This window comes from Plectropomus leopardus, chromosome 14, assembly GCF_008729295.1.
Source record: "Plectropomus leopardus isolate mb chromosome 14, YSFRI_Pleo_2.0, whole genome shotgun sequence".
NCBI lineage: Eukaryota > Metazoa > Chordata > Actinopteri > Perciformes > Serranidae > Plectropomus > Plectropomus leopardus.
In genome coordinates this window covers 12,395,631-12,539,809 of record NC_056476.1, presented here as the reverse complement: position 1 = coordinate 12,539,809, position 144,179 = coordinate 12,395,631, and the positions used below count along the sequence as shown (strand labels likewise).

General features: G+C 39.5%; 5 protein-coding genes across 7 annotated transcripts; 3 read left to right on the top strand and 2 right to left on the bottom strand.

Moving 5' to 3' along the window:
* Positions 1-1,070: 1,070 nt before the first annotated feature.
* Positions 1,071-21,116, bottom strand: kcnk10b (potassium channel, subfamily K, member 10b). Its single transcript, XM_042501370.1, has 7 exons — positions 21,062-21,116; positions 16,225-16,640; positions 5,074-5,191; positions 2,599-2,759; positions 2,218-2,410; positions 1,987-2,129; positions 1,071-1,709 (listed from the first exon to the last, which is right to left on the bottom strand). The coding sequence occupies exons 1-7, from the start codon at positions 21,114-21,116 to the stop codon at positions 1,071-1,073; spliced, it is 1,725 nt and encodes a 574-aa protein (XP_042357304.1).
* Positions 21,117-25,910: 4,794 nt separating this feature from the next.
* spata7 (spermatogenesis associated 7) lies at positions 25,911-31,830 on the top strand. 2 transcript variants are annotated; one of them, XM_042501088.1, is made up of 12 exons: positions 25,911-26,102; positions 26,970-27,032; positions 27,134-27,223; positions 27,377-27,424; positions 27,822-27,925; positions 28,016-28,482; positions 28,564-28,609; positions 29,363-29,484; positions 29,584-29,634; positions 29,796-29,873; positions 30,032-30,089; positions 30,684-31,830. In XM_042501088.1, exons 1-12 carry the CDS (start codon positions 26,060-26,062, stop codon positions 31,317-31,319), a joined length of 1,806 nt encoding a protein of 601 aa, XP_042357022.1. In that variant the 5' UTR covers positions 25,911-26,059; the 3' UTR covers positions 31,320-31,830. The 2 variants fall into 2 exon arrangements, with proteins under 2 accessions (XP_042357022.1, XP_042357024.1); XM_042501090.1 differs by lacking the exons at positions 25,911-26,102; positions 26,970-27,032; positions 27,134-27,223; positions 27,377-27,424 and having other exon boundaries at positions 27,835-27,925; positions 28,021-28,482.
* Positions 31,831-33,007: 1,177 nt separating this feature from the next.
* Positions 33,008-50,382, top strand: ptpn21 (protein tyrosine phosphatase non-receptor type 21). Of its 2 annotated transcripts, XM_042500207.1 has the most exons (20): positions 33,008-33,192; positions 33,938-34,236; positions 35,997-36,166; positions 36,592-36,689; positions 37,983-38,050; positions 38,144-38,214; positions 38,650-38,737; positions 38,905-38,993; positions 39,823-39,910; positions 40,257-40,336; positions 40,461-40,568; positions 41,241-41,301; positions 41,416-41,497; positions 42,397-43,925; positions 44,790-44,930; positions 46,024-46,242; positions 47,680-47,808; positions 47,902-48,136; positions 48,877-49,037; positions 49,186-50,382. In XM_042500207.1, the coding sequence occupies exons 2-20, from the start codon at positions 34,057-34,059 to the stop codon at positions 49,312-49,314; spliced, it is 3,726 nt and encodes a 1,241-aa protein (XP_042356141.1). In that variant the 5' UTR covers positions 33,008-33,192; positions 33,938-34,056; the 3' UTR covers positions 49,315-50,382. The 2 variants fall into 2 exon arrangements, with proteins under 2 accessions (XP_042356141.1, XP_042356142.1); XM_042500208.1 differs by lacking the exon at positions 40,461-40,568.
* A 3,156-nt stretch (positions 50,383-53,538) lies between these two features.
* On the bottom strand, positions 53,539-57,379 carry fam98b (family with sequence similarity 98 member B). Its single transcript, XM_042500206.1, has 8 exons — positions 57,177-57,379; positions 56,878-57,026; positions 55,912-56,040; positions 55,646-55,821; positions 55,422-55,502; positions 55,197-55,313; positions 54,851-55,018; positions 53,539-54,509 (listed from the first exon to the last, which is right to left on the bottom strand). The coding sequence occupies exons 1-8, from the start codon at positions 57,212-57,214 to the stop codon at positions 54,189-54,191; spliced, it is 1,179 nt and encodes a 392-aa protein (XP_042356140.1). The 5' UTR covers positions 57,215-57,379; the 3' UTR covers positions 53,539-54,188.
* A 15,195-nt stretch (positions 57,380-72,574) lies between these two features.
* Positions 72,575-117,518, top strand: spred1 (sprouty related EVH1 domain containing 1). Its single transcript, XM_042500667.1, has 6 exons — positions 72,575-73,448; positions 90,622-90,892; positions 97,585-97,753; positions 104,725-104,771; positions 113,474-113,629; positions 114,568-117,518. The coding sequence occupies exons 1-6, from the start codon at positions 73,417-73,419 to the stop codon at positions 115,264-115,266; spliced, it is 1,374 nt and encodes a 457-aa protein (XP_042356601.1). The 5' UTR covers positions 72,575-73,416; the 3' UTR covers positions 115,267-117,518.
* The last annotated feature ends 26,661 nt before the right edge of the window (positions 117,519-144,179 follow it).

Here is a 144,179-nt window from a genome sequence, read left to right as displayed (position 1 = left end):
GCACTGCGTTTTAACCCAAAGTTGAATATTTTTCAACTCTCAGAACTGACAGTGCTCAGTCCAGAATTTACGCCCAGTGTCTCACTGCGCTGCTGTAAATATGCAGCGTTTCCATTGTAAATCTTTTTTCTTTTTTTTTCTTTTTAAATTCTGGCCTCAGAAAAAAAGCTTTAGTGGACACGGCCCCTTAATGTGTGTCTGTCAGGTTAGTTTCTGCTCGGTGTTGATCCACAGTAGTGGTAATCATTGCTGAAATACATGATTTTTGTTTTTTCATAGAGCATGAAAAAAAGCCGTACATTTCATTTAATTAAAACAAAAAGAAACATTATTACAGCTGTCATTTCAGGCTTTCAAGGTAGTCAATTAACTGCTATGGTTGTGTTTTAATAACCATGCACAATCAAGGTGAATAGTTTGTTTTAATGAGTTCTTAGTATGTAGTAGTTTAAACCCCAAAGGCTGCAATTTCAAAGTCACAAACCATGTAGGAGTAATTGTACATGTCAGTTAGGTAAATGCTCGTATTGTCTATTGATCCAGCAGAAATACAACCGCCTTTCCTCTGTTCATTTAGCGCTGTAGTCCTTCAGTGGCTGGGCTAAAAATAGCCACCACAGCATGAGATGACAAAGCAGAGATCGATAATGTCTCTGAAGATGGATGACATGTGGATGGCTCTCTGGATGTCCTGCCCACGTTGTTGAAAAATAAGATTCAACATTAACAGACAGCCATTGCCCAAGTGTCTCGTACAAGAGTCGTCAAGGCTGAAAGACAACGAAGCTGGAGAGACAGCTCCTGTAGAGATGACAGTTTTTTAGTAGCCCGTTCTACAGTAACATCCGATATGAGGTATTTTAACTACAGCCTCGTCTGTCTCTTCGATTTTTTGGCAACACATTGTCTTCCCATGGCTATGGCACGATGACTGAATTTCCTGGGAGCAGTTCCAATCAAAGCATAGGAAACAGAAAGGCACATTTCTTGACATCTCAAGGGACCATGCACTCTGTGTATCTGTCTCTTTCACTCTGTTTCTGTCTCTGAAGCACTCGTCCATTCAATGTCTAGTCGTTCTCACTGTCTTTGGCCTGCACTGTGAACCCATTCAGCTTGCTGCGCTCCATTGCGTACTGTGACAGGTTTGTCAGACTGGTGTTTCCCTCCTTTCTTTCTCCAAGTTCTTCATCTGGCTCCCCGTCTTCTTCCTCTTCCGTCCTCTCCTCACCCAGCATGGCATTGTTTATGCCTAGACTCGCCCGCCGTACCTCTTCATTAATGTTCCTCCGTAGCTCACGGTTTTTGTTGCGCCTGGCCAGTTTGGTGAGAGATCCAAAGCGCATGTTGAAGAGATTCTCCTCCGAGGAGGACGCTGTCTGTGGGGCTTGCTCACTCCCCTGATGGTCGTACGGCTCACAGGCCCCCTTCAGCCTCAGGTTGTTGAGTTTGGTGTCAATGCTCTCCTGGGAGGAAGTCTTGAAGCGGCCGGCATCTAGGCTGGCAAACAAGGCCCGCTTCTCTGGAGACAGCATGTCCAGGGAGTGAGCTCGCTGCTCAAGGCCAAGCTGACGGCGCTCCATGCTGCGGATGGTGGCGGCCCGCTGGAGCTTGTCATGGATTTCAACGCTCAGGCGCCGCCGCGTTTCACGGAACTCTGCTCGAACATTTGCCTTCCATTCAGCTGCATGAGCTTTAAACTCCCCAACCTGCAACGAGAGTGCAATAAAAAAAGGATCAGGAAATGAGCAGCAGCAAGACATAATTTTCCATTCTAGCCCTTGTCTCCTCTGTCTGGACTTTAAAGGTAAAAAGAAGTGTTACATCTTAAACACCTTAAACAATAGCTACCTGTTCGGAACATTTTGACAAGGTCTAGGCAGAAATTAATAGAGATGGGACAAAAGGGACCAAGGAGGCAGCAGTGACCTTTTATTTTCTACCTCTGTAATGTAATACTGAGCGGTGTAATTGAATGAACCTCACCTCTTCTTTGGTCTTTTTAGACAATACCCGAAGCCAGTCTCCAATCATGCTGAGGACAGCTGCAAAGTACGCCAAACCCACCAAGATCCAGAACCACACCAGGGGCTTGTACCACTTCATATAGTCGATCCTACGGTCACCACCTGGAGGAGATGGAGAATACCCACAATAAGTCAAGTTAGTTTAACAAAACATTAGTCTACATCATGACAGAAACAACTGTAGATCTACCTGCCACATAATCTCCTATTCCCACTGTGGTGAGTGTGATCACGACAAAGTAGATGGCCTCCAGTGTTGTCCAGCCCTCGATGTGTTTAAAGATAACAGCAGGGATGGTGACAAAAACGATGCAGCCGGCCAGGATGAATAGGATGGTGGACGTCACTCTGATCTTAGTCTGGCTGATCTGTTTATGTTTTTGCTGAAAAACCAAACAGGAGAACAAATACGAGCATTTAAAAAAAAGATCATCAGTGAGTGGTAGTTTGATCAAAAAGAACCCAAAGGAACCGAAACATGACTCACATCGAAACAAATCTGAAATGGTTATTAATCCATTGAAAAAAAGTGGCAAACATGAATGAAAAAGAACTAAAACTTGCGACTCACCCTGAATATCTTCTCAACTCTCAAGATGCTTTTCACAAAGATGGTCCCCAGCTGGTCTCCAATCCCCGCCAACAAGAAGCCAAAGAGAGGGATGCCAAATATGGCATAAAGGATGCAAAAGATTTTCCCACCCTGTGTACTTGGAGCTATGTTTCCATAACCTGTCACAAATGAGGAGGAAGAAGAAGAAAGAAGGGATAAGAGAGTGAAGAAACATGACATTAAGGACAGAAAAACAAGAAAGGAAGGGCGAGGAGCGGTGGCAAGGAGGAGGCGGAGGAGTGTAGTGTTAGATGACAAGCAGAAGAAAACAATCAAGACTGTCTTATGCAACATAATGAATTGAGGCTCATATGTAACATGTTGTTGCTGTTACAGGGGTCTGTGGTAAATAAGCTCCTAAAAAGACAATAATTAGGTTCCCCTTTGAGAAAATTGGTTTAATTATGGCCCTACAGTTACAAAGATACAATGAAGAAGCCAAGGAGACACATCAAGGGCAGTTAATTGTGATTGTTTTTAAATTCAATGTTATTTAAAATAATTTGAGCAGAACACATATGTTTTATATTTGTAATGGCTTTGTTATGATCAGAGAAGTAAATGAAGCCACTGAAAGTCACCGTTCAGCAGCATATTAGTGAATGCCATAATTAATTAAATCTCTGGACTACAACATAACAAGCGGTCAGGGTCATTGTATTTTTTCTCCAGTCACTTAACTGAGGGGACATGCAGCAGTGAGCAGAAACTTTAATGCATCTGCTTTGATGCTGAAAATATGGCTCCTAAATGGAACTATATCTACTGAAGATGCTCAAAGCTCACTGGCAAGTTATGAGACAATGAGCTCTGGGCCCAAACATGCAAAAGGCCTTACCACCACACTGAATTTATTGTTGCTGTTAGTGACTGTTAGTCATTGTGTTTGTTTTTGTAGTTGTTTTGTGTCTCTTTGTAGTTATTTTTGTCTGTGGTTGTTATGCTCGTTTGTAATTATTCTTTGTGTCTCTGTCTTTTAGTTTGCGTCTCTGAGGTCATTTTGATGTCTTGCTTTCTGTGCCTTTGTAGTCAGTTTTCATCTCTTTGCAATTGTTTTGTGTCTTTTAGTGGACATTTTGTGTGCCTTCGTATATGTTTTCTGTCTCTTTCTAGTCATTTTTTGTGTCTTTGTATCTGTTTTATGCCCCTTTGTAGTCAGTTTACATCTCTTTGTAGTTCCTTGTCTTTTAGTCTCTTAATGGTCATTTTGAGTCTCTTTTAAGTTGTTGCATCCCCTTTGTGGTGACGTTGAGTCTCTCTGTGGTTTCTTCGCCCTTTTATTAATCATATGAATGGGTAGGATTAAATTTATAACTCTTCCTAATTCTTTATGCACACATAAATTGAGAAAATTTGTGGATGGAATTTTGTATTTCCTTTTTGTTATTGATTCATTTGAACTAATTTTTTTTGTTGTATTTCACATGTTTGGAACAAACGCATCAAATCAATCAATTAATCAATCAAAAACTCTTTGTGTCACTTTGAAAATGTTTTATTTTTCTTTGTGGATATTTCTTAATCACTTCTTGGTTGATATGTGTGTCTTTGAGTGATACGTTGCAGGTGAAGGCCAGAGGGGCCCTGATTCTTTTTGACCCCTGGGCCTGTGCCCGATTGGCCCGTTAATGTCAAAGCTTCAAGGCCTTAAAGGCCTTTTACTTTCATTTCACAAAGTAAAAGAATTTTGACCAGCCATAAATTGTTAACAACAGGTTTGTCTTGTAAAAACAAGAAAGCCTTTAAGGGAGACAACAAGCTCATATGAGACACTGACATAAAAAACATAGCATTGCCTGTGTCAGCAGTAATCGTTTTATCAGCAGCCTTGATAATGCTGATCTTCACAGGTTGTTAATCCCACAGTGCTCTGGCTTTGCATCATTTAGCAACACCTCATGAGGGCAAAGGGATTTGTAAAACTCACCTGAGGGCAACAATACAAGGGAGGATTTAAACAGCTTTGCAGAGATTTGTAACGAGAAAACACCTCTGACAAACTGAAAGAACAAATCCTATCTAAAGCACTTCCACGCCTTTTAAACAAATAATTATTGACTATTAGTCTTGCATTTGTAAGCTCACGTTGTTTTGGGGCAATTTTTGTACCATTTGAGTGATTTTTACCAAACATCATTACACAACAGTCTAATGACTCGTCATACCTCTTTGATAATACCTTCAAAATGCTGTTTCATCTGTTCATATAAGAGACGACTTTTTATGATTAATGTAATGTCATGCAAAACATGCATTTGACATAATTGTTTATTACATGGTTGGCATTGGCTTTAACCTACACTGATTAAAACCAGCACTGAAGGCATGTCTTAGGGCCAGACACTTAATTTTTGTTCAAATTGTCAACATTTATTCAACAGTAGCAGAATTAGCTTGTCAAAGTATTAAACAGTTGATGGTTTAAAACGTTACCTATGGTTGTGATGACAGTCCCAGCGAAGAAGAAGGCACTGCCCAGGTCCCAGTAACTGGAGTTGTAGGATGTGTCTCCAATAGGACTCACTCCTGCACTCACTGCATCAATGGCATGCTGGAAAGAAACATGAATTATAATGTTAATGGGGGAGGGGAATATAAATTAGATGGAGAGAACTGAATTAATCCCAGAACCATGTCACAATGCTAGTGATAATACATGTAGCCAAGTGGATGCAGTTATAATTGATTTATCACTTAAATATTACTGTATCTTACATTGAAATCATTTAATGATAATATAATCATTCATATACAAACAATATTTGTGAGGTTTAAAAAATACAAAAAATCCGATTGTTTGCAGATGATACACATTTTTTTGTTGTGGTAAGAATTTGAAATAATCATTTAAGATAGAGTTGAAAAATAATTCTTATAATGCTAAAGAGTTGGTTTGATTTTAATAAACTAACACTGAATGTAAATAAAACAACATTTTTAACCTTAGGTTTATCATTTAACCAACATGAACCTCATGATAACTGAGGGTAGAAATTGAAAGAGTTTTTGAAATTAAATGTCTTGAAGTAATAATAGAAAACTTAACTAAACTTAACTATAGGTAACTTTAAAAAGATGCAGTAAGCATTGTAAACAAAACTACATATAAACAACCAATAAAACCAACTCTTTATCAAATTAAAACCGTAAACGTCATACACAACATAAACTTCATAATGTATGGGGCAAAAACCCAAATATTACTTAATAATGTCCAAAAGTTGTTTCAAATGAGAGAAAATCAACACGTTTTGAGAGGAAAATAAGCATTGGATTGAACACAACTTTGATAATTTCATCACTTTGACATTTTGCATACATATAAATTATGCTGTACACATTGTTTCAGCCATATAATATTGTTCTAACCTTTCGGGCTTGGAACACCTGAAAATGAAGCAATGTCTTAAATGCATATGTCAGTTGTAAACAGTTAAACCACAAAGATTTATATTGCTTTTATTTGAATGCAAAGGTTGTAAAATTATCCATCAATTCACAAGAAAAAAAAGCAAAAATTTGAATAAAATAGGAAAAATTTAGCATAACTTTTTTTCATAAATGTGTTTTCTTGTAACCCCTCAGATTTACTTGCAACCTCTTGTGCAGGTCCCAACCCCTGTCTTCGAGCATGGACTTTTATATTTATCTAAGAGGATATTCCCTATGAATGTATTTGAGTAATTTTAGTATTCTGCAATACACTGACAGAATTTTTAATGCGCATAAAAAAATTAACAATGTCAACATGTGCAATCACTGCTCTTGTGGACATTCAGCAGGTACATGCACAGCACCAGCACGAGATCTTCACAGTGAGCTGTTTCTCCACTCAGCGCTCTTACCCACATTGCATGTTTTCACACTTCACGCTGACTAAATCTACACAGACTTTCACTCGCAGCAGAGGGACCTTTATCTCTCTTTTTCTTTGTGTCAGCCTTTTCCTTTAGTCCTTCAGCTTCTCTTTATCCACAGCTTGTCTAAGAAAAAACATTAAGAAGCCACAATGCTTTGCGTTTACTGCATCATTATTCTCACTGATCTCCCTCTGAGCTCCTTTATGTAGCCATGAAAAGTTAATCTACTATGTTTCATTCCTTCTGAATCCCCTGTTTATTGGTATTTTATGAGTAAAGCATTTATTTTATTTTCTGCGAGGAAATTAATAGTTTTAAATTGAATAGTCTGCTGACATGAAAGTCATTTTGAGGGTTGACTTTGGTTAGAAATAGCTCCATTTACCAATATAGAAATACAGCCTCTTCATTCGGGGCAACCCCCCGATCTATCCATGCAAGCTGTTAGTGCGATGCACGTCCATGTAATAAAATATGTATCAACTCTCGTGACATACATTTCAAAGCAGACAGAGTGGAGGACCATTTCCACACACATCACTGCACATGCCGACTCATAATCTTGCATGTGATTTCCTCGGCTCCATCAGTGCAGCCCCCTAATGAGACAGATTTTGGTATCTAAAATTAGCCAATTACAGTAATGCTATTTCATATATCAGACACAGCTGCTTTATAGGGGAAATATCAAAGCGGTAATTATATAATAAACCCCAAATAGCCCAATTCTGGAGTCAAGGGAGAGCCAAAAATAGCCTCACAATGTTTCTGAATATTTTATGAGATGGTCTATTTTTGTCTCTCGCCTTTTTCACAGCCAAGTTCACGCTGCATTAGAGATGTGGAAAATCCTCCTTCTCCACGTGCACTTTTGAGGCACGAGGATGCTGACTTTGATTATGTGTTGCAGAGTGTTAATTGGGACGACAAATGGTGTTTTCGTTTTCACTCCATTTTGATTGCACAGGAGAACGAGCAAACATTCTTGCACAATCAACACCAAATGCCACGCTAATGTGTTTTTTTTTTCATATTCTCTACTGCAGTATCATTAGAGAGCAAGCTAACTCACTGCAGATCTTTATCCTCTCTGTGTGTCTTTGTAGCCCACAGCAGGTGACGGCGGTGATCCAGCCAGCATGGTGCCTCACTCTCTGTGAGCCGCTGCCAAGCACTCTCCTCTGCAGCACTCTCAACATCACTTATATCTATAGCTTTGCCCTGACCACCTTGAAGCATTAGAGCCACACAAATGACTGCCAAACAGGAAGACTCTGGTCCATCACAGATAAGACTGACTTTGATTTATCAGAACTGTGTGTGAAGTGAGCCGAAAAAAAACACCAAAGTCAGACTTTGATATACAGAGTGGCACACGCTGGATTCTTTCGCACAAAATCGGCCTGTTTTTGGCACTGATAATGTCCCCAGATCCTTTACTTAATGTTTGTAATGGTGTAACAGTGGTCATCTAGTGTAAACATGAAAAGTTTCATTTTAAGGGTCAAAGGAAAGCTAATTTTGGATACTTAATACAGTATATTTTTAAGTAGTTCAAATTTTTGTATTTAAAATCTATAATCAGATAAAAGTGCTGTATTTCCCTGTGAAATATCAACACATTTCATCCCAGCTCTTCAAATACCTTTTGTGTATATTTTTCAGTAGACCTTTATGTCTATATAATATGTGGTAGGTAACCTTGGCTTAACATTCACATGGGAAGCAAACAGTGGACTTCTGGGTGAAAGTCCTGGGTTTGTTAGATCAGAGTTCGGGTTCGGACGCTAATAATACTGCTGTAAAAGTTGCCTTTTTGTGTTGGTGTCTGACGCCAACGTTATTTACAAAGCATTGGTTTTTGATGAGTTAGGAGTTAGAATGGGCTGGAAATGTACTGTAAATTAGCATAAAGTGGAAATCAAGTACTTTCAAGTTGTACTCAGCTACAGTAAATGAGTGATTGCACTCAGTACATCCCACCACTGTACACACAGCATCTTGTGTTGTGACTTTTGAAGACAAACAGATCTATAATATCTGTATATTTTTGTCATGTAGTATTTTCATTATTTGGTACACATTGTGTAGCCACCCATGGAGCTGATTCCTCATTAGAAGATACATAAAGTCTTATTATCTCATTGAACAAATACTGGTACATGCTTGCCCTAATGAAGGCCTTGATGGCTGAAACAAGTAGGCATGTCTTTAACTACTGAAAGCCATGTTATTAAAGGCTTTTGAGATCTTTTGAGTGCCTCAGATTTCTTCAAACTCCCCAAACTGAGGAGTACCAGAGGGTCATATTTGTCACACTCAAGCAGCATTCCACGCATACTGTTTTTTCATGAAAAATCATGTAATTCATTCTAAAATAAAAATATGACGGTGTTGGTTGCGTATCCTGACGTAGATTTACAGCAGGTAGCTAAGTGTTTATAAAAGTTCATTTGGAGATAAGTGACTCATCAATAAACGAGGCTTGACTGGTGTCAATAACAGCGCGGCTTCACATTGTGCCAAAGTGTGAGTCATCCTGATGGCGCTGGAAAAGCCAATTAGATGTGCTGCCTATGTGGGCACACAGTGGGTGAACAGCAGCACACATACTGAGGCAGACATGAGGTCAACAGACGTTCATGGACACACACACACACACACACACACACACTATTGAGCACAGCTTTACAAGTGCCTCCTCTAGCTGTACATCGCTCTCTTCCAGCTCAGATGCTGTACATATACACATGCTTCGAAAGGTTGCCATTTTTCTGTCAGATCCTCCACTGAACAGTTTGACAATAGTGAGTCACTACTGTTGTGTCGCCACAGAGGATCTTTGTCTGAGTGACAGGCATGACACCACATGAACGGACAGATAACAGAACCTGTTAGAAGACCAGACAGACTCTTTGATGGAGAACTTGTGAGGGAGCATGTCCTGGGGGGGATTCTTGAGATGGCATTGAAAAAAATGTTGTATTTGTCATTTTTAGTTTCACACATGGTCTGATATCCATTATTCTTGCAGAGCTAAGAGTTAAAGTAGAATCATAGCTCAGTAGAGTGAGAAATCGATATTTTCTCTTGTGATTCAAAGAAATAAAAAATGCACTTTTTTGCAGAGAAAGTATTGGCAGAGACGACTGCTACAACTCTTATGGTACAGTAAATATGAAGCTACAGTCAGCAGCCAGTGAGTTATTTTTCAATGTTTTTTTTTTTTTTTCAAAAACATATTTTAAAGCCCTGTTAAGGCGTAATAGGAAGTTGGTGCCTCTACTTCCTGCACAGTGAAAACAGACGAAACTGATCCATTGACAAAACTAAGCAGGACTGATCAAACATAAATCAAGATTCTTGTCATGTAGCACCAATGAAACAAGATATATGTTAATTTTGATATTTCAGTTTGGTGTATTTTCTTGTGTTCTGACACAGCCAGGCTAGCTGTTTCCCCATGTTTCCAGTCTTTATGCTAAGCTAAGCTAAATGGCTGCTGATGGTGTGCCACGCCATTGTTTCAACAGCCCAAAATTCCAAAGCCTGGGTAGTCAGGAAAATGTACCATTGGACCGATAGCCCATTTCTCCGACAGCCCATTATCCTAAAATCAAACGACTATTGCTCTGAAATCCCATTTGTCTGAAAATACATACTCCCAGCAGTTACCTTCAGTTTCCCAGCGGTGTTTGAGCCACCGATTCCAAGTGTTTTTACCGACCCATCTCAGCGTTTCAAGCAGCATTTGAGCCATTGATCCTGGGTGTTTTTAGCAACCCTTTGTGGCTTTCTAAGCAGCATTTGCAGCAACTGTAACTAGATGTGTTCTGTGCCCAAACCTAACCAAATATTCACCGCAGCGTTGTTGACAAATGTAACATATCAGTGATTTACAGAAACGTACAATGCAAACATTTTTTTCAAATGACTGGGTTTTCTTACCGCACGGAGAAATGTAACTTTGGAGAAATGGGCATTTGTTTATATAAGCAGGTTGTTGAAGAAATGGGCTTTTGGTCCAGTGGAACATATTTTGGACTAATGGGCTTTGAAAGTTTTTTGCCATCGGAACAATGGACAGTCTTCACTGCATAATTTTACATTCCATAGAGACATGAAAAGTTGTACTCGTCTTCTCATCTCACTCTCTGTAGAAAAGCAAATATCTCAACACCACAAATTATTCTTTTAATCAGTTTGTCAGAAGTAATATTGTAAATGAGTTCTGGGAAATTTCATGGAGGCCAATAACTGGTGAGACACGTCGTGATATGTTATGTCATGTGTCTGAATCTGATCGTTTGTCCAGGAGACAGTCTTGTCTGTGAATCAGCTGCTGCTGTAGCACTGCTGCTTCGAGCAGCAGGAGGTCTGTGACTGCTGGCCTGTGCAATAAATAATTGATTCCCTCCGGACCACAGGCACACCATGCTAAAGGTTTGTATTTCCACATTTCTCCTTAGGAAATAGTGTCATTGATTTCTTTTACAAACTCATTATAGCACTTTTGTGGCTCAAAGGTTGGGTGCCGCAAGGGATGAAGAAAGGAGGCTTCTCTGAGAAGGAATAACAGAACAGACGTGGGTGTGGAAAGTGAGACAGAGATAGATAGGCAGGCCAGTATTCACTGGAGCAGTGTTAAAGAATCTACTGTCGAATGGAGCCATTCTAGTGAAAAGCGGAGCACACCAAATGCCATGTGGTTGGCTCTCTCTTTAGGGTTATTTCAACCTTTTAGAGAATCAGCGGCGTCCACTGTGGCAATGATGTGAATCGTGTATTTACTCTTCTCAGAGTACATGAGAAAAACATGGAAAACACATTATTCAAAAAGGGCTTCTCTCTTCTACCAGATTTCCTGTATTTCCATATGTTTTCTACAGAATACTGCTAATTACATACTCCTGTTCGGAAAATGGATTTGCCATGTAGTCCTTGAGTTAAAAACCCTCAATATCAAAAGAAAACAACCCCATATAGAGTGCCCCAGGGATTACGTTTCTTTGTAGGTCAACCTAGAAGCTAACGTCGTCCTGGTTCACTTGTCAAAAAGCCTATGGGATTTTTCCATTGAATTTTGGATTTTGCAGAAAATACATATGGTAAATACATGTTTATGATACTTACACATTTAATTCAGCAAAATAATTGCCACAAATGAACACCAGGATAAGCTTAAATGTAATCACCAGTGGTAAAAGGCTACTGCTAGGCTAAAACAAACTACACTATAGTCATGTCGCCACCACTATGAGGCTGTAAAGCTTTGTTTAGAGCGGTTGATGATGTTTTGTAGTCTCATTTAGCTACTTAGCTACTACATTGAAGCTTAAAAGTTTACAAGTGGGTATTTACTGACATATTTATGTTGTACATCAAAATTTGAAGGTCTCTTAAGCTACTGTTAACCACAGGCTTCTAACAAAAACCCATTCAAAAAACCCATTGACTTTGAGACGAGGGAACTGGAAGTGTTGAAATGCTTACAGATTTCCTGGTTTTAGGGATCAATACTGGGGTTCTCTTTATGTGCAGGATATCCCTCTCTTTTCCTTGAGGAGGAGTGTTTGACTGAGCTCAGTCCTCCTTTCCTCTATCATCGCACACCATCACAAATCAGACTTTCCACTCAGCAAACTGCACGCCGACACATCTCAAATTATTTTCCAATCCCGCTGCACATGTCAGGTTGATGTATTGACCTTATACCTCGACCTGTAATTCTTAGCTGTGATATGAGAGATCGGCGTGAAGAATCATCGCCATATCTTGAGTTATAAAGCGGCTGACTCCGTAAAAAGACATGCACAGTTAAGTTATGATGTGATGGGATTTTTCTTTTGACTATCTGCTTGTTATCTGGTCCAGTTCACACAGGTATTGGCTGAGAATAAAAGCTTGACACGCTTATAACATGCAGAACGCTGCAAACACCATGATTCAGCGCCTTTAATCAACCTCGGTGTCACAGGTTAAGGGTTGTCAGTCATGTTTGTAACAACAGGCCGTTTTATCCAGAGTCACATGTGAGATATCTGCCCCACAAAATGAATCATTCTTATAGATGCTCTATTTCATTTTATGATCAGATACAGCCAAGGGCGTTACTTTGGTTACGCTTTGGTTAAGCTCTTATCCCAACTATTCAAATACTGCTGCTTTGTCAGTGGAACTTTGTCTAAATACGGTACATTAGGTCCTGCATCTGGACGTTCCAGGACAGCGTGTCAATTAATGCTTCTTATACACATTGTGTCTTTTAACAACACAACACACTTCCATTTTCATTCTGGAGATCAGGAAATGAATAGTTTTTGCTCATGACATGCATAAAGTTTTAAAACAGTAGGTAAAACACTTTGTTTTTATGCTTATTTCGTTTGGTTTGGAAACAAAAGCACATGGTTAGATTTAGAAAAACACCATGGTTTAGCTTTACAGAGAACAGCACGCTCATGGGTAAAAGGATTTGTTGGACCCATCAAACTATCGTCCCACCCTCCCAGTAGGGTTTTTTCCTACTCCCCTACCCCTATCATGGTAGCTGCCGATAGCATTACAACCTGCCACCGCCTGGTGCGTATCATACCTTTGCTTAAGAACTCTCGGTGCATTTGCATCTGCCACTGACATCATTACGGCCACAGCCAACCCCTTCTCCTCGTCATAACCCTCTCTTGTGTAGCTTTGTGTGTGTTCATTAGGATGCGTTGTCCCCTGCCCTGGCTTGGGAGAGTCTAATTGGAGTGATGTGTTCAATCTTGGCTTTGTCTGTCAGCTGGGTGCAGTGGAGGCTCACCAACACTATAAATGCCTGACCGGCAAGATCATCTCCTGACAAGTGTTAAGACCACCTGTTTTAAACCAGCTGTTTTAAATTTACTAGGTTTTAGAGGTGCTGTTTTTCATTAGATAAGTTTAATAGCTCTGTTTTTTAAGGGCCCTCTATTTGTTATAGTTATTTCTTTGATTTTTCACAGCACCCACAAGACCTTTCTGTTATAGTTTTGCCTTACTGTTTGTTGTTTACAGTAATGCTTATTTTCTTGGTTAAAAAATAATTTTGATTTGACCAAAAACACCTGGTTTTTATGTTGCTTCCCTCTCCTTTCACGAGTTGGGTTATAACAGACATCCACTGACATCACAATTTGGGGTGTTGCCTGTTGCCTCTAACACTGACGCGCCCTGTGCATATCATACCACTGCGAAAGGTGTCTCTTTGCGCTGGTGTCTGTGATGCCAGTATTCCTGACAAAGCAGCAGTTTGACAGTTCTGAAGGAAAACGGGTAGTATATAACAGAACAGGGGGTGTTGGGGTCCACCATCAGGAAAAAAATATGTGTAAATCTAATTTCCAGCATTTCTACATATGGACAAAATTATGAACAAAAAAATCAAGGCAACAATTAAGTTGGTCATTATGTTCAGTTTTGCCAGAATAGTTCTATGTGTGCTAAATATGTTGCTCCTTTGTTGAATTTTTGGAGGATATGAGAGCAAAATCAGTAGCTGAACAAACATTCTCAGCCAGAATCTGATGGCTGGCCAAAGACAGGTGTGTTTAGCACAATATTTGTGGTAAAAAAAAATTTAAAAAACGACATTTTTCAAATTGGGAGGCACAAACAGGATTTTGCAGAGGATATTACCCCTTGGGACAGACATTGATTTAGTATTGTGTTGAATTATAAATAACACAGGGTCCGCTCCTGAAATTGTTCTTGATCTTTCAAACCTGCAAGTTTTGCTGCAGTTGTTGTAGAACAGAGGACATATCACACTCCGTTTTGGTGGAAGACAGAGAAACTTGGCTTCAGACGTTTCTTACAGTAAAGCCAACAGTGCTCTTGTGGCCGTGCGCTAGTTTCCTTATTTAAAATGTGTGGGTGTTGTTAAAGCCTCACTCTGGTATTTCACACTGTACTAATACATGTATTATTGAAGGTATAAGGCAGATACCCCTTAGCTATTACATTTATTTCTCAAAATAACCCACTTTGCTAAAATGCAAGTTAAGTATTGACTGTTTTGTTTGCAACAGAATCAATACAGACTTGCAGTTAAATTTCACAATTGTCCACTCTGAGCCGCTGTGAGATAGCATAAAGGTCATGCTGACTGACCTTATTTTGTAGGATCAAGATGTTTATTATTTGCCCTTTTCTCCAAGATCGTTATGTAACATAAACCTGCATGTGCTGTGTGTTTGCCAACAGATGTGAAGTGTCACCGAGAATCATGGGTATCTCTGTGGTGACCCTGAAGGTATTAATGTGCTTCCTGATGAGGAATTGACCTGCCTCTAAGTCTGCTCCTGACATTTACTCATCAACTGGCATCAACCAGGGGGGCCGAGAGCAAGGGGTTTATCTTCTGACAATGCTACAGTCGATATATAATCGATTTATGGGCTCATCAACGCAGCAGGAAGAAATTTAATGAAAACACATTTCAAATGTCTATAAATCAGCATTCACTCTTTTCGTGAAATAGTTCTGATTAAGTACAATGTAACCCTTAAAGAAATACTGAATGCAAGATTTTCCAAAAACAATATATCCACTAATACAAAAGTAAGCCTTCTTAATCATCACTTACAATCCACAGATCCACTAAAAATGTTTGCCGTGTATTTATGTGCAAAGACTCTGTCTATATTTTCTTATTTTCTTCTTATTTTGGTGGCTGTGGTCTAGACATTCCTGGGCATATAGTCCTGAGCCAAAAACAGCAGGTGCAGGTGAGGTGGGACTTTTAGAAAATTTAGTAATCAGGTAGCAACACATATCCAAGATGAAGCTACAAAGATCATGGACAAAGTGTTGAAAAAACATAAATATGGTGATGGTCCCATCTGTGGTCCCAACTCAAACGCCCACTTGCTTTATCTGAGCGTTGAACTGCATTTTATGATCTTCATTAACTGATGTAACCGGCAGAGGTGTCACCATCACTCGTAAGTACAGATTGCTGATTAAGACGATGAGCTGATTTAAAGAAAAAGAAAAAAAATGTGACCACAAGTTCTGGACACAACATTGACATCAAGCAACTTTATCATTCATTTCAACAAATGCTTCCACATTGACATTTCATACATTTTCATCATAAAAAATATTGATTAAAAGTGCTTAAATTTGAGGCTAATTTGTCACAAATACAAATAATCTTTGCAATCATAACTGTTCTAAATGAATCCACAAAAAAGTCAACTTGTTTTACTCAATATTAAAATACCTTGTTTTGTATTTAAACAAAAATGAAATGTTGTTGCATAACAAGTTTTCTGTTGACATGAGTTATAGTTCCTCTGCAGACGATGGACATTAAAACTAAAGGCTTAATTTGCTAAAGGACACCCCCTCCATGAAAGGCAGAACATCCAAGCTTTTCAAGATCATGTGACAAGTTAATGAAACCACAATTAATTAACCCGAGGACCTCTAATTACCCCTGATAGCAATCATCATCTAGAAAACTGCTGCTATAAAGGTCAGTCCGCTGACTTTCCTCCTCTTATCTACCAATCAAATTGAGTGACACTCAGAATAGGTTTACAGTTCATTTTCATTAATTTTTCTTATCTTCTTGTCCTCTCATAAACTAATCTGTTCAGTCCTGAAAAGATTTGACAAGCTGGAGGGAGTCTGTTCAATGTGAATACCATCCCTCACTTTATCTAAAGCTCCAAAAGCTCATCTCCACTTCACTCACCTTGATGAGCGCCTCCAGTTCGTCAGGAGTAACGCAGGGGTGTCTCTCCAAGAACGAAGCCTTCTCCAGAGTGATACTCGTCTTCTGGTTGCTCTCAAACGGCTGCTCCAGCGCCCTGAAAGCCAGACCTCCACAAACCAGGTAGAGAACGACCACGATGAACACCGCCAGCACTGTCTTCCACTTCATCACCGAGTGGAGCGCCGCGGCCGTGCCATCACAGCTGGCGTCCATGCTGGCCACCACGCTGGCAGAGCGGGAAGAGATGGACAGGCGTGGCAGTGGACAGTGACCGTTGGCCTTTGGGTCGCAGCCCATGGGGTTCTGCATGGTGGCCACACTGGCTTGGACTAGGCTGGATTTAGCCATGCCAGGCTGGACCTTTTTGGGAGGGACCAAGTTGGTCTGGACCGCCACTAGGAAAGAGTGAGAAAGAAAAGTATTATTTTTGGTTTAGTTTAATTCTGAAGACAGTTCTGAAAGTGTTTATGATGATTTCAGACTAATGAACATTGACAGACTGTTCTTGGCGGAGGGCCCTGAATCTGTTACAGGCTGGATATGAAAAAAAATGTGAAGACAGATTGAGCGTTGAGAAAAATACTTCTGAGATGTTGTTTTGTAGGCTGTCTTTGAGGCTTTTTAAGTGAGTTTGAAATGATTACACACTGATGATGTGTTCACAGATCCCACTGTTTGTCCTTTGTCCTGTCATAACCAGTGTGTTACACAACAACAAAATCCAAATGAACAGATTTAATTGGAGTTTAATTAAAGTTTTCTCTCCCTCCTTTAAGCATCCGTTTGACTTACATGTATAATACATTAAAGAGATATGAGCTCAAGTCATATGACTTTGATTTGAGTCAGACTTGAGGCACAAATTTGATGACTTTAGTCTTGGCTTCACAAAATCCAAAAAAAGACTTGCAGCTTAACTTGGTGACGTGACTTCTCTTGAGAGTTTTGACTTGAAAATACTGGATATCTTCACCCAAGCCCAAAGATTAAAAAGTATGTGATTTACAGTAAAAAGTGTGCAACAAGTCAAATCATCTCACTTTATTTCCTTTATCAACTAACATTAACGCTATTCATTCCCAGCAAGTCAACACTCAGTTTGACAGATGCTCCACTTTGCATCCAATCAAGTTGAACCATGAAGAACTAAAGTTACATTACTGAGCACTAATTGGAAAAATGATACTGAAGATCCGACTCTGTTCATGTGCAAAAATATGGTGGTCAACAAAATATGAATTGCAGTATGAGAAAACGTAAGGGTCGACATCAGTGTAGGTTTTGTTTCAACATTGTGGAGGACTCAAATGAAAAGGGGGTTTTCGGGATCCTCAGCCAGACAAATTTGAGCATCAAACACTTAATTTTTATGCCCCACCTGCTGTGAATGTTTTAAATTTTGACACAACAACGTCCTACTCTGTACACTATTTGAAGTTGCACAATGAATAGTATGTCAGAGAAAATATTAACATAGTGAGCAAATGTCTAGCTCATGTTAGCTTAACAACTTCTAACCTTTTCAACTTGTTATGAAATCTGTTTCAAAAAATAAAAATAAATTTTAAAAAGCATCCATGATTTTGTAAATTCAATACATTTGTGCCCTCTTGTTAAAATGGAATTACATTTGGTCAAGAGTGCATTATGATGTTTTTAGGATATGAAACTTAACAGTTTAGGACTTGAGACTTGTCAGTCTTGACATGGGTCTTGAGTGCAGAGACTTGAGATTTATTTGTCACTTAAACAATCCCAACTCCGATGCCATGACAGCAAAGAGGGCCAGTTGATTTTTGATTTCTGTTTCTCAATTATTTGAAATAAAAAGTACAACGATAAAACACATTCACTCTTCATCGGGTGCAAGGGGATCAAAATTGATTGCTTAACTCTGTACCTGATGAGGGCTTAAAATATCATACTTTTTTTGTAAATTAAATAATTGTAAAGGGAGTCCTTTGGAAGCAGAAATAACTGCACAGGTTTGCGCACTGACTTCACTTGGACACAAGCTCATGATAATAATAATAATAACTTACATGCATGAGGTATTAAAGAGTGATTTCCCTCTATTACTCTGAGCTAATAAAGAGCTCTTCACAGAGCCCACACTCAAAGCTATTTGCAAAAAGGCTGGTTATCTGGTGTACGACGGCGTCAAAGCCGTCATCTCATCTTAATGCGGTGAGAATTTGTTTTGCGTTCTGCACATAAAAGCCATTATTCCTGTTCAATGGAGCCTACGCTGTCCACAGCTACCCCCTCAGCCACTAACGCAGAAAACCTTGTAATTAAATTATTGTGAATTATTGTTATGAAAGGAAAAAACGGAACCTGACAATAATCAAAGGATTCTGCGAATATTACATACACAATAAGGCTATACGTGTACTTAAAAATATATGAAAGACACCATTTGCAATAAGATCCTTACAGTATTTCTAGGTTGAGGTGAAAATTGAGTTATCCTCTGTGCTGAGGAGCTGGATTCAATTTTTCTAATAGACTGTAAGAGAGGGAGGCATAAGTGCCACTCTAAGTCATTGGCTTCTGGATGGGTTTTATAATAAATGCAGGGGTGCTGGAGCAGGTCAACCAAGTGGTGAGCAGCACCGCCTGGATGCATCCAAATTTAGATTCCTTTAATGTGAATAAACCATTGTATAAGCTATTCTGAGCTTCAGCCTTCACCCTTAACACCCCCGCCTCTCAGATCGGCGCGTAACCCTCGGAGCCATGGGTGGAGCCTGCTGTCTACGCTGATGTAACTCTTGTAGGTAGGAATACGAAAACAGATTTGTCTGAGCGAGGCACTCTTTTGTTTACTAATGGGATAGCATCACTGATGGGATATGCCCAGTAACGCACGCATCCCGCCCTGCTGAGTCAAGGGCGTCCAGGAAGTGTTTCATTCTCTGATCCAAGAGCAATGAATCTTGTTAGTTAATGCCCGTATCATGAGTGAATCAATATCAGTAAAGTGATGTCAGAAGGTGCAAAACTGCCACCTTCAATTTATAGTACATGCCTTTGAGGGTGGCGGCGGGCTATTTTTGGAACATGAGATGAATTAGAAAATTAAGAGTGAGAGGTGAAGCAGCAGAAAGAATATGACCCTGCAACAGTGTTGTCTGCTGCATTAGTCATGATGATGGATGCAGTTGAGCATCTACTGGTAAATTAATTGCAAATGGGCCGAGTCCATAACTAGTCTTACTGGAAACATTAATTGCTTTTCATCTCATCTTGTGGGTGAACAAAACTGAATAAATCAGCTCCATGCAGCAGGAAACGGAAGGCCTGCTCAGAAAGCTGAATCTCATTGACTTTAGTACAGAAAAATAATTTTAAAAAACTACAATTAAAATCACAAGTGAAAAAATATAAGTCTATATCTTAGTTTTAGAAGCAAAAGCAAAACTGTGATGAACATAATTTGGTTTGCGTTTCATTTTTCCAAGGCTGTGTGGCATTCATCTAAAATCCTTTTCAACCCACTGAATTTGCTTCTTATTGATTTTGGCAAATTAAATAAGGCCTGAATGGAAAGCAGTGCTTTTTTATCTCTTAGTATCTGATACTCTCTCTCTCTCTCTCTCTCTTTCTCTCTCTCTCAGCACTCACTCTACTGTCTGTTTCCAGCATGTCTGGGCAAAGCACAGGAAGTGTTCACAGGAGACTCAGGTCCATATTAGAGATGGAAAAATAAGTGGATGTTGATAAGGATTTTCATGCACTAAAGATGTTGCATCAAACATTTAGCACACTGTTCAGTGGGGCACAGTTGTGGTGGGACACTGTAAACATTCACTTTGTCAACATTTGAGCTGCATATTGCGTGTACAAATGCATTATCCGCACACTGATGAACACAATGCAAAACTACTAGTAATAGTAAACACGAGGGCAGATTTTGGGCTGTGCTCAGGTCGGCTGCTGGCCCAGCTACTCCCTGTGGTACGAGACAGGTTGTGGGCGTTCAACTCACCAGCTGAGCCCCAAAATCATGCGTCAAGCCAGCCCGTATCACGTATGAAGGCCAAGAACTTCCGGTGACAACTAATTTCAAAATAAAATGTTTAAAAAATGGTTACTGTATATGAAACTTTATATAACGTAGCCAACAAACAACATGGCTTTAAGATCTTGCATCAAATCAATGGGATCATGTGCATATAAAACGGACAGAAAAAACAGATAAATCAAAACAGATGATAGATTGATGTATAATTATGTATCAAGAAATATTCAAGAAATGAAAAAAAGGGCTTTGGCTGCATTTTTATATATATTCATATATATTTAGAGTTCTGTAGAGAAAAATGTCACTACATGGGAAACATGCTTATATTAAGGGGAATAGATGAGGAGTCATAGCCTACTTCCTGTGAGATTCAAACGATAAATCCTTTAAGCGAAATTATTTTGAGCAACAACTTTACATGCTTTTACTTTGGTACTGTTTCCGGTTTCACGCTGGTTTTTGCTGTCAAGTGAAGCAGTTGAAGCTCCGCTCCCAGCAGCGTTTTCTTATACAACTGAGCACACGGAGGATGGAGAATTAAGACATACACCCAACCGCTTTGTCTCGTGTTAACGCTCCTTTTGCAAACAAGAATAATAAAATAAAAATAAAAACAAAGTTAAATGAAGAAAATAATGAATAAGAAATTGAGCAAAATTGTTTAAGCCCGTGAATATGGCAGCCTAGTAAAAAATATTGTGTTTCAGGTAGAGATGTTGCTAAGATTTAGAGAAATATTATATGACATATAGCCTATCCAAAGTTATGAGACAATAAGAAAGCACCAACCTTGTTCGGGGTCCCAGTTAACTTGTTTCCTCGGGTTCTCTATTGGAAATTTCATCTCTATTTTTGTTCTCAGTCAAAACGTCGAAAAAGGAATTTTGTTCAATCCGATTACAGAAAATAAATTAAAATAACCAAATCACGATGAATTCTCCCACATCTTCTGGACATCACGTTTTCGTGGATGCGGGTGTAAATAATACGGAGAAATAAACGCATCGCAAGACCGCATTGTCTGCCTCTGCTGTCCCCCCTCCTTTTTTTCCTCCACCTCGCCTGGACGCGCGCTGCTCGTTTGACAAGAGAGAGACTTGTGAGACCTTTTCACTGAGCACCGCTCCAAGGACTAAACCACATCACGTCTCACACTCACACACACGCACACCAGTGGTCCGGTCCACAAACACAGCCCAAAAAAAAGCAACTTTACCCACGCGTTACCCGGCAGCGGGAACAACGGGGAAGGATGCTCTCCTCCCTTTCATTCCCAAAGCGCACCACTCCACCTGCTTTTCACTGTAACTAGCTGGAGGAAATTAGCCCATAGCTTTGCATTGGAATACATTTTCATTCAACTGTGTAATCAGTTTTTAAATTGGTTACTCACTCGTTTCTTTATCTCCCAAAACAGGATTATCCTCTCATCGTTTGGCAACCGGCGGCGGAGCACATGGCGCAGGGGAGCAAGTCAAATCAGCATCAGACTTAAACCATTACATCATTCACGTGAATGGGAAACCGTGCATTATTTATGAACGACGATAGCTAAAGACAAGACACCTCCTCAATCTCGTCAGACCCCCGAAACTGTGCAGTCAGGTGGGGGAGGCTCATCACTATAGAAACCAATTTAAAAACAGTTAAACATGTTTATTTTATTTTACTTCAGGAAATAGCACAGACCCTTGGTTTAAAATACGTGTGTAGATTAGGAGGTGCCTGTGTCTAACTACAGAAATGTCCCCTCTCTGTTTTATGATTAGTCCTATGTAGCTAAAACTTCCTACAGGTGTTGCAAATTTTCAAGATTTTGTTCATGTAATTTTAAAGGACCGTATTGTGTTTTTGCATGTTTTTGTCTATGCATTCAAGCGTTATTTACATTAGTTTAATATGCTTTTTCAAGGTTCATTTGTTGTCATTCATACATGTTGACACATGAAGGAAAGAAATTAGTAACTGGGGTCCAGCAGCATATAACAATGTGACCGAATACTAACTTATTAAATGAGAACATAAAACAAGAAATTACATAATACCTCCTTTTTTTACCCTACCTTGTAGACAGCTATTATTTCCATTAATTTCAATAGATTTGTTTTATGGTCTTCACTTGCCAGTGCATCATACCAACCATATCTTAATCCTTATTTACATTTTTTGGGAAGCCACTTTGAAAGCTTTCACGTAATGACTTCACACAGAAAGAAGTTAAATCACAGCAGAGCAACTCTAAGGAGAAATCTAATTTCCTTAACTAAAGATTCATAGAAAAAGTAGTTCAAAAATGATCAAACTGACAATGTACATGTGATACAAGTTACAGCAAAATATAATTGTCACAAAGTCACATGCCAGCATCAAATCCCACTTAACTGAGTTAACAAAAAATGTGCCCACTTGTTCACAGGTCATACATAAACCAAAAAATAAAATACCCCACTAGTTATGTGCAAGTGCAGGAAATATAAGCTTTGGTTTTGTACATAATGTCCATCAGTCAGACTTTAGAAAATTGAGTCCAGGCACAAGGTTTGCACCAAGCAGGAAGTTAGTCTGCTAGCTTTTAAAATTGCATGCAACATCCTCTCTCAATATTTGTTAATAAATAGCATCAATCTACATTTCTGAGTCACTGACACCTAATATATTCAGGTTTCTGCCCGAGGAGTGCATTGCCTGGGCAGCCTGGGACACTGTCTGTTCATGACTTCACTGCAGTCAGTTTGGGACTGGTTCGGTTACAGGGTAGCATTGGTAAAATAAAGATAAAAAAGACATTCCCTTACTTGGTAACACTTTATTTGGAGATAGTTAAGAGAATAATACCATACTAGTATATAGATTTACAAATAATCTATACAGTGCATGTAATGATTCATGACACCTCAGAATAATTTGGTTGAACTTGAACTATTCACCCAATCTATACAGCATAGGACAGATGAATAGTTTAAGTTCAACTACATTATTCTGAGAATATGTTATGAATTGCTGCATATTCTTGACAGATAAGCATATGCAGACAAACTTGAATTATTGAATCTTTGATGAAAAAATTGATGAAATGGATCAAATCTATGGTAAGAACAAACAAAGAAAAAGAAAATATAAAACAAAGTAAGGGAGTATTGAGAAGGGATTTAATGGATGGTAAAGATTGGTCAAGCCTTTAGAAAAAAAAATGAAAAGAAAGAAACCAATACACTCTTTTTCACTGCAGACATTTTGACAAGTCATGGTAGGGAAAGCACTGCTGTGCTTTTCTTGCTGGCTCACTGGAAATGCCTTCTCAGACGCTTAATGGAACTGAGTCATCGTTACACATTTCACCTGTGCTTTTTTTCAACTGTGACAAGCCAAAATTTGTGCTCTGAAAAAGATCCATGGCTGCCTAAAAAGTAAAAAAAATCTTTAGAAATCAGAAATAATTTTTAAAAAGGGGTTTGCATGTAATGTGTAGATGATTTAGAGAAGACACTCAGTATACAGAGCTTTTGCATTGAAAAATGTGAAGTAAAACTAAACAAGAATTGGTCTTTTTCACAACAGATACTGTACAGTATAGGAACCTTTTGTCCCTTCTTGTGGTGGCTGATTAGGAGTAGCTTAATCTGTGGATTAATATTGACTGGGTTTGAGCACCCAAAAAAAGGAAATGAGACCTAAAAAATTAAGTCAAAGTGGAACTCATGGCTTTATTACTAGACATTAAAAAGCTGTGAGCCTCAAATCAGCAACACCTGCTCTCAGTTGGCCGGGCCGTCATCCCCCATCAGCATTCTGCAAAACCTGTAAAGGGTGGAAAAAAAACACACACCAGCAAGAAAATGAGAATTGGCATTCAGACTCCTTCCAACACAGGTGTAACTAATAACACATCTACTGCATTGCAATAATTGCTGCAGTGGAGCCATCGTTAATGTCATTAGTTCCACATGTTCTGCTGCTATGACCAGCTATGAAAAAAACTCCTTGCATCTGATTCACAATAAAGAAACAAGACATTTCTTTAGACAGCAATATTACATGAAAATGTTTCAGAGCAGAAAACATTTAGGAGGCTGAAAGGGTTAAAACTGCAATTTTGTGTCCATTAGTAATGGTTGTCATTCAGTTGTAGAATGCAGTATGTGGTTTAAATAAACCATTTTACATTTATTACTTTTTAAACTGGCAATAAAAACTAACTGTTAAAGACTGGGTAAAAAAAAAGTAGCATGAATTGATTTGTGGTTAAGGCTTACTCTGCTGTTATGCTGCTGTTTCACACTGCTATAAGTGATTCACAATCCTTTGTTGGTAAATGACGTGAGGGGTTAAAAGTTCTATCAAACAATACAAGGAACATGGCAGAGTTCACAATATGTTGACAAAATCTTCCCATGACCAACATGCACTCTGTTGAATCAGAGTTTATATTTGTAGCACTCTGTGTTTTCCCACATTGGTCATATTTTCACACTCCCACATTACTGTAAACAAGCAAATTTTGTTAGGTTTGGTTTTGAGTTGGCCAGATGTTTGCAAACTGTCTTGAAAACAGCACAGCGGCAATATACAAGACAAGAAGGCATACAAATTTAGGACCCTGCTGCGAGCCTTGATGGCACAGAAGAACTTAACAGATACATTTTACTGTTGCAGGACCCTTGAGGTGTGTTTTAAGATGATTTTGAATTTTTAGCTCCTGTCCTGTCTCCTCCCCAGGTATAAATTTAAATAACTGCACTCACAGGAAGACAAGTATATAAAATTTAGTGTACACCAATGTCTGTGTCACCCCACTCTTAATGTGCAGACACAGTGGCTCCAGATCAGCAGCACACATCACTGTTTTTTATGATTAGAGAGGACAATATAGACTGGCCTTTCCTGCACTTTATTGGCTTCACACTGGCTCCATTTGCTTCACCCTGTTTGTCTGATTCTCAGATGGTGCCAACAGAAATATCACAAGCACAACCAGAAATATTACAATGCTGAAACACAAATTGAACTGAGGATATTAATAATTTTTGTTTCTGTTTTCTTAAAATTATGTGCTGTAACTAAATTTGGACTAAAAAGTTTACCCAAACATTACTTACATTATAAATAATATAGATAATTATGTATGTGTTGGATATTGTTGAATTCCGAGTTAAATGCTTTCGCCATGAGAGAAATATTAAATGACATACAGCCTATCCATTTCAGTCAAGTTTTCACAAATAAATAACAGGTGGGGTGGTTCAGCTTTATTTAACAAATATATATATATATATTATCAAACTAAACACATATATACATTAGAGCACTAAAAGAAAAAAAGGGAAAAAATTGACATACTACACATAAGATAATAAATAATAAAGATTGTTTCAATACACGAGCCAATAAAGATATTTAAAATGTTATCAAAATTTAAATAAATAAATAAATAAAGTTAAGTTTTTATAATAATCTAAAAAATGTCTTTTTTGTTGTCAACAATACTGAGAGAGGAATAAATGCGTTTATAGATAGATTTATAATAGATCCATGGTTTATGTGTGTGGGTCAGGTGTGGGTGGTTTGAGGCGTGACGTTTCCTTACGCATGAGCGTGATGACGAAAGCAATCATAGCAACCAGCATGGCGACGGGGAAGCTTTGCTCCGCTGCTCATCTGCTTAAAAGCTAGTATTAGGCTGTTACCTTGACGTAACTTGATTATCTTTCAGCGTTAAAATGTTTGAAGTTAAGTACAATGTAGTTTCTGGAGCTCTACCGCTGTTGCACCGGAATATATTTGAGGAAAATGGGATACGCTGAGTGTAACATTAACATGGAATCGAGAACAGGTATGATAACAGCGTTAGCATTAGCTAGCTGTCTGGCTAGTTAATCAGCAAATTCAAATTGTGCTTAGGCAGCTGTCTGAAGATAAATTCATGCTTGCTGAGTGTGCTCACGAATGTGGCTTCAGGTTTATCTCGACAGTGGTGAGACTTTTACTCATATTGCTTATTCTCAACACTTAAAATCCATAACCAAAACAGCACTGTTAGCATTTAACACGGTGCTTAATCTAAGGCTGGTTTACTTTATGTAGGTACATTAAGATAATAACGACATTAGAGAGACTTTTACTGTAGATTTAAGCTGGATAACAACCGATTTCTTTCAAAAGAAAAAAAAATAATATCAAGGTTAGGTTTTTGCTGATTCAAAACTTAAGCTTTTTAAAAAATATATATTTATGTTTTGTGTGCATCACATACTTCTTATTAAAATATCTGCTCTGAATAACTACATAGGCTACTACTACTACTGCCATTACTACTACTACTACTACTACTACTACTAATGATGATAATAATAATATAACAATCATGGAGAAAAAGAATAGAATCAGTAGGCAAAGAGTTGTTACTCTTACTATAGGACTGAGAGGTTGTGTTTCATAATTAATCATCATCATTAATCAAGATGATGCAAAGTCTAAAGTAAGTCTTAAAATTGCATACACTCTTGACCAACATTCTGAACCCCAGAAGGTATTCACTTCATAAAGATATACAAAGTGAAAATAGTAAATCACTTTTGAGAGGCTATATATATCAAATGCTTGCTTAATAAGTAAACTGTGATTGATAATTTGTCCATCTATCAACCTATTTATTGACCAAGGGAGTCAACATGTCCATATCCATCCATGTTCATTTCAGGAAGTGTATCATCTGGACTGGGGAGCAGCTCTGGTGTGAGAGGACAGACTTTGAAAAGTAGCCGTAAGTATTGATAATGAGAAATATGTCAGCTGAGTTTTGTCCATTTCTAAGATAAAAGTTAATTTTACAGTCTACTGAATGTTCTCTTCTTTGTGTTTTAGCTTTCTGCCCTCGCTCCTCTAGTAAGCTGACACAGTCCATCATTAAAGACCACATGGTGTCACATTACAAAAAGGTTTACTCAGCTAAAGGTGAGCTAACATGGAAGAGATATATGATCCTTGCTATGATATTAGATAGACCAAACTAATTAAGCTCCTTAATATTTGATATATGTCAACTGGTTAAAACATGTATCTCTGGTCTAACTAGATGCTCTCACTTTTTTTGCCCTTTTTTCACAGCTGCCATTGATGCCTCAGTACCCAAAAGCTTGATACTTAGTGTAAAGTGTAAGTATCCAAGTGTCAAAACTTGCATGATTCCCACAGTAACTTGAGACTTGCTTGAGACTTGAAAGTTAAGATTTGAGGCTTGCTCGTGAATTGCACATGTGTGACCAATTCCCACCTCTGCTCAGTTTTCCCTTTGAGCTCACCACTTTGCACCAGCAGTCAGTAGTTGAGGAAGTGCACTAAAAGTAGCCCCAAAAAGCTATCATGCAATGCAACCACTCATCACATTAGTTTTCAGGATGCAGCTCTTCCTCATTTTTTTATGGTGAAAGTAATTCTCTCTTCTTGTGACTGTCCTATCACAGTTCTCTCTTGGCCCCTTCCATATCGTGCAAATAAGTGCAGTAAGTCTATTATGGTGTCGCTACATTTTTTTAAAATTGCCTGTTTACAGATAATGATCAGATCAGACAGGAGCGGTTGAGGAAAAGGGGACATCCTCAGTCAGCCCACTCTCTCTCACAGAGAAACAGCAGAGCCTCTAGCTCCTCAGCCCAGGTAAGAAATCAAGCAAACATTGGCATGGCTTTAACGCAAAGCCTACATTATGCACAATATCTGATTCAATACAATATGTTTGCTTTTCAGAGTAGATTATCCATGCAGTACGATGATAGCCCCTACCCGTGCTCACGGAGTTCTACAGCCTCCAGCCCAGGGTTCAATTCCTCCTTTCATGCAAAGGAGATTGTTTATCCATCATATAAAGTCAGCTCTCAGAACCATTCTCATCACGTTCGCCCAGTATCAGAAATTAAGTACCGGAGCCCTGAGGCAACTTCACACAGAAAGCAGTCAGCGTGGTCACTGGGAGCTTCGGGAGACCATAGTTGCTACAAGACTTTCCAGGACCCGGTTCAGAAGACGTACAGTGGGGACTTGCTCCAGAAACACTCACAGCGCTTTACCCAAGACAAACCTTTCACCCCAAAGACCCTGAAATCAGAGAAGAGTTCATATCTGTCACAATATCGCTACTACAGAGCACCTCGGAGGAAACCTACTCAGGAGAGCACCAACTCGATACTGACACGACAAGAGACGTATCATGGAAGGTACTTATCAGACATCTTCGTTAATCTCTAAGGATGTTCTAATGTTTAAAAATAACTTGAATTGTATCTGTTTTTATGCAGCACAAAGAACAAGGAAGACACGAGGGAATTTTATGAGCCATCTCAGGTAAATTTGATGATTTCATTTGATTATTCAGATATTTTTTTCTAATATGTCCAACAATAACAATTAAGTCTCAACACTTTTCTTTTTAATCAGTTAATCCATTTATTTATTGACTCATTGACTGTGGTAATTTTGTATCTCTTTAATTTATACTTGTGTGTTTTTGTAACTCTTTGAGGTATATTTGTCTCTCCTTGGTCATTTTGTTATTTTTTGTAGTCATTTTGTGTCTTTTTGTAGTTCCTTTGCATCTTATTGTAGTCATTTTGTAGTTTCTTTGCATATCTTTGTAGTCATTTTACGGTTCCTTGAGGTCATTTTGTGTCTCTTTAAGGCAATTCTGCTATTCTATGGTAGGCTATACTTGGTTTGTTTTTGGCTATTTTTTTTCTTTTAGTAGACATTTGATGTCTTTTGTTGTTCCTCCTATGATTTCTTTCCAATTCTAAAAACTGATCCATGACTCAGTTGATACCGAATACGTAATTCAGTGATAAAGAATTAAGCAAATTTAGTATCCGCTCACTGACTAAACTGAATGACATCATGTGGTGCAGTGTATAAATAAAGACCATAAAAAATAAGTGGAGTATAATTATTTGTTGCTCAATGTCAATAATCCTTGTGTGGTTTATTGACCTTTTAAACCACAAAGAACTGAAGTGTTTACAGCCACACTGAACATTAAATAATGTAACAGCCTTGACTTTATTGAATAGGCCTTCTCATTTTACTGTCCTATTTGTTTTACAGGGATTTAACACAGAGCATGAGTGGTCTGAAGATGAACTCAATGGCACATATTTCTCAGCATCTAGACAACAGAGTCGAGCAAACAGGAGCAAAAACCATGATTTCTTTGAATCCTCATCCAGGTAAAATCATGAAGGAGAAATACTGTGTTGTATTTCAAGCATCATGTAATATCTTGTGTATTTTCTGTATATAGTTCTTAAATAAGTCCTATGTTTTAGGGACTCACCAGAAGGTGGGAAATCTCCCATTATGAAGAGTGTATCTGCAGAGTAAGTTCTCTGATAATGTCAAGCAGCTTTTAATTGACTGAGTCGAAAATTATTGCCATATTTCTAAGGAGTTAATGGTGTGATGCTTCACTAAATTTAAAGAACCATCTGAAATGAATTTGCCTCTGTCAAGGTAATAATTATCATCTGTCATTCAACAGGGAAGAAGAATTAATGTACCTCGAATTCATTTCTGCTGTAACAGAGGATATCTTGTCCAGGGGGCACATCTCTGACAGGTTCATTATTTCTTCTATAACATACAAGACACCTGTGCAGCCTGGATGACACTCTCTTAAGCTATAGCTTGTGTCTCATTATTGATTGCATTGTTATACAGTGGAAAGAGTCTGTTACTACCTTCTGTGTCATTTTCTGTGTTTGTTTCCTCTGCAAGGTTCCTCGATCGGGTGATGAAGCGCCATATTGACATGAATCGACATCGGCTTGATGTTGTGAGTATGTTGTGAGTTGTGTGATGTGTTACTGCATGTAACTTAACCCTTTGACACCAGAAGTGCCATCACTTTTCTTGTATTTGTATTTAAATCTTTGAATCTTGAGTGAATTGGTGCATTTTTTTTCACAAACATGATAAAAAGACAATGAACAACTTGGTAAGAAATGTTCCACAAATTGCAAGAAATTAGTAGATTTAGAGAACATTTTAAAACATCTAAGGAAAAATGTCTATGGAAAAAAGAAAAAAGCTAGGGATGATATAAATCATCTCTAGTAATCATCACAATTACCTCTCTTATCTTTAGGTAATTTTTTGTAGTTTTTGCTAATTCCTTGCTAATTTTATGTAATTTTTTCTTTATTTGGACATTGCTTTCCTTGTGTTTTTATGAAAGAAATCATGTCAATTTCCTGAGGTTTCAAAGAGAGGGGTGCCTTTTTTTCTTTGCTTGAGCACCAACCCCTATGAATATCTGTCAACTGCACTGAACTTGAGAGAAGAATTAATATCTGAAAATATTACAAAGGTTGTCACAAAGGACTCAAAAAATTCTTCTCATGCATCTGATTGTATTGTTTGTTTTTAGGGTAAAATGCGCCACCTTCTGGATGTGCTACGTAAAGATTTTGAAGAGCCACCCAACACACCCACCTCCAGTAAAGAGCCTGAAAAAAGGGAGAATGATCTGCTTGATCCATTCCTACCCCATCTAGATTCAGATGGGCATCAAGTGAAGACCAAAGAAGAAAATGACGTGTTCTCTTATGCCTCACTAATTAAATACTGCGATTCCCCAAATTATGCTGATCCTCTGGCTGTGTCCACACCCTTACACTCTCCTGAAACGACTGCTGCCTCACCAACTCACGCAAATGAAAAGGAAGGAGAGGACATGAATCAGGAAAAGGGCATTAGCTCTCCTCGACTCAGTGAGCATGTTTCAGATAATACAGGAATCAGTGAAGAGGATCATCAAAATCAAATTGGCACAACTGAGACAAACGAGGTCAGCACTGAAAGTCATGAATACACCACTATAACCAGTGACAAAGGAGACCAAGATGAAGTCATTAATGATGGATTGTCTAAAGAGCTTGAGGATCTGGGGAAAAGTTTGTCAGAGACACTTCATGTGTCCAGCAGCACACAGCACAACAATGTGGAAACTGCTGCTGAGCAACATACAAAAATAGTTGCTTCTGTCAGTGATGATGACTTCTGAATTTTGCAGGGATTGACTGTGCTTCAATGTATTTTGTTACCATGTTAGTGTTTTTATCAGAGAGAAATGTTATATTTGAAATCCTGAAGAGTATAGTTTTGTAAATGTGATTTTACACTGGTTTGTACTGCGTGTTTTTTTTACAGACATTATCAATGTTTTGTTGTAGTTCGATTCTGCTTTCTTTTAGTCTTTTTACAAAAGCATATGACATTTTATTATAAGCAAACAGGGTTTTGCGAGTAGACTAGAGATTCCTTTGATTAGGAAATTTGCAAAGGACAGTCCATAGCACTTCACCGAAGTCAGGAGTGTGGAATTAGTTAGAGTGGATTGCAAAGAGTGTCCCCTGTCAGTCTTAACTACGGTGTTGTTCCAATTTACATTTTCAGATTTCAAGAAAACACTTTTGCAAATATTTATTCAAAACTTCTACATTTTTTGAGTGTGTTTGACTTTATATGCCTCTGAGATGTAGCAACTAGGAGTTGACTGTCACCAGCAAGTGTCTTGCAATAAATTTTCTATTTTGATTCCTGTGTGCTGGCATCTTTATAATAGCTTGAGTAGAGTGAGGTAATGCAGGACATCAGGTAAAATGGGATAAATAATGTTTCACACCTTGGGCTCTTAAAATATTAGCAGCCAGGCACTGAACACTCAACCAACACCAGGGAAGGCGGTCTGCAATACATGCAAACAAAGTGCCAGCATGGGAGGAACTATAACTTTTTAAAACCTCAGGGAGCTATCGTTTGTTTAAATTTTCACTGAACTTTATTTTATTTCATATAAGTTGCAGGGAATTTTCTATATATGATTTTGAAAGTTTTAGTATTGATTAAACATTCGCTAAAGGCACTTAAACAAAAAAGGTTGGAATTTGTTATGTTCCAAATTCTAAATTTTGACAGATATATTTTCATTATTTGTAAATGCATATCGGTTCCAAATATCAGTAAACAGTCTCTATTAAGTGCTATCACCCTTGAAAAAACAATATCTTCTAAATTCAGAGTGGGAGACTTCACCTGTTGTTAAAGGCGAAATATAGCAGAGAACCAGAACAGGTTCTAAAAGTAACACTCGTGGTAGTGTTCAGACTTTTAGGTGGTGACCAAGACATGATCACCTCTAAAATTGTCCGAAATTACCTGACTTCACCCTATTTTATGGACTCATTTCTTTCAGCCCGCCTGCAATCTGCAGGAAAAACAAGCGCGGCTATTCATACCACATTTAAGGATTATGAGTTGAGCCATTTTGCAAACTATAACAGAGGGGAACTTTTTAGTCATTGCACAATATTCAGTGCTTGCGATTACAGCTGTCAGTCGATGTAAAAGGTAAACAGACAGGTCAGCGGCCAACAGCTCCGGCCAGCTGTCCCATTTCTGGCATTTTCACCGCTCTGCATTCCAGCTGTCTGATGTCATAGCTCCGAAAACCTCCATGTATTCCTCCGCCACAGAGGCACTACAGTACATTTTAAAAGCGATTAATCTAAAAAGTAAGGCAAACTTTGTATTTTGTATACATTTATTGAAATCCCAGATCACACTTAAATATACTGTTGTAGTTTATTAATAGTTGGAGCACAGTTATATGAGCTATAGAGCCGCGGATGTAGACGGCATGCGCTTGTTGCTCTACCAATCCCAGGAAGCGAAACACGCTTGGAACTTGAGTGAACTGTTGGACCAAGAGGCATGGGGTGCTGCTATAGTTTGGATCCACAAACAAACTACAGACAAACTGTCTGTTTCTAATCACGAAAAACACCTACAAAGTAGCCTAATCCATTGACATCGATGGCGAAACCCCCACGGACCGATTCCTAGCTGGACTACCATATTGCAACTGATGGCTAACGGTAACGTTAACATTTTTTTGGCCCAAAATATTTACCGGCGACGTCAGCTTCCCAAGGGTGCCGTCTATTTGCTGGAACATAAGTTAGCACGCTAAGCTAATATTACGCTAGTTGTAGTTAAGGGGTAAAGTTGTTTAAATGAAGTAACTACAGATGAAAAGTAGAAAGTAACTCCTTAACATTTCGAATAATGAGAACAAACTTCTTTGGTTGTTTTGTTTATGTTAGCAACCTTGCTATATATCTGTTATAAACTGCATGTCTGTTTGAGAAGAAAGGCAACAGGGATTTTGCATAGTTGTTTTCGACAGCTTGCTGCGTATTGAATCAGTTTGGATCAGACTATTCACTGAAAAGGGATTCATTAAACCACAATTTAGGAAAAGGACTGCAAACATGGTATGGACTATGTTAGTTACATGTCAGGTAGCCTATGATAACCCCCCCCCCCATAGTAAATCCGAGATAGCCAAGTTAGGTAACGTAATTTTAAACAAAATGCCGCATTTAAGAGGATTACTTTACGATAAGTCTTGTGTTTGTCTGGTCTGGCGGCTGTTTTAGGGTGACAGACCGTGGCAAGATTATACAAAAGTGTCCTTTAGTCATGAGTGTGACCACTAAGGCTGTGATTTATCCTGTTTTGCATCCCCCCTTTTTCAAGTTTGCAATGTTGCACATCCTTTCTTGTGAACTGTGGTGTTTTCGTTATGTATTAAGATGTTTCTTCTCTCATTTTTTCCAGATCTGTCTGCTGATGATGAACCTCATGACTTGTAACATTAACCCAGTTTTCGAGATGACAGTAAGGAGAATAATTTCTCTGGACTAAGTGAAGGTCTTCCAATTGAAGAAGTGTGAAACATGCCCTTGCCATTTGGCTTAAAACTCAAAAGGACTCGAAGGTATACTGTTTCAAGTAAGAGCTGTCTTGTCACTCGGATTCAGCTGCTCAATGGAGAGTTTGTTGAGTTTACACTTTCAGTGGAGAGCACCGGACAGGAATGTTTGGAGGCAGTTGCTCAGAGACTTGAGTTAAGAGAGGTATGTATGTGTTTTATGCAATGTAAGTGCTGATTGTTTGCTCTTGAAGAGTTTTTTTGAGAAACACCACAAGTCCAAGGTTGTCCTCTGGTCACATTTTTACTGAGAACTGGTAAGCAGGTCAACAGAAACTGAGATAACCAGTTTGTCATTGATTACTCATATGACATAATCTCTGTCCTTATGACACATTCAAGGAATATGTATTTACAAACATGCAACAAGCTCATCACTCAGATTCACAAACTTATACTGCATGTTTTCCAAGTTCTCATTCATACAGAAGTGCTTGCTCTCACGAAGCATTGACAAAACGCCAGAAAAAAACAGCTGTGAGTCAGAACTGAATAATGTCTGGAGCTTCATGTCTGCATTTGGTCACTATGGTCACACAATGAAAACCACCTGTTAGTCATGAGCTGAAAGAGATGCTGTCATTTCCAGTTGCACCCCAAATGAACAGTTGAGACTGCTCAATATACTGACCAGGCTGAGGAGATTGCACTATATGACGGTGTCTGTTATTTTGCCGCATTGGTCATTGGTCTGGACAGCAGTGTTGGTGACAGGACTCCACCCTCATTTAGAGCTTTTCTTGTGTGCAGGGTGCAGTAGCTGTGCTGTTTGTTTTTCATGTCACATGGCTTTTTTCTGCAATCGTATGGTTATTAGTCAGTCTGTGGTAGAAAGGTTATACAGCTGTTGTAACTGTAAATGATTTAGAAGAGAGATTTTTATTATTAAGACTAGTACTAATATTTTTTTCAGTGATCAGACAGCCAAAGTTCATAATCACACTGCATACTATTTGAAAGTCTATGTTATGCTTCAGCCTGATGTTGGTAAAATTTAATGAGGACCATAATTTGTTTATATTAACCAAGGCTGGTGCAATATCTGATTTTTAACACACAGTTATCGTGGCCAAAATAAATCACAATAACAGTATTATTGCAATATCTATGGAATATAGTGGGGTAGAAATGGCAATGCTTTCAGTGAGATTCATCTTCAACTTTGTTTACTCCAAAGTAAGCCAAAGTAAGAACGAAAAGAAAGAGATGATTTAAGAGGCGCCTAATTATTTACGCAATATTACTATTATTCACATTATACTATATGTGTGTGTGTGTGTGTGTGTGTGTGTGTGTGTCAACACCCCTACTTTGGTCGTGGACAATTTACAGCTAAAGAAATTAGATGCATGTCCTTGTTATTTTCTGTGCTTCAGGTGATTATTACTTCACAATATTATAAAAAAACATTTGAGTAATGTTAACACAATGGTTACTCATAGTTGCTAACAAGTACTAACTGGTGAAAAACAGTTATGTAGGCAAGATATTCTCAAAGTAGTGGTTTGAGAGTGGCTGCACATCACAGTAGGTCTCTTTTAGCTAAATTTTCTTTGGTAAACAGCAAGCCTACAGGGGTTACATTTCTTACCGGTGTTCATTATGAGATGTTCAATCAGTCACAAGACTGAACAGGGAGTGCCAGCAAAGTTTTTTAGATGGTTAGGAGAAGACCTGCAGATATGTGCTTTTGAGAAGTGACTAAAAGGGAGACGTGATATTGATCTTAAGCAGTCACATAATTATTCTGAAGTTTAATACATAATATAAGTATTGATACGTGTGCACTCCTGCTAGTTTATTACAAGATAGTTCTACCAAAATTGTTGTGGAAGACAGTCAAGTTGTCCTTGATCGCGATGTCGTTCAGGTGTAATAATTGTGTTTGCTTTCTTTGCTTGTTAGATAACATACTTCAGCCTGTGGTACTTCAACAAGCAGAACCAGCAAAGATGGATTGACTTGGAGAAGCCGCTGAAAAAGCAGCTGGACAAGTATGGGCTGGAGCCCACCGTTTACTTTGGAGTCGTGTTTTACATACCCAGTGTCACCCAGCTGCAACAGGAGATCACAAGGTGATGTTCCATCAGTGATACGAGGTGTCTTCTCTAAGCACAGTGAAAATTTATCTTTATAAACAGAAGTCAAAAAGTTATACAATTTAGTTATAAAATGAGTGAAATTAGTATAATTTAGTGCAGCCAAGTGTTTTTTGTTTCGTCTGTGTAAGTAAGCCTGGCCAGGTTAATGTGACCTACAGGGCAAGAAGTTGGTGAAGCAGCTTATGTGCATAGGTGTCTTCTTCCCTCTCCCTGTCCTTCTCTTTTAATACTTAATTCCTAATAGGTGGGTATCAGGTATTAATCATTTACATAAGTTATTTTAATACTGCTATATTTAAGAAGTTTTCCTTTGTTATAACTTTTCAGCTGTTTCCGTAGACCTGAACAAAGTTGTCATAGTTGGCTGCATTTCTAAGTAACCCTTTCTTCCCCCACAGATACCAGTATTACCTACAGCTGAAGAAGGATGTTCTGGAGGGCAGGATCTCATGCACCTTGGAACAAGCTATTCGTTTAGCTAGCCTGGCAGTGCAAGGTAATATGGATGCACAAAACTGTGTGTGAAACTTCAGGTTGACAAGCCCGGTGTTTCCTGGCATGAATCTTTCTGCGGGGATTGCAGCAGCTTTATGTGTTTGGCAAATTAATCAGTGGCGCAATTACACAGCAATTGTCCATAAATCTTGACTATGGAACTATTTTTAATGGGCTTGTCATAGTTCATTTAGGTTTTTGTCAAACTGTGCAAGCTTGCTAGGGTTAGGGTGTTAGTAAATTACAATAAGCCTCTTGATTCTCAAACTGTTACCTGTTAATCCTCATCGGAGAAGGAGGAAATTTGTTTTTGCATCCAAAACTTAGTTTCTTCTCAAAGCACAGTTATAAACGGGATTTTAGGCTTGATGGGATTGAGATTGTTTTTTATAAATTGTTGTTGTGAACAACATATATGTCCAAAATGCCTGCTGGCATAGTTTGTCTGAAACCTCTGTTCAGTCACTTATCCAAGGATTTATATGAATGTTTTCAAGATTCTTGCAATACACAGCACTTAACAAGCACCATTAAACCTAAACAAGTCTGTTAAAATGGTCGTGTGTGTGTGTGTGTGTGTGTGTGAGAGAGAGAGAGAGAGAGAGAGAGAGAGAGAGAACTCCCCTTGCGTGAGCTTTAGCTCTGACACGTCCTCCAACAGTTGCCCAGCCAGAAGAATCTCAGACGCTGCTGGCAAAGTTAAATCAGGCGCTGCAACTTACCGACCTGGGTGTTAGCATAGCAGAGCTGCTGAGATCACTTACTCCTGCAGCCATGGTCAAATGACTGAGCAGTGTGTGCATATGAAGAAAAGCCTTAAGAAACTGTATTGCAGGTTCTCTTAAGTTTGGGCTTAAATTGTCATGCACACATTACTTTTATGCTGTTAATGTGCTGCTGGGTAGTTCCTGTTTCCTGTCCCTGCCTGGGGTATTTTGGAGTGAAGGGCAGTTGTAGCTGAGGAGCAGTGCTGATGCCTGGGATACCCAACATAGCTGTGAATGTTGCCAGCAGGCAGCCTGAAACTGGCAGTAGTTTTGGATCTCTACGTTGTCAGACGTTGAAGCAGTTCCCTTTCTTAACAAACGGGCCCCTCCTCTCCTAAAATTAGTTCATCTTGTCATCACGCACTGCAGCTTTCCCAAAGGCATTGCACCATTCTGCAATTCTTGAATGTTTATTTTGCCTTGTACTAAATGCAGAAATGGGCATGCAATAGAGTTTATTCAGAGAGCAGCAAGATGCAAAGTATGCCTCGGTGCATTTACTCATTTAGTGTGTCTTTTTTTTGCAGCTGATTTTGGAGACTTCAACCGATATGATTCCCAGGAGTTCCTCCAGAAGTTTGCGCTGTTCCCCATTGTAAGCAATGTGTTTTTATATTTTTTTTTCAGTCATATGCTCACTTGTGTTTTGATACCAACATTTTATCAATCCTGACTGTTGTCTTTGCAGGACTGGATCCAGGATGAGCGAGTGCTGGAAGAGGCCACTCAGAAAGTGGCTCTTCATTATCAGTCCTTCAGGTGAGCAGATGTTCTCAGCATCGGCCTGTCTGTTCTGTTTTTGGATCAACAGACAAACAGCTTTACATACTGCACAGACACAGTCCTTTTGCATCTATTTAGGCAATTTGCCTTTATTATGCCTATTATTATATTGCCTTCTACTATATTTCATCATCTGGTTTTACTTAGAATCTCACGAGGCCACGTATAAGCCATCTCCTGTGATTTAAACCTACACAGAGTGAATAGTTGTAATAAATCTGGCCTGGTACCAGGCAATTTTTTTATCACTGCGTTCTAAATGTTAACTCCAAATGTCCTTTTTAAAAATACCATATGTTTATGCATTGCTTGGCTTGTTAGTGTTCCTGTATAGGTGTTTCACATAAGTTTAATGAGTTTTGAAGATTGCTTTTTCTTCATTTTTTTGTCGCCATGTTTGTCTTTTTTTAGGGGTTTATCAGCTCCAGAGGCAGAGATGTTGTACATGCAGGAGGTGGAGAAAATGGAAGGCTATGGCCAGGAAAGCTATCAAGCCAAGGTAGGTTTTTACGAGGTCCAGCCTGCGATCCTCAACAGCCCACATGTTGAAGAGGCATGACGTTGGTTTACTGGAATCTGAACTCTTAAGCTGCGAATTGTCTGTCTGGATTCTTTCACCTAACAGACTGTTCTGAATAACTTTATCATGTCCTTTCATGTAAACAGGACAGTACAGGCACAGATGTTTCCATGGGATCCTGCCTTGATGGCATCTTTGTCAAGCACAAAAATGGCAGGCCGCTTCTTTTATTCAGGTAAGTCCAGTAGAGCCGCAAACTGTACATGAACCTATGCATGAATCACCAGGTATCGTGTATTTAACTGGCGCAGCATTTTTCCTACTGGTCTAGCGACCAGGAAAGTCACAGAGCAATGGCATGTGTTAAATCACATTACTTAATGCTACTCAGCCAATCAAATCTGAGAATTCTGATAACCATTGTGACTGGAGGGATTGAGATACACATATGGTAGACAAGACAAGTCCCAAAATAATGGGTAGATGAGTTGATAATAAAAATAATTGTTGGTTTCAGCCCGAAAGTCTCAAAGAAATTGGAGGATGTTTGTTTGACCATTAAAGCAATGCTTAACCATCCTAAAATATGATCTACTTCTAACTATGAAGAATGAAAGTGTAGTGTGGTAAATTTTGAGCAGTAATTACATTGAATTAGATGATTTTGTTAGTATGGAATGAGTTTTGGGGCACAGCTCACAGCTATTCTTAGACAAGGTTGTCTCCTGTAATGTTCATTAATGCTCTCTAGACCTGAATGTGGCCCAAGAGGAAATGAGTCAGGTAGACTGTGTGAGCTGATAAGGATTTTGTGAGTATTATCTGTCAGTTTAGTGATTAAGTGTACTTTCTTGAACTTGGCTGAGCTGTCTACAGTACATACCATAATGGGTAGTACATTCCTTTTTGATGGACTGCCACATGTGTATGGTTTTCATTATGCATTGTTAAAGCAGTGCCACAGTCTCTTTTAAAAATGCTGCAAGGTTTTGTGGCTGCCATGACATCATGTGTTTTTCCCCCCTCTCTTTCTCTCTGCCACCGTGCTTTAATTGGCTGTGTAGGTGGAATGAAATTAACAACATGAGTCACAACAGGTCCTTCTTTGTCCTGGAGCTAGCCAACAGAGAGGAGAGTGTTCAGTTCCAGACCGTAAGTCTCCACCGCCATCACACCTTCTCTCCTCTCCCCGTCCCCTGGGACATTCCAGTCTCTTATTTGATTTAGCAGAATTGGAAATTGCTGATGTCGTAGAGCTTAGCATCAGCTAAACCAAACAATACACCTGTGTTTGTGCGTGGGTGTGGCTGAAAGTGGGTTTGTTTGGGTATGTTACGCATGTGTGGGTCATAAAGTCGCATACCAACTGCTGAAACTCAATGTAGAAGTATGTGAGGGCAGACACAGGAATGGCTTTGCTTTCAGATAACTAAGCAAACACCACTTCTGTACTAATTGCCACACAGTCTCATGATTCTTCTTCTCCTTCTTTGTTTAGGAAGACATGGAAACCTCCAAATATGTCTGCCGGATGTGTCTGGCCAGACTGAAGTTTTATAAGATTAACAAGAGTAGCCTGTAAGTGTTTTTTTTGTTAACATGTCTATCCCAGTTCCTGTCTCTTTGTTCCTTGTCGTCTCCTGCATGTGTCTCCTCTTTGGTGTAGCCTTACTTCTATCCTCCTCTCCTCCTCTCTCTTCAGAGAGGAGTGTGACCCCCTGCCTTCTGAGGGCTCCCAGAAGTCCCTTCTCACTCTATCCTTTCCTCGCTTTCCAATGCTCTCTCGTCCCTCTCTGCCTTCTAATAAGGGGTGAGCAACAGTATGGCAAGCAGGTGCCGACACCCATCCTGATTGCTTAGCCAACAATGCCAAAGCAAACAGGTTCTCCACTACATATCTCAAATGGGCCTTGGGTTGTAAAGCATGTGGTGTTTTTTCATCCAAGTAAAGCAAATGCACATATTTGGTTTATTATTAACACCAAAGTCGCCATGGGGCAAAATGCCTTCTCAGTCTAAGGATTTTGAAACATCCTTGACAGTAAGACTAAATGAAAAGAAATATAGTAATGTATGAACCGAACAGTGACTTTAGTGTACTGTTACACTGCTGATATATATACAGTCTGTATTTTATTTAGTTTTTATTTGTCTTCATGTGTTCAGTTAAGTTTTAACAAAACAACAAGTACAAGTAGATCATACTTAAAACACATTGCACACCTGTTCTCCATTACACTATGCTTGCTGGTGTATTTTAGCAAAAATGTTGCATTGTTTACTGGAGAAGAGCTGAGCGATATGTTTTTTGAGTTTGATGGACTTGACCTGGTTTGCACTGTGTGTGTGTGTGTGTGTGTGTGTTTGCACTCTCAAAGTTAAATGGCAAAAGGGCAAAGTAAAGTTTTGGAAGACGTATTATTAGTGCTAGTATTATTTTTGTTAGGTCATCTTTTTTGACCCACATTTTTTCCCTCAACAGCCAAACCCAGCCTACAGTTGTGAACCCGGTCAGACGGAGATCCTCTACCAGAATTTCTCTGGTAATGTCCATCCTCACACTCTTCACATTTTCAAATGCATGTTTACTTCTATGCTCTAGGACAGTATTGAGATCATATGAGCCGTAACTGAATCCCTCTGATGTTGGTTTGCAGCCAAAGCCTCAGGCGTACATGATGCCCCCTCCACAGATGCACTACAATGGTCATTTCACAGAGCCTTACACATCATCACAAGGTAACTACTGTATAGAAAGTGTCTTGCAGCTAGAAACCTGAAAATGAGTGCATGGAACAACATTTGAAGTTAATACATGATGCTAATGTAGAAATATTTTATTTTCCTTGTCTTCAGCTATAATTTAATTTGTATTTAAAGCTGGGTGAGAAAAAAATATCCTGATATTTTTTTGCCAAATACCTCAGTATCGATATTGCAACAATATTGTAGGTTTGCTGTGCTTTCACATAATATTTTAACAAGATTTTACATTTTGGTATTTAATCATTAGTAAGGTGGATAAAATGACTTAGCAGGTTAAGTGTATGGCTGCAACTAACAATTTATTGTCCATTAATCTCCCGATTATTTTCTCGATTGGTTCTTTAGCTAAAAATGTCAGAAAATGGTAAAAAAAAAAAAAATTCTGATCAGTGTTCTTCCAAGTGCACTATGATGTCTGCAAATGTCTTGTTTTGTGTACAACCCAAAGATATTCAGTTGACTGTCAAAGAAAGGGAAAGAAAACAGTACACAACAAGTATTCACATTTAAAAAAACTGTTGTCAGAGAATGCTTACTGTTATTTATCTTAAAAATTACTCAAACTGACTGATCGATTGTCAGATTAGTTGACGATTAATTTAATAATTGATAACTAATCAACTAATTGAATTAGCCATAGTAAAGGCAATACTAAAGCAGTCTTCTAAGTATAGAGAATTAGATCACTTTACTGTAATGTAGTGCAAGCAAAAGACAATACTTGAGAAATTACAATATCCAGAAGACAACATCTAGTCTCATATCACAACATCAATATAATATTGATTTATTGCTCAGCCCTAATAGTAGTGTTTTGTAATTTGCTTTCCATTGCCCGTCTTAGGATTTCTTGTTAATTTGCTCTCTCACAGACAATCTGTACATGAACAGTCAGAACGGTTACTACTACCACTCCCAGACCAGTCTGGACTGCTCTCCTCTGGAATACAGCAGCGGAGGGCGTTTACGTAATGGCAGTGTGTACAGCGCCCACAGCACCAGCTCTCTAACCAACCCCCAGCACTACCATCAGCCCTCACCCATGTCCTCCAACCCCTCCATCACAAGTGACATCACCAGGCCAGACTACATCCCCACGCATCGCCACAGCGCTCTCATCCCACCTTCATACCGCGCCACTCCTGATTATGAGTCGGTGATGCGTCAGAAGAACCGGGGAGCAGGAGGAGGGATGGTTTTGTCCCAAGAGCACCGGCAGAGCCACTCCATGAGGAACCTGAACATTGGAAACTCATACGCCTACAGCAGACCAGACCCGTTAGTTTACAGCCAACCAGAGATCAGAGGGGAGCATGGTGGAGCAGCACAACACCACCATTACCCCTTCCATCTGGGCTCCAGTTTCCACAGCCCCTCTCCATACCCCTACCCCACAGAGAGGAGGCCCGTAGTGGGGGCGGTTAGCGTCCCGGAGCTCACTAATGTCCAGTTACAACAGGCACAGGAATATCCAGCCCCGAACATAATGAGAACACACGTTTACCGACCACCTCCACCCTATCCGTACGCCCACCCTCGGCCTGCCAACAGCACACCTGACCTGTCGCGCCACCTGTATGTCAGCAGTAGCAACCCAGACCTGATCATCACGAGGCGCGTGCATCACTCAGTCCAGACGTTCCAAGAGGACAGCCTGCCTGTTGCCCACTCTTTACAGGAAGTTTCAGAGCCTCTTTTTAGCGGACCCCCACAGAGACACCCATACCACGCTCAGAAGCGTAACTCTATCGAGATCGCTGGACTAGCTCACAGCCTCGAGGGGATGAGGGTCAAAGAGCGGACTGTGTCTTCTTCAGCAGCTGAAACAGCCACACCTCCTCCGGTCCCACGCGGCGGCCGCTCTCAGGGCTCCCAGCTCAACGTGTTTTTGGAACGTACAAAGACAGGGGACAGGGGTGACATTAAGGAGGACGTGCAGTATGGACATAAAAAGTCCCTTTCAGATGCCACAATGCTGGTTCACAGCAGCGGTGAAGAAGAGGAGTTCGAGGATGACAGTGGACGTCACACTCCGCTCTCTCAGGATGCAGTAGCAGCGGCGGTTCCCGACCAGCTGTCACAGCAGCATCACAGTTTGACATCTCTGTCGTCCCTGACGACTCAGCAACAGACTCCCATAGAGCCGCCCCCCGCATATCCCATAGGCTCCTCTCTTGACCCCTCTATAACCAGCTCCTTGGCTTACAAAGTTCACCCCCTCATCCAGGAGGGCGAGCCTCTGTACCTGCTGTCGGATTTACGACAGCCCAGGATTATGCCCTCGGTCTCCGAGGGAGACCTGAGTGGACAGGCCAAACAGAAGACCAAGAAAGACTTCAAGAAGAGGCCTGTGTCTGACGTGCCTCCTGGGAAGAAAACAGTCGAAGGTTTGCCTCCTCCGGTGAGTCCTCTTCCCCATTATATTAAATTATGATTATTATTCATGTAAAGTTCTATTTCTTACTTAACATACTTTTTATAAATTGTATTGTAACATAAGGCACATAGTTTTACATTTTTACACGCTTCACACAATCAGCACATTATACATATTCATAATTTTAAATATTCACATACTAGTGCTAATTGCTGTTATTATTAAGGTATTTGTATTTTATATTTTTAAATACTTTGTGCTTGTACTTACTGCTTTCTGTAATTCTCTATGATTGGCATCAGAGTGACCCCAACGAACCACAATTCCCACCCTGGATCAGTAAAGAATTTCTGATTCTGATAAACTTAACATAATTAATCAACATTTTAAAATGAAGAAATTGAGATATTTGCCTATTCGTCCTCGAAAAGATATCATAATTGTCTTTTCTAAGAATTTCTAGACCTTTTTAATGTGCATTTAAGCATGATTGATGATTTAGCAGCGAGTTAAAGTTTTAGTCAGCAGTTTTACTCAAATTTTTGGTTAACATAACATTCAGTCACACTCCAGCTTTAAATTGCTCTCTAGCTGCACTGTTATACCTTAAAGAACTCACTGCCTCCAAAGTCTTCATATCATGGTCACGAGTATGCATTTACAAAGTATTAGAGGTATGTTCAGTGGCCAGCTTCGAATGACGCAGACAAGCTCACCTTGACTAGTACTGAAAGAATGTACCTTGGAAAACCGGACCGGTGACATTCACTGAGAAAACACGCAGCGAGGCTGCGCTGTCCTTCCCCTCTTGTATACTTACTCCCTCGCAGCACGACTCACACACGGTCATTCTCATTTTTATCTGTCTCTACACTGTTGTCATATCAGGGCATGAAGAAAGGAGCTAGGTCAGAGGTGAAGAAGATGGGCCCTCTGAAGCTGGCCCACCTTAATGGCCTGTCAATGTCCAGGCAGCCAATGCATGAAGAGACCAAGGATGAGCCTGAACGAGCCTCTAATGACGAGAGGGTAGGGCTCTTTTTGATTTTGTCAGTTATTTGCTCCATGAATGTTTTGTAAAGCAAATGCAGATGTAAATGTAGTTTAGGCAATAGAAACTCTTGTCACATGTTGCTTGTGTGCTGTTAATGAAAAGCTCATTACCAGCATGAGCTTGTTGTGTTGGTATTATTATCACCCTGATAGGTGAGGCCTTGTTGTGTGGGATACATGAAGGAGCAAGTCTTAGTCAATACTCTTGTTCCAGACGTTAACGCACAGCTGAACTGGTCAGCCTTTTTAATCTTGATGCTTGATGGTTAGACAGTAGAGATAAATTCTAGACATGAAAAAATGATTAGCTCTTCAGCCGATCAGGTTGTCACCGTTGACGAGATGTCATCCATGAGCCTACGGGAGATTCCCAAATGTCTCACAAACACACACACAGAGGAATTTTCAACAAATAGTTGTTTGCATAGCATTTTATACATTTACATACACAAAATTCAACTGCTGCAAATTTTGTCAAAATGATAATACTGCATCTCACTTTGGTGTTTCAACAGCTTCAAAAATAACTTGGGAATTGTGCTACACATTGTCAGTTTTTTTTAGAGATTTGGACAAAAATATGATAATTTTTTAAAGATTTTCTCACAGATTTTGCATCCGAAATTTTCTGCGGCAACACCATTCACCATTAAAAACTATCCTCCTATAGCAAGCACAACTCAGAATATTTCTAGAGTAACAGAAAGTAAAACTAAAGTAACAGAATGTAAATCAGAATTGCAGACTGTGCACATATGCCTCTTATGTTTATCATTTGTTTTAAAGTGCTACAAAGCTGCAAATGTATTTTATGATCCACTTTTCACTGGGATGTTAACATAATTTTCACGTTTGTTAATAATCAAAATGTGTCATGCACAGTCTCACTATGATTCAGTTTGACAAGAGACCAGGGAATGATAATGCACATCTCACCACATTGTGTGTTATTATAAATAGTTTCGGCCTGAGGAAGTCAAAATGATGTAAAATTGTTTAGGAGTCAGTATGGCATTTTCCATGACAGTGATGTATTTACTTTTCCCTTGTTTGTGTGTGTGTGTGTTAGTGTAAAGTGCTGGAGCAACATATGGAGAGGGGAGAGCTGCTGAAGGAGTATGAGAGCATCCCAAGGCGACGTCCAGCGGGGGAATGCACCATCGCCCAGCTGCCGGAGAGTGCAGACAAAAATCGCTTCCAGGACGTCCTGCCTTATGACGACACCCGAGTGGAGCTGGTTCCCACTAAAGAGAATAACACAGGGTACATCAATGCATCACATATTAAAGTAAGTTGTGCAGAGATGTGTCATAATGCTGCGTTCACATCAGTTTTATTTAATGGTGAAAATATGCTTCCACATATTCGTCAGTTGTGTTTAAACACACACACACACACACACACACACACACATAAGCAGACAGAGAGAGAGCTCTATTTGTAATTAAAAGCAGAGGAAAAGAATTGCTTGCTGACGGAGACAGAGAAATGCGCTTCTGGTATGAGTGGTCAGGCGACTGCTGACATATCGGGGTTCTTCTGTGTTAAGTGTGAACATGACACACCACTTTTGTTTTGGCACATAACTTGAACATGATTTTAACTTGATATTATTCAGACAACAAAGCCCCTACACAGTGAGGATAAATATTTTGCTGACAATGACAGGGCTCATGATGACTTTATCATCACTAAAGTCAGGGCTCAGTTTTGAAAATGTAGTTAATTCTATAATTTATTATTTCTGTGAATGTAGGGTTGGGCAATAATGGCAAAATCCAATTAAAACCATATTACAGTGTGATGAATACAATAATGGACAAGTCAATGACACTACTCTTATATTGCCATGTCCTCTATAGTGTTCTTGTAGTGATGTCATGTGGACTTAATGAGTTAACAGTGACTTTTTTTTAATCAATGGTATCTCCTCGCATAAAGAAAACGTACATACAGAAATGTGTTGCCACTTTTTGATATTAGATCAGTTGGTTTAGTTTGGAACAGCTGTTCACATCTGCTTCTTGAATACTTAAGAGAATATTTTTGAGTTGACACAGAGTTTACATTTCAAACAATGGAAGCATTTCAGAATTTGGGAGAATTTGGGATTAAATAAATAAGTTTCAAAATGGAAAGCCATGTTCCAGAAATGAAACTGTAATTATTTCAGTGCCACTGAAGTTTTGCATTATGGGAAGCCTTTTGTTAACACTTGTCTCCCTCTCGAGTAAATTACCATACCTGTGTTACAACTCTTCAGTTTAAAAGGCAGGGAGCTGTTAGAAATTTGTCATCTCCAAGCGCAAACCAGAGATAACTGCAATGACTTCACTCAGATGTTTTCTTGACAGAGCTTGACAGACCTCTTCAGAAGACATTATGTAAATGTTTACACAGGCTGAGTAGTGCTCCTCATGACAAGTAAACTGAAGTCTGAATGAACATTCAACAAAACACCAGCAAATAATTCCACCCGTTGACTTCACTGTGTCTGTCATCCAGCCCTGACAACCAGACATTTATACTCTTCTGTGGATTACAGCTGCTTAGATACATGCAACTCATACAGGAGTGACTGCTGCTTCGTCTCATGCATTCCTTCATTATCTGACACAGTAGAAAGATTGCTCCTCCTCCTGCTGCTCCAGCTCTTTTTTTGGGAAAAATTACTGATGAGATATTGTGACTTTAAAAATATTCTCCTCATCTCCTGTCTCATTAGATAACAGTAGGTGGACAGGACTGGAGCTACATCGCCACGCAAGGTCCCCTGTCGAACACGTGTCCAGACTTTTGGCAGATGGTGTGGGAACAGGGTGTCTCCATCATCGCCATGGTCACTGCCGAAGAGGTGCATTGTTTACATATTCACACCTCCGTATTTTTTTTCTGTTCCTCATCATTACCTGGACTTACCTCTTTGTACGTCATATGCTTCCTCCAGGAGAGCGGCCGGGAAAAGAGCTTCCGGTATTGGCCCCGACTTGGCTCACGACACAACACAGTGACGTACGGTCGCTTCAAGATCACCACGCGGTTCCGCACAGAGTCTGGCTGCTACGCCACCACAGGGCTGAGGATCAAACACCTCCTGACAGGCCAAGAGAGGACTGTCTGGCACCTGCAGTACACAGACTGGCCTGACCACGGGTGTCCAGAGGACTTCAAAGGCTTCCTCAGTAAGTGGGATCTGTGTCCGCGTATCCTTCTTATGGCCGTCATGCTTTTATGATCAGACGTCTAGCTGTAAGACTGAAATACATTTGCATTGATGGCAACATTCAAGAAGAAGTTCATCCCCCAAGTTTTTATTTAAATTTTTTTAATAAATTAGTGTTATTATTATTTTAACCTTTTTTTTCTTTGTTTTTTGTTAATTTTCAGGTTTTTTTTTATTTCTTGCTAATTTTTGGTAATTTCCTATTAAGTTGCACATTGCCTTCTGACAATGTTTTTGCAATAAATCAGGCCAATCTGCTCAGATTATAAAAGGTTTAATAGAGCATAGAAAATTTCACTTTCAGTTCAGTTCCATGTTGTAAAGGGCTGTCTGTTTGGGAAGTACTGAGCATAGGACAGGATGAATAAGACTTACACTGCATGAGTTCAATTCATCAAGAATTTCTCTTTTTTATTTTATTTTTTTTTTATTATTTATTCCCTGGAAGCATGTGAGAAAAATGTTTACAAATTCAGCATAACAGTGGGTGAGTAATTGATATACAAAGGGTCATTAGGTGGGTGAAGTATTCCTTTAATTCCACATCGTGCTATGATACGAGATTAGTTTTGAAGGAATTTAAGTAAAGATAACTAGTAAAAATGAAGAACATTTAAGTATCTGAAGCTCTGTATCAAAACTGCTGTATTTATTGTGTACTTGATTAAATCTCAAGTGACTGTTCTCGTCTTTTTCCAGCCTACCTGGAGGAGATCCAGTCTGTGAGGAGACACACAAACAGCATCAGTGACCCAAAGAACACCAACCTACCTGTACTCGTCCACTGCAGTGCTGGAGTGGGACGGACCGGTGTGGTCATCTTGTCTGAAATCATGATCGCCTGTCTGGAGCACAATGAGGTAACGTCTTCATTTAAAACCTCTGCATTACAGCTTTTTCCAAATTATGACCTCATATGGTAGATATATTCTCGGTTGCTTTGCCATCACTGTGTTTTTAGATGAAACATGGTCGTCCCTCTAAAACTAAAAGTCTGTCTTGTTTCAGGCGCTGGATATCCCAAAATTCCTGTTTAAGCTGCGCGCTCAGAGAATGATGATGGTTCAGACCTTGTCTCAGTACACATTCATCTACAAGGTCATCATCCAGTACCTCCGCAACTCCAGGCTCATATGAGCACCAGTGTCTGTTGGGCCCCAACATACACTGTCATAACGGATGATTGAAGTATGACGTTTGCTCCGAGTTTATGCCAAACTGCACTGTGATGACACAGCTGTATCAATCTGTTCACTGTTGCTGTCAGAATTTGGTGGACCCAGTTTGGTGAAGTATTAAATCAGGCAAGGCTGAAGGAATGATTGAAGAAGGAAGCGATACCGCATAAAGACTTATGACCTGCCTCTAAACAGTATTATATTATTTTTTTACATGCATTGTTGCTTAATAAAGCCCAGCACTTTCACAGTACTTTGCTGTACATAATGAACCAATATTAAGCTGCATAAAAAATCTTTATATAGATATGTATCAAAAAAACAGTTGTTTTTCATTTGACAAAGGTAACCTTTTTAAATAAATGTGTTTTGGATTGCTGTTTGGTAACTACTGGTTCTGATGATAAAGGATGTTTCTGTAGTGATGAAGATAGAGTGGATAAAGCTCTAAAAATATCAGATTGTTACATACGAAGGTTTGATTACAGTTGGATTTTCCAACTTTATGTAGCCTGTGGTGGTACAGAGAGACGGGGTTTGTCCCTGCATTTAACTGTAAGTCTGCAATTTTGGAGAGAGGTTGTAGACATTTGAACAGGGGTTGTTACGGTTAACTGTTAATTGGTTAATGGTCAGGCAGTTAGGCATACTCTCAGTTTACTGTTTTGAGCACCACCAAGGTCAGGTGGGTGCTAACTGTAGCTAGCGGCATCACTTGTTTGGTTTATACTGCTCATGATGTTGTTTCAACCCAAAGACTGCATATAAAGATGGATATGACAGTTGACATTTACATCCATAGTTTCAATCTGGATTGCCCCCGAGGTCTGCCTGCAGTATAGGTTATAAAGCGCGCCCCTCTTTGTTAGTGAATGGGACATAGGCCAAAATAAAAAGTCAAAGTACACGCTAAATAAATTTTTCCCAAAGATAGTTTCTGTCACTGAAGGTAGTTGTGTTAGTTAAGTGTTAATCGGTTTTCGGTTTTAATTAGTTATTAGTTCGGTTCGGTTTTAATTAGTTATTAAATTATACAAAAACAGGATTTTTCGCCATAATTGACAGTTGTGACAGCCAATCCACGCGCTCCATGGATGTATTATAGGGAAGTATAGGGGATGCGCTCGCTTTCAGTAGAGCTGCTCGCGATTGGTCGGACGTCTGTTTCGGCGGGAACTCCCCCACCGCTGATATCGCTACTGCGCAGACTCCGGCTCTAAAAAAAAATCACCGTCACAAAATGACAGCCTCAACTTAGCGTAGCGGGGTTCAAGCTCAGAGGGGCGTGTTGTCTATCTTTATATACAGTCTATTTTCCGACCAAACAGCGTTGCTATGGAAACACTGTGCCCATCCTCTGGGCTCACCTCGGGTTGCCTGGTGAGTAATTAATTTAAATTATTTTAACTTATTTTGAACCCCCCCCTTAAGTTTTGTTGACTACTGTTAGCTCTGTTAGTAGTGTCATCGCGTCTAGTACTGCTGACACAGTCAACAATTATAAAGGGTTTTGTGGCTAAAATGAAGCCGTTTACTTAGTGGGGCAACCTGGGGGGGAGAACGGGTGGGGACCATAGACTGTATATAAACACTTTTTACATCTTTACAGTCCCGCCAACTGAACAGCATTACTAGCGATAATCCTCAAATTAGCTGCGTCACCAGCTACAGCAACAAAATACTACAAACCAGCTAACATTTGATAACCAGTGGAGACCAGAGGGTGGGCAGAGGGCACTGTGTTAACACATGTTAAAGCGGCTAGCCGGTTGTCTGTCAGCAGAGAAAACAAAACAAATGACAAGATGTCAAAAAAAACAAAAAAAACATTAAAACTTGCCAACTCTAAATAGATAGATATTTGAAATGCAATTTAGTCAATGGAGACAACTACAAAAACAACTTATTTTGCAGTGTTTTTTCTTAAAAAAATAACTGGTTCGCTGCTAATAATTACTGCCTTGTAGGGTTGCAAATTGTAAGCACTGTCCTTATTGATTATTGGTAAAATTCACTTTTGATTATCTGAAAACAAAAACTGCTTATTTTAAACAATATAAACACACATTGTCAGCAGTGCACAGCCTATTGATTGATAAGTTAAATTTAACACGTTTGACTAAATTCTAAACAACCGGTTAATCAAATTATCATCCCTAGTGCCGGCAATATTAACTGAAACTGACATCCATAATTTGAATTGAACACCCAAAAACACCCTGCCAGATTTACTGTCCCTCTGCTCCCACTGCCTCTTTTACACCCATGGCCTTTCCCCTGTACTGTGCACAATCCTGAAGCCCACTGTTGGCTGGAATAGTGTTGTGTGGCTTTATCCGAGCCACTTAATATCCAATAGGCATTTTTCATGGAAGACATGTGACTTGTCCCAGTGGGAACACACAGGTGTCAGCGATGGCATTATTGATGGCTGAACTCCATGTATTTGCTTCGATTGCAGGGTCTAGGGTATTGTGTGTGCTGTCTCACTATCAGTCTCACAGGGACCCCTGAATAGAGCAAAGCCATCGTTAGTGTCATTAGTAACACCTGTGCTTTTCCTACAATGACGAGTCAAACTGTCTGCTGAGAAAAAGGCCTATTTACAGAGCCAGGGCTGTGTATGAACACTTTTTTCCCCCAGCGCACAGTGTAGACAGCTGTAAGGAGATACTTAGTGCATTTTACAAAGTGTATTGGTCTAGAATCGCAGTCTGCACCTTTAATGATAATATACATCTACATTGAAAAGAATGGCGCAATTGTTTACTGTGTACCCCGTGATTCAGCTGTCTTACTTAACGATGCACGTGCTAAAAACAAATTCATAGTCTGTATCCACAGAGGGATGGGAGATAATGGACTGGTCTTTTTGAAACACTGGACTGATGGGAAGTAGAAAAGCAAAAGAAATGTATTTAACAAGTGAAGAAAAAGAGACAGAGCAGGTTTTTGAGTGGAGAGTAAAACTGGAAAATTAATTTTTTACTGATATTTTTCAACCTTTTTTTATCTTGAGAACTGAGTGCTTTATTTGAGAAAAAATTGATATACTTTAAAATATTTTGTTAGACGAAGTGCCTAATTAAGACTACACTTTTGCATATTGTGAAGGAAATTTCAGTGTCATTTAATTTTTTTTTTGATTGCAGTGTTGTTTTTATTAATGCCAATCAATACATGTGAGAAACGTCCCTGCATGAAGCACAAGATTTGGAAACAATTATCTTAATTCTTGAATTTGGCTTAGATCCCTTTAGCCTTTGTGTTTTTGTAAAGTACATAAAAATTGGTAGGTGAGGCCATTTGACAGTATTCAGATGGCGGCGGTGCTGGGTGAAAGTCTGAGAGATGTCTAGTTGCAGTATTGTGTCAGCCACGCTCGTTTTCACTCCAGTGAGGAAAGTCGCCCTGCAGATGCTTCCTGCTGTTACAAATGGCCTTGTGACTGTTAATGAACACCTTAATTTCCTGCTGCAGCTGTGGGGAGTATTTAGAGCCCAATTATGACGTTCACCTGTACAGAAGGAATGCTGACAGGCACAGCAAAGTTTACATGAAGTCTCATATCTTTTTTTACAATTTGAAATATATTGCCTGTATTATTATTTCAAGGCACCAACTTAATTTGTAATGTGGCCAAAGTGAAGTCATTGTCTTTCCCTGATGTTTTTGTTTTTAGACGCTTGGGCTCTGATCTAACTTAAATGGAGAAAAACACATCTAATGTTAAGAGGATCTTATGGCCCATATGAATTTGCCTCCTGTTTAGTGTTTTTGGTTTTAAGATGCTGATTGAGTCTTAGCTTTGAGACTGAAAAGAGTATTTTTTTTTTGTGTGTGTGGCCAAGATGTAACTGTTTTGCCCATGTACAGGTATGTTCATATGATGTACACAATGTAAAATTCAGCTTTTATGAATATTGGTTATTGTACAAACTCTGTATAAACTGTATGTATTGAACAAAAAAATGGTATGCCATTGGAAAAAAGTGTAGAAAATCTTTTTAGCCAAGAATATTTGGAAATAAATTGTTTCTTCTTTATTAAGTTCTACGTCGCCTACTGTGTTTCTCAGTTTGCCTCAATCATGCCACCGTGTGGTTGGAATCAGCCACTGGCTCTCCATCTTTTTTGTTGGACCATTTCAGCATCTGTCAACTACAACATAACAGCGTTAGCATTACTGGAAAAGGTCTTTATTAAATAAATGCAGAGGTGAAAAAGAATCAGCTGGTGCAGAATCATAGAGAAAATGAAGTTAGAGCTAACACTGTTCAGTCTGAAATGCAAAGTAAAATTTGGATTTAAGCAGTGAATCGCTCTTATCCTTAGTCCATTGTGTCCTCAACTCCTCTAACACGTAGCAGAGGTGACTCTTTTGCCAGGGAAAGATTGCTTTTCTACATTCGCCTTTCTCTTTTGCTGACATCATCAACATGCTTTACTCCATCTTTAAATCCCTCGACCGGTACAAAGGCTAATGTTTACAGTAACAAACATTTATTTTATGATGGAAGAAAATACTGTAACTGTGCCCCCGCCTAGTGCACAAGTTGGATCATTTGTTTGTGTACAGAAGAATACTTGTAATGATGTCATGGTATTTTCACTTAAAAACACTGATGAGTATATTACAAAAAAGCAGAATAAAACACTAAAAAAAAGGAGCATTTTAAATAATCTAAATGAGGAAGATTTTTTGCTGGCATCAGATATAGTGTTCCTCCCTCGATTAAAAACAAACACTGAAAACAGAATTGAGTTCATGTCAAACACGTCACATGGATCACTTTAAAAAATAATAATAATGCAAGAGTTTATCAGTAGAGTTTAATACTGGTACCGTCCTCTCTTCCCTCCGTGTCCACCATGTCCTCCTTGGTTCCACCCACCTCCTCCACCTCCTCCCCAACCTCCTCCTCCTCCTCTTCCCCCGCCGCGTCCTCCCCAATTTCCTCCTCCTCCTCTTCCTCCTCCTCCTCCCCAACCACCACCTCCTCCTCCTCCCCAACCACCACCTCCTCTTCCTCCACCACGGCCTCCCCAGCCTCCACCTCCATCTTGTCTTTTTTGCCAGGGTGGCATCTCAGGTGGTGGGGCTTCTATCTCGGAGGGACGTCCTCCTCTGTCTGGGACTCTTCCCATCAGGATCTGTGGATAACAGAGAAGGCAACAGATCTCGAATCAAAAGAAAACATAAGACTGAAGACATTTACCACCAAAGGGGTGAAGAGACCAAACACACACACCAAAGTGGACTTAAAACCTGTGCAATTTTCATTGTAAAAATGTGCAATTTGATTATTATTTCCATGTACAATTGTAAATTGGTGTTTTGTTTTTAACTGTTGAGTTTTATGTCTTCTTTATACTATTAATATTGTTCTTTTGCTTCATTTATTTATTTTAATGAATGGCTTGATATCCCTTTGCTGCTATAAAAATGCAAATGTTCCCCTTGTGGGACTAAAAATGATTATCTTCTTCTTCACCTTGTTGACAGCGCACGCCGTCTTCTCCCTGCTGGAGCCGCTGCTGGTCTTCACCACGTTGCAGATGTCTTCTCTGGCAGCCAGCAGCTCGGCCATGTCTACTGTTGACTGTGGGCTCAGAGAGTGTCTCCTCGGCTGGTAGGCCCTCGCCATGCTGTCCACCTTTACCTGACAAACCACACACACACACACACACACACACACACACACACAGAAGATAAAAATAAAACCCAAATTGCTTTACAGTAGCCAGCTATTGTGGAGCCAATATTATTGTTTAGATCCCCCTGTGATGGAAACAGAGGGCAAAATATACACTGATGTGAGTGTGTTATACAAAACGTACCTTGGCTCTGTCTGACCACCCAAAGGACTGAACCGTGACATCGAGTCGTTTGATGAGCATCCTGCGCCGACACTCGTACTCTGAGGACAGAGCTGTGTTTATGTTGTGCAACTTCTCCTGCACAGATTTATTTTAAAAGCACAGGTGGATTACATACAGATCACACAACTGATATATTGACACAACAGTTTATATGATATGGTTCATTTTAGTTTATTTACTGACCCACTGTTCACTGCCGAGAGACTTCTTCAGCACCGGCTTTCCAACAGAGCCATTTGGAAGATCTCTGACTATATTTTCAACCTAGAGAGACACATGGGGTTTGATGCATTAGCACAATAAAAAGTGCCTTGTCTATACATTTTTTTGAGGAAAATCCTGCATGGTATTTCTCTAACTGGTTCATTTTCTGGGCTTGATATATAAACAGCACTGAAAGGTCCCACCTTGTCTTGAACTTGAGAGAAAACTCCTGCTGCGTCCTGTCCTCTGGGCTCCGGCAGGTTCAGAGTTTTGCAGATTGCCAGGAGCTCCTGACACACTGGAGTCTCATCTTGTTGTTTATGAGAGGTTCGTCTGCTCCTCACAATCTGAGCTGCCTGGAGCTCCGAGCTTAGGAACACTTAACAACAGACACAAAACGTTACTTACTGACCTCACAGAGAGCTTGTAGCACCAAGGCTAAAATAAGGAGCACAAATTGATGACATACAAACAAACTTGAGATGGTCTTTTGTACTTCGCACACTGCCCTTGAGAATCCCTGAGACGACTTCTTCATAAGGACAGTGCAACTCTTTCAGCAGACCACTCATCTCCACCTGCAGGCTGTCCATGTCCTCTGGAGGGAGAAAACAGGTCGGATGTGAGAGATAATTAGACCACTATTTTTTTCCCCATAAATTGTTTTTATTGGATTAGAACACAGTTCCCACACATATGCATTTCTACAAAAAACAGCCTAAGTGAGACCAGAAAAAGAGGACAAAAAATGAGACAATTTGATAACTACAACTTGAGGGAAGAGGTGCATATATAGTAACAAAACATCTCATTTATTTTTTGATCCCTACCGCACCTCCCACCACCCCTCGTGCACTGCCCATCAAACCTGTCCCGTCAACCCCAACCAACCAATACCACAAATAGGAAAATAAATATTATTATCATCGTTATTATTGTGTTATTTATACACACATATATGCATATACATACATATACAAATATATAATACATACATACATACACACACATATAGATATTAGAAATAAAATAACTAAATACATAATCAAATAGTAATCTACTTATGAATATATAAATTTATAAATATATTTATTGATTTTTAAATTTTTTTTTGGTGGGTTGTTCAAAAACAAATTGGTACTTTTTTCCAATTAAAAAAAACCCTTTTGTCTTGTTTTATTTCTCCGCATTGGGTCCTTTAACTTTTAACACTTTAAGCACCTTTCCTGATTACATTATATTACTTTTTCTTAAGTAAAATTTTCGATGTAGGACTTTCACATGTAACGGAGTATTTTCAAAGTGTGGTATTGGTACTTCTACTTAAGTAAATGAAAAAAATAAATACTAGTACTGTAGCTATCCACTGCTGCACTGGATAAATAATTAGACTACTTTTGAGCATCAGGACCAGTTGTGAATGGATCTGGCTCACCTGGACCGGATGTGATGCTCTCTTCCAGACCACACAGCGGTTTCAACCTGGACGTCAGCCACCTGCACAGGTCCACATACTGAGCAGAGGACAGGCCTCCCTCCACGGCTCCCAGCAGCGCCTTCTCCTCCAGCAGAGGACCGTCATAGCTGCGGACACACAGAGAGAGATAGAGGTATTGTCTCAACCAGCTGTTACAGCCACCTTTTAATTTATTAGACTAAGAAGAAACTGTAAAGCTGTAACAAGCTGCGAAAGCTAAACATGTAGCGCATCATGCTAACAGTAAGTTAGCTTACCCGAGCTGCTCTAACGAGTCCAAAATATCGCACTCCATCGCTGAACTTTATCACACGTGCGTTAGTCTACTGAAACCATGACGACTTTACGGGTACAACTCATAGACTGTATGCTACAACTATGTCAACATGCACATTATTTTTATGTCCCCATTCATTTATGCGCCGCTCTCATGTCTCATGCCTCTGTTGTTCCGGTTAAGTACGTCAGCCGGAGTGAAATGTGCGACTTTTGGTTCCGCAGCAATGGTTCCGCCCCAGTACAAAGTAAATACCTTAGACTGTATATAACAATATTATATACAGTCTATATAAAGATATTATATACAATCTTTATAAAGATAGTATATACAGTCTATGGTAAATATAGTGGTCAGAGAAGTATGCAGTTCTTTACAAAAATAGAAGTACTCGTACCACACTGAAAATGCAGTGTTACAAGTCAAAGTCCTACATTGAAAATGTTACTCAAGTAGAAGTAAGTATAATCAGGAAAAACTTCCTAAAAGATTGCAAGTAAAAGTATACAGTGCGGGGGAATGTAAAAACAGAATTGTTTTGTTAAAAAAAGAAAACAAAAAAAAAAAAACCCAAATCTCAAAATGATTTAAAAAAATAGAAAATGCTACTTTATACTTTTACTCCACAACATCTCAGAGGGGAATGTTATACTTTTCACTGCACCACATTTATCTGACAGCTTTAGCTACTTCACAAATTAAGATGATTTTTGTTATCAGTTAAAAATTAAATGAAATATATAATTTTAAGTTTTTCTTTTCTTGAGGATTTTTCTGCACTGGGTACTTTCAGTTTAAATACTCATACTACAAGTACATTTCCCCTAGCATACTTACTTACATTTGCTTAAGTACCATTTTAAATGCAGGACTTTTACTTGTAACAGTATTTTTCATGGGGTGGTATTAGTACTGCTGCTTGAGTAAGGGATCTGAATACTTTGTCCACCACTGGATGGCAGTATCGACCAAAAGAAAGAACTGACAATGAAGCGGTTCAAATTTCACCTAGCAACAGGGTTGCTGCTTGTTCATTCACACACCTACATATATACACGTGATGCCCTTCTACTTTCACATGTACAAACAATCCATCACAAGTACATGCAAGCACACAAGCTCAGGTTCAACGAACTGCATACGGGCTGATAAATTAAACCTTATTCATCTGTAAACCCTAACACATACATGCAGATAAACAGCGGGCCTCTGCGTACATAACCAATAAACAATGGAATTGAAACAAGTGAAAATCATTATGGATGAATAGAGCAGGCAGCAGTGCGAGGAAGAAGCTGTGGCCATGTGACATCAGCGCTCTGTCATACAGCTCAGTGCTACTGTCAGCCCACATAAAGCCACTTTCAGTGTGAATGGAAACACTTTGATTTGGCTTTCAGGCCACGGTCAGAGTCAATGCAACAGGCTCTAATAGTAGAATTACTCCCACCGCTTTTACCCCTCCGTCTCCCACTTTCCTCCATTCACACTCAACCATGTCCTTTTTGTTCTCCTCCCTTACCCTCTCCATCCTCTGATTCTCTCTCCCTCTCCCCATTCTAAATAAACATACAGACCCTGTTTATTTGTCCCATTTGAGAAAATAGTCCAGAGATCCTGGCGCTGTGTAAGAGATCAAAAAAATGATGAAAAAATCAATTGGCTCTGCAAGTCTCAAGACTGCCATGCAGTAAATTGGCTCTGAATGACGGCACTATGTGGACCTCTTTTTTTTTTTTTTTTTTAATAGCTCTTCTTTAGCAAAATAAAAGCAAACTTTGGTGAATTTAGAGTGACCAACTGTTGTCTTCCATTCTCTAAAATCATGTCAAGGGACTTTTGATTGAGAGCATGTGATTGGGTTTGTGGTATTGTCATTCCCCGGTGGCCGAACTTACAGAAACCGGGCTTTGGTGGTTTTTGACAATGCTTACGGGAATGAATAATAGTTGAATAAAACCAACTCCACTCTCTGAACAAATCCATCCAAACATCTTTTCATGCGCTTGGCTCCGTAGAGAGCTGAACTTCATCATGATAGTCAAATTTGTCAGGACGCTGAAAAGCCATACTCGCTGTAGGAAACAGGCTAATTACTCCCGATCAATTAAGAAAGCTAGTTTTCTGGGCTGCATGTGTGCTGGCGAGTGACAGACGTATAAACCATGGAGGCCAACTTCCCCCATACTTCCTTTAATTAACTCTTTGATCTTAGTGCTATGTAGTGAGCTCAGGCCAGAGGCAGCACCGAAGGCCAAGGAGGGAATGGACAGAATCTCATATACAGCACACCACAGCAGGAAGAGAGGAAAATGCTGACACACTCCTGTTGAAATCGAAATGAAAGCTTATGTTCTTGTTTGCTTTGGTTGAAGTGTGGTATTGTGTAACTCCAGGAGGATTTTTGGGGATTTACATTTATCACTTTAATGTATACATGGGCAGATTATGAGACAATCTACGCTTGGGCACAGATATGCAAAGGGACTCCCCATCTTAGGAGCAAGACGCACAGACTTCATGGTGGTTTTGCCTCTTTTATTATTGCCATTTGAATCTCTTTGTAATTGTTGTGCATCTTTTTGTTGTTTTGTGTCTCTTTGAGGCGATTTTGTGTCTTTTTTTGGTCATTTTGTGTGCCTTTGTGCCTGTTTTGCCCTTTTTTGTTTTTACTTTGTATTGCTTTGCAGGCTGCTCTCATCCACCGCAGGTATTTCTTCCTACACAAAGTAATGCAACAAAATTCCTGCATGCAATGTGTGCATAACCCATGTTTTTTAAGGCTGCAGTCATGTGACCAATGCATTGACGATAGTAGAGAATGAAGCGATCCTAAGCAGCCTAGTTTAGGAGGCAGATTGGGGTGGTCATTTTAAGGTACTACCTCAACATGTTTCTTTTCCTAAATCTAATCACAGTGCTTTACTTGCCTAATCCTACCCCAGACACTTAAGGGAGTAACGTCATTTGTGGGGTGCTAATATGTAAGATATCACAAACTGTTACATGTGCATTTTCGTAGAATATCATAACAACCATTTTATGAGGAAACATTACTTTTTGCAGTTTCTTTGCATCACTTTGTGGTCTTTTTGTTCCTCTTTGTGGCCATTTTGAGTGTTTTCCCTGGTTGGTACTTGTTAATTTAAGTGACATTTTGCAAGTATGGGGACCTGTGCCTGCTAGGCCTTCTCATTAATACATCCATGATTATAGCACTCCATGACATCAGTTATGTTGTGCTGCAGTCGGATGTCTTTCACTATCATTTAAAAGTCTGAAACCTCAGAAAATTGGTTTGATTTCCCATGAAAACATGGGGGAAAATGCAATGAGCAGCATGGCAAGAAATGTCTCACAAATTGCAAAAGAAAATGACCTGAAATTAGTTGGGTGGCCATTATTCAATCTTAATAAAAAAATAGGGAAATCCAGAAAACTAAAATTCCTATAATGATATATTTAAAGTTCTGTTACAGCAAACATATTGTTTTTGTTTTTTATTTTCAGAAAAATACATTTTTACCTCTGACTTAAGGTATTTTTGTTTTTGTTTTTTGTATTATTATTTTTTAGGTAATTTTTTTGTAACTTTTTTTAAATCAATTTCTTGATAATTTTTTACCAACCAATTTTCTCATGAAAAGAATATATAATGCAATTATGTTACTACAGCAAAATGCATGCAACAAAATTACAACACGTTGACTTGATTACTCTGATGCTATGTGTTAAGGTCTTGAATGTATCTGGGTTTTAGGGGGTTGAAGTAGAGGGACAGCAGATCTGGCGAGTTTTAAAAGGAGCCGTAAGCTCACTTTGTTGGTTGGAATTTGCAGCGCCACGGAACGACTTAATAACAATGCGTGAAGCAATGAAAATTACACAGCTCCCACTCGAAAGGAAAAATTAATTGCTCTCAGGTTGCACTCTAGAGAAGTTTGCTCATTTAAGCACATGCTTATGCACACACACACACACACACACACAGAGGGGCAGGCAGGAAAGCACTTTTATACCCCCCACCAACATGCACACACATATACACACAGACACACAGGTGCACGTGGAACATTGGCTGCGAGCAGAACCAGGCCTCAGGACTGGATGTGCAACCGTGTGTGTGTGTGTGTGTGTGTGTGTGTGTGTGTGTGTGTGTGTGTGTGTGTGTGTGTGTGTGTGTGTGTGTGTGTGTGTGTGTGAACCTGCAGCTCTCCTGTGCTGTGCAGTGGAGAGAAGAATAGGGCCTGGGCCACATTCCAGCCCTGCCTCCCTGGGCGAGAGACAGTATTCAGCATTCCTCTGCCTGCCTATCAGGCCAGGTGCATTCCAGAACACACACACACGCACACACACACACACACACGCACACACACACACACGCACACACACACACACACACGCACACACACACTTAGACCAACAACACACAGTTCGGAAACACACATTTAAGCTTGATCACAAATACAACATGTGTAGGCACGTACATTTGCACCCATGTGTGCATACAGGTACTTATAGGTGGTCATACAGGACAGCTATGTGTATTATGTATGTTTACATTTTAAGAATTGTTTCAAATATGAATTGACCTACCTCATTGTTATTCTGCTAAACATCCACCCATATTAATATGTGTAAGACAAAGATGTAGTACGTACTGTATATATCCTCTACATAGATGTGCTGCCTCGCTCAAATGAGTAGACGTAGGCTTAAACACAAGACAAGCTAGCATTGTCCGTGCAGTGCTGCTGCCGCGCTGCTACATTATGTGAAAAGATGTTCTCTGCCTCTTTAATTCTTGTATGATTCAGTCATTTTTAATGCATGGAGGCTGAGCTATTTTAAGAGCAGGGGTTGAATACACTGTGAATGTACAGCCAGCCTCTTTTTGAAGTTCATACGGTGCTGCGATGCACTGTGAGTCACACATGACAGTGCAGACGGGGTGTGTGTGTGTGTGTGTGTGTGTGTGTGTTCACATCCGGGTCTTTTTCTTTCATTTATCAGGAGATTTGCCTCTTTTTTCTCTAGAGTTAACAAGAATGACACAGAAAATGCCAGGTTGTCTTTATGTGAACAAACACAGCACGGATAGGATAGGATGAATGTAATCACTTCTTCTTAGGGTGAGGTAGGCAAGTGAAGAGGATAACAGAGGTTACTGGGATGGAAAGACGGATGGCTTGATGGCTTTTGTGTGATCAATTTTTTATTATTTGTATACCAGGATGGTGAGCCCAACCTGGTCATATAGTTAAAGGCAGAGTGTGATATTATATGATACGTACTAATAATTGGTATCACCCCTGAAAAACCTATATGGTTGGTCTCTGATTTCCCCTTTCATTCATGAATAGCCACAGAAATATTCAAAAATATACATAACGTATATGAAATAGACAAAAAAGTACATATATATTATGTACACATATATACAGATAGCATTAAAGACTTTCTAAATAAATGAACATCCAGGCAAAGTATGTAATGACAAAGCAGAAAGAACCACCAAACCACAGATACTGTATGTATAGTAAAACACCTTTTTTCTCTAGTAGCTTTGACCAGCAGGTAATATTTTGCTTTTTGACATCATGTAATCGTGCAGCTTGATGTGAGCGATGCGGTTTAATCCGTAGTCAAATGTAAAGACACAGCAAACCCAGAACAAAAGCTCCATTCAGTGTTAACGCGCTGCTTCCCTTCCACACTGCTCCACCATCAGACAGAGAAAAAGGTTGTTGGTTACATGCTATTTGACAGGCACGGGACTCCATGCTTGACAAGCCCTGAATCAGACCATTACTCTTTGGCATTCCTCCCTCACCGTTACGCTTACTTCCCTTATTCTTGCATTCCCCATCTCTAGCCTTATCCTTTCTCTCCTTCCTTGTCTCTCATCCCTCCCTCTCTTCCCCTTATACATCCCAGTTCATGTCTGCTGGTAGAGCGAGCCAATTCCCGCCCTTCTCCCACTCATCCCTCCACCCCCCCTCAGCCCACTTCTCATCCATTTCCATGTGGCGACTTTTCATCAGTGAAGTGCCTTCCTGGCCCGACTACCCCCACCCCACCTACTCCCTCCGCCACTCACTGAATGGATGCAGCATTAAAGAGAGAGGCAGAGCGAGAGGGCTGAAACCGTCCTTCCTTCCTCCCTACAAGCGCCACCCCTTTGGCTGTCGCAGAAGTGGTACGTTCCACTGCGAGGACTGCAGAAGTTGAGAGAGCACATTGTTTGTAATCTGGCATTGCAGGGGTCACTTCCTGACTCGTGTGTCCGCTCCCTGAGCCCCGCGCCGATCCCTTCTCCCCCCATCGACCCCCTCCTCTCTGTGTGTCCATCCATTGGCCAAGTAGCCTAGGGCTTTTGGACAAACCCTGTTCTTCCCCTTTTGTGTAGGAAAGCTTCAACATCTGAAAACAATCAAATAATCTGGGCACAATGCGTCTCTTCATGGAGGGGTGCTGGTGGTTCCCAGATGAGCGGGAGGATTAAGTGGAGGAGGCCATAGGGGAGAGAAAAGAGAGGGATGGAGGCTGCACAGCTGAGCCGGGGAGGGGGGCAACTTATTGTTACTGGATTTTCATAGCAAAATGTGTCTTATGTGTGCGTAGGCCGTTTTGCAAGAAGGGATGTTTTGGGAACAAGAAAGACATCTGAACACTCTTCCAAAGAGAAATATGAGGAGTCACGTCTGACTCAGTCGTTGATTCCCTCTCGTTTGATGCAGGATGGAGACATAGTAGTGAAAACAACGCAGTGAAAATGAATTGTTTTCTTTTCATCTTTCTCTCTTTTTTATTGAGGTTTTTAACCTGGATGCCAGAACAAAACAGAAGTTTAACACATAATCAAAAGGCACGTTCACTGTCCCCCCTTTTTTAAACAAAAAGCGCATAAAACTTCCTTTCAAACAAGATAAAACATGGGGTAATATAACAGATCTAGGTTTACATATACAGCCATTCTATACAACTTCAACATGAGACATAACCTGGACAACACTCCAGTAAAGACAAAGGAAAAGATAAACGTGCCAATTACATCAGAATCTACCAATTCATCCTAACAGGTGCAAGAACCAAATTTGACATTCAATATGTTCCCTATATTAGGGCCAGAAAGGGGCCCCAGACTTGATCAAAAATATCTCCTCGCCCCATTATTCTGTATGTAACACGTTCAAATGTAGCCATTTTTCCATCCGTTTTTTCATCATTCTTTCACTTAAAAAATATCACAGCTTCTGTGTTGAATTTGTATTTGCAATGCTGGAAATCAAGGCATCTAAATGTTAAGAAAAAAAACTGCATCGATGGTGCAAAGAATCAAGGTATCTTGATCTCTGTTATGTAACCTTTGAAACCTGGAGCAACATCACTTTTCCCATGCTACTTTCAGATGCCTCCCACAAGTGTTTGAAACCTGGTGGATTTTGGATTATTGCAGAAAATAAAGTCTGTAGTCAACAAATGTTTATGATACTTGCAATTTTTTTTCTCAGCAAGATAGTCTTCACAAGTGGACACCACTTTTATGGTTTTTAAACCTAAATGCAATCACCAGAATTGAAATGTTAATAATAGGCTGTAACAGAAACACACTACAGTCACGTGACTTATCGTCTCCACTACAAAGAGGCTGTAAAGCTTTGTTCAGTGCAGCGCGGTGTGATGACGTTCTGTAGTCTCATTTAGCCATTTTCCAGTCTTTGTGTTAAATTACGCTAACAGTTTAAAAATAACTTACTTTTTATATCTTGTCTACACTAGCCATTTCCAGTCTTTGTGCTAAGCTAAGCTAAGCTAGCAGAATGCTAACAAATGATATCAATCATCAAATGTAGGCGAACTCTCGACATGAAAGCGAGTAAGCATATTTCTCTAAATGTCTACAGTTCCTTTAAATACCAATACGAAATTATTGCAGAAACATCCTGTCTGGCTTTTCTTTCTTATATACATAAATGTGCACACACAACCACACAAGCATGCACGTGCCCACACACAAACACACAAAACTTCTCCCGCGTCTCTCATGCTGTTCCTACTCATCCCCATGAGAATGGTAAATAGTCATCTGTAACTTCCCCTCCAACATATTCATTAATCCCTTCTATCCTGTGGGGCTGGATGATGATTACAGGGAAGCCAACTGAAGCCGCCCAAATAAACACCCCTCAGGCAGCAACAAAGGCCTGTCCACCTCACCCTAAACACAGCTTCCCCAGCTAGATCAGGTTTCAATCAAGCCCACGCACAACATGCAAACAATAGGAAGTAACAGAATCTCGAATGCTGAGAAAGCTAACTGAGGCTGAAACCAATTTAGTTTCCCATTTTTGCAGCTGAGACGTTAGCAACTGCTACAAAATTACAGGCAAGCTGATCTGGAGCGTTAACTGTAAATGTAACAGCAAATCAAAAATGGAGTTCTTACCCTAATGACTGATGTAATGTATAATATATAGAGAGCTGTATAATACAGTATGAAACTAAATGTACGTTAAAGTACAGTGCTACACTTTTGGTTTCTGTTTGTTCTTAACATACACAACTTAGTATGTGGAAGTGTGGGGAAATACATATAAAACAAACACACATCCAGTATTCATTCTTCAAAAAAGAGCCATAAGACTTGTAAACAAAACCCCTTACAGAGTACTGATACTACACTGTGAAAGTACTCTGTTATTAGTAAAAGTCCTGCATTGAAATCCTACTTAAGAAAAAGTAGTATAATTAGGAAAAAAGTGCTTTAAGTGTTAGAAGTAAAAGTACCCAATGCAGAGAAATTTAAAAAATGTTTTTTTTTATTAGAAAAAAAAACCAACACAAACAAAGAAAACACTAAAGAAATAGAAGAAAAACACTGCAAAATCTAATTTTAGGGTGTTCTCTGTATATTATTTTGAATGATTTTGAAGTTTTGGGGGTGTTTTTTTATATTATGAAATAATTCATTACAGCTTTCTTTTTTTAATTTTTAATTTTTCTGACCTAGGTGCTTTTAGTTTTAATACTTAGGTACTTTTTGGCTGTTAAACTTACTTACTTCTACTTAAGTAACATTTTCAATGCAGGACCCTTACTTGTAACAGAGTATCTTCACTGTGTGTGTGGTATTAGTACTTCTACTTACGTAAAGAAACTAAATGCTTCTTCCACTTCTGATGCTCAGACAAATTCTAACCATTTACAGAACTTAAACAATCCCAGAGATGTGTTTCTCTCAAGGGCTTTGCAGCCATAATGACCTTCCATCTGAACCAACATCCTTGTGCATGGTCACAAGACCGGCTCTTTAAGCTTGACACACTTACTCATCTAGTTATCCACATCCATCTGTCTTCTGAGACATTCTTGAAACAAAATCTTGGAAAGGAAAATCCCCTCATGCTACTTAAATAACATCAAAGATTCCTCAGCCAGTATTCCGAGGACATTAAGCAATATAGTCAATGTTTGCATCTTGAGTTCCTCACCGACCATATGCAAATACGCAGTCAGAAAGAGACACATTAAGAGCTAGTACACAGGACACAGTCAGACATGCCTGAAGGCCCTTACACTTCCTTCCCCTTCTGGCCGCTACACCTTTTCTACTCGCCACCCTACAATTAGCGTGCCTAAAAGTTGCAGGCTTCCGAGGCCGGGTCCACACTAATCATAGGTATGCATTGTTGTGTTCAGCTGCCAGGCCTTTAAAAATCAGCACCTCTTGTTTAAGCCACACCTCTTGGCCCGTGACTCCACTGTCCGAGGGCTCTCTACAGGTGTGCGCTTTTAAGAATGGAAACAAGTCAGAAAAGTCAGAAAAGTGGAGGTCCACAGACAGACAAAAGTTACACTAACCTGAATGTGTTGACAAAAAGGAGGGAGGTAATACAAATATAAGGCAGAGGATCCTGAGATAAGGTTATTTACAAAGAGCTGTCATCAGCCATCTCCGCTCTTTCTCTCTAGATGCCCTGAGGTCTCTGCAGATTGTATGGCGACAACTAAACAGACTGAATTTCCTTTCCATAGCTGCTGTACAAAGAGAGGCCTTCACTTCTCCTCTCTTGTGACCAGGCGCTGTCTGTGCTGTGAGCAGCTGGTGATCACATCACCTGTGTTTTAAGGTCGTCATCTGATTCAAGTCATCATGGTGCAGCCATGGAGAGATGTTTATGGGGATGTTTTTTTTATGCCACAAGCTTGCTTTTGTCCTTCAGCACAATCCTCATGCCACTGCCAAAGCCATGGAGGCAACATCTTGGGGGACCAGATTTGCCCCTAAAATTCTATTATTATCATTTATCTAAACAAAGTTACGAAATGCTTCACAAACTGCATAAAAATAAAACAAACAAATATACCTTTACAAAAAATAAAACAATGTTAATAGCATGCAAAGAGGCAAAACAGAGCCAAAGGACATAAAACACCAAAGTTACATATTACAAATGTACAAATTAAAAATGAAGAATGTACAGAATTAATGAAACCTACATCTGTCTTCATATAGCCCAAATTACATGTACAGCGCAACATAAATGAATTTTTCTCAGACTTCACATAGGCCACCTGACAGACATAATGATGTTATCTGAAACCCATGGGTTTGTCGTCTCCAGTTTTGAAGCCTCAAGTTTAGCATTTGAGCTGTTACAATTCACCCTCCCGTATTGCTGTCATGAATTGTGAAATTATGGAAAGAGACCAAAACTGTTTTTTTTTATCAGGCTATAACATGTTTTTTTTCTGCTGGGGATCTATGGAGATTTACTCTGTTTTGGAGCAGGTCGCAGGTGGCCGTTCAAGGAACTGCAGTTTTGGCACATTTGAATTGCCTTCATTTTTCAGCACCACAGACTGTTGCTTGCTCTACTCAAACTTGGGAATCATGTCAATATTACAAACTCATTCAAAGTAGGCTTTGGTGTTAACTCACATTTAAAGTCAGAAAAGCCCTAGAGTTCATGTGTACTAACAAGTCATTTTCAATAAAAAGCTGAATAAGTTTGTAAAATGAGTGCCAAGTAATTACTGAAAATTAAGAAACATGACCAAACAGAAATCACATTAAACCATAATGCAGATCTTCTCAGCCGTCTTCCTGACAGTCAAGCCAGGTTTTATTTGTGTTGGACACTGCTGCTGAATGAGGTTTGTGTTGAGCTAAACACATCCTTTATGCTGCGGTCGCTTGTTGGCAATACAGGAATGTTAGCTTGTTTACTGTCTTAAGGAGAATTATGATGACCCTGATTGCACTTAGCAAGGAAAGTCAAGGGATGCCTCTGTTAGCTAAACATCCTGTTGACTTGTTTAATAAGTACAGCACAGTGCGTTGTGTTCAGTGTGTGAAAAACACAGGAAACGCACACCAGGGCCATCCACATTTGTGAGATGAGAAAGAAGGCTGACTTCCTGAACTCTGAATACTCTGAAGGATACAGGCATGCAAGTGGGAAAAATTCATGGTCATTGCTTTTTCTGCTCTATTTGAAACAAGGGAGACTTTATTTGAAGTTGTGAGCTTGGTCGTGACAATGGTAACCCGATTCACAAAAAGAAGAAGTGAAGACAAGAGGCCAGGTTTAATAAAATGCGCACAGAGATGGGCTTCTTTGATTTGACTACCCAATTTGAGACTTTTTAGAATGCATGTAACACATAAAATTCATATCAAGCTGACATCTGGTGAGAAAATAATCCCAAGAGCAGTAGTGGAATACTGTTTCTATACTTATATAGAAATACCACTTATACTACACTGTGAAAATACTCTGTTACAAGTAAGAGTCCTGCATCGAAAATGTTACTTAAGTAAAAGTTAGCAAGTATAATCAGGAAAAAATACGTAAAGTATTAAAAGTAAAAGTACCCAATTCAAAGAAATCAAAAACAAACAAAAGAGAAAATTATTCATAGAAAACGCCTAAAAAGGAAACACTCAAAAAACTCAAAATTATAAAAAAGTAGATTTTTTTTTAATAAAAATTATTTCTTTAATATTTAAAAAAATATATTTTAAAAAAACACCCCAAAAACTCAAAATTCTAAAAAAAAAAATTTTAGAAACACACCAAAACCCAAATTATAAATACATTTTTTAAAAAAAAACAAAACACTAAAAAATGTTTTTGAAAAAAATATTGAAAAAAACCCAAAACCTCAAAATGATTGATAAAAAAAGAAAATGACTTTTATGTTTATCAAAATAGTTGCCTATTAATTTTCTGACAGCTAATTGATTAATCAACTACTCATTTCACCTGTACTTGTACAAAACTGTTTGGTAAATTAATTGATAACAAAACATATATTATAAACCTTTATGTTTTTATGTGAAAATCTTAATTTCTAAAGCAACTACAGCTGTCAGATGAATGTAGTAAAGTAAAAAGTACAATATTTCCCCCCTGAAATGTTATGGAGTAAATGTATAAAGTGGCATGAAAAGAAAATATTCCAATAAAGTACAACTTGCTCATATTTGTACTTAAGTACAATACTTGAGTAAATGTACTTAATTGCATTCCAACAGTGCCCAAGAGACAATAACCTTTGCTCTCAGGCAGTCACCAGGATAGCAGTACACAGCGATCTCAGACAGGAAATCTAATCAAATACCAAAGGAAGTGCACAATATGTGTCATTGCTGCACGTGTGGGGGTCAAAGCATGCATAGGCTATCTATATACAGTGACACAGAGGGATGTTTTATACGGCTGCAACATAAGGCTTTGGCACAAGCTGTATGAAAGCCAGAGAAATACAAAGAAACTTCTCACACAACATGCTGTCACTATGACAACCAGGCAGAATCATTTAGCCTGATCTCTTGCCATTCCACACAGCACAGAAATCCAATAGCATTTAAGTCTTACGCAACCAGGCCACTGATTCGCTCTGCAAGGCTTTTTAACACATTTGCAAATAAGATTCATAGGTGCATACATGGATTTTTTTTTTTTCTGGTTGAGGGTGTTTTATTTTGGTGAGTGCACCAGCTGCTTGGAGAGAGTTTGGGTTGCAAGTTGGGGTAGTTTTAACTTTTCTGAATCAAAAACCTCTGCTGTGGTTTAATAGTGATAAAAGTTTATATCCAGGGGTGTCATAGTGCGGGGAAAGTGGGACTGATAACCCAGGACCCTAGCAGGCCAACCCGAAAGCTAACTGATCATTGCAGAAAATAAGCTCAAACATTTATGATACATATATTTTTTTGTTCAGCAAGATAATCTTCACAAATGAACACCACTTTTAGAATTTTTGAAGCCTTCATGCAATCGCCAGAAGATGAAAGCTGTTGCGAGGCTATAACATATGGACACATTACCACTGCTACGAGGCTGTAAAGCCGTGTTCGGTGTGGTTCAGAATGATGACTTTCTGTCGTCTCATTTAGCCTCTTGTTAACAACCGTCTTTTTTAAGACACATAAAAGCTTAAAAGTTTGCGAGAGGGGTATTTACTGATGTATTTTATGTCGTAAAACAAAATGTGGAAATTTCTTAAGCTAGTGTTAGCCACAGAAGGTTTTTGACCAAAAACTCATTCAAAAAGTACCTCTCATGGTTGCGTATGCATGCTGTTTTTTAGACACAGGTACACCCACTAAAAATAGGTTATAGACTGCTTTTCCTTTGCCAGTAGAGCAGAGCTGTGTACACAACTTTAGTGAAGATGAGCGTGCCATTATGTGTGGGTGGGTTGTTTTGGTGTGTCCCTGCAATGGCAAGAGCGGACCTGAGGACAGGTAAACAGTAGAAAGCAGCATGGACAGAGGTCTGTGAGAAATGTTTCTCTTATTTATTCAGTCTCTCTTTCAAACTCAATGCAGACCAATTTGGATCGATGTTTTAATGCTGCTTAAGAGGAGACGGTCAGTATTTAGTAGCAGCGCGTCATTGCATCTCGCCAGTTAAGGAGCTGAAATTAGCATGTTCACTCGGGTATGTTTCCATCAATTCCAATTGGAGCTTAAAGCGATGAATACCCGTGTCTATTGCAGAGTCATTTAACCTGGGTGTGAATGCTGATTGTCCACATTCCCATTGAATTAAAAAGCCAGATGTTAGTGGGTTTTTTGTGCAGTAGAAATGACCCTGCCCACAGAGACTACTTGAGCATAGGACCCAGAATATGGTGATACACCCCTGTTGATATCATGCCTCATTTTTTATTTACCATTATAGGCTATTGCATTACAGAAACTAAACCATACTGTAATTTCAAACTACCTCTCAATAAGATAATGTACTAATATACTAAGAAAATATACTAATTTGTGACATGCATTTCTCTCACTTCACCTTTTGTCTTGATGCTCTGTGTGTATGGATTATATCTAAATAATAATTTCAAAAATGCCATTGTTTATTGTCTACTGTGGACATGTGTGTAACAGTTATGGCTAATTCATGAGTATTGTGGCTGATACGGACTCACAGCATCATATTTCATATTTTTCAAAAATACTAAAAATTTCTGAAATGGGACAGGGTTGGCACACAATAGCATTAATCACAATTTTATTGCACCTGGTAGCCTAAAAACACTGGTTTTACTGTAGAAAAATGTCCTATTTTACCTGAATGCATTAAGTAAGCACTCAAAACCCTTTCTCATAAAAAGTTAACTGTATTGTGAGAATATTTTAATTAAAACTCAAACAATTACTATAATGCAACATCCTAAAACAATTTTTGTTGTTATACCCTTATTATTTTAGCGGCATAACTCTTAACATGAGAAAATCAACATGCCACATGGCTCTCCTTGGAGGTTCTGGGACCAGTGGATTTTTAAATATTTGATCTGCCTATACCTCTTATCTCAGAACAATGAAAATCAGGTAAAGTACATTTGTAATAACAACGCAATAACATGTTTGAGGACTGGCTGCTAATATTTGAACAATAAATGTAAATGAACTGTAAAATCTTATTTGTCCCATTTTACCTGATGTCTCAGATAACCCGACTTCACCCTATCTGAATAATAATTTCAAAAAACGACATGTGATTAAAATAAATACTGACTTTGCTTTAATGCTGAAGGGGTATAATGTAAATCCACGTGCTACTGCAGTCGCTGCTGTGTGCATTTAAAGCAATTTCACAGTATGATTTTTTAAAAATGGTTCGGGGGCGGTCTAAACAGCTTTTAATGAAAGAAAACGGGAGAAATTGTTAATGGCTGAGTCTGTGTGTGTGTGTGTGTGTGTGTCAGCCCAAGTCCTTCCTCCAGATTATTTTCTACTTTGCGTGCTATCACACAGACGCTTCCCCCTTGTATCAATGCGTGATTGAAGGGAAACTTCTTTTGGGAAGTGCGGGGACTACTTTAGGTGAACTTTAGAAATAAACACTCCCACTTTGCTACACATGGATATAAGAGGACGCGTTTGAGCACTATATGCGATGCTGTTTCGCTAGATATAATAAATCGTGTGCTGGGTGAGCGTATTTTATCGCAAGAGTGTTATGTTTTTACTACGTCGCGGAAGGATCTAATTTTCTCAAGCGAGGGTCGACACATCCGCCCAGTTTTCCGATGTTTCATTCCCCCCGAGTTGAAAATGGAGTTCGATTAAAGCAGATGTCCACCAACTTCTCAAGGAAATCTCAAGTCTCGAGGCTTTTACTTCACGCGTCAGTGTTAATATTGAACCCAACTGAGACCCTTTTTTGGCGTTGGATGCCTTTACTGCAAATTACTCGGACACGTTGACGGAGCAACGCTCCACAGCGCTTTTTCAAGTGTTGTCCTGGACCTGAAGTTGGCGAATGGATGCTCGACAGCCAGCCATAAATAACCTGCCTACAGCCTGCAACAATTTCTTCATTTTTTGAGGATCTATTTTTCTTTGCGAAACTGGGGATCTGTGTTTGTTGAGCAGGATGATGCCAATGACCCATTTGTTGTGGTCGGATTTTACTTCCAGGGAGGATAAAATGAATCAACGGTTGTCATTCCTCCTCGCGATTTAACGTTAGGGGCTCCAGGCGGCGAAGCTAACGTTAAGCTAGCTCCACTTGGGTTTTCACAGGGACGCTTAGTTATAGGCATGCCCCTTTGTACATCGTTTACTTACTATCCGAAATAGGGGGTGATTTCTACATGTGAAGGAAAATGGTGATATTTGTGGTATTTTATCCCGCCGTCACTGCGTCGTCGATGCTATTGCTAGGATTTGGATCCCCGTGAGGAAAAAAATGAGTGAAGATTCAACAAATCCAAACAACGAGTGAGTACTGTCTATTTCTCCGTTTACATACACAACACACAGCTGCGAATATTACATATCTTTATGTATTATCACACGCTTGACTCGACCCAATGACATTTGTAGCCGAGCGACGCTGGTATTTCATCACCCCACTTTACTAATAATCATAATACGAAGCTTTTTGTTTTGGTAGTTTTGTAGGCTAAATGGTACACTATGGATATGATTTTAAAAAGAATCGTGTTTAACAAAGGCCATAGTCAGAAATGCACCTCATTCTTAATAATTGTATAATTCAATATATATGCTGTGGGGATTCATATTAGGCCACATTATAGAAAGCTATATTAATGGCTGCCTGCACATAATTTATTTAACAGGGAAATTATATGTCCAGGATGTTTATTATTGCGTTATAGATTGGCACTTGTAAGACCGGCAGTTGGATATATGTGACCACAGCAATAATCGCGTCTAAAGATGATTTTATATCCATGTCTTACCAGTACATCATGATCAGAGAGCGTTATTTTAACAGTCTAGATCTGTATTGTCCGCCATGATTTCGAAACATAATCATCGATTAAAATCGTGCACATCACGTTATGTATTGTAGTCCAGCCTTTCTTTAATGAAAACCCATTCGAGTCGATTGCGGCAATGTCAAAAAGCTGAAGATGCCATTTTTTTTTCTCAATCACACTCATTTACATATCACAATCTCCATTCATAAAAACGCTTTAAAAAGGCGTTACATTCACACCCAGATCGCCACAACGCATGGAGATCAGTTGCGATCCGTGTGCGAGGTGTTTTTGTACACGTCGCGCCCATTTCAAGTCGCATTTCGGTATTGTTTTAATGGGCTGATCCCTTGTGTGCGCTTGTTGACAGTCAGTGAGAAATATCTGCTCCGGGAGGTGCTGCGGTCACATGATCCCCTCCATTCATAAAGTACCTGCCTGCCCATTCACAGCACTGTACACTGTTTCGCATTGCACCGACGATCACACAATGATCACATTTCCTGCCTTTACCGTACAATGCATAACATATAAACACCACTGCTCCTCTATTGACCGTGTGTTTTACATGCGTGCTTTATTTAAAAGACGTTTCTGCAGAATCTCCGAGGATTTTCTTTCATAATGTATTTGTCACACAGGAAGTCATATGCCCCTTTTCAGCCATTTACAGTCACGGTTTATGGTCGAAACACACCCGTGTTTTTCCGCCAGTCCATCTATCTGGCCTAAATGAGGTTGATTGATTTAATGCGTGGAGGCTTTGTCCTTGAACTACACTTCTGTGCTTTATGTAACATATGTCATGGAGGGTTTTTTTTTTCTCACATCAAGCCAGATAGATCACAATGACACCACTCACCATTATCTTGCTATGTATTGTTTTAGGGACATTTATCTAAGATGATTATTGCAATTAGTCATGATTAAGCTTGAATTATGTAATAACCTAGCATGTTTGATGCTAGTGGGAGGGCTGAAAACTCTGATGCCAGCAGTCATCTGAATACGTTTTCTCATCCTGTTAACATACAGCTGGAGATATCCATTTAAATAAGTCCTTCCTGATTTTGCTGGGACTCCTTGCTATAATCATGGAGGCCTCAAAGCCCCAGTTTGGGAGCTAAAAGCCATATAAAATACAAATCAACAGTGGCTCAAGCTCCAATATATGCTGGGTTTGTTCTACACTGCGTGATGACAGCAGCTAAGATGGCGAAGTGATCCAAACATTGTTGCTATGATTCTACCACCTTTCTTGTATGATTCATAGTATTGGAGTGAACAGAATACAAAGCGTTGCCTGAGCTATTTATTTTTTGCCGAAGAGACTGCCATTAATATGGTCTTCACAAAACTCACAAAAAAATCTGATATTTTGTGTGTCTTGTTAATTTTCTTTTGCATTATTGATAATAATCAAAATCATAGAGTTGTGCATTTCTTTTTTTACATTGTGACATTGTGCTCTCTACCATTGATAAGATAAATTTAGACCTTTGATGAGTCACTGGCTAAATCCTAAAAAAAATGCTTTTACTTAAACAGATGCAAATTGTTTTTATAAACCCATGAACTTTATACTTCAGTGTATAAACGAAAATGTGTTAGTTCTCCTGTTGCTTACATTGCGAACATTTCATTTGAAAATATCCACAAAATGTGTGAACATATAGTCCTGAGGTGGTTTTATCTGTATGATGGGGTGGTAAGCCGAGGTGGTGTTCTCACACACACACGCATGCACGCACGCACGCACACACTCACAACACACCCTTTACTGAGAACATGTTACTTGGCCTTGGTGCAGCTATGTTTGCAAGGCCAAAATGACAAGAAAGCACACAAAGCATCGTCAGATTTTGGTTCGCGTCTGCTCTGGAGGGTGGGTGTCGGTGTGATGTAAGGCTAATGTGAATTTTTGCAGACAAGGACTATGGTCATGCTGGGAGAAGTGGGGGATTTATGAAAGTATGTGTAAGCAGCCTCTCTGCTGAATGTCACGCTTATCTAAAATATTTATCTCAAGCAAGGCAGTCTGTTGAGGTGCACTGTGCTCACCTTCTATCTCTGCTATGCTAAAACTTCATATTTTGGATTTCTTAGCTGGTTTCAAAACATGAAGTAGTTAGAAAACAAGATGCTCATCTGTCCTCATCAGTCCCTATTAGAGAATTTAAAAAAATAAATTGTGTGAAAATTTTAGTTTAAACACTGAAATCCGAGCACAAAGAAGATTTTGCCTACGATGAAGTTAGGAGGTCTGCGAGTTCTGTTTTGTTAACATGTTTAAAAAAGTACTATTGACTAGTTTGCAGTCAGCAGAATACAGATATATAGCACTGTAAACTAGCTTTACTGAAGTTGCTAGCACTTAGAAAGATTAATGTTATTAAACTTGTCATTTTTAAGTTGCAGCAACTTCACAAAATTAACATATTACTAAATTCTGAGTAAGGTTAACAATTACATTGAAAGCAAACATACATTTCGACTTATTGATACATTGATTAACATTTTATAGACAATGGGTTTCCTAGATTTTTAAAAAGTAAAATCAACTTTTCAGATTTTACAGTGTATGGGCCGACAGACTTGCTAAAACGAATCAAATGATTCCCTCATCCGCTTTTATCAGTGAAGGTCAGCCGCCTCTATATTCCTCTGAGGGTGTATAGGGTACGGCCTCATTGTTTTAGATTCCTGCAGCTCTGTGGTATTGTCTGTTGCCAGTCAGGTGATTCCTCTCTCTGTGTCCTCTTCCTATCTGAGTGATTGATTTGACAGCTCAGCGTTTTATCTGCCAATGTGGGTGTCTTGATCTTATCACCTGAGGGCGGCTTTGCACTCCCATTCCTGTTGCCGAGCTTTCCAAACGCATTCCTCCCTAAACAACCCCCATCATGTCCTGAAACGACAAAGGGAGACAGCTACTTCAGCTGTTAGGGCCAGTGCTTTATGGCCTGGGTAATTGCCTATATCCTGTGGCCCTTATGTTAAGCTAAATAATTTCCTGGACCTTTTTTTATAGGTGGTATTATTTGGGGTTATTGCCAGTTGTTGGATATGACCTCAGTGAACACTTAGCTTTGCTAGCTGGCTTAGTCCTAACTGTAGACACATTTTACCTTTGACAAAGTCTGCTGAGCTGAACATATCTTTGGTTTTGCTTCTGTATTCTTTTGGGGAAGTGTTGCTTGTGACTACGGTGGTTTACAGAGACGAATGAAATGTGTTATTTGACTAATATACATAAGGCCACTTTTACTTTGCTAGGCATGTTCTCCCATTTTATTAGATTTAGCTGTACACATGAAAGCGTCTTTACATTAAATCTCTCTGTTTAACCCTATTTACTGAAGGTGAAAAGTTGCACAACCCTAAAAGTTATTTTGCGTATGATTATTTGTGTCCCAGTGTCCTGTGTGTTCTATTAGAAGCTGTCAAATTGTTTGTGTGATTAATGACAATGATCCTCTGTATAACCAGAGGGCTTGGACTGTCTGTAACTGAGACAAGCCAACACACTGAACAGGCCTTGTATAGTGGTGGACTGTTCCATTCCCATGGCCAGATTTAGGCCCGGATTCTGTGTATTTTAAACCCGAGCCACTTCCCTCTTATAATTTTCATTTCCTCCTCAAGTATTTTAGGAGCAAGCATAAACTTGCATAAATGTCAGCAGTGTATTTAGAGCATATTTCAAACTAAATTTCTTGTTTTAAAGACAAAGACCTGGTGTGGACATATGCTGTATGCGAAGGGTAAAAAACTCATTGATGGAATTTAACAAAGTACATATACTCAAGTATTGTACTTGACAAGTGAAGATTTTCTCATAAAAACTTAACAATAGTTTAAAAAATCTGATGTTTTGTCATCATTTAAACCAAACAGTTTAAGTACAGGTTAACTAAGTAGTAGTAGTTTAATCAATTTGTTAATTGTCAAAAATAAAAGAACTGGAAACTATTTTGATAAATATTCAAGGATTTTGGGGGTGTTTTTCTACACTTCTAAAATAATATTGAGTTTGTTTGTTTCTTTGTTTTTTTTAATTTATAGTTTTTAATTCCTTGGTTGTTTTCTCATTTTTAAAAAATAATTTTCTTTTTTGTGTGTTTTTTGATAACTTTGAGGTGTTTGTATGTTTTTGTCTTGTATTATTTATTTTAATAATTATGAGTTATTTTTTTTTTTTTCATATTTAGGGTTTGGGGGGACTTTTTTTTTTTCAAAATTCTCTAAAAATAATTTTCAGGGTTTTTCTTTTCAGTTTCTCTGCATTTGGGTACTTTTAATGCTTTAAGCACTTAAAATGTTACTACTTAAGTAACATTTTCAATGCAGAACTCTTACTTCTAACATATTATTTTCACAGTATGGTGTCAGTACTCTGCTTAAGTAAAGAAACTGAATACTTCTGCTACTTAAAAAAAACTCCATCACAACATCCTGATAGCAGAGCTTGCCTTTATTTCTTTGTCAAGGAGGGCCTCTGATGTTCACAGACCATATCTCGATGCCTCTAAGAAGTGCTTTTAGCACTAAGTGTCTGAATTGTGGATATTGTTTTCAGTTGTGCTGCATGCGGGAGCATGAAGGCTGGGCCTTGTTGTGAGCTCTTTGCTGCAGCTGGGCTGAGATGGTTCTTTCCTGCGAGGCCACAGACATAAAAGGGCACAGATGTAAATCCTAAACCTTGTGTCTTTGATTGAGTTTCCAAGCACTTTGAAAACAGGAAGGGGTTTCTGTGTGTGCGCGCCTGTGCACACACACACACACACACTTGTGTGTTTATTTCTGTGGGAACATTTGGCATGTGCATGTGTTTCTGGGAGAGATAGGCCTGGATCCTAGATGAGTGAATTTAAGCACTTCTAGCTTTATGTTATCAAATAAATCAATTATTGAGTCAAGTCTTCAAATGGGTTAAAATTGGAAGCCTGTTAGAACATATATTTTTATCTGCTCAGTAACTTTTGATCAGATTTTGTCCTGTCTGGTGGCTATATTTAGAATTGGAACAGACTTTTATTGCTTGGTTTAAGTGTTTCTTGATTCCTCCAAATCTCAGAGGCGGACATTACATAGAAAAGCTGATTGAAAACTAATCTAATTAGGGCTGGGTGATATGGAGAAAATCAAATCGAGTGATATTTTTGATCAAATCTCTAGTGATACTGGGACGATATTTTAGGGTTGGCCATTGGTAGTGCTTTCACAAGAAATTTACACTATGAAACTTTTGACAAATGATCATCAGTAGTGTGGATATAATGACTAAGTGAAGACAAATAATAGAACAGCCAGAAGCCAGCCAGACATCACTTTATTGTAATGCACCTTTAAACCCAGGAAATGAGAAACACTAAAATCCAAGAAGACATCTAGTCTTGTTTCAGTAGTGGAAATCACCAGAGGCCCCATGATACTATATTATCACTTAAGTCACTATACAGTATTATTGTTTACACTTGTTGCAATATGCTGAGTACACATATATTACAATTCGTTATCCCTTTTAACAGCAAATTATGCCCCTAAAGTAAGACTTTTTATTTTTATTTAATAAGATAAAGTTATTGGTCTCTTTATCTCACTGTAGTCATTTTGATGCATTAATTATATCTATCGGACTGAAAAGAAAGTTGTAATAATTTGTATTTTAATATTTTGAAGTTATTTAATCAAAAAATGATACATGGTGTTTGAGTATCGCTAAAATATTGCCACGCAAAAATATTACAATATTGTATTGATATTTTTCCCTCTAATCATTATATTATTGATATATTTTTCCCAGCCCTTTATGTAATTGATTTCCAGAGTGAACTAATAGGTTGGTTTCTGATGTGATGATAATGTTATGTTATCCGCAACAACAGGGCACACTGCGATGGTTTACAACTTGTCATAGCAGTTTCTCTGTACATCCATGGGCCATGATCATGGTTCGGTGGTTTATCCTTCCTAAGTTGCGCCTGATGGCTTTTCCCACAGCTAGACGGCTGCCACGTTCCCTCAGCTTCCCCCTCGGTTTCAGAGTAACTATGACGAGTAGGGTCCCTGGGGACTACTCTCACATCAAAGAAGACCAGAGACGCAGCAGTCGAAATTTGTGGTTCCTCTTTTTTTTCTTTTTGGTAATGGCAAGCGCAAGGTTTTAATTTTCCAAATGCTTGCGGTTCAAATTAAGATCATCTCAATATGTGGCTTTGATTGATGTTTGAGAATAGTTTTTTGGCATTTGATACACATATGGGATCCTTGTGATTTATAGTGCCACGGTGCAGCGGCACCTAGAACATTGTTGTTGGGGTTGCAGGCCCAATCCAGTAATAGAGGGGTTGGTTAGAAAATCAATGTTCGAAACGCTGTGCGAGTGAGCAGTTTTGACATTCATTTGCTGTTTTCGGTCTCTCTTTGGTTTGGGCTGCAGGCTAATTTGACCCACTAACTGCTGTCTGTGACGGATGCCACCAGAAGCGACTGTGATCAGTTCATTTGCCGTCATCTTATTTCTGTGAAAGGATGGTGGTAAATTTGAAGTGGAGCTTCACTGTGTGGTGCAGCCGCAGAGTAGGCTTGTTCTGTTTTTTGTTTTTTTTTTTCCTGAGTCAGTTGGTAGCTAAGCTGAATGTTCTTGTGAGGGAGATGACTCACCAGCAGCCTGAGGTGTTGAGAGAGGAGATAGGGCAAATTTCTCTTTCACTTCTCTTTCTATAGCCAATGTATTAGTTTTCACTGCAGCTAATGTAGCTGGCTTGTGATGCTGGTCGCCTGTTAGTGGCATTGTCCCAATATTAGCTCTGTTTTCACTAAAGAAGTATTTACCGGTATAAAGAAGGCCCTCACATAAAACTAGGCCATCTCTGCAATGGAAAGACACAATTACTTTTGACATTGATGCTACATGACCGTAGAAAACAGAGGAAAAAGTGTGTTTTTGCTACCAGAAAGCAGCGCACCTGATGGTACGTTTGAATCAACGGTGGCTAGCCCGATCTTGTATTACTGATAAACGGTAAGCTAAAACATGTTTTTGAAAACATTTGAGGTGAGAGATTTAACTCCGTAACAGAATCTTGGTTTATATTTGATTAGCACTGCTTGGTTTTACTGTTTGATCTCGTTTTTTTTTTCAGAGAAGCAGAGGCGCCCACTTCCTGTTCACAAACTTTTGCCGTTATGGTGAAACAGGGCATTAGAATATATTTCTGTGTTTGTAATGTTTTAGATGAGAGACGGGCAGTGTAGTAACATAATCTTGATTTGTCTTCTATCAGCACTGCTTTGTTTTACTGTATATAGGATTTCGGTCCGAGTTTAAGACACAGAGGGGGCGGGTGTGTCTCTTGATCTGCTGTATGCTCACGGAGTCTGTGTTGGGTGGCAGCAGGGTTGGCGGGCTGTTCGAAAATGCAGAAGTACAGCCTGTAGTTTGAGCAACAGTTCGAGAACCAGTGAAACTCCTCCAAAAATGTAATTTACGTCATTTGGGGTTACGCCAGGGTTTGAGGAGGAATATCTAGGCACTGGTTAGATGGAGGAAAGTAGGTTCACCTAGACATACTAACCACATTGTTTTGATGCAAAGCTGGTTGAATATTGCAGAAATATCTCTTTAATGGCTAACAGACAGTCCCTTCAAACAGCGTCTTGTTCTGGCCTTATGTCATAATTTGCATTGCATCCATGTTGGGTCATGTTGGTGTTTGTTTTGAGTATGTTCGTGCCCTTGAGTTTGCCACTGGTTATTTAGGGGATTTGAACCGTGGCTAATTGGCCGGCTAGTTTGCACCGTTCAGATTAGATGCACTGCTGGAATCGACGGTCGAGTCCCAGATTGCATGTTATTTATTTCTTCAATGAGGCGTGATCGCAGTGAAGGAAACTGCACCACTTCATTCTCTCACAACTTTAGCTCCAAGCTGCGACTCTAGATTTTTGTTTGTGGTGGATTACACTTTATAAATTCTTGGCTGCATTCAATTATATATTTTTTCCTGGGGCGGAAGAAGTATTCAGCTAATTTACTGATGCAGAAGTGCTAATACCACACTGTAAAAATACTTTGTACTTAGTTTAAGTCCTACACTGTATAATCAGTATAATCAGGAAAAAGTACTTGAAGCATCAAAAGTACCCAATGCAAAATTTTTTTTTTTTAATTCTAAAAAGAAAAAGATTAAAAAAAAAAAAAATCCAAAACCTCTAAATTATAAAAAAAGAAATTTAAAAAACAATGTCAAAACTATTTAAAAGAAAACAACATCATATTTTAGAAACTCTTCTTAGGTTTATAATTTTTTTTAAGTAACTGAAGCTGTCAGATAAATGTAGTGAAGTAAAAGGTACAGGAGTGAAAGTGGAGTAAAAGTATGGTTGATGACATGGTATGATGGTACAGTTACATCAAATTTTTACTATAGTAAAATACTTGAGTAAATGTACTTAGTTACATCTTCAAGCTTTAGACTCCTTCAGATTTTTCAGCAGTTTAATACAGCGAGACTTCTTGCATTTCAGGTAAGGCTAACGCTGTTAAGGAAATATAAAAGTTGCATATTTTCTCAAAGATATCAGCTGTTGAAGATAGCTACACATCTGAGAAAGAATAGATAACAAGTCAAAACGTAGAGTAGCTTTTCACGCCATCCTGCATTCCCCCCTCTACTTTCCTAGTGATTGCTTTCCTTTCTGAGGATAATCTATAGGATCGGATTGGGATAAGTAGCTTGTGTTTATTTTCCCAATGATATTTTAATGATTTTCCGCCCTACAAAGTCTTATAAGCCAAAGTGGTCTAGTGGAGCTTGACCAAGCTTGACAGCCTTCCTCCGGTTTTGATACAGGGGAGAGATGGGGAGGAAAAGGGGCGATGGAAAAAAAAAAAGAGGTGGTGGTGTTGGTGGGGGCTTTTCTCCCCTTTTCTGATGCTAATGAAAGAAGGAATGGTTTTCCAGCTTTTAGCTTGCAGAGTGTGTCTCCCCTGCAGCATGCTCCGCTGCCTGGACATTGTGGGAGGACAAAACTCCAGGCCCGGGATCCAATAACGTGAAATTTCAGCAGAGAAGCAGCCATTGTGTTGAGAGGCAGCCGGGGAGGGGTTGGGTAGAAGGGGGGAGACGGAGCGGAGGAAAGGGAGGGTGACTTGGCGAGCACCCAGGACTCAGGCCACATCCTTTCTCTCTTTCTCTTTCTCTCTGTCTCTCTCTCTCTCTCTCTCTCTCTCCCCTCCTGCTCTCCTCTTCCTTCTCCTCCTTCCCTTCTTCTCCCCCTCCTGTCTTTCTTTCAATACCCCCTCCCCACATACCCCTCCCCTCCGGGGTGGGAAGCCCAAGGCTGAGACAGGAGCAAAGCATGATGGCATGCTGGAGCCCAGTGAGCTATGGGCCGGAGCAGCAGACAAACGGCCACTTTGTCAACTTAGGAAATGGTTGTCCCAGGATCCCCCTTCTCCACCACACACTGGAGCAGCCGGCCTCGAGGCCCAGGCCTGCCTGGTCTGCACGTGCTCCCTCATCACGCCTTCTCTTCTCTTCTTACAATTCATTTTAAGTGGAAGCTGAAGTCTAATTTAAGTCGTGGTGGGATTTTTTGCCCTTTGCTCCTACTTACATGTGATTGTATAAAGTAAAACATACTGCATATATCCAGGGTTCCCACCCTCATGAAAATCTGCTAAAGTCATGGAGTGTCACAATCACATTTTCCAGGCCTGGAAAAGTCATGGGAATAGGAATCATTGGAAGTTATTATTATTGGAAAAAATATGGAAATGTGTTAAAATTAAATTATATTCATGCAACATAACACTGAATTTGTTTTCTGTAGCCTATGATGCAACATAACTTTAATATGTGTCGACGTGTGACAACATATTAGTTGTTTTTGTTTATTTGTTTATCATGTACATTTCTTCATTTCCTCTCCGCATTGCATCACTCCCTTCATGTTTGCCCACTATGCATGTCAAATCATTTTTTAAGCACTTTTGGCTTTGGGGGAGGGACATACAACTTTAAATGGCTGTGTAGTATTTATTTTGGCTGATTTTTTTTAAGAAAACATGCCTTCCAAACTTGCGCATCTGCGGATTTGTGTTGTTGTGATGTTTTCTTCCCTTCCTCTTCTTCTTCTTTTTTTTTGTAGAGATTTTTTTCTTAATTTATTAAAAGAAAAGAGGTTTGGAACGCATGTTTTCTTTAAGAAGTTTGGGTGATTTTTAAAAACTTTTATTTTTATTTTTTCCTTTGACAATTTTGGCGATTTTTATAGAAAACATTGTTTGTTTTCTGTCATTTTTGAAAAGCATGATTTTTCTAAAATGACAATGATAATTTATTTAAAAACATGAATTATTGTAGGATTTTGAAATTTCTGGCAGTTTGAACACAATCATGTGGGATGCTAAAATTATGTGTGTATAGAGCTTGAATCTTATATGTTTGAAAAACATTGGCCAAGTGGGGCAAGAAAAAAAATATTGGGTCCTTGAAAAGTCATGGAAGAGTTTGAAGTTCTATCCATGACAGTGTGAGGGAACCTTGGATATCATATTGTAAAGATGTGGTAAAAGCAGATGCACATCCTTTTTGTGAATAGAAAGGCCACATTTATATGTGGGTGCATGCTGTTGACTGTCACCTTGGTCTCCACCCTGTTCCCATCCACAGCCGCCACCTCCTCCTCCTCCTCCTCCTCCTCCTCCTCCTCCTCCTCCTCCTCTCTCCACAGTCCTCTGTTACACTCTCACCCCTCCCTCTGTTTTTCTCTCCTGCTTTTGGTCGGAAATGAAGTCAGTCATCCAGCAGAATAACTTGGAATAATTTGGAATGGGGGGCTCCTTTCTCTCTGTTGCTCCCCCCCCACCTCCTCTCTCCCCTGCTCGCAGGCCCAGGCCAGCTGATCTGCTTCCGCTTTCAATTGTGTGTCCAGTCGACTGTGTGCTCCCAGCGAGGGGCGTGGAGGCCAGCCTTTGTCTCCACCATCCCACTCTGAACTGTGTGTGTGTGTGTGTGTGTGTGTGTGTTGCACTCAAATATCTTTTTGAACCACTTACTGTTTTTACCATAAGAAAGGAAATATTTTTTTTGTCATGAGGGGTAAAAAGAGGAAGGAATACATGCCCTGTTTTTTTAAAGAGATGGGTGGTGTACACTTGTTTGTTGTTGGTTGAGTTGTTGCTCTGCAGATCTGCAGATCTATTTTTAATTACTGACCATTTGCCAAACTTGAGCAAATTGGTTTGATTTCTTCCAAAAAGATGGGGTAATGAGCCACTTCACAAGGCATGGCCCCAAAATTAGCCAGAAATGAGTAAAAAATTACCTGAAAAAAGCAAAAAAAAACCCCAAAAAACCATACAAATAAAATAAGATATATATGTATACATTTATTCTGTGACATACTTTTAAATATATAATAATAGTAATTATTATTTTTTATGAACATTTTTATAATAATTTTCCCTCCCCCCTTTCTTAAATTGAATTTTCAGGTCATTTTCTTGTCACTTTTAACTAATTTCTCGCAATTTGTTGCCAGGTTCGTAAGGGATAGAAATCAAACCAGTTTTCTCTGGTTGCTCAAAGGGTTAAGTAGCTTACAAAAGTTGTCTGAACACAGCACAAGAAAACCAATGTTGATCCAGGTTTCAAAGGGTTAAGCTAGATGCAAAAATGCACATGTACACAGTCCACTTAACTTCCTCTCTGGGCCCGGCCCCCCTCCCTGTGAGTGTCATGGTTGCTGGCATGTGTGTGATGGTAGGTCTGAAGGGTCAGGCCCTGGTCATTGTGCCCTGGTCATGGCTGAGCGACACCACCGCCTGCCTTCTGTTCACCCCAGGGACCCCTGCCTGACTGACAGCCCCTCCTGCACCCATCACCCGCATCCTTTATTGGGGGCCATAGAGGGGTGTAACAGCGGCAGTATTTCCCCGTTTTACTGCCTGTTATACTGCTCAAAAATGCATATTTGCTGCTGTAACAGGGTTTCTCGTGTAAGCTTAAGCACTTCTTCTGTGGCGCAGTCATGAGGTGTAACCAAAAAGGGTGTTGCTGGAAGGTTGCAAGGGGGAAGTAAGTTGTAGTGGTTGTGTTTTTCTGTCAGTCTCCCACGACTAGTTAGTGTTTAAGCTCAAGGGTGGTACGTGAGAGAACAAACAGACAATTGTACATTTAGGTTAAGAGATTCATAATTTTGTTTAATTGGTAAATTATGTTTTGTATCTGTTTCCAGCCCCACTATCCGTTACTATTTGCTCATACTTATTTGATTGGCAGAATAGTTGCTCATTTTTGGATCAATTCATTCATAAAGTGGCAGAAAAATCATAATACAATATTTGAAAATGTCCGTTGATTATTCGGATTATAATAACAAGTGAAAGAATTATATTGTTGTCCACCTCTGTTTACACCGTGACTGATGAGGCCTCCTGACAGAGACAGACCGGCGAGGCCTTGGACAGGCAGTAGTGTGAACAGTTCTACAAAATTTAATATTATTGAAGGATTTGATAGCCATTCAGTCTGTCCAAAGGGTTGCTTGGATGTATTTATTTGTGAGGATGTAATGAAATGAATTTAAGTCAAATACTCACTCTCTTTTACCTCTGTTTTTGGTCTCTACCAACCACAGAGGAAAATATCTGGCTCTTCAGTTGATAATGCTCCACTGTTTTCACCAGGTAACCACTAACTGTATCTGTCTGTAGTTTGGTGCTGAGCTGGTAGTGCGCCGTGGGTTTATTAGAGCTTTTTTTGCTTAAAAGGACGTTATGAGAGCAGTAGGAGTGAACAGAAACAGCAAAGTTACAGGCAGAACAAGTATACCCACTATAAAGGTCAGTACAGCCTAGGGTAGCTGCAGATTTGGGTGATAAGTCTTTGTGGGCCATAACTACCAGTGAGCTTTTTCACATTGTCATGACATACATTGATTTTTTTATTATTGATTATAAATGCTTAAAGGACAGTTACATTGCTTTAACTTAGCTGCTTGGGAGAGGGGGTAGCAGGGTATGTTGCAGTGATGTTCAATATATTGTTAGAAATATATGCATTCATATATATTGCTGAAATTGTCTTTAGTTAAGAAAAGCTGATTCTTTTTGTGTCTGAACACACCAGAATGGGCCAGAATGAAGTGTGGGGATTTTCTGTTTTGTCGGCTAGTTTTTTTTTCTTTCTTTTTTTGAAGATACCAGTATTTATCACGCTCATCAACCCTTTGAGGAAGCTTTGGTCAACTATTACCAGGAGCCAGGATATCAAAGCTTCTACATAAAGGAAAAAGTAGCTTCAGATTTAATGCTCACTGGCTCTTGGATTAATTACTAACCAGTTACCTGGGCACTGAGGTTTGCCAAGGGTGTGGAAGGCAGGAGGGCAAAGGTTGGCCAAGATTTAGAGAAGAGAGGCAGTATGAGGGAGGATGCAGCTGTACTTCCTCTAGAGCTACAGTGTTGTCAGTTAGTAACATTTCTCTCTCTTAATCATTGTTTCATACTCATCATCTGAGAGAAAATTCTTGAGAAAACATTTCAGATGCTGTGATGTCATCGTCATTGGTTAACCCAGACGTTGGCCAGAGAGCAATGTGTCTCAGGAAGACATCCGGCAGTCACATTCTTTACTCTCTTTGCCCGTTTCTTTCTGTCAGCTCTCAGATCTTCCCCCGGTCTTTAATATGTTACCAGGAGTTTCTGCAAAATGCTGCCCTCAGCACACCCTGACCTTTGTCATTTCCGGTGGCCCAATGCAGTCTGCGTTATCTAATCAGGAAAACATCTGACTCCAAGTGGAGAGACAGAGGGGCAAAGGAGGTGGGGAGGAGTAAGAAAAATGGATTGAAGGACAAATAGATGAAGAAATATGATGTATGATTAATAGTCCATATCAAAGTATGGCTGTATACTGATATGCAGGGACCAATATAGTGAAACATTACCTTCTGATATTGTGGTACAAGTCCTATCTTTATGACACATTTTTGTAATTATATTATTATACAGTATGGCAGTTCTGCCTTTTCTCCAGTTTGTGGCTTTTTGACATTTAAATGGTGATGCATGCACTGATGTTGCTGTATGTCTTTAAAAAACTCAAATTCATGTTAGTTGTCTATAAACCTCTGAAACTTAAAGCATAATCTTAATAACCTGCCTAATGTTTAATTCCTGCTTTGTAAAAAACATATATTTTGGCTTTAAATTAGCATGTTTTTCTTCAGTTACATACATATTGCCATGCATGATAGATAACTGTCTTACACAGTGCTCCAGGGATGATGTTTTTTTATAAGCCAACCCGGAAGCTAAGGTCGTCCTGTTTCCCTTGTCAAAAGCCTATGAGATTTTTCCACTAGATTTTCGTCACAAAGATAATCGTCACAAATGAACAACATTTTACAGAAAATGCAACAGCCAGAGTTGAAAAGCTATTGCTAGGCTAAAAAAAACTACACTATGGTAGCGTCGCCACCACTGCGGGACAGTAAAGCCGTGCTTGGCACGGCGCAATGACGTAGTCTCTTTTAGCTGTTTATCTTTTTTAAGACACATAAAAGCTTTCAAGTTTGCAAGTCGGATATTTACTTACGTTGACTCTGACTACAGACTCTGCAGCAAAATCTGGAGACCAAAACGTCCTCCGAAACACACCGCACAGCCCATTGACTAGCAACCCCCCACCCCCCACCCCCCAAAAAATCCCAATGCTACACTACACCCATAACCCGCCAAGCCACGCGTCTCAGCAGGATGAGGGGTCTCTGAAAACAGAGACAACCAACCCCCCCACCCCCCACCCCCCCAAACACCCCACTGCACCACGTGACGCAAGATCGGTCAGCTGAGGGGTCTCTGAAAAAAACCCATGGACTTTGAGACGAGGGAACCGGAGGTGCTGAAATGCTAACAGATTTCCGAGTTTAAGGACATATTACTGGGGTTCTCTTTTATGCTAAAACCCTTCGTGACATGAGAAAAATGAGTGAGACAAGTAACTGCAGTATTATGGGAGAGAAAGGAAAGTGGTTGATGTGAGCTGCAGTCTGTCATGTGCTGTCTAGTTTGAAACCACCTGCTTTAGGGGAAAGGTTGGGAATCAGCAGCAGCAGACCCTGAACTTGGCCACATGGTCAGTCACCCTCTGGCCAGGGTTAAACATACACCGACAGCTTCAGACTTTAGAAATCTTAGCCAGTGGTCTGTTATATTATGCACTAGAACCAAAATTAGCATTTGATCCAAAGTTGAATCTTTGACTTTGCTCCTTCATATTCTGTTTTTAGTTTAGTTGCAGATTGTGACACCACCCAGATTTCCATGTAGTTTCATTTTATTAATTTATTTTATTTATTTAATCTCAGTATGAGAGTAGTTTTAGTGTGTTGTGGCATGTGGTCAACTCTTCAAACATCCACACTGTTGGACAAATGGGATGCAGACATCTTAGACCCATCTTATCTGTCTGCATTGTGTGCTCTTCACTGCACGTTCAGAAACCATTTTGCGGATGCTGCATGTACTGCAGTATAGACTTGGGCGGTATCTATTTTTTCATACCTTCCTGGATATTCATGGCATACGGTATGACGGTATGATGTTCTGCAGGCTATCATGCCATTTTCAGTCCACTCAATTCACATGATATGTCAACAAAAGGTAATATTCTTACACGCATTTTCCTTATAAAACAGAGTAAGACAACCATAGACCTGAATTCATGTTTCTCTCTTACTTAAGCGTAGATGAACCTATTTTTTTTAGGTTCCCATGTTACCAGGTTAGAGCAGCCACACTGCCAGCTTGAGCAGCGCTGCTCAGCTGTGGCACATCCAGAGAAATGGAGTCTCACCAATTTTTTTGGCATGACGCGCACAGTTTTCAGCAAAAACAGAGTGAAAGGGATCTTCCGATAATTACATTGACTCTTTACCACCTTTTACGACAGTTTCAATGTCTTCACCTGTAACAGACATGAGGAAATACAAATATATGTTTTACTCAACCTTTCCATTTTCTGATCCAAAATAAAAGCTCTTTGACAATGTTTCCGTCAACAGAATCCCTTTCAGTTGTTGACACACGGCATTTTACTGTAAAACATTTGCAGAACCATGTTGTTGACAAAGCAGTAGCTTTCACGGATTCATGAATGAATGGAGTATGTGCTTTTAATTGTGTAAATACAGTAACAGTAGGCAGCTCTCCAGCAGCGCAACAACAAATGCTGCCAATGTGAACACACACTGCTCATGCATCCAGTGTCGACCGGGCGTAACCTCTAGGGCACGTGATGCGCACAGCATGCAAAACATCCTCAATACAGCCTCTCCAGTATGAAGTTGATAGAAAGATTAGGGTCTTTATTTTTGATGGTATTTAAAATCACACCTTCAGGAACCATATACCATAATAACCCACCGTGATACCATCCATGCCTACTGTAGTACTACTTGTTTATGCTGTGGTTCAACTGAATTATGTGGGATGACGTTTTAAGTAGGCTGTCTGATTTTGATGATGTGTTTGTAATCTAAGTGACATAAAAGTTGATTTTTTTTAAAATGCTGATCAATAAAAGCGTGTTTTTCCTTCTGCTCTCGCTCTGTCCTCTTCCTCCTTCCACCCTCCTTGTCCTCCTCCACAGTGACAGTTATGCGCGTGTGAGAGCAGTGGTCATGACTCGGGATGACTCCAGCGGTGGGTGGCTTCCCCTGGGGGGCGGAGGCCTTAGCTGTGTCACCGTCTATAAGGTCAGCCGGGCGGAGGACAGCGGCAGCACCCACAGTGGAGGCAGCGGAGGAAGCAGCAGCAACCTCAGCCCCTGTAGCTCCAGTCCTAGTCCCAGCCCCAGCCCCAGTCCCAGTCCCACCGCTGTGGAGTTTCACATCAAGGGCGAACGGCTCAAAGACAAATTGGTAAGAGACCCTCTAGGCTTATAATGCCAAAATGTTTTAGGTATGCTATGCTGCATAAATTCATATTAATACCATACATGCAACTAATAGATGTGTTTACATTCACGGTTAGTTAGTCATTTCCTCTCCTCATGCACATTCAGGTGCACCAACTAGAGATGGTGCATTCTCTTGGATGAGATCACCCTGAACCCCCCCCCCTCTTCCCAGACTCCCCTCTCGCTGTCTCACTCACACACTCACACACAGGAAGTGGTTGTTTGGCTTTCCTCCATGGCGCAGGTATCTGAAAATAGGAGCGAACTGCGTGATGCTGTGATGCATGATGATATCATCAGGGAGAAGGGCAGATTACTCAGGAGTAGGGAATGTGGGATGAGGGATGTGGGAAATGCACAAAGAGCTCGGAAGGGACGTAAATGGTGGAAGAGGGTCTGGAAATTCACGCTCACTTCGGTTTTCCATGACTAAACAAGTGTTTGCCTACGTTTTCATGAGCATTTTCTTCTTCTTGATGCGTGATGTAAAGACTGTATTATTAAGTAAATTAAGTCAAGAAAATATGTTTTTTGTTATTGTGGCTATTAAAAAAAAATCCTAAAATGTCTACGTGTGTAAAACACTCTATAGCTAATATAGTTACACTGTGAGTAAAAAGGTATTCAGACATGCCATGTGGTTTGACACACTAAATAGAGAAAGACCATGATTTAATTTACTTTAATACATTTTTATTTTCTAGTTGGAAAATGCTGAAAAAAGCCCAACCCAAATTTTCCAGAGCCCAAGGTGATACATGCACCATTTGTCTGACAGCAGCTGAAAAGCAACTGCTATTTACTAGAAAAGCAACAAGTCTTCACATATAAGAAGTTGAGTTTTACAAAAAGGTTGTTTTCTGTGACCTACATTACAGTTTGCATGTGGACGAAAGGCCAAAACGCATGAAAAGGGCTAAGTTTTATAATACACCAGTGTATGTGTGCAGTAGGATCGAAACCTGTTTTTATTGAGAACCCAGTTCTGCTTTTCCGAAACCCGAAAAACAATAACATTTGAGCTTATTGATACTACTGTCGAGTCCCGTGGGTCCTATAATGTAACATTACATCTCGAGTCGAGTCACGTCATTTAAATCCAGTCACTATTCTGCATACATTGATTGCCCAATAAAGTTTTTGAATACAATTGAATTGGCAGCCAACAGCTATTAAACCAATCAAAGGAGAAATCCAGTGGTTGCGAGAAAGGGTGAACGTGCGAAAAGGTCTAAAGTTTGGCTACATTTTATCAAACCAAAAGATGAAGAGCAAGCAAAATGCAATTTAAGTTGCAAATCAATTTCTTGCAAGGGGGAACACAACCTCAATTACCAAGCAATTCAATACTGGGCATCAAATTAAACCTAAATGCAGTAACTTTGGCTGTGCTCGGGCTGAAAAAACTCCTTCATCTCCATCAGCTGCTGCCGCTGCTCCTGCTGCTATGGCACAGTTGGCACAATCTTCATCATAATCCACTTAAAGCAGCAATAGTAAGAACACCCAAACATGTAGCATTTCCAATCAGATAAAAATAGTAATCCAATGTTGAAATTCGAGTGTAAATCGGCAGGATAAGAGCTAGTTAGCTAAATAAATGAGGTTTGCATAAGGTTTCATTGTGATTTGTTCAAGGTCTGCTCAGTAAAATGACAAAGAGACGAAGGTATATAAAAAATGATGCCAACATTTTTCCAGGTAAATAATAAATTAAAATACAAGAATGTATTTCCTAATCACTAAACACATGACTGAAAGTGACAGTAAAAATTAACCAACACTAAAGCGTGAAAATGAAATGATTCCAGTTCTGTAAAAAATGTATTGTCACCTCGTCTTTACACCAAATAATAGAAAATTATCAATAGTGGTACTGATAAAAACTGATTGTTAAGGAGTCTTGATAATGGTGTCGATAACGGCCCCATCCCTAGTTTACAGTTAAGCATAAACTGCGTTTTTTCAGATTTGACATGTAGGAGAGTATGTGGAGGTCATGCATTACTAGTCCAATTATTAACATGTTTAATAGGGTGTCAAGTTACAACAATATTTAATTGTTGATTTTGGGCACCGTGTACACGTCCAAACATATAACCTGCAAAGTTTTATGGTCATTCTGTTTCCTAACAATGAGGCTTTTGCTGTAGTTTGATGCAAAGCTCATGATCTTCTTGTCACAGACTCTGTGTTACAGATCTAAAACAGATCCAGTAGATTCTCTGGGATAATCCCGGTCTGTGAAAATGAGAGTGTAAATCTATGTGTGTGTGAGAGAGAGAGAGAGCACTGTCTGTCAGATGTCAAAAGACCCATGAGGCCACCATGATGCTCAGAGTCTGGTGGCTCCTGACGGCCCGACATCAGCGTGTTACAGCAGGCCGTTTAAATCACCTTTTTATCTTCTTTGACTTAACACATTTTATGTGTGTTTGTTATTTACGCTCTGTTTGTGTTTAGTGCGTTGCTATCCAAGTGTGTGTGTGGCACAGGAAAGGGTGTGACGGGAATGCTGTTGTTCAGACAGGGTAAAGACATGGCTCAGAGACCCTGGCAACTGTTCTGGGATGTGGTTAAAACACCCCTATCACCACCAGAGTCTGCCTCCAACCACCACAACAAAAACCCAGCCATATGTAGGTCTGTCGTGATGCCACCCAGTGCCGTGGTGTTGGCGTCAACCACAGTGCTCCCGACAGTCTGAGGGCACCAGAAGAGGAGAGGCTGAGTGATGAGTGCATGAAAACAACAGCAAAAGAGAAAACCACTTAAGAATATGTTTGTCATTGTTGTAAAAAAAACGCAGGGCACTATCAGCGCTTGTTATCACAGTATTGTCCAAAACAGTAACACTGGTGTTTTGATTTTAGAGGTAAATGAAAGACCATAATTATGTTGTATGAGTGATGTTGAAAACAGTAAAAAAGAGAGGGAAAAGCCTCTGAATGTTATGTCTAAAGCACAAGAAAGAAATATGCTTTTCCATGTTTTTAGGTGCTTTTTTTGTTGCATTAAGCGATATAATTCAGCCACAAATGAACAGAATATGAAAGCACAATGACATTTCCCATCCCTGGTAGGAACTTGAGCTAGATGGCATACACAACAGCTCAGAGATACTGTTATTTTGAAAACACAAAGGCACGATTCTGGCTGGTAGAAATGAGGTGATCGGGGTGCTGAAGATATGAGAGAAATCAGGGGAGAGAGATGTGTAGTCAAAGAGCAGGAAACAGAGGTGGAGCCAGAGAGACGGAAGAGGTGGAGGGGATCTGTCTATAAGCGCAGTGATGCGGCACAGAGTGTACTGGTGATGACTCAGCTGGCTCTCCATATAGCTACCAATCACTCTCCTCCTTCTCCCCCTCAGATCTACAGATCTAATTGGTTGATTACTTATCAAACTGGCTCTCAGACTGTGACACATCTCTGGCTTCCTGACTGACTGATACATTTGTGAATATGGCGTATTTCAGGCTTACTCTGAAAGGCTCTGTTTTAGGGCAGAGGGCCCTCTTGACACGGTTGTTTGTTTCTACTGTTAACCTTGTCATCTGTTTGTTTATCTTTGCTTAAGATGCTTTATTAGCTAGCAGTCTTGGGTTAAGGGAAAATTGTGTATCAATTTCAACCAATGCCTCTTCAAAACTCAGTGCTTAGATATTATCCCATGCAATTTTTTATGCTTTTATATGTACAGCTGCCCTTTGAAAATCGGAGATTTGAATCACCAGTCGGAGCCCCTCAGTTGACCATGATTGCTTCAAGTCACGCAGTTGTGGTGCGCTCAGTAGCTCAGTTGGTAGAGCTGCCTCCCCATGTACGATTCCTGCCTCGGCCCTTTGCTGCATGTCTTCCCCTCTCTCTCCCATTTTCACACTTGAGCTATACTCTCCCAATAAAAGGCAAAAGCCTAAAAAATAATCTTAAATCAAGCATTCGTTTTTTTCTGTGCAGTGTACTTATAGGGACGTTTTGGTCCCCAGATTTTGCTGCACAGTAAGAACTCCTGACTTTCACGCTACTCCCTGATACAAAGCGAGAGGTTTGCAGGCAGCGGCACAGAGGAGGAGAGAGAGACCTTCTGCTTTGAGGTGCTAAATTTACAACAGTAACTTCAAAGGATAGTCTCTGGCTTTAGTTTGATATCCAGTTTCGGCAAAAAAATTACATTTACAACCCATTGTTAGCTCTGTTTGTTTACTATATTACATGCATGTTTCATAAACGTCCTGCGGAGCCTCGCTCAAACTTTAAAACTTTGTATGGAAAATAAAACAAACAGTAAAATATTTGTATTGAACAGCTAAATCTAATTTGACTGGCATAATTCTGAGTCAAGTACAGCCCTATTTATATATATGTATACACACATACACATATACATATATACCTTAAATCATGCTTGTATACCTTTTTTTAAAATACACCAATACACAACAGTTTATTTGAATAAAAACAAACACGATTTTTACTCCAAGGTAGCTAAGACTTTAACATGTCCTTTTATTTCAGATATTGTTTTTTAGATGTCTGATTTCCGATGGAAAAAACAGTGTTCATAGATTCTAAACTGATTTCTCCCATTTGGTTTCTTGTATGCAAGTAAATGTACTCTCTCCCTATCTCCTCCTATTTTCGCTCTCACGCTATCTCTTCACTACTCTCTGCACGTCTCACCTCCGTCTGTCTCTGTCTCCGTCCCTCTCCTCTCCTCTAACATCTCCAGCAGCCTCTGTCGTCTGGGTGGCTCCTCCTCCTCCTCCTCTCTTTTCCCCGAGCACAGTGTGGAATGTGGTGTTAAGTATCGTCCCTTCGATGCAACTGTGATACTTCCTCCTCTGTCGGCCTCACTGTGCGCTCACCTTACCTGCTCCGGCTCCATTCAGTCTCGCCTCCACAATCAGCCCCAGACCCCCCCCCCCCATCACCCAACCAATCCTCCTCACATCCATCCCTCTCTTCTTCCCTCCCCTCTGGGTAAACACACAGGCTTAACCTTTGCCTCTGCTCTTCTTGGGGAGCCTTGCTTGCCACATGAGGGTGGATATTGTGAGCTGCATCTTTTTCACATGCAGAAAAATGATGTCGCGGTACACTTGCAGCGAGTGTTCAAAAGCAACCTTCGCTCAGACACTCAGAGTGAAACATAGACCTGTTTGCACTCTTTCTGACACACATATCACATATCACCAACCTCTCGTACAGCTGCCACGTATCAGCCTCTTAAAGCGTGCGTGTTGACTGTTGTCCAGATCGACGGGGAATGCTGCCATCTGTTTTCACCAGACCAGTATTGGTTTGTGACCATTATCCTCTGACAAGGCGTTTGCACTGGGAAGATGCACAGCGTAGCACTCGGGTCATTGAGCTTTTCATCATCGCCAGCACCCGCGCTCACGCATTCTCTCACGCAGATCACCATGCGCACGCTTACACATTCACACCCCATTAAGCCACCTCTCGTGCACGTCGGTGAAAAAACCTCAAAGACTGTAATGGCCGTCTCTCATTTCATTTAATCTGCCTAGAGGAAGGCCGGGAGGCGGCCCAGTAGCCCTGATTAATAATAGGCTTTGGAAACACAGTCTCTCTCTGCCACACACTTGGGCTGCCTGGCTCCAAAACATACTCAGCGCCCCCCTCTTTCTTCTGCCACCACCACGGCTTTCCAACTTTATCATCATCTGTAATGAAAACCCCACCATTTAGAATGTGTTTTACAAATTATACAAAGAAGTATGTGAAATTATTGGGTATTTAGGATGAGTTTTTTTTTCTATTTTTGAAACTCTGGAGTTGTGTGTGGTTACAGTTAAGGCCTCTCTCTCTCTATTCCCTTACTCATGTTGCTGTGGACTGATTAAATGTGGCACATTCAGATAACTTCGGCCGAGGAGTAAGATAAAGGAATTACATGTGTGTTCCCCGGAGGAGTCTCATCATTAAACATTTTAAATCAGGAATACTCAACTTGCTTGGGGCCACTTTTGCAAAATGACCGGAGGCCAGGGGCCAGTTGCAGCAGCCCCATATATATGTGTCAAGGATTTTAGGTTTAGGATTTTAGGATGTTTCTAGAATTTTAGGACGTTTCTAGGATATTTCTCGGATTTAGGACATTTCGAGGATTTTTGGATGTTTCTCAAATTTTAGGATGTTTTAAGGATTTTAGGACTTCTCTAAAATGTTTGGAAATTTCCAGGATTAGTTGTGATTGCCAGGATTAGTTGTGATTGCCAGGATTAGTTGTGATTTGATGTTTTCTGTGTTTCTGGGATTTTTGGTTGTTTAAAGCATTTTCGGACATTAGGGCCTAAGGTAGCATCTCTGTTGGCGGTGCGGGGGATCCTCCACTGGCACTTTTTTTGATAAACAAGCTCTACAGCTTTTGGTGCTGTTTTATGCACCCTGGCACCTTATGTATGCTAAAACGACAAAAGCAATTCCCAGTCTGAATCACTTTCTTTTATTGTGAAATGAAAAATATTTGGGGGGCCACCTAGCATCCTGTGAGGAGCCAGATTTGGTCTTTGGGTCGTAAGTTGAGTATCAATGTTTTAAATGATGTAGCTGCCGGTCTGAGGCTTCACCAAATGTGAATACAATGCCGCTGAGTGCTAATATGTTTGACTGTGTGTGTGTTGTCAGGTGGTGCTGGAGTGTGTCCTGCAGAGAGACCTAGTATACAACAAGGTCAACCCCATCTTCCACCATTGGAGAATCAACGACAAGAAGTTCGGACTGACATTTCAGAGCCCTGCTGACGCCCGCGCCTTCGACCGGGGCATACGCCGGGCCATTGAGGACATCAACCAAGGTGCGTGTTAGCAGGTTGTGCACAGCGCATACGTGTGTGTGTTTGGAGTTCCAAAAAAAACCCACCATATTTGTTTAGAATTGTCTCTGAGGTTGCACGATACTGTGTGCGTTGGGAGACATCCAGTGCGTGTACAAGGATACGGGTGTATGTGTATGAACATGCATTCTGTTAGCGGGCGTCTACTGCTTGTAATGGCTGACCTAGCGTCTGTTCTAGGAAAGATGCATAGCGTTGATTAGCATTGATGACCCCCCCCCACCCCCCCCCCCCCCCTACCTGCTCACTCACCCAAGCATGACCCCTCCTGTGTTATCTTATCAGTGCCAGCTGCCCAGATAAACTCCCCACTTCCTGTAGAGACTGGCAAGGCAGCACAGTGGGTGATATAGGACAGGGGTGGGAGCTTTGGTAAGAAAGAAGGAGGGGGGCAGGAGTTGGGAAATTCAGACTGGGTGGCAACCTGAGATAGGCGCAGAGCTTATTCAGAAGAAACTTGAGCAGGTTGGGCTTTTGTGCTGCTCAAGACTAAGGACTCGCTAGTCTAGTCTAAATAAGGTAGGGTTTGGTCCGTCTGTGCTCAGTTTGGCATCTTATAGTCAGGGCTCCCGCGGTCATTGAAAACCTCACAATCTTTCACAATCACATTTTCCAAGCCTGAAAAGTAATGTATAGTAAAAATAATTGAATTTAAAAAAAAACAAAACATTTTTTACAAGAACACATTTGGAGTACATGTTTTCTTTTCTTACACCACTTATAGCCACTGTAAAAACAGAAATTATTGTTGGATTTTAAAATGTAGTCCTTGATTACATACTGGGGGGCGCTTAAATTATGTTTGAATAGAGTTTCAATCTTACATGTTTAAAACAGGCAGGTGGGCCAAGGAAAATTCTGGGTCACTGAAAAGTCATAGAAAAGTTTGGAAAATTTGTCCATTAAAATGTGTAGGAAACCTATACGCTACTTTTCTTTTTCTTTTTTTTTTAACAAGATAATACATATGGGTGGAGCTGGGTCTCTGAGTGTAGTTAGCAGCTTTGGGTCCTGATAAGCAATATTTTTCAGTACAGTGCCAGAGGTTGCAAAGTCATCCAATTAGCAGGAGAATTGCCAGCTCAGCAATCTTCCACCCAGCCCCGTGTTACACAAGAGGCTGGCTGGCTGGCTGGGGAGCTATAATCTCCTTTACTCTCTAGACCTGGAAACCCTGGGGAGCATAGAGGAGGTACAGCAGAACATATCGTAAAGGCTTATCACAACCAGGCATCAGTTGCCTCTCGCCCGCAAGCCTTTATCTGAGATTTGTATTTCCTGGGCATAAGTCCACATATAGAGTAGGTAAAAGGTAAGTATGGGCAACAACAGTAGGGCAGGCTTTGCAAACAGCAGTGCCTGTGGATTTCAACTGAAGACGGAGAACAAAGAATCATGACGCACTATAAATATAATGCCATATTAATGAGAGTTAGTTGACTTGGGCTCATTACCTGGGGATGCTATGTGATTTAGAAATGACCCTCCATGTCTGTTTTTTTGTGCGGCGTGTTTTACTCAAATTTACTAACATTATTCACCAGATATGATGCGCACAGTCATTTGTAACTCTACTTTTCACAACACTAACACAATACACAGCACTACTAGCAGTGATATACAGTGTTAACCTCCTTTTTCGTTAAAATGTGGGTTAAATAAACAGACTCGACTCTGCCACACGTTGGGCCTCATGCAGCAACATTCTCTAACATTTCTCTTAATTTTCTGGCAAGAGAAAAGTCACCTCCAGTCACCTCCAGATGCACCAAATGTTCTTATCCACCCAAATGTGCTTATACCTAGGTGTGCTCAATGATAAATCCCACTAGATCATAAGTCACCTATTAACATAGTTAACAGCCCCTAAACACTATGTAAGGGCAGGTTTTGTGCCATGTGCAAAGACTTTGATACATGGTCAAGACTGGAGAGATGGCACCAAAAACGTTGTAAGAAGAACTTCTGCAGCAGTAAAACTGATGTAGGCCGACTGTTAAATAAACTTCAGGTAAATGTGATTTCAGTAAGATACATTTAAGTATTAAAAGTACAAGCAGACATGCAAAAAGGCTAACAGAAATTTAATAAATAAAAATAATTAAAAGAAAAAGCAGCAAATCCTCATACATATAATTAATATGAGATCTGGAACTATGGAAATGTTTTTTTGCATTAAAAATGACTTACACGAAAGAAATAGTTGCCAGTAAATATTCTAATTAATCAACTAACTGTTTCAGCTGCACTTGCATATTTTCATATTTTTTGGTTTGTGTGAAAAAAAAATCTTAATTTGTAGTAGTTATCTAATAACAGTAGTGGCTTTAAAAGTACAATATTTCCCTCTAAAATGTATTGGAGTAGAGGTGGAAAGTGGCATGAGATTAAAATACTCAAGTATTTACAATACCCCCTTGCTGAATGTCAACCCCCCCACCCCCCCTTCCATTTTTCAGTAATCAGTAAAAGCAAAAATGACAAAAAAAAATCTTAAAAAGCTATCAAAAGTTTGATTTGTAATTGCCAGTGTAGCTTCTGTAACACAATTCAGGACCGGGAATAAGGCTGAATGAGGCACAAAGAGAGCAGAAAACCCAAATATGATCCCAAATCACAGAGATGCCGAGCCCCACACTTTGTTTGGAGAAATATAGTAGGTAGTTTGCGTTGGAATTTTTGCTTAACAAAGTATGTACAAGGCTGATTTGTACGAGATTAAGATCACAGATGACATTCACAATTATTAGATGACATTTATTTGTTATTACAAATTACCATACGTGTTAAAAGGGTTTAAAGTAATAGTTTGGGTTTTTTGAAATGGGGTTGTATGAGGTACTTGAGGAGGAAGCTTGAATGTAATAATAGCTGGTCAGTGTGGTTAAAACACATTCCCCTCACGTCACCCAGAGGCTGCACACTGTCTGTCTGCTTGTAAATGCTTCAACTTCCTTCCTGTGAATGTTAGCTACAGCAGGTGATGGTGAGTTTCGTCTCCCTGGTGCCTGCTCTCTCTCTTTCTCTCTCTCTCTCTCTCGCTCTCTCTCTCTCTCTCTCTCGCTCGCTCGCTCTCTCTCTCCTGCTGTCTTCTCCTCCCTCTCCTCCCTCTCCTCTCCTCTCTCTCCTGGCATCTTCTGTATTCTGCCAGTGTTGTGTAATGCCTCTCACTTCAGCTCAGCTCAGGCAGGTTCTTCTGTATTCCTGTTGCATCGTTCTGCTGCTGGACTGCTGCGTGTGTGTGTGTGTTGTTTTGTGTGTGTGTGTATGTGTGTGTGTGTGTGTGTGTGTGGGGGGGGGTGGGTGTTTTGCCTGTGTGTATGTGTGCGCACGCGTGTGTATCAGTCTTGCAGTCCTCTGTTGCCATGGCAACGCCAGGCACATGGCTCAGGCAGCTTCGCGGCCCAGCACTGCCAGAGTCGTGCTGCAGGAAGCCTCATTCTCTCTGTAGTGGAGAAATGCATACAGACACACACACACAAACACCTTTCTCCATGTGATTCAGAGACAGACGGACAGAGCGGGTCTAAACGCAAGCCCAGTGAATTCTTCTGTCCTCTGTGTTGTTATTTCCTCCCTGAATGCGGACACACTGACTGATGCCTCAGTGCTTCAAATGAGGCCTCAGTGATCCTAATTAAGTGAACCCAAGTTTTAAAAAGAGCCTCTCGATGCCCCAGGTGCAAACAGTTTCCCCTTCATCCCAGTGAAAATGGTTTAATCCCTGTTTTCTGCAACATTGCCAAGACCGTAGCCTCATCCATTTTCTATTACGTTTTTTTAAGAGTTTTCTTTTCTCATGAAAATCACGTGCTAGGATGCTTTATGCACTAGTGTTGCGTGTTTACTGAGGCTGGGTTCAATCACAATACTAGTCAGAATAACCTGTAAATAGATCATTATAGTAAATAGTATGTTTTTCTACTTAAAGTGGACCTATTTTGCTCTTTCTTTTCCGTTATATATGGTCGTTGTTGTGCACATTCTCCACATTTCACTAATTCTGTTTTTTTCCATAAATTATTTCAATTGGTCCCCTCTACATCTATCAGTGGATTTTACCATTTCTCAACCAATGAAATGTATTTAAAAAAGCTTGTCACTAAATTTCCTATCTCCGTTGGATCGTCTTAAAAAAAGTGTAGTTTTTTTTCTAATTCCTAAAAAATAGCAATTTTGGAGATAGGAGGTTTGAGCCCGACAGCAGCGATATATTTGCTTCAGGCTTTAAACTGTTCTGTGTACTCTGTTTCCAACGCTTTTTCTTCTTTGGCTACAAGCTGACATCAGGTAGTGACAACATTTTTTTATATGGTCATTTGCTCCAGGCACTCTATTGCAAGTGTTAACATTACATAGCCTAAAGTGTTACATGCTATCTTCCGGGAAATGTGTAATTGATGTTGTTCATTTCACTCTAATTTTGGATCAGATTTCTGCCTAAACATGTCCTGTTGTGTTTTTAGTGGTGATTTCGTGATCAGGGAAACATGTAATCTTGGTTGCCGAAACATGTATTCTTGGTTGCAGACTGAGGTGTGTCTAGGGAGTGGCTTGGGGTGGCATGGAAAGTTTGTTTGTTCACACAGGCTCGTTCATTTAAATATTTTGTCGGCACTTTATTGAACTATTTACTTTCGGAGAGACGTTTTTTTAGATTAAGTATGGAAGCTATATTTTACGTTTGTGTGGTGTCACTTTGTTGTGTTGCAATTTGTAAACAGGATAAACAGGAATGTAAGACACTGCAATGGTAGTAATTAAAATAGGTATGAGTAGTGGAGACAAAATGGTAAAATCAAGCTATACCGATGTGTGTGCCCGCAGTAGCGCTGGTACCTCATGCCACCCCTGCCTAAGTCAGTGCCCTGCTTGGGCCACCCCAGTAAAAAAAAGTCTGGACACACCATATTCCTGCTGGAACATGTTTGGTTGCATTTTTGAGCTTTTATTGGTCATTTTTACAGTTAAAAGTGCAGCCTGAACTCAATTAAAGTCATTTCCCCTTGTTGCAATGACAACGCAGTTACACTGAGATATGGAAAACCTGGAAACACTGACTCATCAGAGCAGACTGGACCTTTGCGGGAGGGGGACTGAAAAGGACTAAAACGTCCGAAAACTGAGCATCTTAAGGGTTTTTTGACCTTTTAAAGCACAAATACATGTTCTAGTAGAAACTTTAAATACAAGTATGAACCTGAAAATGAGCATAATAGGCCCTCTTTAATGATGCAACTGGAAGTGCACAGGCATAACATGCATCATACTGACCTAAACCAATATTCTTTAAGACAAATCCTGCTGAAATGCTGTTTATGTCTCAGATTATTCACTTCAAAATGTCATTAAACAGCACATTTCAAATTGTTAACAAGAATGAACACAATTGAAATCAAGAACAGTCAATTGGAAAAATCACTATATATATATATATATATTTTAAATCTGAGTATTTAGAGAGTACTGGGTAGGACAAAAATACTACAATACTGGACAAAACTAATACCGATTAAACAATGGTGCTTTCATTGTGAAAAGCGTTCAACAAAAAATAGCTTTTTGTGTAGAAATATCAGTAACATAAATGTCTTTCCTTGGGTTACACCATCCACAGTTTCATTCTCTTGTAATGAAAAGCTGTAACGTGGCCGGCCTGATACCTGAAACATAAGCTCTGACTCCAGCATTAGTAGAGGAGGTGTTTTGGATGAGGAAATGGCACATAGCGTTTTAGCCAAGGTTGGGGTTCCATTATTCTAGACATGCATATTTCATTAACTTGGTGTGTGCCCCACTGACACAAAGCAGCTTTCATTTCCCCATTTGGCTACAGTCAGAGGAAAGCACAAGTCTAGGCTATTCTGGCCTGACAGGAATCACCTATGTAAATTTGTTGTCTTAAAAATACTTTGTAGAAGAGAAGTCATCCATAGAGGGTGAAATGATGGTGATGTATTCAATGTAAGTGACACATATTCATAGAAATTTAGCTAAGAGGAAGTGGGCGAGTCATGATTTCACTGCTGTTCCGTGAGGTTTCCCCCTCTAGTGGTTAAGTTTGGAAATAAATCTTTTCGATTTGTCAGTGACTGCGTGACAAGGTTTTAACCAACGTGTATGCTGTAGAACAGTGATTTCACACCTTTCCCTAAAGGGACACACTTTCTATTATTGAGTATACTGATGCCTCCTGACTAAGTGACACATTTTATGGATATTTCGTATTATATTCAATGCACAACAATAACAGTGGAGAAAAATTGCCAACAACCCCAAATAGCGAATGCAATAACTGCAGGAAGTTTGTGTAAAACAAGCAATTTGGAGGCATTTTGGGCAGATTATTTTCTGTGAACATTACGTCAGAGATGAGTTTACCTGTTATGTTTATTAACTTCAAATACAAATCTGTCTGTATCATGTTTTTTTTTCATGTTTTAATAATCATACATACCTCATAGGTTTCTTGATTGGCAAATTTAGTGTTTTCTTCTCTCTGACTCTACCATTGTTCTTTTAGCTCTTTGGTTGTTTTTACTGCGTACCTTTCTAATGCAGAAGGAGGCTGTAAAACTATTTCATTTAGTTGTCTTCATATAAATTAATTCAATGCAAAGATAAAGGCCTACTGTGTTAATATATATTTTTTAAAAGTTTTCTAAGACCCCTTCAATCCAAGGCCCTCTTGGATCCAAGAGGGCCTTGGATTGTTTAAGGGCCAGCCTTAGCAGAGGTCAGGGCCCCCAGGTTGGGAACCAGTGCCTTAGATAATGCTGATACATAGATTGTGTGTGTTTTGTACTTTACTATTGTAAGCCTTTAGTTGCTTATTCAACTGTAAAAAGGTCTGTATTCATTTGAGTGTAAAAAAGTGAATAAATCAGACCTCTAATGTTTTCCCCTCTGGGTTTTTCCGTCTTCTCTTCCAGGTTGTCGACCGTTTGGGGAAGGGGATGGTCCAGAGGATGGACTACCGGTGAGTGACATTAAAGCTGAGATTTTTAGTATGAAGAATATATGTGTTGTGTGTGTGTGTAAACTTGCGCACATGCTTATCTTGTTTGACTTAAAGTATTCCAGCTATTTGTTAGAAAATGCGCAACAAAAGGAGACCTTGATGATTAATTATACCAAGGCCAGAAGTGCTATGTTTTTGGGTTGTCCCTTCGTACATACATCTGGACAAGTCTTGTGAATGTGATATCTTGAGGGAATTTGCTCAAATTTGACACAAACATTCACTTGGACTCGCTGATGGTTTTTTGTGGTCATAGGTCAAAGGTGAAGGTCACTGTGACCTCACCTGTCATTTTATTGAACGCAATATCTCAAGAACATCTTGAGAGAATTTCTTCAAATTAGGCACAACCATCCTTGAGTGGACTTAAGGATGAACTGATTAGATTCTTGTGGTTAGAGGTCAAAGTCACTCTAACCTTGCATCCATTTCATTTTTCTGAACGCAATATCTGAAGAAGGCCTAAAGGGAGTTTCCTCAAATTTGGCACAAACATCCATTTTGACTCAAGAATGAACTGATAAGAATCTGGTGGTTGAAGGTCAAAAGCCAAGGTCCCGGTGACCTCATAAAACATGTTTTTGTCCATAACTCAAGAACCTTGGGTGCCCACCTCGAAACAGTGCTGACTGTATATGTGTTCTGTACTGCTGGGGATGAAGCGTCCATAATTTTCACCCAACATTGATGTAAACTGTAAATGCAACTTGACTGGTACGTGGAGACATATAACTGCGTGGTGGTATATCTGGTTTTTGATTAAGTATCTTTGTGTCATGGGGTGGGAAATGGATGTTTAGAGTGTTAAAGTGCACCCACTGTAGATTTTTATTAAGTCAGATTTATTACTCAACCCTCTCTCACTATTAAATACGAGGCAGGTCATAGCTCGAACCTGAGCCATATGTTTGAGTCCTGATGGGTCGCACCCAGGCGCTGGCACCTGCCTTTGTTTTCTAACAGTTGTTCTTGGAGATTTACAGGTGTTTAACCAGTGCCAGCCAGACCCTGAGGTGGAGCTGGGTGTTGGCCAGCGAATGTGCTAGAGCAGGCTTAGCTGTCTCCATCAATCTAACTTGGTAGCTGTCACTCTTGTACAATTGATGCCGATATAATAACTATTGCCCCAGGAGCTTCAAAGGCAGCATGGCAAAAATGCTCACTATGATTTCACTGCTTTCCAAACCGAGTGTGTTTCTCCATGAGCCGGGCCTCTCTTTGTTGACAGCTTGAGGACTGTTGAGGTACATTATGTTAAGAGTTGTATATATATTGCCCCGTTTCTGGCATGTGGCACTCTATTGACTGTCGACATGTGCGGTTAAAAGTGCTGTGTTCCCTTTAGCAGAGAAAGGCAGCAGGTATATAGTTCAAGTCTACACACCCATGTTCATTTGTTTTAGATATCTGGCCTGTTACAGGAACGTCAGTCACCTGTTCTACTTCAGATTGCAAAGTAGGTGAAAAGACACATTTGTGGGCAGAAGGGCAGCTCTTGTAATGCAAACCTCCTCTGAATGACTAGAACCCATCCAATGCATACAACAGTCCTGCAAGAGGTGCTACCTTTGTGAAACTTATAATTAATTACTGTTGACACTGTTTTAGAGAGGTGTTAGTTCAGTGCTGGTCATTTTTTTTACTTAGTTTGTGGTGTATAGCTTCAAAACATACTGAAGAATTTACACAAATAACTAGGTGTTTCCAGATTTATTATTTTTTTTTACGTTTAAAGCATCTATTGAGGTTTTGGAATAAAGCTTTGAATGACGTCATAACCCTAAAAAAATATCCTCAAACAAAATCCTTACTTTTGAATTAAGTGATTCATTGCATTAAATGAGTTAGTCTTTTTTTTCTTTTTTTTTTTTTTTTTTAGTAAATCAACTTTCATTAATGAATAAATGTAATTTGTTAGATTACTGCTCACCCGTTGAGTGTGGGAAGCGAGAGAGCAAGTAATTTTGAAAAGTCTGTAAAAAGGTTGTTTTTGACAGGCTAAAAGCCTGAAAATTCTGAAAATTATTACATCCATCTTTTTTCAATAAATCTTTACTTTTGGACTTTATGCTGTGGAGTTACTGGAAATGTTTGGTGCACATAAGTCAGAAACAATCCCACGCAGCCACTCCTGGAATCTAATTCTACAAATAGTATGATGCTAATAATATTAGTGTGGGAGCCAGAATGTGCACTAAGCTTGCGTTTATTATTTGTTTAGGATGCACATGTTCTTGGTGATATTCTGTTTTCAGAGCTGGACTGTTATATATATATATATGCCATTTGGCTATGCATTGCACCACACTTTTGGAGCTCACAGTGTACTCTGGGCACAGAAGGAGCAGCAGTGAAACAGGTCCAAAAGTTTGCTTTCACTTGCCTTTCATCTCATCGAGCAAGCTGTTCTGATTAGCTCAACCGATGCTCAGATTGACAGATCAATCATCCACCCTACGACGCAAACTGCTGCTGAGAAAAAAAACAAACCTCTGCAGGTCTGTGCTTCATTCACAGACCTGCAACAGAGACACACATACACAAAAACAAGAAGTTTCCTGAACCCCGTCAGATACTGAGATTTTAATTCTCTTAGACACTACATTTAGTGTAGCTTTCTTTATTTGCAACTGTGCAAAAATACACAGTTTAAACAGAATAAATAGACATGCTGCACATCATTCAAATGTTGATTTAGACTTGGAAGATCAGTATTCTGAATGAAGCTTTGAACTTTTCTGTATAGCCATACAAATAGCTAAAGTTAAATAGTAGCCTCAATAAGCGTGTGGTTGTTGTATTGTATTGTTTGGTGTTTTTTAGCTTTTGCTGACTTTGTTTATTAAAAAATTAACTAGCCAGTTCAACAAGCTGTCCTTACGATCACCCCTTTGACATCACACTGTGCCTCCCATGACATAGCTTTTAGCTCTGAGCTCCCTGCACTCATCACTGCGGCTCACCATCACCTTTGACCTGCTGGTATCTTACATCCTGCATGATGTGGACAAGAGGAGGGAGAGCTGCGTTCCTGTTCCTGTGGCGAAGTTCCTCTTTAAGGAATCAGCCACAGGAAATCCAATGGCACCACTGTTGCTAGGCAGCGGGAGGAGGGGGGGGGGGGGGGGGGCAGCAGCAGGAGGGGTGTGGGGGTGTGGTGGGGGGGGGGGGTGGAAGGGGGTGTTCACAAGGTTCAGTGAGTGAGCCACCGAGGGTGTCACCATGGTGATTTGGCATCCGAATGTTGCGGTCGGAGACCTGGGCTACAGAGAAAAAAGAAGTGAACCAGTCGCAAGTGCTGCAGCCAGAGAACTAGCAAATACCAGCACACAGCAAGGTGTGTTGCTTTATAGTCCATCATAAAGTCACACCATAACCACTGTTCTTACAGATAACCCAGTAAAATGTCTGTGAAAGCATTCACAGTTTCTAAGAGAATTATGGTGTATAGTATAGATAAGGGATACTTAACTTGCTTTGCTTGGTGGCCACTTTTGCGAAATGACAGAAGGCCAGGGGCCAGTCGCAGCAGCCCCAAACACGCTTCTATTATTTTAGGATATTTCTAGAACTTTAGAACGTTTATAGGACTTTAGGGCATTTCGAGGATTTTAGAACATTTTTCTCAGATTTTAGGACATTTCTGGGATTATAAGATGTTTCTAGGATTTCAGGACATATCTAGTATCTTGGGATGTTTCTAGGATTTTAGTACATTTTGGCGAGGGGGTTAGGACACTTTTTCTTTAGGATTTTCTGACATTTCTTGGATTTTAGAACATTAGGAGCTTAGCTAGGACCTCTGTGGGGGGCTGCGGGGGCATCCTCCACTGGCACTTTTTTTCGATAAACAAGCTCTATCTTGTTTTTGTTTTATGCACTCTAACATCTTATGTATACTAGAAGTACAAAAACAATTCCCAGGTTGAATTACTTTATTTTATTGTGAATTAGAAAATGGTCAGGGGGCCACCAGACACCCTATCAGGGGCCCGATTTGGCCTAAGGGCAGTATCGGAGTATCACTGGTAAACATGCTGTGACATTTAGTTTGCAGTATATCGACAGGCCCCCTTAAGAAGCAGGAGATCCGTCCTGTCTTGACCTTGTAGAGAAAAAAGACACCAGTGTGTCATGAGCATTGGAGGTAAACATCAAGCCTCAGTAAGTCCCTTGATTAGAATCAGATGACTTTAAAAACATCTCTAGGTAGAATTTACTGGAATTTGTGATAGCCTTGCATTGTTACAAGGGTTTGACTTGTGTATGTGTGAGCAGGCTTGAGTGTGTGTGTGTGTGTGTGTGTGTGCGTGCGTGCGTGCGTGCGTGCGTGCGTGCGTGCGTGCGTGCGTGCGTGCGTGCGTGTGTGCGCGCATCAATGTACATGCATTCAAGACGGTCTCCTCCACCCACATCCTGCCCACTGAGGCTCAGCACCCTCTTGTATGCCCTTCACAAGCTTACCACATTCTTCCTCTCACTCAGAAACACACACAACACACACACTGTATGCATATGCAACATATTTTACCCATGAAAAAAAAAGAACGTGGTTGCACAACACCCTACTCAGCTGTGATGACCCACTGCCAGGAATTATGCCGTACCACCACAGTCCTTCCGCTAGTACAAAGAAAAGTGTGTTTTTTTTCGGAATGCCACAGGAAAACATCCGCATCTAATTTAGCACTGGCAGGAAGTTTTCTCTTATCAGTTTAGTACACAGAGGTTTTGTTGGCCGGTTGACTTTTATAGCCTCACTCACAGACAAGAAACTTTCAGACTGGTTTAGCGTGTTTCAATCATGTCCCATAAATCACCTTGGAGTCAGGTATAGGAGTGTTTTAAAGGAATAGTTTGGCAGTTTTGAATGTGCGTACTAGTTATGTTGCTAAGAGCTAGAAGAAAAGATTGAAACCACTCTGTTAAATACAAAGCTCTACAGCCAGTGGCCGGTTAGCTTAGCTTAACATAAAAACTGGAAACAGGGGGAAGCAGCTAGCTTGGCTCTGTCCTAAGAAGAGATATCAACAATTAACCATTTATTGGTTACTCACTGAGAATATTTATAACTGGTTCTTCTTGTCAGTCTATAGTTAAATTTTTCTACTCTTGTGTTAACTGCGCCGCACATCAACTGGGTGTGGTGGGAGCTAGCTAACAGAGCCGCTCATTCACCAGGGCAGTCATGTTTCTGCAGCAACATCCCGCCACTGTTTTTATGTCTTCCTAAAAGTTAACGTCTTTGTTACAGGTTAAAAGGTGTCAGGCTATTGAAAACTCAAATTTTACATCTTGCACCTCCAAAGCTCACGTATGTGTTTTTTCACTTTGTTTTAATCAGCACAAAACCTAAAATGTAAAATTATCATATTGCGATTATATTGGGGGTCAGGGACAAACAGTCAGTTTGGTTCTTTTATAAATTAAAAACAAAAAAAATCCAAATCAAAGAATAAATAAATTTCCCTTATAATTTATTGGGATTCCTTCCTTTCCCTTTCTTCATACTTTCTGTGAATAGGCTGCAACCCTCTTAATCTTATTTCCGTAGCCTATTTTGTTTATACTTGTGTTAACACCTTATTTTGTGACGTAGTCATATGTGTGTCCTGGGCTGGTCAGCTCCTGTACTTCTCAGGTGCTCCAGCATCTGATGTTTCCTCATCGCCTTGGTCGCCAGGTTGATGGTGTTTACCTCTTTCAGAGAACATACATAGATTGCTTCCTCCAACAACATTTAACGCTACAACTGAAGTGGATTATGCATGGTCTTTGAAAGACAACTAAGATAAACATGCTTTTTATGTGGAAATAACACCACAACATTCAGAAATACAACACTTTAAATGATTAACGTACATCATTTCACCTTAAATGATATTTCTCAATATCTATAATTGTTCCTAAAAAAAAAAAAAAAAAAAAAAAATTGAAATCAATAATTCTCCATCAGTCAAGTAGGGCGGGGGTACTTAGGCATCAATATAATGGTTGGGGAGATACTGCTCAGAACAGAGCCAAGGTAGTTGTTTTCCCCATTTCCAGTCTTTTTGCTAAGCTAAGCTAGCTAAGCATCTGCTGGATGTAGCTTCATATTTAGCCTGAAGACATGAGCGTAGCATCAATCTTCTTATCTAACTCTCCGCAGCAAAGCTAACAAGCCAGTTTCCCAAAATGTCAAACCATGTATTAAACGGATACAAAGGGAGCAACCTGGAACTTGGCTGTACTTTTTGTTTTCAAGTTAACAAGACACAGAGATGAGCACCACTTATGTTTTAGCCTCCTTTAAGCCCTATTTTAGAGTGTGAGAAACACCTACATTCACACTAAAACCATGTAGTGTTTGTGATCAAACGTCCGAGTGTGCACATGATGTTTTCTTCTTCATTCCTGTCTCAGTCTGTTGCAGAGATCGAGCTCGTTCCGTCGGTTTTCAGTATGTTGGCCGACCCTAGCCTCCCCTGTCCTGAGCCCCTGCGCCTTTGAGGGCGGAAGTGCATGGATCCCTGTTGTTGGTGTGGAGCCAGGTCGCCCCTGGCTCCCACCACCTCCATCCCTTCGTCTCTCCTCCTCTCCTCCTCTCCTCCCTCACCCAGCCACATCTCTAGGGTCAGCTCAGCTCCAGATTGGCCCCCACGCATGCCTTTGAATGGTGGGGCTTAGGCAAGCGCTTTAAAAGGAAGCCCAAGTCTGTTTCCCATTTCACCCCCCCTCACCCCAACCCTCACTCCTTTCTTTCTTTCTCTCACATACACACACAGCTGTCATCTGGCTTTTTAAGTTCTGCGCTGCATTTCTCCAGCTGGAGCTGGTTTATGACATTCCCTCGGCAGACTCTTTGGCCTCTCGCTCTCTTTCTCCCTTTCTCTCTCTCTCTCTCTCTCTCTCACACACACACACACACGCACACAAACACAGCACAAAGTCATTTTTTCCTGTTCTGTTCTTTCTCTTCCCTCCACTGTCTCCTATTCCTCACATTCCCCTGCAGACGCTGTGGATGTGCGTTACATCGCTTGGTATGTTTGGAGGCAAAGAGGGAGCAAAGTCACTCAAACACACACACACACACACACACACACCATGTGTTAGCAGTCTTTGGGGGGGGAGCAAGCGGAGGAGAGAGAGAGAGAGAAAGAGGGAAAAAAAGAAGAGAAAGAGAGGGAAAAAAAGAAGTCAAAGGAAGCATCTCTTAGCAACCACAGGACAGTAATTACTGTAGCAGCAGCTGGGAGCAAACCAGATTTCCGCTGTGCGTTATAGCACTGGCGTGGGCTACTTTACACACGGCACTGACTAACCAGAGCCAGCAGCCTCCTCCACACGCAGAGAGAGAGAGAGAGAGAGAGAGGGTGGGAGAAGGAGAAGAGAGGAGGACTAACCCTGCCTTGATGAGGTCGGGGTGTGTGTGGGAAAAGAGGGACAGCTAGCCAGTGTGTACAAGGCTCGAATATGGTTGAACTCATACGTGTGAAGATATCTCAGCGTGTGTCAACGTTTGTATATCTGAGTTTGGCTTAAAAAGATAACCTTGAAGACCCTTTTATTGTCTGTTGATTTGGATCATTTTCAGACAGTTAATATATAAAACTGCATTGAAAAGAAGGCACAACGTAACATTTTGAATTTGATCAGCCTAAATTCCGCTTATTTTTATGCAGTTTTGTACATGTGATGTTACGTGCGTGATCAAGCTGGAAGTAATGCAGATGGTTGTGCTTAAACAGTGCTGGATGTGAAATATCATCACACGGCTCTTGATGTAATAACTGACAATCCTCCCCCATCTCTCATCACCTCTGCACGCATGAATCATGAATAGCCATCACTTTTGATGTTGTTGCCATGAGTACTGAAGTGGACCATTTCTGTTGGATCTATAACTATTTATTTTATATCTAGAAATTGCTGTTTATATTTTAAAATGTGTTAGATTCAGACACATTCACAAGATGCTATTTATAGACATATCCTTCTGATTGATGTCAACAGTGAGTGTCCCTCTTGTAATTACGAGATTGTTTGGCGTGAGGTGGAAGGAACGTTCGCTCTGCCTCACACGGTTTCCAACATTTCTCTCGCCTTTTTTTTTTCTTCGCATCTTTCAAGTGCCTCTTTTTTTAGGCGCCTGTGTTTGTAGATTTTGCATCAGTTAAAATGTTTGTGGGAACACATACAGGCTGATGGGAACTCTGAGTTCTTAACAGAAGGGGCCTTGAGTCATCACCACACAGCACACTCATTTGGCCGGGCGTGGGCGCAGGATGCCCCCTGGTGGTTACAAGTGGAACACACGCAGCCTACACATCCCCGAGTCAAAACAGTTGTGGTTAAGAAAGCTGAATTGATCGACCATTTGACAGTTTGATGACTTATTTTCATTGTTAAATTATGTAACTAGCGTGTATGTGGGTGCAGTTTGCTGATATCTGTCTTTCTGATATGAAGTTGCATATTTATTTACTGTTTTTTTTATTGTTTTTTGTATATATTCCCTGTTATTATTTAGTGCACCATGAGCCTTTTTGTTGTACCTTTAATAAAATCTTTATCATTATCAACCAATTAATTGATGGGCCATGTCATATGTTGTGTTTCTTCGACTCTCAAACCATCCATTAAACTTACCTGATATTTCTTCTGTATTTGTCCAGGTGTGTGATGAGCCTCCCTCCATCTGTACCCCGATGAAAGAGCCCTTCTCCCCCCTGAACAACGTTGTCTCCACCGAGCCATTCAGGGGCTGCTACGTCCCCGCACAGCCCTTCGACGAGTTCAACTCCAGCAACCGCCGCTACCTGCCCCCACAGGTCTGCCTCTCCTCCACAACCAGTCATATATCCGAAATTTGAGTTAAAGACCATTTCAAACTTGACAACATTGACAATCTAAATGGCTCCAATGCTGCATCCGATACTACACACTATGCACTACACACCTATAATGTGTACTATCGTTCAACTACTTATGTGTACTTAAACAACAGTATTCAGATCCTTTACTTAAGTAAAAATACCACATCGTAAAAAATACTGTTTTACAAGTTAAAGTCCTGCTTTGAAATTTTTACTTAGGTAAAAGTAAATAAGACATTTAGGAAAAAGTACTCAAAGTGCTACAAGTAAAAGTACCAAATGCAGAAATACATCAAACAAACAAAACAAAACAAACAAACTTCACTTCAAAACCAAAAATTGTAAAAAAAAAAAAACAAAAAAAAAACTAAAACTAACTATTAACTATTAAAAAAAGAATAAAAAAACACACCCCAAATTATTTAAAAACAACAGAATTTTTTTAATTAAAAAGACTTAAATGTTAAAATCTGTCAAATTACAGATTTATTAATCAACTAATTCTTGCAGCTGTCCTTGCACAAACTGTGAGGTCATTAAATTTGTAACAAAACATCATATTTTGTAAACTTTTCGTATGTTATTCATGCAAAATCTTAATCTGTAAGTTAACTAAAGCATTCAGATAAATGTAGTGAAGTAAAAAGTACAATATTTCCCTCTGAAATGTAGGGGTTAAAAGTATAAAATGGAAAGAAAAGAAATGCACAAGTAAACTACACGTATCTCAGATTTGTTCTTAAGTACGGTCATCTGGCTTTTAGTATTTTATTTTCTAATTTTTTAATTTAATTGTATATACTTTATTATTCCCAGAGGGGAAATTCAATTTAGTTACTGCAAAAAAATAATTTAATTAAAGCAACTAATTCTTATCTTCTCCTCCATTCAAGGTCTCCTTCAAGTCGACCCGGCATGTCAGTTTTCACATGGACGAAGAGGAGATTGTTCGCATCAACCCACGCAAAGACGTGCTTATACGCGGCTACGAGGACTACCGCCACCCTGTCATGTGGAAACAGGAGGCCGATCCCGAGGACCTGGACTTCCCCACCGCCTTCCACAAACTGGACAGTAAGAAGTGCAAGTACCTCTTCCCCGACGGCCCCGGTGGGGACTCCCACTCTGGCCCCGGTATGGGCATTGGAACAGGTATGGGGTTGGGTCTTGGCAAGGACACGGCCATCAAGACTCAGCCCTCGCCCTTGCTTAAGTCCAAGAAGGGCCGGCGGCGGCGAGAGGACGGCGAACGCTCGCGCTGCATCTACTGTCGGGAGATGTTCAACCATGAAGACAACTGGCGGGGGCAGTGCCAGGACGCCCCCGACCCGATCAAGCAGTGCATCTACAAAGTCAGCTGCATGCTGTGCGCCGAGAGCATGCTGTACCACTGCATGTCCGACTCCGAGGGCGACTTCTCAGACCCCTGCTCGTGTGACACATCTGACGAGCAGTTCTGCCTGCGCTGGTTGGCCCTGGTGGCACTCTCCTTCATCGCGCCCTGCATGTGCTGCTACCTGCCCCTGCGCGCCTGCCACCATTGTGGCGAGGCCTGCCGCTGCTGTGGGGGCAAGCACAAGGCCGCGGGGTGACCCGACGACGGACTCTGGGACACCCTCAAAGCTAGCTAACACAGGAAGTGGATAAAAGCGGAAAATTAAAAAGCCGGCATCCTTTTTTCATTCCCCTCTCAGACGGGGTGATATGTTGTTGATCCCCAGCTCTGAGGGCTTTTGGAGATTTCAGTTTGTGTTTGTCGCCGACAAGCAGCAGTGGAGGACAAACCATATGCTTTGTGGGAGCTCTGAGCATCAAGCTAAGTTCAGGAGCTTAATCTGAGGAGAGGAGGAGGAGGCAGCGTCAAGATTAATAGACTCGGAGATGTTACTAAACACACCTGTACACACACTCACACACTCACACATACACATACAGACACACCTCTCTCTCTCACATTCACACTCATGCGTTGACGAAGCCAGGCCACAAATGTCAGAACTCTACTACAAGAAATGTGTAACTTTATGAAGGAAATTTGTCTTTTGTACAGAGAGCGACAACTTAATGACAAAAAAAGAAAACTATTCTGCGTTCAGAAAAAATACTTGCTGTTTGAGTATGCTAAAAGGGATATGTTATTGCTTTTTTGTGAATTTACAGTTGGGTAACAGTGGCCTTTCCTTCATGGCTTAAACATTTGCTGACAATGTAATTACTAGACAAAGAAAAGTGCACTAGAAATGGTATTTCCCCCTCTGAGTAAAGGTAATCCTCTCAAATTCTTGTGGTACATTAACCACCATATGTAGTGTAATTTTAACATTTGAGAGATGTTGCTGTGGTGGATGTATGGCTAATTCCTTGTTTTCCTTTCCATCGAATGTTAAAAAAAATCAAAAGGCTTATTTTTGAAGGTATACAACTCGGTATAGCTTTTGACATTCATTTAGAAGATGTTAAAAGTGATGACTTTGCTTTCCCGAGGTTATTTACACCATTTGATTGCATTCCAAAATAAAGGGATTGATTCCATGATTAGAAGGGAAAAATGGTAACGACTTCACCATGGCAAATTCCCCCCAAATAGTTTTTTTCCACATCATGAAAAAAGCATAAGAACCTCTTGAACCATTTAAATTGAAACCAATACATTGAAATTTCATTTACTTCAGTGAATTTCAGTTTTAGTCCAGTTATTTACTGCTGTAGTGAAATTGGTGTTTTTGTTTTATCTGTTATTTTCCTGCTCATTTTATAATTATTTTTTGAAGCAAAGGCTGAAAATGTTGCTCAACCAGCAAGTTTTGTTTCGGTGAGTGAAGGGGTTACAGTGCTCCTTGGTTAAATGATGAGGCACTTAAAATAAGGTCTTTCTTTTATTGAGAATCCCTCATATTTCACTATTAGTCTGTACATAAATTTGACTAATTTAACATTCAATTTGGGGGGGGGGGGGGGGGGGACCCTCCTGAAAGCACTGCTCTCCAAGCTTTGGTTGCAGCACCCTCTCCAAATTTCCATGTTTGTCCCTTAAATCGGTTATTTTTATTTTATTTTTTCCCCTCATGTAGTATTTCTTTGTTCCTCCAAAGTCCACTCCTTCCGTACGTCTTCATTTAACAGGCCCTGAATGAGTGAATGCATCGTTTCAGGAATATCTTAGCTATTAATACATACAGGTGTTATGTATGTGTACGTGTGTGTGTGTGCATAGGTCTTCATTTGCACTGTTGATCTGGTGTCATGTAACGTCACCACTGACTATGTGATCACTTGTTTCCCAAAGCATGTTTGTCTGTTAAACAAAGAGACGATCAGACTGTTAAAGGAATAGTTCTGCATCTTGGGAAAATTCCCTTTTTTGCTTTCTTTCCTGAGGTTAGATGAAAAGATTAATTCCACTGTCTTATTTGTCTGTGGTTAAGCTGGAGCTAGCTGCTGTTTATTTTAGTATAAAAAACTTGGAAACTGGGAAACAGCTCGCCTGGCTCTGTCCAAATGTAACAAAATCCGCCTACTAGCACCTGTAAAGTTTACTTACTAAGATGCTGTAGCTCATTTGTTGAATTTGTTCAAAAACCAAAGTGTAAAGATGAAAATTTGTGGTTTTACAGGAGGTTATGTGTGGGACTATTTCTTAGATTGGCATAGTAACTTTGTAGAGTTTCTGCTTGGCAGCCTCATGGTGACAACAGGACTCCAGGAAGTTACTGTGCCCCTCCAAGAAATAGTCCCACACGTGACTTCCAAGAAATTGACGTTTTTACACTTTGGGGTTTTTTTTTGTACAGAAGAAACAAACAAGAGAGTGTTAAAAAAAAGCCCCTTTCTCACTGGACAAAAAACAAACAAAACACTAACACAACATCTGGCTTTTGTATTTAACCCTTTGAAACCGTAGCTAATTGGTTTAATTTCTTAAAAAAAAAAACATGGGAGAAGGCAATGAGAAATTTAACAAAACATGGTCCAAAATTATCAAGTATTAAATACAAAAATTACAACAAAACTACCAAAAATAAACAAAAAGAAAAGTAAAAAACAAAAACTATCAAGGAAATGACCCAGAAAAAGGTGCATAAAATTAAAAAAAATATACATATACGTATAAACATTTTTGCTCTGCAACGTAATGTGAAATATATAATTCTAATGATTTTAAATATAGTTTTTTAGACATTTTTGCAGAGTTTTTGACAATTCACCACCGTAGAATTATTCGGTTCTATCTGCGTTCAGAGTGGTTTTGAGAAATTGAGCTTCAAAGTTTTTGCATTTCAGATAGCAAAAATGTTATGAACCCTTTTGTTTCCTAAATTAAAAAAAAATCTTATAACTTTAAAAACACTTCACATAATGTTCATAAGTTGTGACAGAAGAATATATAAAAATATATAAACTCAGTTTTGACAAAAATGTCAGAACCTTATAATGGTGACAAATATTCAAACAACCTGTTTTTAAAGGGTTTTCCTTTAAAAAACATTTTAAACTTCCTTTAAAAAAAGTGAGCTTTAGCAGTGGTGTAGCAGGATTTTGTTACTTTTTGACAGAGCCAAGCTAACTATTTCCTAATGTTTCCAGCCCTAATGCTAAGCTAACTTCATATTTAACCCTTTGAAATCTGGGGCGACAGCGCTTCTCTTGTGTTGCTTTCAGGTCCCTTTTTGAAGTATTGAAAGCTTTAAGGCCTGGCCAAATTGGTGGGATTTCTTTCAAAAACATTGGAAAAAGGTAATGAGCAACTTTATAAGAAATGTTTCACAAATTGTAAAAAAAAAAAAAAAAAAAAAAAAAGATTTAAAAAATTATTTTTAAAAAGCTAGGGAAAAACTATATTTCTAAATATAACATAATTAAAATCATGTGATAGAATTACAATAGTTTTTAAGCACTTTTCCCAAGCTATTTATTTTTTATTATTATTATTTACTTTTTTCTCTTTTTTTTTGTACTTTTTATTAATTTCTCGTTAATTTTAGGGTCATTTCTTTCTGTGCTCATTGCCCTATTCTTGTTCTTTTTCTGGTTTTGATAGAAGTCAAACCAAATTGCTCAGATTTGGTAGGATTGACAGTTGAATGTGATATCAATCTTCTCATCTAACTGAGCAAAATAGCAACTAAGTATTAAACCCCCAAATGTCAAACTGCTCCTTTAAGATCCTTTGGGAAACAGGGAGTCTAGTTGTGTTTGAATCCCATTTCCCACCCAAAAGAGAAAAACTTAAATTCAACATGTATCGCTCAAAATAAACTATCATTGACTCAAACAAGTCTGAACAACAACAAACTTCCAACATTAATAACAGCTCAGTTTGGACGCCTGGCTGCAATAACTGATGAAATTAAGGCATTAGCATGTTTGATATTAGTGCCAATTGTGATTCGCCTCAGCAGATTTAATACAACATCCACGTGCTGTTGCTAACAGATATGCATCTCCCGTCACTCCTGATTAAAAATAACGTAGTGGCGCCTCGGTCTCAACACATTTATTTTCCTAATTCCACCCTGACAAACGCTCCCTTTACTTTCTATGCAAACTTTCTAACGTGGGAAACACATTGACCTCTCTGCAGACTGAGTCAGTGGCGGGACAGGACACTTTAACGCTATATAGAGGTAGACGACCAACCCCTGGTACCAAACTCCAAACCAACCTGTAAATACTTAACACTATATTTAAGTTCTGATAATAATCCCAGCTTTGTTTTGTCTTTGAAATTTTAAAGATAGAGCTGTATTTATCGTTGCTGTCAGCATATACTGTAGCTTCAATTGACAGCATTATGTACATAGGTCACCTTTTAGTATTATTTCACATTGAAAAGTAGAGGGCGTCTGCGATGGAAAAATGACTATTGAGCTTCTAATAGAGTTTCTCTCTAGTTTTGTACGGTAGAAGGAAGGATAGTGCTAACACGGTACAGTAGTGGCAGTCCACTTGTTTCAAAAAGTTTGATATATAAATATATATACATACATATAAAGCTGCTAGATACAATCACTAATTTTATTGTGTTGACAGAGAAAAATCAGCTATGAACGACTGTTAAAAACCCGAATTCTCCAACAGCATATAACCATGACAGTGAGTTTTTAAATGTTTGATTGCTCTGTGTGTTGACACTTGTGCATGTGTGTGGGTGCGTGAGTGTTACTATATATGTGCGTTTCTTTTGTGTCCACCAGAGTGTGTGTGTGTGTGTGTGTGTGCGTGTGTGCGTGCGTGCGTGCGTGTGTGCGTGTGCTTGTGGGGTTGGTGTGTAACCAAATGTTTGGTTGGTTGTCATATTCTCCCATTGTAATTGGATTGCCCTGCATTAATGCAAGCTGAACCAAGGTTTGATGAACCTGATTAAAACTTGCTGGCTGAGAAGCAAAAAATGTAGGACGTGCATTTATACAAAGTGTAGAGAATGCTGAAATAACACTTCTCATTCTGCATTAACCAGCACAGTGCAACTTCCTGTCATGTACTGTATTATATATGCAACATGTGTCTGTCTGCTTTAATATATATATTTTTTTGACCTGCATTATATAAAACTTCAGTTTTAACCACTTTGCTGCTAGTCTTTTATCCTCTTTCAATCTTGGAAAATTTGTGCATATCTTTGGGAATGCATACAAGTGTACATTCTTGACATTGTGTAGATTTAAAAAATGATCAAAAAAAAGCTATATAAACCTGTTTCTCCTCAGTGTATTGTTTTAAAACAGTTACTTTTCACAGCAGTTGAGTGGTTATGTTTCAATTCTCCGATGCTTTGGTGCACTGATGATACTATATGTAAGCTTTTTTTCATCTTACAGCGCTTGATGTAACATTTATGTGACTAGTTCTAAATAGTGGAAGACATTTGTGTTTTGAAACTTGCAGTATAAATGGTACTACTCTTAACTATTCTGTAAACACTGCCTGTTTTCTTTTTTCTTTCACTCTCTCTTTGTGCATATTTCTTTCCTGTGCATCTATTTTTTTTTCTCTCTTGAAGTTTTCTTAGTGCCATCGGCTTTCACATCCTGACAACCTCAAAAAAGTGCCTCACGTCCATCCTAGTTTCCATTTTATAATTTAACATCTCTCGTTCTGGTTCTATTGGTTTCTACACGTCTAGGTATTTCTTCTCATGGTTCGAGAATACCAAGTATATGATGTAAAATTTATAGTCCCAATAACTCATGTCATAGTTGTATTTTCTTTATACAGATGTAGCTCGTTACTTTTCATAAATATATAATGTAAATATGCATACATATGTTTGTAACTGTTTTTATGTTACATCATACACTTGTAATTTGACATATCAAATAACATTATCATAATAAAATGGTGAGTTTTAATCTTTTGCTGTGTAGGCTTCATTGCGTCTCTTTTAATTGATCCTTTGAACTTTTGAACATCCAACACTAAATTTCCTGCATTCTGGTGATTTTTTTATCCACCAATTTGTGCCTGATTCACGGTGTAAATACCTTTATTTTTGTCAAAAATGAAAGTCCTCAGCTACTTTCATGTTTTTATTTGGGGAGACAAATTCACGTGTTCAAAATATTATTGACGTGTGTCCTGCACCCCTTAACCTTCTTCTGGGGGGGGGGGGGGGGTGTGAGTTTTTTTTTATTTTTTTTTTTTCAAAATTTTTAAGTTTTTAATAATATTTAGTTTTGGTTTGTTTTTGTTACACACAGAGTGTGTGTGTGTGTGTGTGTGTGTGTTTGTGTGTGTGTTTGTGTGTGTGTGTGAACCTTTTAGAAACTGGCTTGTTTTAACAAAAGGTAATCTTTCTCCAAAAAACAGCACACAGCAGACAGTTTAGTGAAATAAGTGTAATTAGCTCCCCCTTGTGGCTGATGATGTATTGTTCAAGTAACTGGTCAAAGCAAAGGTTCCTAGACTCAAAACTTCACCAATATTACTGTAATTATTGATAGTAATATAACAGATAATCTCTGGGCCTGTCCAGGTGGCCCCTGCACCACTTGCATGATAAGGGTTTCTTTAATGTAAAAAAAGAGTCTAAAGATGTAAATAAACACCCTATATTATTTCCATATTCCCTTTTCCCCTTCAAACAGGGTACAGATTATTTTGTTAATTTTTGTTGACTTAGTTATTTTTTATATATATATATATATATTTTTGCACAACATATCGTCCTCATATGTGTTTATGTGTAAGCTTTGTTTTTTCTGCTATTCTTGGGACAGATATTTTTTTCTTATAAATAACAAAAACAAAACAGGTGTGACCATTTATGTTAATGATACCAACATAAAAAATAGCAGGACCCTGGCACTGGTTCACTTAGATAGACTTAGTTACTGTTACACCTGTGTGCCCCATTGCGAAAATCATAAATGAATGAATAAATAGGCCTACTACAATACTACCACTACTACTTACTACTATTACTACTAATAATAATAATTTAAAAAAAGGCTATTCCCAGTCTGCTCACCAGTAGGCAGTGTGTTCTCCCTTGGGAGATTACATAGATGTAATTCTTGTCTTCATAATTAGAACATGTCTGATTAATGTTTTTTGTTTCTCAACATTTCAGTATCATTGCAGCAAATAGTGTCACTCATAAACTTCTTACAACTGATTATTGAGAAAAACAGCTTAATCCGTGGCTTAAATAAGTGGACCAAACGTTGCATTAACTAAAACAGACTGCTTTAAAAAAAAAAGAAAATAAAAAGAAAAGAAGAAACAACAGCAGAAAAAAATAAAAAAAAACGTCCCACTTCCGCGTCACGTGCACACCCCTCTGTATGGCTGACAGGCAGGGAGTCTACCTGTTCCCTCCAGGTGTGCACAAGTCGGACTGCGGATATTTTCTGAACCGCGCACTCTAGATAAAGATGTACAAATTGTGGATAATGGTTAAGAGATATTATTCTTCGGCAAACACAGCATCTACGTTACCTAATTAATCAGTGATTCACTGCAGCACCCGGCGGGCACGCGGAGGGTTGCCAAGCAAACGCGCTCAAGAAGCCGCGCGACCAACAGGTACTGGCAGTAAAACTGCGTGAAAAGGATTTTCGAGAGTATATTTCAAAATACGGAAATGCTATTCCTTTAAAGTGGCGTTTAAAGCGGGAAAGTAAGGACATTCTGGAGAAAGAAGTTTCCAAACTGAAGAAGTTGTGTTTGTTTACCGGGTCGGCGTCCGCGAGCCAAGAAGAAGGTGCTAGCTAACAAGCCGGCTAACAGGTAGGCTAATGTTCAGTTTAATTTGCTGCACCTACATTTGTTTTTATTGTGTTTTGGGGTTATGTGTTACCTTTGCTGTTGTGTGTGTAAGATGTGTCACTGTGTATGGATGCAGCACCCGCCGTGGTGTCCACTTCTTTGGCTTTTATGAAAGGTTTAATCCCGGTTCAGTTTGATAAGCTAACTGAAGTCAGGCTTTTCAAACTGAGCCCTGCTTTTCTGGATATCCTGTATCACAGTGATACTTAACTTGCAGCCAGAGGCCAAATCTGGCCCCCAAAAGAGTATTGGGTGGCCCCCAACCCTTTTTCTAATCCACAATAAAACATAAAGTGATTCACACTGGTGATTGTGTTTATTATGTTCGTACTCTTTAGCATCAAAATAAAGCTTGTTTATCAAAAAAAGTGCCAGTGGAGTACCCTGCTCCTCCCGACAGTTTCTAGCCAAGACCCTTGTCCTAATATCCTAGAAATGCTCTTAAATCCCAGGATGTCCCAAAACCCTAGAAACATCCTAAAATCGTAGAAATGTCCTAAAATCCCAGAAACGCAAAAATTACCCCCAAGGAAAGCAAGTTGAGTATTCCTGCGGTATGTGTTGGGTTTGTTACAGGTATTACATTGTTACATTGGTGCCAGCTGCTATGTAGATGTTAAGCGTGGATTGTGTATTTGGCATCGCAGTGTTGTTATGTGCCCAAATTTTTCATTGTGGTCAAAAATTTGTAGTTTCTGGCTGGCATAATGACACCGGGATATCAGTTTAGGTTGCAGTGACTTCTGGTGTGTGATTATTTTATCAACCATGATAAAAAAAACACTTTAAATGTGTGCTCTTTAAGGATGACTTTGTTTTATACAGTTTTCATTGAGTCTGTCCTGTCTTTTTGTATTGTGGTATGGTTTGGGAACCTGAATTTAAGAACAGGTTTGGCTGGCTTGTCAAAGTGTCCAGCAAAGTTATTGGTGTGTGTCCACTGAAGCTCTCTGACCACCACAGGCAGGTCTTTAGAAAGGCCCAGAGCCCAGTTATGCAAAAGAATTCAGTATGGATCAGAATGACCCAGATTTGGAAATTCCAGGTTTTGCTGTCCAGAAAGTGAACATGTACAAAACATCAACCCTAAGTTGAAGTATTTTTTTTCTGCACAATGAATGTATATTACATACACTGAAAAGCATTGTATGTTTTGTCCTTATCAGCTCGTGGGCCATCATGATAAGAGTATGCATGATATAAAGAATCTATCTATCTACCTACCTGATCACTTAAATTAGGTATGTCCAAGTTCAAGGTACCACTGGTATATCCAGGCTATTGTATATCTTTCAGCTTCGGTTTAGGTGAACCTGGCCTGCACTTTACATGCACATGCTGTGTTTCAAGTTTCACAAACAACATTGAAAGTACAGAAGTAGCCTTCAAAATAATGATTTGACACTTTTTGCATCTTTGCCTTTCTGGCTGTTTTTGTCTGATGGTTGTACCTTTGTATGCATAATTGTTTCATTATTTTGATTTCTGTAGCAGAACCTAAAAACGCTTGCTTATCTTTTTGCTGTTCATTATACTTAATCGCAGTATGTTATTAAATAGCTATTAAAATATACTTGATACATTATAACAATTTTATACTATATTTCTTTGACTTCTTTTGATCGGGACTGGCTCAGTGTTTCAGTATGCGTTTGGAAGATTTCTTTTTATGTTTTACACTGATTACTCCGTTCCGTTGAGCTTTGCAGCATTATATGAAGAGCTCTCAAAATAAAACACACAGATACAAATAAGAGAGTAGAGCATTTGACAGAGAGATGACCTTATCAGAGACAAACACATGTTAATTGGTAGTGAGTAAAAAAACTTTATTTGAATTGTTTTATGGATACCAAATCCCCACCCTAACACGTAAAGCACACGTCTGTCTCCCCAAGGCGTGTCACCAGTGCTTTGATCATCGTGATGCGTTCATCCTGTCACCACGAAGGGATGAGTGTCATTGTCATTTAACACACCACCTCGGAAAGCAACGCAGCAGCGTGTATCCCATGTGTAACCACACATACATATGCACATGCAGGAACTATGATTCCAGCATCGGCTCTGTCAGTTTGTGACATCTTGGCAAAACATTTGTCCATCGCATCAACATCTGGCATCAAAATTATGGCAAACAAGTACTTGGTAAGAACATCCGAACTTCCTCTGTAGTGATATTATGTTCCAAGTATACTTTGTTGACTTGATGAACGAGTCTTGGTGAAATTCTTTTGAACTTGATAACCTCAGCGTGAAGCATAAAACACGCCGGATGCAGAGAAAGCTATCATTGCAATTCAGTAAAGTTGTAGAGAAAAATGTAACCAGGTGAGCTATTTATAGAGGAGGCGCAGACAAGACTTTTAAATGCTGCCTATTATCTGTGGGTTCACTTTGATGTTTGAGTCATCTCACATCAACATCATTCTGTTTTTATCCTCAGGATTTCTTTTGGTCTTTGTTTGAGCTGGAGGTTACCGAGCAAAACTCTGCAAAACGAATCAAATATAAAATAGAAATTCAGAAAAACAAGTAGGACATCTATTCTGAAATTGCATGTTTTAAAAAAGAGTTGAAAAAGAAAAACCATAACCCCCTTTTTTTTGGGGGGGGGGTGTAGTTTCCATTTTGGTTCTTGGCCGAATCTATTGTCATTTTCAAGATGTGCCTTATTATTTATTTACTATTCCTATGGTACATCTGTGCTACCAAGCACACCTCTTTCCTAAACATTCATAATGTGCTGGGTAAACAAGGGTAAGTGGCCGTGAGAAGATAATGAGGATATTTACTGATATCCTCTCATATTGATCACAGACCCCTGAAGCGCACTGAAATGAAATCATATCATGCCAGATGTTGTGATATTAGCAAATATTGTATCATTGCACAAAGGATGGATATAAAGTCATTTCATGATGAAACTTTTACACCTCTAATCGCTCCTATAAGACCATAGCACACCGACAGACATTAGTGACAAATGGGGCTGCAGCTAATGATTATTTTTGTTATTGATTCATTGGCAGATTATTTTCTTGAACAACGAACTGTAAAAGGTCCTCAATGACAGAATCAAATTTGTTTTGAATGACCAACAGTCCAAATCCATAAGATGTTCAGTTCACTATGATAAAACAACGAAATGCAGCAAATCCTAACCATGGATGAATTACAACCAACGTCTGTTTGGTGTTTTGTTCTCAGAAAATGCCTTCATCAAAATGAAAACGATATTTTTTAAGATGATCAAAATAGATGGCAAATAATTTTCTGTCGATGAACTAATCACTGCACCTGACTTTGCCTTGAGCAGCTGTTTGATCAGAGAAGGAAAAGCACAGGTATCACTTATTTCCAAAAATCAGCTGCATAGAGCAGTGCCACGTAACACCATTCATGACTGACACAAAGCAAACATGATGTCATTTTTTTCACAGCAACAACAATAATAATGTAATCACAAGTAGGATGGATTAAAGTCATCCAACTTCTGCAGTAGGAGTTGTTGTGATTTTCCTGAAATGATGGTGGAGAATTTGGTTGCCAAAAAAAAAAAATGCAAATATGCAACCGGGTGGCAGAAGTTTGGCTTGAATGTTAAAATACATTCTTTATATGGGCAAGTTATCTGTTCACTGAAAGAAGGATTTGGATTTCTATGAGGCCTAATTTTTGTTGTTTTTTTTTATTCCTCTGGGGCATCAAGGCTTAAAAGCTGACATAGTTTAATACTTCTGTGATTTAGTACTTTAGTACTTAGTACTAGCAACTTTTGAGCTTTTAAACTAAGGGTTGGCAAAGTTTTTTTTTAGTGGTTCCTTCTTTGTTTAAACTTTAGTGTTCAGTCACTTGATTCTGCATAAAATATTGTCATCTGTGTTTTCAGTTGTTCAGTTTGCCTTTATGTTCTAAAATATTTTATTAACCTCTTTGGAGGAATTTGTCTTCGGCATCAGACCGACTCTAACTGCTGGACAGGCACGGTGTAGCACACAGGGAGCGTCAAAGCTGGTAATGTGGTTTTGAACCACGGATGTCCCGATCAAGTTTTTTGCCCCAAAACCCATTCCAAGACATTTGATATTGATACAGATACCGATACCGAGTACCGATCTGACATTTGTATTAACCTGGATAATACAGCTGCGCAATGCCACAATAAGTAATTAAAAGTTATTCAAATCAATACAGTGTATATGCTTTACAGCTGACAAGAAGAAATATCTGCATCCAAACAGTTCCTCAGGATTTCTTATTGTATTTTTACAAAATAACATAGTAACTACATACAAATATTTTATGGCTCTTATCACAACTCCACTTAGTGCAGCATTTGTTTTGTTTTTTTAAATAAAATAACCAAGTAAATAAACTAAAATTTCTTAAGAATTTGCTTTTTTTTTTTACTTCAAAAAACAAAATAAACAAACTAAAATTTCTCTTCAGAAATTGCTATCAAGTCTCAGTTATAGCTGACCTTAACATTCGCAGTCACAACAAATAAAAATCTGTCACAATTCTGCTTATTACAGCATTACAGTATAACTAGTTTACTAAAAATGAACAACAAAACATTCAATTCACCTTGAAGAAGTGTAGCAGCATAAGTTGAACATGAAAAAAATCAGTTTCTACTCACTGGAGAAGCAGCATTACAATAAAACCCAAATATCTGCCACAAAATGTTACACCTGTGTGACGGAGGGCTCAAAATAACCGATACTGAGCCTTTCGATCCCATCGGGACATCCTTCATTTTGAACATGCCTGTTTTCTTTTGTTGGAATTTACTTATAACAAGCTTGAAGACTGGAATATCTATGCTGGCTAAGCTAACGCCAAAAAGATGTAGCAGGATTTAGGATAAACTTCAATTTCATTTCTTCTTAAACCTCGTTTCAGAACAATAAATCTGCCTTGTACCTTGTACCTTGTGTACTGCTCACAGACGTATTTCACGGTGCATTTTATGGGTGAACACTAAAGGTATCATCGGGGTAAAATAATCTGAATTTGCTTTTGTGTCTTGAAGACATATCACCAATAATCCAGATTATTTTATGCATTAAGATCATAGTGGGTTCTTGAAATGTTGTTGGATAATAAAAAACATACACACTCAAGGAATATCTGTAGTTTCTGACCTCTGTAGTACAAGAACGTGTTGGTTTCTGCAACTTTTGGATTTATTGGTGAAAATAGTACCATTGTAGCAGTGATGCCTTTTGTCCACTAGAGAGCGCCATTGATACTAGATTTAATTGCTCTGTTGTCTTAATTTCTCAACATTACATTTGTAGTAGCTCCGGAGTTTTTTACAGTATTTTATGATCTAATATAGTTCTGACATTTGTTGATATAGAGCTGATTTGTTGATATAGAGCTGATTTGTTGATATAGAGCTGATATGGCACTCGTTTGTTTTACTTATTGGATGATCAAATAAAAAAAGTAGAGAACCAATAACCTACATGGCATTCAATTATAATAACCTGTTTGGTAATTTAAACTGTTTGATAATTGTACATAACATTTTATAAACTCTTAATTTTAGGTTTTTATGGGAAAATCTTAATTTGTAAGTAACTAAAACTGTCAGATAACTGTAGTGAAGTAACAAGTACAATATTTCCCTCTGAAATGTAGAGGAGTAAAAGTATAAAGTGGCATGAAAAGAGAATACTCAAGTTAAGTACAGTTACCTCATGTTTGTACTTAGCTACAGTACTTGAGTAAATGTACTTAGTTACCATCCACCACTGATTGTAGCAGATTGATGTCAGCTGTTCCATCTTTATTTTCTTGTTAGTGGCTCTTACCAATTTTATCATTAATTATTTCATTTCCCAGGTGAAAATAATGAAGGTGATCTCCAAGTTGCAAATATGATATTCTGTAGTTGCGTTCCCAAACAGAGATACTATGTAGGCCAGGCTCATATAAACCCTATGTTTGAGCATCATACATTCACAGGACTGTAAGTGTGCCACAGCGTCTGCACAGGGACGAACCCCGAGCTCCTAAAGAGCAGAGCGCTGTGTGATTGAGGCGACGGCTGATCCTCTTGCTCTCTGAACTCGGGTGCTTCACCTTCAACTACAGTCTGAGAGGAGAGGGAGGGAGGGAGGGAGAGGAAGGAAAGAGGAACGGAGGGAGGAGAGAACGGGGGAAAACGTGCCACATTAAAAGAGGAAGTTCATCCTCTGATAAACACATAGCTACACATCCCACTGGACCCACTGTCTGAGATGGCAGCCAGTGCTAAATGTGAGCTTGTCTGAGCTGCACCACTACAAGGGGAGAAACCGCATGGAATTCATGTTTTGTCCCTAGGTTGTTCGTTTGAGAGCTTTAGAGGATTTTAATGTGCCTCTCTGTACCTCGCAGTTTCCATTCAAGGGGCTCTCCAGACGCAGTGCTGCTCTTCACAGAAGACATGCATAATCATGGCAGAGGGGAGGGGATGAAACAAAAGAAGAGATGTGTAAAGCATCATATACATATGGCACTTTATATTGTACCCCTTTCAGGTATTCTTATGGGTGTTTTGGTTTTAGGTTTGATTTTTTGCGTTGTTACACACAAAGGAAACAGCCGCAGCTCAGTACTTCAAAGGGGCCCCGGCAATCCCACATAGACAGACCACATTTCAGTGGAGCATGCTGTGCCGTGCTGCACTGTGCTACAGACAGACAAGAGCTGTTATGAAGAAGAGGAGACCATGGCTTCTCATTAAAAAGCACTACTGTTTCCTCCACAGATTACACTGCTACGGGAAAACTACACAGGGAAGACACCCTTGCCACATCTGCAGCTGAAAGATGCAGTGTTACATGATTGGAACTGTCAAATAAAGCATACAGTTGGAGAAGTCTCAAAACAAGTGTTCACAAAAAAAAAAAAGACAAAACATTTTTAATGGAAATGATTGACAGGTTGTTTACAGAGAAATCTCAGTTTTGTTGATGTTTAGAAATGTCTAGCCTTGTTGTGAGGGCTGCTTACTTTCAGCTCGTTGTTGCGCCTTTCACCAGGTCATGGCCTCATGGTAGATCCTTATGGTTAAAGCTTGGGGTGGTATTTATTTTTTGAAAACTTTTTCGTACATTCCTGGAATTTCACCAGCATATACGGTGTATGATGTTATCAGTGTGCCGCGTTATACACAAGGGTGCACGGCATGGCATGTTTGGGAACCTATTACTCCTGATGTACATCTAAATTTGACGGATGCTTGTATTTGGCTTCTACTGTTGTATTTGCTGAAGGTCAGAGCACTTATGGATGACCTCTAACCTTACAATCAGCAGGCTGTGTGCTCAGTTGGGTGTGTAAGTCCCATTCCTCGACACGTCTAAACAATAAGGAATGCCAGCTTAAATGCCACATCAGGCTAGTATATCATAACAACTTACTTGTCTGATTAAACAAGTGGTAAAGAAGAATTAAACACATTGTTTTTTCACACTGATGATGGACGTAGCTATGAATTGAGACATTTCGCTTCCATCTCATTTCTGTTAAGAGCTGCACGTGTGTAATGCCAATTAGGCACATGCGAATAAATGGAAGCGGGCGAAGACAAAGTCTATGAGCTGAAGCACAAGGAGCATTGCAATTATCCTGTAAACAGCCTAGCTGGCACTGGATGTGACATCAGAAATTTTGGACTCTTACATCGAATAGATTTTGAAATATCGGTCGACTGTACACAGAATTGCCCTTTTGGGATAAATAAAGTTGTCTTGATTTTGATCTTGATTAAAATCGGGTGGACGACGTTTTAAATGTCTAACAACATAGAGTCTAATGCTGTGTGGACATTAACATTATGAGGTTTCACAGACTTTGGGTTCTACTCTCCGTAACTTACAATTAAATGTTTTTATTCTACGCTAACATGACGTTGACATGAGACGTTTGCAAGATACTGGATTTTGGTTACCTAACAACACAACTTAAAACCAACTAAATATCGACGTCGTCTGTTGTGAGTATTCTGCGGCAAATTGACGTTGGCATTAGACGCCGTCCTGATCTTAAATTTTAGTCACCCAGCGTCAGAACCTAAACCAAATATCAATGTCTGTCTATGTTGGTGAGCCGAGGAGAGCAAGGCGGGGTAGTTTTTCATGATATTGAACTTTGTTCTTCATTGTTATTTGACAATTGATAATAAAGGCAGTTTATATTGTGGAAATACTTACTTTTTAGACCAATAATTTTGAAGCTGCAGTTTTGTTATTGCAAGTTTCTTCACATGAATTTGACCCAGGTTATAATTTATTGATGTAGATATTCAAGCAGCAAAAAAGAGAGAGCATATGAAGGGTCCTGCATGTAGATGAGTTCTTTCAGGGGTCGACCATAAAAGTATTAGTATTTCCACTGGTGACCATTTTCAGTATTTGTTGCATAAGTGATATTTGAATATTGCCGTTACGGTCAGAACCAAAACCAGACAACACATTACATGCATTCTTGCTTGCATGCACACAGGCATCTGTTTTAGAGACAGTGTTGAAGAAAATTAAGTTGCACTTTACATACAAATTCTGTAAAGTATTGGGTGAAACACAAAATACGAAGACTTTTACTGTAATAAAGCTTTTAAACATTCTTTTATGTCACATTTTCGTTATTAAACGGACTTAAAACTGCATAATATCTCAATTACTTAGAATATAAGGTGACTAAAAATAGCAATCATATTTTAAGTTTCGGCAACCAAAAGCTGATGCCAGGTAGCCAGCCTGGCAACCACTTTTTAAAGTCAGTGTTGAGTCCAGCTTTGCTCAAAACTACTGGAGTGTCATTTAAGGGAGAACATCCGATTTAGGATTGCCTGGGTGTATATTGTACCTCCAGCAAGGCGTTCTTTGGAAAGTGCTGAGACATTTATTAGTGAAGCCAGGGGTGGTGTTCTTTCATTTCCTGGTTTTAATGGAGACGGTCTCTGGGTCCTCACATGGGTCAAAATGGGACTTTGTCCGATGTTTTTTTCTGCAACTTTTTAGGACAGTGCAATTTGAAAATGGGGCTAAAATCCTTATTTTTGACATATTCCTTCTTTGGAGTGTTTTTTTTGGCTGTGGTTATAGTTGGTAGTTTCAGAAACAATTTTGTAGTCATTGTTCACTGTCTGTGAGCATCAGACGTTGTCATCTGACTGGACGTACGACTGTATCTTACATTCATTCTTTGAAAGGCACAGATATCAGAGTATCCTAATCCCTTTGGTCATGATGCAGGTTCTCTGTATGTGAGCAGGCTACCAATCACCATTTTCCCCTTGTGCTCAGATAAATGAGCGAGTAAAGGTTGTCTCCTGCGACTCAGGGCTGAGTCGTGTGCATAAATAAAAAACTGTACCATACCATGACATTATCTAGGGCAGCTCTAATCTGCAGCGAATGTCCTCTTACAGTTACTGAGGCGCCTGCGACTCCTGTCACACAGAGTCGGAAAACTGTGCCTGACAGTGGCACACGCAGGCATAATCTCACTGTTAAACACATACACACCTGAGCGCCCACATGCACAATACCATAACTAGTGTGTCACTGGCCTTTTGTATAGAATACATCAGAAGTTAATGATTTGTTTGTTAAGTTTTTTATTTTATTTCCAAGCTTAGTGTAAGTGCAGTTTCTCTGATAATCTGTCAGAAGTCTAATGTAGTAAACCATCAAAGAATCACAGAAGTGGAAAAAGTGTAAACATGGTAATTGACCAACATACTGAAGCTGCATTACCCAGAGTAGCCTCTGGATGGCAGTGTCAGGCTGTGCTACCTGCTGTCAGCCTCAGCGCTCTCATTAGTGAGGTCTAGCAGGCCCCCTCCGACATGTCTCATAAATGTCAACACCAATACAGCAGGGGACAGTGGTCCTGGATGTAACAAACACAGACGCCATGAAAGTCCACTCTGTCTGTCAAATCAATCACCGAGGCAAGCCACAAGCTGCATGTTCACACCTCACATGGAAAACTACCTGCAAGTTGGCATTTGGTTAGTTTAAAAAGCACAAAGAATGAATCCCTGTGGGGTTGTTTGGGATTATTTTGATCTTGAATTAAAGATTAAATTCGTAGTGTACAGTGTACGGACTTTGGCGTTGGTTTTTGTGAATTCCGATATGTACCTAATGTGCATATAGTGTGTTTCTTTAAGTTATTGTCACCTTGCTGTGGTCAGTATGTCCCCTTGACTATACCCTCCAGCCCACCCTCGCCCCCTCTTCATTCTCCTTTCCATTCTCCTCTCTTTCCCATTATCAAGCCATGTGCTGCCTGCACTCTTTTCCATTCTCTTCCAATCGGGCCACAGGAGCAGGTGGATTGGAGATAACTTGCGCTGTGCTTTGTTTTCGCCCTGACACTGTCATTAATCATTGCCCAAGCCACACTTCAACATATAATAATAAGGACTGGCTGCTGTGTGGGGGCTGCCGCCCAATTGCCTTTCATTGCGCGGATGCCAAATTGGAGGTGAACGGCCATAGCCAGACACTACTCCCCTGTCCCCAGACTGTCTCATCATTTAGGTATTTATCCATCTCAGCCTTGTCTGTGGAGCTTCTCCCTGCCCTCCCAAGAGGCCCAAGATTGTTAGGGGGAGGATCAGATTTGTTGCTCTGGCTTTTTGGCTTTGATTCTGTGCCTATAAGTTAGGGATTAGAAGCAAATTTCCCACAGGGCAGTGCTGGATTTGCTGGTGTTTAACTGTTTAACCTGTCTTAGTCTTGTGTGGCAAAGGGGTGAGGGGGCGGAGGTGGGAGCGAGAGGAAGCAGGGTTTGCAGGGAGACTGGTCAGCAGGCCCAGAGAGACCCAGGTGGACTAAGCCAGAGAGGCCAGCATTGATAAGCGAGGCTTCCTTATCCGTCACATCTCCAGTGGAGTTGTTACAGTGTGTGTTAGGCAGAGACTGAAAATGTGGATGAGGTTGTGTGTGTTTGTGTGTGTGTGTGAGTGGCCTCCCTTGGGCATCTCAGACTAATAAATCAGAATCATGTTGGTCCTCCTTTGGTTACAGCCCTCATGCCTTTAATACCCAACATGTGAGAAAAGGTATCTACAGTATTTTGCAAAAGGGCCTGTGAGTTATTAATTATACAAGGACCCCAGACATACAGAAACATGATCTCTGGATCAAGTTTAAACTCAATATTTATACATAAACTAAACATAAAATGATCTTCAAAAATACAATTCTTGCACAGGCATATATCACTTATTTTGTGCTGCAGATTGAGTTATCGTATCGACGGGTGATGTGGCCTATATATATAAAATATTGCAGTATTTTTAAATACCAAACTGCTGAATAAACTACTGTTGCAACAAAGTTGAATAAAGTGCAGTTATAATAAAGGTAAATAAATTACTGTTGCAATAAAATTAAATAAAATACAGTTAGAATAAAGTTAAGTAAAGTACTGTTATCACAAAGTAAAATAAAGTATTGTGGTAAAACATTTAAATAAATCACAGTTATGGAGTTAACTGAAGTATTGTTATAATAAAGTTAAAGTTCTGTTATAATAAAGTTAAATAAAGCACTGTTACAGTAAAGTAAAAGAAATAATTGTCATACTAACATTAAATAAAGCATTGTTATCATAAAGTTGAATTGAGTGCTTTTATAATAAAGTTAAATAAAGCACTGTTACAGTGAAGTAAAAGAAACTACAGTCATAATAAAGTTGAATACCGCACTGTTTTAATACCGTTAAATAAAGTATTATGAAAAAAAACGTAAGCAAAGCATGGTCATAATGGCATAGATTAAAGAGGAACCACCGGTGCTTTTATTTTGACGAACATGGCTCGTCTTGGGTCTGAGGTGATATTTTTGCTGTGAACTTGAGGCTCCCGCTCAACAGTTAGATGTTAGCAGTTAGCAAAAAGTGAAATTGTTACAATGGTGCAATTAAATGTGAGAATTTATTCACTGTGAGCTGGAAAAAAACTAACAACTCTCCAGGTCATATTAATAAAATTTTCAAGTTGAACTGATGCTCCATTGTTGCAAAATGCAAATATGTGGTTGCAGTCTAGAGCCCTGCAGATACAAAAACACACGCCTCACTTCACCCACTATCACTCAGGAGGCGGTGGTCTGGATGGGCAGGGGGCTAACAAAAAGGACTTGACAATTTTTACTTGATGTTTGCAATATAATTATTTTATTAAAAAAAAGACATGTAAATATGCACACATGTATATACACATATTCTATATATAAATCAACAATAGTAACATTTAAACAAAAGAGGAAAGGGGGGAAAGGGGGTGGGTTGTCTCTGAAATGTTGATTATCAAAAAGATTATTAAAAGTTGCGGGGCTGGTGGCAGAGTAGGAGTGATCCCAGCAGCACTGGGAGAAGAAAAGTGGAAAATAAATGGTTCCCAGATCGCAGAAATTTCTTTTGCTTGCTCAAATATCTTTTTTTAAAAGATGAATAAAGCTCATCAAGTCATGTCCCCTGTTGATATAAGCTTAAGGTTGGTTTCCAATTTTGAAGCTGTATAACATTTAATGACACATGTTACGATCAGGCAATAATATATAAAACACAAAAGCAAGTGGTCAAAATCAGATTTTTTATTTATTTTTTAAAATTGGCAGTAGATGAATACATTAGTTAAAAAGTTCATGTTCTCGAGCATCTTGTGGACAGAGGCAGGTTAGTTTGTGGTTCGGGTCTGGGGTTAGGCTGTAGCCACCCTTTGTGGACTGTACTCCGGAATGGACAGGGGTGCAGACCAGCAGGAGGATCCCCGTCCTGTCAAACATAATCCAGGCGGATTACGGTGATCTGAGGGGAACTTTGGAGCCTTGAGCGTGAAGGTGTGCTCTTTGGGCCCTGCCATCTTTACTTCTACAAACAAGGACTAAATCCTACGGTGTACACATGTGGATGGCAGTCGAGAGAGTGGTCTGCGCTTTGATCTCAACATCACCATCACCGCTCACCTCCTTCGCACAGCGCACAGGTGTATCAGCAAGTAATGTTAGACAGGCCAGTGTCAACAAAGACCGGGAGATTGGCTGGACATTGTTGCTGCACCCATTAGCGCTGATCTTAATGGGTTTGTGTGTTTGGTATCGAGCTGCAGAAAGGTGAACTCATATTATGGCTATACACATAACTCAATCCAAAAAAAGACGGTGTTAATACGTCTTTCACACCATCACCTCAGCAGTTTGACATGTATCAGCTCTCTCTTCTTTTCTTGCAAATGTTCTCATTTTGCACTTTGAATCTCGGTCTATACATATCTTGTGAACTTCTTTATCATTCTGACATGTAGACAGTAAAGAGCTCCATGTCTCCTTTGGTGCTGGAGAAATATACTGCAAAACCGTATTGATCTTTAATTAAAGAAGCTCTTAACCTTGGCTGGGCAGAGGACCCCCAGGCCAGTGAGTTAATTAATGTACTAATAGTCATAATATTTGTGCTGTGCACGGGAGGTACATAAAAGATTATCTATTGTGTGAGCAGTTTATCAGCCCAATGATGCTAGAGCCCCGTGCTGTGCGTATATCAATATTATGGGCAAAAATCTGCAATACAGACAGAAGACGAGGAGAGTCGGTCTTTTAATATCTCCCTCGGTTCATCAGCAGTTTAGCAAGGCCCCGTTTTACCTCCTGGGATTCTCCTCTGATCGTAACCAGGCGGCATCGATGGGCCTTTACAGGCACTAATGCTTCGCTACCTTGACAACACACAGCAGCTATAAGCCCTCTAAAAGATCCACTTCTCCTCCAGATGAGTCAGGGGTCCCACTCCACCGTTTACCCCATGCTCCCGTGGAGGGCGTCTCATCCCTGGATCAAAACCTCATAGCACTGACCTTTCAGTCGCTCCCACCAAGCACCAGACCCCCTCATAAACAGGTCCCACTGAGGGAGGAGGGGGGAGGGGGGGTGTGCATGGGGGCCCAGACGCACTCTGATATCACCCTTTATAGCTTTATTGATTTCCTCTCAGGATGCAACTATTAACATTGAGCTGCTACGGTGGCTGCCGCTGTGTTGTTCTCCGCAGGTAAGAACGCTGGCTCACAGCCCCGGCCTTGTGGGTTGTATATGGGGGACGGAGGGGGGAGAAAGTGGGTGGGGGAAGCACTGGGGAGGCACATGCTTTTATAATTAAGGTCAGCTGGGATGCATTACAGCATTTGGAGGTGTTAAAACGGGCCCTCCTCAGAGAGTATGTTGGCATTGCCCACGCTCGTAAATTAGCCACGCTCCCCGCTGATGTTCAGAGCAGGAGATGGGGAGTGGAAGGAGGGAAAAGGGGGAATTAGGTAGATGACTGGATGTAGACATGAGGCCAGATTGTATTGTATTTTTATTTGATGTCTTTTTTCCCCAATTTTATGTGTGTTTAAAATGGAACATGTTGTAGTTAAAACAAAAAGAAGTCTAATGAGGTCTTTTTTGCTGTCTGCGACCTCTAAATTTTAATTAATTATGCATATGTTGCGGTATTGTGCTCAATGGTTTACTCAGAAATTATATTGAATAATACTGTTTTGGTCCAAAATAGGGTTACAAACTGTAAGCACTTAATTTGATTTTTGATAAAATTAACAATCAATTAATTGATTAATTCTGATTTCATAAAACCATAAAAACCTAGCTTATACTAAACAAAATTAAATACATTTTTTGTCAAAACTCCCAGATTTGCATATCCTATTGATCCATTGATTACATTTCATGTGTTTGCTCAAATTCTTAACTTATTAATTTATTGTTGATGAATTGTTATCATCCCTAGTCCATTAGTTATCATATTAAAAGCTAAATTATCCAGCATGAACAGATCATGACAAAAAAAGATCATCAAATATCTCTCGAATCTAGACAGCGGTGCAGTCAATAGAACAGATGCAACCAGACAAACAACATTAACATATATTAGGTATTTTTCCTTATTCCTTGGTACAATCACTCCATTTCTAAAATATTGTACGTTACATATGAATAGTTGTGAATAGTATTACCTATAATAAATCAGATGTTAATATAAGCGAAACAAATTAAACAAAATGACATGCTCTGCACATTAAAACCCACAAAAACCTCCTGGAAAAGTTAATTAATCGGCATTAAAAGTTAAATAATGGGCAGGTAAGTCAACAGATGCTCTCACAGGATGAGCAAAGGTGTGTGTGCGAGCTCTCTTCGGACCAACACTGGCTCCAATGAGGCGGGCAAAACAAAGCAGGGCCCTTCAGTCTCACAATGGGGACACTGTCAGCAAGGACAGGGGAGGGGAGAGGGAACAAACACAACACAAGAGTTTCACAAACAACCTGTCATAAGGCATTCAGCAGGACAGGTCTGACTGGGACACCCGGCTCACACCCTGCACCAGGGGTGAGGCAGGGGTCACCTCTCTGATGCTCAGTGGAAGAGATGGAGACGGGGAGGACGTTTCAGGGCTTGGTTACATGGCATCTTCATATTGCTGACTTCTGACATTTGAGGTCTTTTGTCTGAGGTTGGGTTTATGTAAGATGTTATTATGTCATTGGAAACATGTTTTGTAACAGCTGGGTTCACCTGAAAGAGGCAGGGTGTTCAAGTACAGAGGTTTTTTTTAACTGTAAGATTTTGAGGTGGGAGTAATGGCTTTAATTATGGTCAATAAATAAATTAGTAATGCTTTTTAAATGAGTAGTAGGACATTTTTAAGTTTGCCTGGATATGAAAAATCCTTTGGATTAATGTATAACATGTGTAGTGTTGCAACAGTATGAGAGTTTTACAGTATGATAACCATCTCAGAAAATGTTAGGGTATCACAGCGTTAGAGAATTACAGAATTATTATTGTTATTATTATTATTATTATTATTATTCATCTAAGGAATGAAAACTGATTTTTTTTTGTTTTTTTTGTTTAACCAAACGTTTTATTAGTATTAACTGAAACAGATGTATGTGTAAAAAGTTTTCCTTTAAGAATAAAGAAAAAATAAATTAAAGGATAGATTCTCTTTGCAGTTACATTTTGATATGTCACATTTGAGAAGCTGGAACTACATAATATATGGCATTTTTCAAATTAAAAATTACCAGCCACCTGCTAGAAAATGCTGCGATACATCCGGACTAAAATGCATTTTTTGTGTCTCGAGTTGCATATACAAAAAACACCATGAAGAATGTTGATTTTGGATACCACAGAGAAAAATGATCTTGAGGTCACACAATTTAATTTTATTTTTATAAAAGATAAAAATGACAGGGCTGTAACATGACAGTGCTGACTTTTTTTCCTGGTTAGTAGCAAAGAACAGCAGAATGACTGTAGTAAACATAAGAGAAAGCAAGAAAGCACAGCTGGTCCCGATGTATTGATACAATGGAAAATAAGTATTGAAACTGTTTTAGATATTCAGAATCAATGTATCATGAATCAATATTTTTTGTCAATGCTACTTATTACTGATCTATAAAGCCTTATCATATATCAAAGTTCGTGAAGCGTGACTCTTTAAAGAAGTATACCTCATTTGAAGTCATAATACTGCACAATGCTGCTACACAATTCAATTATTTTTAAAAAGCATATTGCAATCTCCTTTTAATGTAGCCTGTAGCAATGCTTATAAATAATTTGACTCAATAGCTAAGAAAAAAAATGTACCAATGCAAAATCGCCCTTTTAATGACACCGCCATTACTGTCATTTTGATTTTGTGGTATTGATTTCAGTTTTTAGTTGATAATTCTGGCCCACTTTGACAGCTTGTAGATACCCAGTCATCACTCTGACCCTCCTGAGACTGAGCTGAGTGCCAGAAGCCTGACAGAAACAGAGTAATGAGAGCCGGTGCCACTGACCATTGTTTATGTGTGCTAACCAGAGCTGACCTAGTCTCTGAGTGTTGCTTTTTTTAAAAACAAAAACAAAAAAAAAGCAACAACTGACATCTCTTTGTGGATGTCAAAAGGAAAACATCTTTTAATAAACACAAAATATCACCTTTGACAGAAATATCACAACAAGAATTATTTGTTTAAAGAATATTTAAATTTTCCTCTGAAATGGTTGATGTGAGTTGATCAACACAATCCCTCTGAGGAGGAAGTATTTAAAGGGTAAATCCGCAGTGAATCACACAGGGCACAGTGCCAAGTTCATGTCCTCTGACAGTTACCATAATTACCATCTTCCCAACTAGTACATACCATTCACCTTGTAATTCAGGCTAAGACTTTGGTATTTTTGTGATAGCCGTGATGTCGCCGAACAGGGTTTGGCTTGAACTTTTGAACTGACAGAGTAAAGCAGCAGCGTGATTATGTAAGGTTTATTTCTTCATATTCTCTTGTTGTCAAATCCATGTTTTATAAAGAACACAATTAGCTTGGTGTTCTCCCTCAGTTTATTCTAAAATTGAAACTTTGCAAAGAAATCATCAAGTGTTAATAGATATTCCTCCAGAGAGTAATGAGTATGCGAATGATTAGAGAGTATAATGAGGAGCTAAGAGTAGACTTTCTCATTATTTCTCCAGACCATTGCATTTCTCGTTGCATCCTTACCTTGATAGGTTCACTGAGCTGTACTTGGACTGCTCTCCCGATCCAGCATATAAAACCAGAATGCGACCCTCTGCTTTAGCAAAATGGAATGAAATCTGTTGTACACCGCTGAACTGTCACACAAAAAATATAGCAATGGGCCTCAACCTGCCAACACTGTTCACAGGTGTTTTTTTATAACAGTATTTATTTGACCATTATGTTAAATTGTCCCCATAAAGCTGCACTTGGCAGCACCATCCTCTGAATCTCTTTGTGAGCCACTTAAGTGTACCACTGGGGGTTAGTGTGTTGCATGGACCCAATATGGTCGCTTTAAACTGAATAAATAAAGCCAGTTTAGTTGGGCTGTGCCCCCTTTTTTGGGGTAGCAGTGTTAAGGAAAGAGCTCTAAAATTTTGTGGCTTTTCATGCACATTGTAAGTGTTGCTATAAAGTTGTGAGGTGTGCCTCTTGGCCATGTTTTTTTAATGTAGTATTTAACTCTCTCTTTTCATTGTAATAAGTGGATAAAAGTGATTGAGGTCAGGTTTTGACTTTTTGAGAATTTACGTTTACATTTCTAATGTGTAGGATTTAGTGGCATCTAACAGTGAGTTTGCAGAGTGCAACCAATGGAAACTTCTCCCATGTGCCAAGCATGTAGGAGAACTACGGTGGCCAAAGCAAAAGCGTAGATGGCCCTGTCCAGAGCCAGTGATTGGTTTGACCGTTCTTGGGTACTGTAGAACAACATGGCGGCTCTGTGGAGGAGGATTTGCTCTTTATGTAGATATAAATGGCCCATTCTAAAGAAACGAAAAAACAACAATTCTTAGTTTCAGGTAGAGATGATAGATAAATAAAATATGCTTGATGGATTGCAGCTTGTTCCACGTGCAATGTATAAAATTACTTCATCATGGACATCGAATATAAATTGTCTGGTAGTTTATTTAGCCATTGGCATTGAACTCACTGTGGAGTTTCATTTCATACCTCTCACAGACACACACAAAAAGATGGGCTTTTGCAGAGCTACAGACAGTGACAATTTTGTCACATTTTGTGACCATAGAGCACCACTATAACTTGAAAATACTATTTATATATGAACTGGAATGTTGTTAGTTTGTTTCTAGCTTACAAAGATTTAATCAACACGCTAACGGCGCAGTGGTAACAGTCTAACTTAATGAGTGGTAGTGGCAATAGTGTGAGCAGGTGACGTGTGTATTTGTCCATCTGCAGATCTGTGTGACTATTTAGTCATGTTTTGCGACCACGAAGCACCAGAGCGACTTGGAAATGTTTGCATTATATGAACTGGAGAGCTGTTAGTTTGTGTCTTGCTCGCAGTGGATGAATCCTCATACAATGGTTACAGTTTAACTTTCTGCTACAAAAACATTCAAATGTTGACTGGACGCTTCAAGTCTACAGGAAAAACATTAATACTTCCTCCCAGAGACAAGATGGATCCTTCAAAATAAAAGCACCATGGGTTCAGATTTGATTTATTTAATTATAACAATACTTGATTTAACTTTACCATAAGAGTTCTTTATTTAATTTTATACTTTACTTTATTTAACATTATAACAGCATTTTATTAAACTTTATTATAAGAATAGTTTATGTAACTTTATTTTATGGCAGTAGCTATTTTAGTATAGTACATTTTAATTTTGTATTTTAGTAGTTTACAGTAGTTTAGAAGAGATGTCAAAATATTGAGATATTTATTGTGATCGTGATATGACCTGAAAAATATCATGATATTATTTTATAGCCATATCGCCCAGCCCTAGTTTCAGGTGATTATAAACTAATCAAAACATTTAATATTAGGAATCAGTATATTTTACAATATATGAGTATATATATCTCCATAAGCGTATGTGATAAGTTGCAGGTCTGGAGTTCAAATTTTCTCTCCTGTTGTGATCTGAGGCTGTTGACCACAAGCAGGCAGCCATAAAATGAGGGGGCCTGACTCTGTTGAGACCACCTCTATTCATGGCCCCGGAGCCACTGGATGCTAAGTGGCAGCCGGAAAATCACAGCTGTGGGATCAAGCACGCCACATTAGGAGAGAGAGTCCGGCCCCAAACGATGGGTACAGTACAGCACAAATAGAATACCAAAGGCAAGTTGATCTTCTCAATGATGCCGAGTCTGTACGCTCCTGTTGAGGCACCAGCACAACTAGTTAAAACTAGGGCAGTCAAACAACTTTATAAAAAATTTATTTATTTTTAACCCCGATTAAATGCAGAATTTCAGTAGTTAATCACATGTTTTGATCACATGTTTTAAATTCCATTATTTTGCATTACAAAACAGTTATAAAGTCCATATTAACAATGTAAAGTAATTCTTCCCAGACTGTCTTGATCAGAAATCAATGACAACAAAAAACTGCATGGGACTGGCATAAAGTGGGCATGTCTGTAAAGGGGAGACTCGTGGTACTCCCAGAAGCCATTTTCATTCAGATATCTGAAGGTCGGAGGTCAAGGGACTCCTGTGAATTGTCCATGCTGTTTTCCATCGCCAAAATGTAGCTTAACTTTGTGTTATTCTACAGTCTTACTGAGCAGCCAGGAATCCAGTATTACCAACCATGATATAGTTTGTCTGTTATTTCCCAGGTCTTCTGCTTTCATATGATACCAGTATCATCACTGTAGCTTTAAAACTCAACTCAGTACAGCCTCATAAAGACAAAAATGTTAGCCACGATTCATGGAATTAAAAAAAAACAAACATGTTATGTACGGACCTTATTGCATCGCAAATAACGCGTTAATTCTGACAGTAGTAGTTAAACCCAGAGGACTCTTAGAAACAGAGCAGTAGGTTGTAATTTTGTTGTAGTAAAGATCTTTGATTTCTTGTAGTTTTCGCACATAAATGTTGCAATATTAGTTTCTAATTGTAACATGTTTGTAGGTGTGTTATTGTTGGACAGGTAGGCCATTTTAGTGTAGAGAGGAAAAAGAGGGAATGACATATTGTATTGCATTTACTTTCTTTTATTCTGTTTAGTTTATAGCTAAACCATGCCAAATAAGTTTGCCTGGTCTTACTTTTCTGCTTACACAGAGAGACACTTGGTCCTTCATTATACCCTCTGAACAAAGTCTCACCATGCGTTTTCGCAGAATTTCAGAGACAGGGCATTTTTCTACAGCAATTTACACTCCCACAATTATAGCTTTCTGTTGCAGATATGGTGTCGGCCCCTCCTCCTTGACCTCTGCCCTTTGCGAAGCAGGCGAAAGTGTGTTTCCTGATTAACGGCTGGCTGAGGTACATGGCTCCAGCTCCAGCGCCTTGTCCTCCCAAACTGAGGTGACAGTCTCCTAGGCTCTTTATGGAAATTAACTGCAAAACATAGCCAATTAGACCTGCGTTATTTAGAACGACTCAGCTTTTCACCCTGAATAAAAGCGGGCCCAGATAAGACCTGTACACTCAGACGCTGCAGCAAATTAATGTGAAGTTGGTGGCCTGCCAGTGAGCCAGTCCATCTAAAATGGGGACATTAAAAGCATGAAGGCAAGTTTTTGTATAAGCTGTAAATTATTACTGGGTAGAACACAGGATGATTAAAGAGCAGGGTTTGTGAATAATTTTAGGAATAAATTGAACACATCACAAGTTGGAGAT

Excerpts from the sequence above, each read along its gene's own strand:
- fam98b (XM_042500206.1), bottom strand. The coding sequence starts at position 57,214 with ATGGAGTGCGATATTTTGGACTCGTTAGAGCAGCTCGG. Across the intron at positions 56,041-56,877 it reads GAGCATCACATCCGGTCCAG|AGGACATGGACAGCCTGCAG; the intron begins GTGAGCCAGATC and ends TTCTCCCTCCAG. Across the intron at positions 55,503-55,645 it reads TCTCTCAAGTTCAAGACAAG|GTTGAAAATATAGTCAGAGA; the intron begins GTGGGACCTTTC and ends GTGTCTCTCTAG.
- spata7 (XM_042501088.1), top strand. The coding sequence starts at position 26,060 with ATGGGATACGCTGAGTGTAACATTAACATGGAATCGAGAACAG. Across the intron at positions 27,425-27,821 it reads CTTGATACTTAGTGTAAAGT|ATAATGATCAGATCAGACAG; the intron begins GTAAGTATCCAA and ends GCCTGTTTACAG. Across the intron at positions 28,483-28,563 it reads CAAGAGACGTATCATGGAAG|CACAAAGAACAAGGAAGACA; the intron begins GTACTTATCAGA and ends GTTTTTATGCAG.
- ptpn21 (XM_042500207.1), top strand. The coding sequence starts at position 34,057 with ATGCCCTTGCCATTTGGCTTAAAACTCAAAAGGACTCGAAGGTATACT. Across the intron at positions 38,738-38,904 it reads AGGAAAGCTATCAAGCCAAG|GACAGTACAGGCACAGATGT; the intron begins GTAGGTTTTTAC and ends TCATGTAAACAG. Across the intron at positions 48,137-48,876 it reads GGACTTCAAAGGCTTCCTCA|CCTACCTGGAGGAGATCCAG; the intron begins GTAAGTGGGATC and ends GTCTTTTTCCAG.
- spred1 (XM_042500667.1), top strand. The coding sequence starts at position 73,417 with ATGAGTGAAGATTCAACAAATCCAAACAACGA. Across the intron at positions 90,893-97,584 it reads AACGGCTCAAAGACAAATTG|GTGGTGCTGGAGTGTGTCCT; the intron begins GTAAGAGACCCT and ends GTGTGTTGTCAG. Across the intron at positions 97,754-104,724 it reads CATTGAGGACATCAACCAAG|GTTGTCGACCGTTTGGGGAA; the intron begins GTGCGTGTTAGC and ends CTTCTCTTCCAG.
- kcnk10b (XM_042501370.1), bottom strand. The coding sequence starts at position 21,116 with ATGAAATTTCCAATAGAGAACCCGAGGAAACAAGTTAACTGGGACCCC. Across the intron at positions 2,760-5,073 it reads GACTGTCATCACAACCATAG|GTTATGGAAACATAGCTCCA; the intron begins GTAACGTTTTAA and ends CATTTGTGACAG. Across the intron at positions 2,130-2,217 it reads AATAGGAGATTATGTGGCAG|GTGGTGACCGTAGGATCGAC; the intron begins GTAGATCTACAG and ends CATCTCCTCCAG.